Source organism: Nycticebus coucang, chromosome 7 (assembly GCF_027406575.1).
Source record: "Nycticebus coucang isolate mNycCou1 chromosome 7, mNycCou1.pri, whole genome shotgun sequence".
NCBI classification, from domain to species: domain Eukaryota; kingdom Metazoa; phylum Chordata; class Mammalia; order Primates; family Lorisidae; genus Nycticebus; species Nycticebus coucang.
Window position 1 is genome coordinate 14337016 of NC_069786.1, and position 144179 is coordinate 14481194.

The following is a 144179-nucleotide window of genomic DNA, read 5'->3' on the forward strand; positions in this document are numbered from 1 at the left end:
CAAATATACTATTCTTACTTTCATAGAAAATGATCAATTTTCTTCATAAACTTGCCTTATATGTCTTCATATCAGAAAAGAAAATGAAAATACTCTAAATAATATTTGTAGCCATTAATAATCTAATGAAGACTTGTATGTGAAATTGCACATTATATACACATACACATAATGTTGTGTTGCATTGTATTGAAAATAAGGAAAACACTATTTTTCCTTTCTTTTCAACATCTATAGAGTTCTGATTACATTGTACAACTCTTAAAAACACACACTGACTGAAAGGAAAGGAGTATTTTACACTTATGAATAATAATTCTTTAATATATATCAAAAGCTTTCAAAATAGTCTTTCTTTCAACTCTGTACTACCACTTCTACAGATTTATCCCAAGAAAATAACCAGAAATACACGCCAAAATTTATGTATAATGATAGTCATCTTAGAATTATTTATGATAGAAAATGAGAAAATAATGTAAGTGTCCAAAAATAAAGGAATGGCTAAGTAAATTATAGTATGTCTCTAGTATGAAAAATTATGCAGTCATCAAAAACCATGCTTCTGAGAATTGTTTTATGAATTGAAAGTATTTTTAAAACTGAAATAAAACAGTACAGTGAGTTTCATATACAGAATATTCCTAATTTTGCAAATGCTTATATTTAAATGAAGATATCCTGTATGTGTAATAATTCACTAGTCTTTGGGGCCATGATTTGCTTTGTGTCAAATTACAATTGCCCAACTATTCATCTACTGTTGCTAAGAGAATTCTCACATTTTAATCTCCTCAGTCATCCCTGGGTTATCTGGTAAATGGTTCCATGTCTTATAATTCCATCCCAGATTTCCCTTGTCTACCTACTATTTTTCTGAGGCACAAATCTTACAAGGTTAAAGTACTTCCCTTGTCTTCCTTTGTAGTACTGCAAGGTAGACTTGGGATCAGCCCCAGCTCTCGGACAGCCCAGTAGTCAGCTGCTTATAATATTTATTGAGAAGATAGAAGATTGGAATGGAAGTACTATAACATAGAAAACCACTCAAAAACTCTACCTTTGATTGGGCTTCTGGGTCCAGATTCTAAGACTGAGAATTGAGTGCAGAAAATGTATAGGGAAGAATTCTTCTGAGATAAACAGGTGCATGAGGCAAGACTAGCCAGAGGAAGCTGACCAATAACACACTTGCAAATGTAGGTTCTACTTATCCTACTGGGAGCACTAGAGCTGGGATGACTGGTCAGAGTTGTTTCAATCTGCAGTAAAGCCTGCGGCCTTTGATTCCCATTGATACGCTAGTCATTGGCCATAAGCCACACACTCTTGAAGAAAACACATTTTTGCATAAGGTAATTCCTTATAGCAGAAGGTAACACCCAGTGAGAAGCCGCAAGCCTTCAGCAGCCCTACTCTTATAGCTGTGAATATGCTGGAACTGATGTGGGGCCCTGGGTAGAGCCCTATCGTCTTAGCTCAGGCTGCCATAACAAAATATCACAGACCGAGGAGCTTAAACAACAGAAATTTATTTCCTCACAGTTCTGGATGCTAGAAGAAAAGGTTCTGGACAATTCATGTTTTGGCGAAGACTCGAATTTTCAGATGACAATCTTCTTGTGGTCCTCACGTGGCCTTTCCTCAGCACATACTCGTGGAGAGAAAGGTTGAACTTTCTGGTGTCTCCTCTCATAAGAACACTAATTCTATTACATCGGGCCCCACCTTATGTCCTCATTTAACCTGAATTACTTTCCTAAAGGCCTCATCTCCAAATACTGCCACACAGGGAGTGAGAGCTTCCATGTCTGAATTGGGGAACACAAACATTTCATTCATTGCACCAGTATCACCTGCCACATGCTGACAAGCTTAGCATCCTACCTGAAGTTCCCTCTCTGCTGCCCTGTTGGCTTTTTTCTCACCAGATGACAATTCTTTCACTCAACCTCTCAAATGAGAGAAAACTTCACATCTCTACAACTCATAATCTGGGCAAAATTGTATATTGGCTTTTGAGAAGAGAAGATGATTATTTCTAAATCAAATCCTGGGAACTCAGTTTCTACCAGGAAACGTCAACTATAGAATCTTTCCAAATAATATTGTGGTTAGCAATTACCACAATAATGCTATGTAAAAAACATATTCCAAAACTCAGTGGCTGCTGGGGTCCTGCCTTTAGGACCTGGGGAACTGGCGGCAATCAACTGAAGAAAAGTAAAGTTAGAAGTGGTGAGAGCTAAAGAGACAGGGCATGCAGAATGGAGTTTTCAAATGTGGGAAACACAGGAGGCCATCACTAGTTTGTGGGGTTCAGTGAAATGGCCCTGAATGTTTGTTCCACCCAACTTTTATTGAAGGCTATTTCCTCATTAGTCCAGAGGGTAAACTGAGGAAGGGAACAAAAACATCAGCAGTTTCTCTGAGTAAGAATATCAGCTCCCATTATTTCTATAATCATTAACCTTAAGGGTCTGAGCAGCTTGAGAAATCTGAAACCTGAGCCTTGTGTGGAGGCAGTCTCCTGTTTGTGGTCACACACATAGTTTACTTGGGGAAAATTAATCCCCACTACTACACTGTGGAGTGAAATGCCACCAGCATCAGTCTCCTCTGAAGAATCAGTGGGATAGAATAATTTTCTTCTGATCACCACCCAGAGGTACCTTCCTCTGTGATAAGATGTGGGCCTTCTTACCCATATTTCAGAGCTTGAACTGTTCCCTTGATCTCTGGCCAAATACAAATCTCCACAATGGGTCTTTGCTTTTACTATTGACTGGGCAGGAGGTGGCCTGGTTAATCTTTCTACTTAGGCCTTGCATGTAGCTTCCTCTGAGGCCATTGTTTCTTCAGAGTGTTCACAGACCCAGCAAGGGTGTTTGTAAGCTGTATCCCCTATAGGTTAGGCTTCTACGAAAAGCAGGAAACTGCTCAAATAAGAAATTTAGTGGCTGTTTTTGCTAGAAAGCAAACTAGCTAATCTGTTTTTTTTTTTTTTTTGTAGAGACAGAGTCTCACTTTATGGCCCTCTGTAGAGTGCCGTGACCTCACACAGCTCACAGCAACCTCCAACTCCTGGGCTTAAGTGATTCTCTTGCCTCAGCCTCCCGAGCAGCTGGGACTACAGGCGCCCACCACAATGCCCGGCTATTTTTTGGTTGCAGTTTGGCCAGGGCTGGTTTGAACCTGCCACCCTCGGTATATGGGGCCAGCACCTTACCTACTGAGCCACAGGTGCCGCCCAGCTAATCTGTTTTTATTCTGCCTTGCTCAGCTTATTTCTCTGTTTTTCCCTTTTTCTGGGGGTGTTTTCCCTTCCCAAGAATGGCGTCTTCGGTCCCCATTTTGCCTGCAATGGCTTAAAGCAGCAGTCATGTGTCTTTGGTTTGACTAATGTAGACTGATCTAGGCTCTTGTTTAGCTGCAGAAAATGTGTTTAGGCACACACTGGAGAGATAAACCTGAAATAAAAAAATAAGGAAGGCAAAAATGGGCCAAGGAGAAACTAATCTAAGCTAGGTAGGCATGGCTTGGCTGCAGGCTTCAGAACACATCCAGGTTTGTTCTGTGCATCTTCTCTCATCCTCTTTGGAACAGCAGGCCAGTTGGGTTCTGTTCTCCTCTCATAGATGGCAGGTGTAGCACAAAGTGTGGCTATATTTGTCCAGTGTGGATAAGAATACTCTAATACTATACTCTGGTTCAGTCCCTGCAATGGGTTCCCAGGATAGCTCTGTTCTGATTCCTGTTCACCTGCCTCTGAAATTCAGTTTATTCTTCATTTCCCCCCAACCCTTAAAGGTTTGTTACACCCTTTTATGAGGCCAATAATGATTTAAAATGCATTTTGATGGTTTATTCAGTATATGTACTTTTTTCAGTGATAGAGGATCATTCAACATTTCTAGTTCATCATATTACTGAAAGGGAAATCTTTTTTTTCTCACTTTTTACTTCACGGATTTATATTAGAGATATCACAGGGTAAGTAGGGCATAATGACTAGGTGTTAGACCATGTCTGTTGGAGTCTAAGAGACAGGCACAGATGCAGGTTTGTGACTGCCCTGTGGACCTACATGTGAGGCAACATGCAAGTCCACAGAACACAATGCCACACCCCAGGGGATAGTGCTGTGGCAGGGACTGGGATCTCAGCAGTGTGTGGTGGCAGCTCTCTGGACTCAGTCTGTGCTGTCAGCTCTGTGTACCCCTCCCCAGGAGTGATCAGTGATGTGGGGGACTCACCTTGTGGTACAGTTATATGACAGAGAGAACTGCCTAATCTGCCTCCTGAGCACTCTACCAAGATCCATGGCTGGTGTGAAACTCTATAGGAGACCAGCCCAACTCTGAAGCCCTTCTTCTGGACCTAATTTTATATTTGTCATTTATAGCTATTATATCCAATAGTATTATTTAGATTTGCCATTTTTAATTTGTGTTTATTATACTTTGTTACTTTTCTTTTCTTTCCCCTTCTTTCCCATACATCTATGAACATATCAAATTTTCTTCTCTTGCTTTGAAAATTATTATGTTTCATTTTTATTTTTCTTTTGGTTATACTAGCTAATTAAAATCTACACTTTGTTATTTTTTAATAATTTTGTTGACTTCTATGTTATTTATGTCTTCTCTGTTTCTATAATGTTATTCCTTTCTTGACTTCTTCACCCAACCATGTAGCCGTCATCTATAATTTTAGCTTATATTATTATAGTCATACATATTTGAAAGACTTATTGAGGTATAATTGACATATATAAATTGCACATATTAAAGTATATCCAAATGATGTTTTAATACACACACACCCACCTTGAAACCATTTTTCTTAAAAAAATGTATAGAAATAGGGCTGCGCCTGTGGCTCAAGGAGTGGGGCGCCAGTCCCATATGCCGGAGGTGGCGGGTTCAAACCCAGCCCCAGCCAAAAACCAAAAAAAAATAAATAAATAAAAAAAATAAATAAATAAAAATATATATATAGAAATAAACTTGATAAATTATTTGCCACTTGAATTTTTCTTTCTTTTTTTTTTTTAATTTAAAGAAGTTTATTTTGAGCTGAATGTGTATGACAGACCAGACTGGAGCACATGGCCTTACCACTTGAATTTTTTTCCTAGATATTTTCTTCTTAATTTTTTAATTGACACATAGCAATTGTATGCATTTATGGGATACATAATGATATTTTTATACATTTAAAGTGTAATGATCAAATCAAGGTAATTAGCATATCTATCACCTTAAACATTTATCATTTCTTTGTGTTAGGATCATTCATAATCCTCTCTTCTAGCTATTTGAAAGTATATAGTAAATTGTTAGCAGTAGTCACCCTCTAGTGCCATGGAACACTAGAAATTATTCCTCACATCTAGCTATACTTCTGTATCCTTTAACCAACCTCTTCTTATTCTTTGCACCCTCAGCCTTTGGTAACCACTCTCCTGCTCTCTACTTACATGAGTTCAACTCTTTTAAGCTTCTGAATACAAGTGAGAGCATCCAGTATTTATCTTTTCATTCCTGCTTTATTTTACTTAATATAATATCCTCCAGCCTCATCTATATTGTTTCAGATGTCAGAACTTAATTCTTTTTTATGGGTGACTAGAATTTCAGAGTGTGTATGTGTGTGTGCAATTTTTAAAATCCATTCATCTATTGATTGACAGATTGTTTTCATATCTTTGTTATTGAAAATATCTGCACATGAGGTTGCAGGTGTCTTTTTGATATGTTGATTTCCTTTCTTTTGGATATACACCTAGTAGTGGTATTGCTGGATCATATAGTAAGTAGTTCTTTTTATTAATTCTTGATGAATCCCCACACTGTTCTCCATGATAGCTATACTAATTTACATTCCCACAAACAGTATGTGAGAGTTCCCTTTCCTCCACATACATAGAAGCATTTGTTATGGCTCGTCTTTTTGATAATAGCCATTTTAGCTAGGGTGAGATAATATCCAGTGTTGTTTTGACTTCCCAGCTATATGCTGCCTACAAAAAACTAACTTCACATGAAAAGATACACATACACAGAAATTGAAGGGATTAAAAAAAACATTCCACACAAATAGAATCCAAAAGATTGAAAGAATAGATATCCTTATATCAAACAAATGTTAAGTCAAAAGCTGTAAAAACAGACAAAAAGAACATTATATAATTATAAGAGGCATAATTCCACAATAGGATATAATGATGTACATACGTATGTACCAGGACCAGGGCACTCAGATATATAAAGAAAATATTAGATCTCAAGAGAAAGAATACTCCAATATAATAATAGTTGACAACTTCAACATCCCACTCTTAGCATGGGACATCGATTATCTAGATAGAAAATCAGCATTGGATTAAACTGCACTATAGACCAAACAGATCTAATAGACATTTACAGAATGTTTGCCCAGTAACTTCAGAGCATAATTTTTCTCAGTGTTTGATAATTCTATTTAACAGATGCTGACAGTTAAAATTCTGTACTACTTACCACAATATTTGTTGTCTTTATTTCCATCTCTTTACACCTTACCAGTGTCTTCAGGAGAGTTCTGTAGCATAATTTAAGCTTGCTACTCACCCCTTGAATTTATCCATGTGGTCTTCTATCATCACCGAATTCATTATTGAACTCATAATGTTTTCAAACCTACTGGTAAAACTACCCAGTTTCTATTCTATTGTGATTGTGTTGTGGTTTTACTGAGAGGGCAGGTGACTGGTTAGAGAAGGCAACTGATTTCTTTGGGTATCATATTCAATGTATAGGATCTGAACACGACGCAGATCTCATACTCCTGGCCTCAGACCTAAAACCATGACTGGATGAGATTTTGGAGTGCCTAAGCAAGTGTCAGGGTATGCTGTGTGTGAAAATAACATAGATGATTTAGGGCAAGTGGGCAGACATGGTAATTAATCAGTGCCCTCAATTATTTACTTCTCCCTTTAAAAGAATAGGCTCAGACCTTGTACAGCTTCATAGTGAACAGATTTAACGTCTCTCCTTTACTTAATTTCACAGCGAAATCTTAGTGGACATAATACTCAAAGCCATATACAGAATACAGTTACAAACATCTGAGCTATATACAACTTGCACTTAAGAACAGAGGCTGTTACAGTAAGTCCCCAACTTACAGACATCTGACTGACATACAACTCACATGAAAGGGGCTATTACAGGTAATAGGTCAATGTACCTCTTCCAACTTCCATGCAAATTAAACTTAAGAACAAATCTACAGAAGCTATCTTGTTCATAACCTTGGGACTGCCTGTATGTGCATGCGCATCTTTAGGTTGGTTTCTTGAGCTTCACTGGTGCTCAAAATAGTGCTCAGAAAATCCAGAGCTCCAAGAGAATGTGGAGAGATATAAGAAAGACCTGAAGACATCCCAAACTGGCAGCCAATCCCAATTGAAAGACAAATACATGAATTAAAAAAAAAAAAAAAAAAGAAAGTTGTTTTGGAAAGCAACTGAGTTAAGGGCTTGTTTATAACAGGATTTTTTGGATGATAGATGAGTAGTCCACTTAGTATGCCCAAACGGTTGTTTCTCATGGTCACATTCATGTTTCATGTAGACAATATTACCCCTTATTGGCTAAAATCTATTTTTTTTTCATTTTATATCATTGTACAATCTATTAGTCATAGATCTAGGGATACCTTCCACTGACTCCAGAAAAGAGGGCCTTCACTTTTCCAAGAATTTTGTTTTCCCTTCCTCAGCTCCCAGGGCTGTGGGAGAAGGCATTGCTCAGAGACAGACTATAGGATGCACCTACCAGGCATCACTCCCATTGCCTCCCAAACTAGATCCTTCTCTGATGTTATCCTCCTGCCTCTGATAAAAGCTGGACTGCACAGGAGTTTCTCTAAGCAAAAAGTTCAAGCAGGTCAGTGTTGATCTGCTAAAGAAAAATCAAAAAGCAAATTTCAAAAGTTCTTTAGAGTCCTATTCTCCAAGATAACTTTCCTAAGCTGCCCACACATACTAGGACACAGTTGTGTTTGATATTTTTCTCAGGCAAAACACCTCTCTCTATTCATTTTCTCTTTGGGTCTGACAAATTTATATTATAAGGTATAAAATATGTTTCTTATTCTGAATCTTTGTGTTCTTATCTTTTATAGGGAAAGCTTAATTTGAAAGTCATTATGTGTTCTCCAAACATCCTAAAATATAATAATAACTGAATAGTAGCAAAATTTATAGAAGTTACAAATATTAGCCCCAACTAGTTCTTTTATAGTTTCTTATATTTTAATTTATACACATAAATTTATTTAACTCTGAATAAAACATAGTCTTATGCCCAAATTGGTGAGGGCTTCAGGCTAGACCTAAAAATTCACATTTTTTTTTTTTTTTTTTGTGGTTTTTGGCCGGGGCTAGGTTTGAACCTGCCACCTCCAGCATATGGGACCAGTGCTCTACTCCTTGAGCCACAAGCGCTGCCCAAAATTCACATTTTTTTCCCCAGAAATATTATTGTTTAAATATTATCACCTAAATTCCCTTTATACATTTTGTGAACTACTTGCAAAAGCGGTTCTCCTATGATAGTCTTCTATGTGGACTCATTCAGATATACACCATCAACTCCTTCTCTTGCAAAGGTGCTGCATGTTGGATTTTACTGTACAGTCAATAGCATCCATTCATCCATCTCTTTTACATATTTGAAATTCTAACATTTATAAAAAATGCAAATAAATGGGAAATTGAAATCTAAGCCATAAAAATTTAATGAAAATTGATATAATATAATAGCTGTAGTATAGTGTCAATAACTGTCTTTGAAGAATCTAGCTCCGGCTAATTTAGTTCTGAATTAAACACCATCTTATGCTCAATTGGGAAGGGCTTCAGGGGCCTCTACTATGAACCCATGGTCCTTACACCTCACCTGAACCTGTGTACCTTCATTTTCCTTCTGTTACTCCAGCCCTAAAGCTAGTAGCAACTTGTGTAATTAATTACCAATTTCTCACAAACGTATTCTTTGTGTCCAAGTCCCTATATTACATATATCTGTCAGCCTATATCTGTCAATATCCACATAGGCTGGTTATCCTCTAGATTTCAAAGGTGACAGCTGACTTTTTGCTGAATGAAATTCTATTTATCTTTTAAGACCTCATTCAAGTATTACCTTTAAAAGCCCATGAAAATTAAAACCTATTGCATATACATCATGGAATAAGGCAACCAGAATGAATGTAAGAATACTATAATTACAATAAAATTGCACAAACTATTGTTCTCCTTTGCCCAGTACAGAAACTATCAAATATTATAACAGAAAACAGAATCAAGAAGACATTATTTTTTTATTTTTTTTTATTAAATCATAACTGCATAGATCATGTATACATTAATGCATTTATGGGGTACAATGTTCTGATTTCATATAGAATTAGGAACGCTTACATCACACTGGTTAATATATACCTCCTCATGTTGACTTAATTATTGTGTTAAGACATTTATACTCTATACCTAATAGATCCGACATGTACCCTTGCAATATGCACCATAGGTGTGATCCCACCATTCACCCTTCCTCCATCTGACCTTCCCCTCCCCTGAAGATATTATTCTTAAGAGACATACATAAAACTTATTTTCTCAACAATTTTGAAAAAAAATATCTATGTGAATAGCAGACATGATATAATTTATAATTTTAAATATTACTTGTAATTAGGAAATACAATTGAGAAAAATAAAAAATTAGATGAAATAATGATGGTAGGAACAGAAATCAATGAGATAAAAATGTTATCTCAAAAACCTAGTAAAAATAACAGCATGTCAAATTAAACAAAGGTTTAATAGATAAGTTTTTAATCACTATCTATTAGAAAAAGTAATACTAGTTAAAATTTTTAAAGTTAAATTATGCATTAGAAATACTAAAATATCTCAAATCAAAAACTTAACTTCAAAACTTAATAAATTAGGTAAAGAAGAATAACGTAAATACAAAGCTAGCAGAAGGAAGAGAATAATAAAGTTTAGAACAGAGATAATTAAAATTAAAAGTAGAAATAAAGAAAATGAAACAGAAATTTTGCTCTTGGAAAAGAGTAACAAAATGACAAACACTTGGCTAGATAAGAAAACAAAAGATTCAAATTACTAAAATTAGAAACGAAAAAAGGAACATCGCTACTGAATCTATAGAAATAAAAAGAATTACAAGATAGTTTCATGAATAATTGCACACAAAAGGTTGAGTTACCTAGGTTAAATGAACAAATTATAAATCCTACTAAGACCAAATCTTGAAGAAATAAAAGTGTTGAGTAGAAATGGTATAAAGAGTAAGAGACTGAATCGGTAATTAAAAACCTTCCTTTCTATACACCAACAGCCAAGTTGAGAGTCAAATCAAGATCTCAATACCCTTCTCAATTGCTATGAAGAAAAGAAAATACCTAGGATCATATGGAACCAGGAAAGTGAAAAAGAACTACAAAGCACTGAGGAAATAAATCACAGGTGATGCAAACAAGTGGAAAAACAAATTGCGCTTACAGAAAATTAGCAGAATCAACATTCTTAAAATGTCCATATTACCCAAAATGATTTCTGGATTCAATGAACCCCCATCAAACTACCAATGTCATATTTCACAAATGCTAAAAAAATAATTCTATGCTTTATTTCAAGGCAGAGAAGAGCCCAAATAGCCAAAGCAATCAAGAAATCTTAAGCCAAAGGAACAAATCTGGAGACATCATGTTATATACTACATCCAATATACTACAGAGCTACAGTAACCAAATTAACATGACATTGGTGAAAAAATAGAGCAGTAGACCAATAGAATAGAGCAGAAAACCCAGATATAAAACCATCCACACACAGCAATGTGATCTTTGACAAAGCAGACAACTGTAGACACTGAGAGAAAGAATCTCTGTTCGATAAGTTATGCTGGGAAAACTGGATAGCCAAAATTGGTTTGTAGCAGAATAAAACAGGATCCACATCTCTCACCACTTCCAAAAATTAACCCACAGTGGATAAAGAACTTAAGCACAAGGCATTAAACCAAAAGAATTCTAAAACTGAATATTGGAGAAACTCTTCTAGATACTGACCTAAGCAAAGAATTTATGAAGAGGACCCCAGTGGCACTCACAGCAACGAAAAAGTAAATAAATGGAACTTGATTAAATTTAAAAGCTTCTGCACAGCCAAGGACATAATTAACAAAATAGATAGACAACTTATAGAATGGGAGAAGATACATGCAAGATAAACATCCAATAAAGGATTAATACCAGAGTCTACAAAGAACTCAGGAAAATCAGCAGGAAAATAATTAAGCAACTCCATTAAAAAGTGGGCAAAAGACATAAACAGAAGCTTCTGAAGGAAGATAGACAAATGGCCATACAGGCCAATAAATATATAAAATGTGTGACATCACTAATAATCAGGGAAATTCAAATTAAAACCTAAATGAGGTATCACCTTACTGCAGTCAGAATGGCCTTTATTAAAAAGCCCCAAGACAAAACAAAAACTAAGTTCCAAAACAATAGATGCTGATATGGCTGTAGAGAGAAAAGCACATCTGTACACTATTGGTGGGACAGCAAATTACAGCAAATCACAACCTCTATGATAAACAGAATGGAAAAATGTAGACCTACCATTTGATCAAGCAATCCCTCTACTGGGTAATTACCCAAAGGAAAATGACTTAATTACTAAAGGAAATTACACATTCAAAGTTGCCTTCACTCAAATGTTTATTGCAGCACAATTCACAATCGCAAAGATGCAGAATCAACCCAAATGCCTATCAAAATCATGATTAGATTAAAAAATGGCATATACATATACCAAGGAATACTACTCAGCCATGAAGAAGGGTGAATTAATGACTTTTTGCAACAATTTGCATGGAACTGGAGACTATTCTAAGTGAATTATCACAAGAATGTAAAAATAAACACCACATGTACTTGTTACTAAATGGGAAGCAATTGATGGTACACACATGTATACATAGTAGAGGGAAATGAAAACTTAATGAAAATCAACAAGGGGGGGAGGAGACAAGAGAGAACAGGCCAAAACATACCTACTGAATACAATGATCACTATGTGGGGATGGACATTCTTTTTACCATGACCCAAGCATTATAAAAGTGATCCACATAGCCAAAAAATATTCGTACCCCGTAACAATTTAAAATTAAAAAAATTTTTTTCACAAAAGAAAAGCCCTCCAATAGCTTCACTAGTGACTTCTACCAAACATTTACAAAATTTATATCAATACTTTTTAAATTCTTTCATTAATTGAAAAGGATATTTTCAGAATCATTCTACAAGGCCAGTATGATCCTATCATGAAAGACGAAGAGACCACATGAAAAAAATATATAGATACTCAACAAAATATTATGAAACTAAATTCTGCAGGTTTTTTAAGGCATCATATACCATGAATAAATGATATTTATACTTGAAATGCAAGGATAGTTTAACAGACAAAAATAAATCAGTGTAATAGACTACCTTAACAGAATGAAGGGGAAAATTGTGATCATTTCAAATGATCAGAAAAACCTTTCACAAAATTCAATACCTTTCCTGACAAAAAGTAATTATATAAAAAGGTAGAAACAAAAGGAATTTACCTGAACATAATAGAACGTAGGTGAAAAATCTTTAGTGGATATTTTCTTTCCCTCTAAAATCAAGCACAAGACATGGATTCACAACTTCTATTCAATATAGTATTAAAATTTCTAGCCAGAGAAATTATGTAAGGGGAAAAAATCAAGCAAATTAGAAAGGAAGAATTAAAATAATCTCTAATCACAGATTACATAATCCTGTATGTATGCTGAAAACCCTAAAGATCACACACACACACCCAAAATAAATAAATACAGCAAAGTACAAAGATATAAGATCAACATAAAACTTAGTCATGTTACTGTCCACTAACAAATAATTCAAGGAAATTACTAAACATATATTTTTTTCACATAAAATTTAGGAGGTTTTTTAATTTAATTTTTTATTAAATCATAACTGTATGCATTTCTGGGGTATAATGTTATATTTGATATACATTGGAATGGGATGTATGGAATACTTAAATCAAACTGATTAACACAACCATCACCTCACTTACTTCTTTTTTGTGGTAAGACATTCATTATTTACTCTTAATTGTTTTGAAATGTACCCTTGCATTGTGCACACTAGGTAAGATCCCCACAAATATCCTCCCTCTTCCCTATCCTCTCCCTCCTCCCTCCCCTGTGCTCTTCCTGCTCTCCCTTCTTTCATGCTGGACTGTATTTGTGTTTTATTATTCGTATGAATGTTTAGGTGATTATATGTTGGTTTAATAATAGTATTGAGTACATTGGATACTTTTTTCCATTCTCGAGATACTTTTCTAGGAAGAATATGTTCCAACTCCATCCAGGTAAACATACAAAATGTAAAGTCTCCATCTTTTTATGGCTGAATAGTATTCCACGGTATACTTATACCACAACTTCTTAATCCATTCATGCGTTGATGGGCATTTGGGCTACTTCCACGACTTAGCAATTAAAAATTGGGCTGCAGTAAACATTCTGGTACAAATGTCTTTGTTGCATAATGATGGGTTCATCTGGGTAGAAACCTAGTAATAGAATTTCAGAATCAAATGGTAGGTCAACTTTTAGTCCTTTCTGAAAGGACCATCTGGTGACAATGATGGGTAGACAGAACTTGTATGGGTTCTATAATTGGCTGGGTTACTACCTGTGCTCTGATTTTGGATAGGGATGATAGCCAGGCTTTGCTGTACAATAAAATAGCTTGCTGGGCTCTGCTGTCAGAGTGCTGTGAAGCTTGTATAAATGCAGAATCTCGGACTTTACTCCAAACCTACAAACCCTAGTTTCTTGCCAGCAGTAGAACCTATATGGAGCGAAAACCAACTTCATAACACATAGGCAAATGTGAGCTGGTTGCCTTCAGGAGCACAGTGGGAAGTTTAACCTAACTTGAGATCCTAGATGGCTAGGCTCATTCTCAGCCTCAGAACCAACCACAATAACCCTGCCCAGGAAGGGAAATTCCTGCCTCTAACCATTCCAGAGGAATGTAGGCTAAACCTACTTAAAGTGGGGGCTTCACTCAGTCAAAAAGCCCAAACAAGAACCCCACACAATCATGGACATGTTTTGTAGAAGTACTGAGGATAGACTAACTTGACTAAACATATATTTTTTAATAGAATGAAAGGAAATAAAATACCTTAAAATAAATTTAACCAAGGGAGTGAAGTATTTATATACTTCAAGGTATAAATTATTACTGAAAGAAATTAATGAAGACACAAATACGTGGAAATACATTGTGTGTTCATGGATTTAGATGGCTTAATATTAACATATTAACACTATTCAAAGTGATCTACAAATTCATTATAATTCCTACTAAAATACTGATGGAATGTTTTGCAAAAATAGAAAAGACCATTCTAAAATTTATATAGAATCTCAAAAGGCCATAAATAGCCAAAACAACCTTGAAATAGCAGAGCAAAGTTGAAGGATATAATCTTTCTGATTTCAAAATATAATACAAAGCCACAGTAATCAAAAGAAAGTGGTACTGGCATAAGACAGACAAATAGAGCAATGGAACTGAAAACCCAGAAATAAACTCTCACATAGAAGATCAGAAGATTGTTGACAAGACTGTTTAAAAAAAAAAGGGGGGGGGGGAAAGGCTTTTAAACAAATAGTATTGGGAAAACTGGATATTCACATGCAAAAAAATAAAATTAAATCCTTACCTAACCCACGTACAAGAATTAACTCAAAATGGACCAGCAACCTAGATGTAAGAACTAAAATTATAAAACTCTAGCCAAAAGGTGGAAACAACCCAATTACCCCATATGAATGAATAGATAATGAAAAATGTATCCATATAAACAATGGATATGTAGTATACAGTGAATATGTATGTGTGTATATATATATAGTCTCTATATAAACATTTTTCTTTATCCTTCATTTATACACACAATGGAATTTTATTCAGTCATAAAAAGTAAGAAAAATTTGACATATGCTACAACATGGATGAACCTCAGTGATATAAAGGAAATATGCCAGTCACAGAATAAATACTGTGTGATGAATACTGGTTAGCAGGAGCTGAGAGGAGGGGCCTAGGGACTTATCATGTAATGAGGTAGAAACTTTCAGTTTGAGATGACAAAAATATCCTGGGGATGCACTGTGGTGAGGGTATCATAACAATGTAAATGCACTTACTGATACTAAACTGTGCACTTAAAAGGGGTAGAAATAATAAATTTTATGTTGTATACATATAAAACACAATAAGAAAGCTAATTTAAGATAATTTTTATAAAAATGCTCCTAGAAACAAAGTGGTAGGTGAGGGAGTGCTCCCTAGGACTGGAGAGAGAGCAAATAAATTAAAAATGTGATGTATGTATGTGTCATTCTATGACAGGATTTCTTGACACCCCTAGGAAACTGGAGGAAATCCTTCAGATACTCAGAAGGGAATTCCAGAGGATATTCTCACTGCCATCCACAGACATAGATGTAAGACTACTTAGAAACAGGCATACCTTAGAATTTAGATATAAAAGTAGTAATGGGGTGCATCGTGTGTGTGTGTGTTTTCTCAGGAGACACATTTCAATTTAATAAAATTCTCATAAACCCTGAAGGATGAAACTTAATCTGTTTGACGTGGCCTACTAGATCCTTTGCTGAACTCCATCTACCACCTCTTAACTCCTCCCATTGCACTCTGCATACTTTCTGCCCCACAGTGCCAAACTACATGCCATTATTTTCATACACGCAACACTGTGTTTCATTCACAGCACAAAACCTCTAAGCCTTTGTACATTCTTTGCCTCTGCCTCTAGCTCATTCATGGCAATCCCTTGCTGAGGTGGTAAATATTCTATTCAGAGATGCCTTTACTGAATGATCTCAGATGAGTTGATGGGAACTCTCTCTCTCCTGCGTGGGTAACTGATATCCTGTTCCCATTGCACTCTACAGCTCTTCCTTTGCAAGTCTACCAACACTACCATGCTTCAGTAGGTAGTTTTTATCACCTACTGTTAACATTTTTAGTACCCTTTTGAATTTAAATTCAATAAATTTTTATGTGATAACAGGATGGATTGATAAAATTTGACTGAAACACACCAAGACTTAAGGAACATTAGTGACTTGTTGATGGATCTATTCGTGTATTCTTTCAAACTAAGCTTCCAAAAAGGGCTAAGTGAAGACATAATGATGCTAAAAGCTGTACAATGCACAAAGGTAAGGAAGGTATGGTCTTAATTCTAAGGTATCATTCTGGTCCAATGGGGGGCGGGGGGAGGAAGTCTCTTACTTTGGAATTTCCTGGAATGGAAATTTCAATCCCAGCACTACACTAAGCCCATTGTGACTTTGGAAAAATTCTTTATTGGCTTTTTGTTTGTTTTTGATATTTTTCACATTTATGAAATAAGGATATATATACACACATATATATATTCTCAGGACCATCTTAAGATAAAGGGTTGGACATTTATAATTCACTTATAAATTGAAAGCATCATGAAAAAGCCATGAATTATAATGGAAAACGGAATGATCTATAAACTACTTAGAATTTTAGAACCCTGTTTCTACTATTATGAAACTTATGCAAGTTTTTTTAACTGCTTTCAGCTTCAGTTTCATCATCTATAAAGTGGAATAACTAACTGTCTCAAAAATCTTGTATGTATAACTCTAATGATGTCAGCATAACCCTTAAGAGCTGGGCACGTAGTTGTACCATCAAAAAAGTTCTCTGTGATTTTTATTGGTCTTATTTCAGGGGACTCAACTGATATGTATTTTTAATCTCTTTTTCTTTAATATGTAGTTGTAGTACAATTCTTGATAAATGGGTAGTTGTTATATGAATATTCCTTAGACTTAAATTAATCAGCCATTTAGTACTCAATAAATTACAGAATATTAATGGAAAATTTATACTTATTTAATTGTTATCCAAACTGAGAGATGTTTAAAACACATGAGTCTAATCCATTTACATTTCCGTGTTTCTTGATTTATTTCTACTTATTTTTTCATGATATATATTTTTCTTCTCTATTATACTTTTATTTCACTTATCTTTGAACTCCCTTTGTACTTCCTATTGCACCAAATGAACTTAATTTATTACTGTTTGTTCAACTGGTTCAAAAATCAAATACCTTGGGTATTTGTTTAATATTATCCTTCAGTTTTATGGAGCTCTCTATGTAAATAGCAGAATTTAAAATGAATCAATAGCTCTATTTTCCTTGCTAAGTCTACAACAAAATTTCAATGCTTTAAAAGTAAAACTTCCTCATCTTTGTTTTTATTTTAAATATTTTAGTTCTATCTGGTCTCTATACTCCCCAGAACACTATACACTTCAGTGTTCTTCATTATGATCATAATCATTATTAATATCATCATTATATATAGAACAAATACTTATGTTATATTAATAGCAGGTTTGTATCATTTTTTCTTGCCTCCTACAGCTTCCTTGATAGTTCCATTTACTGCTGACAGAAATATCATCTTTAATAGTTCTTTCAAGAAAGGTCTGATTAGTCAATTGGCTTTTATTTGTATTTCTGAAGACATTCTTATTGTACCCACATTGTTTAATATCGTTTAAACTGGATATAGAAAGATTAATTGGGTAATTTTTTTTCTCTCGGAACTTTGAGGACAATATTTTAATGACTTCTGTTATGTATTGGTGCTGATAAAACATTAGTCTCATTTTCTCCTTCCTTTTATGTACGATGTTTTTTCTCAAGAAGCTTTTAAGATGTCTTTAATTACTTTTGAAGTTCTGCACCATCATTGGATCACTTCCTTCTTAGGACCCTTCACACTCCTTCTGTGTGAGTCTACAATTTTAGAAAATATAAAGTGTTTTTGTTTTCAAATATTGTTTCCTTATTATTGAAAATAGTTTATTTTCCTGGGAATCCTATTTTGTGCATGATTGATCTTCCCCACATATCTTACCATTTTCTTAAATTCTCATCCATATCTTTTTTCTCTATATAACTCTGTGCTTTGATTCTGGGTGATTTCCTTAGATCTCTCTTAAAACTTACTAATTATCTCTTGGCAGTTAAGTCTGTTTTTGCAGTTTTCCTTTTACTTGAATGATTATATTTTTAATGTCCATAACTTTACTTTCTTTTTTTTAATTATTGAAGTCATTTTCTTTTTTTCTTTCTTTTTTTTATTGTTAAATCATAGCTGTGTACATTAGTGCAATCGCCTGTACCCATTCTAAGATGCACCATAGATGTGGCCCCACCCGTTACCTTCCCTCCAACAAAACCTCCCCCCTCCCTTGCCCTTCCTTGGCCCTTTCCCCATAGTCTTGTGCTATAGTTGGGTTATAGTCTTCATGTGAAAGTTATAATTTAGCTTCATAGTAGGGCTGAGTACATTGGATAATTTTTCTTCCATTCCTGAGATACTTTGCTAAGAAGAATATGTTCCAGCTCCATCCATGTAAACATGAAAGAGGTAAAGTCTCCATCTTTCTTTAAGGCTTTCTTTAGTATTCCATGGTATACATGTACCACAATTTGCTAGTCCATTCGTGGGTCGATGGGCACTTGGGCTTCTTCCATGACTTAGCAATTATGAATTGGGCTGCAATAAACATTCTGGTACAGATGTCTTTGTTATATTGTGACTTTTGGTCTTCTGGGTATAAACCTAGTAAAGGAATTATAGGATCGAATGGTAGGTCTATTTTTAGGTCTCTAAGTATTCTCCAAACATCCTTCCAGTAGGAACGTATTAGTGGGCATTCCCACCAGCAGTGTAGAAGTGTGCCCTTTCCTCCATGTCCACGCCAACATTTCTGGCTTTGGGATTTTGTTATGTGGGCTACTCTTACTGGGGTTAGGTGATATCTCAGAGTAGTTTTGATTTGCATTTCTCTGATGATTAAGGGTGATGAGCTTTTTTTCATGTGTTTGTAGATTGTGCGTCGGTCTTCTTTAGAGAATTTTCTCTTCAAGTCCCTTGCCCATCCTGAGATGGGGTCACGTGTTCTTTTCTTGTTAATACGTTTGAGTTCTCTGCAGATTCTGGTTATTAGACCTTTCTCGGAGGTATATCCTGCAAATATTTTCTCCCATTCTGAGGATGTCTGTTTGCTTTACTCACTATGTTCTTGGCTGTGCAGAAGCTTTTTAGTTTGATCAGGTCCCAGTAGTGTATTTTTGATACTTCCTCAATTGCCTGGGGAGTCCTCCTCATAAAATATTCACCCAGGCCCATTCCTTCAAGAGTTTTCCATGCACTTTCTTCAAGTATTTTTATAGTTTCATGTCTTAAGTTTAAATCTTTTCTCCAGTGAGAGTCTATCTTAGTTAATGGTGAAAGGTGTGGGTCCAGTTTCAATCTTCTACAGGTTGACAGCCAGTTTACCCAGCACCATTTGTTAAATAGGGACTCTTTTCCCCACTGAATGTTTTTAATTGGCTTGTTAAAGATCAAATCATGGTAAGTAGCTGGATCCATCTCTTGGTTCTCTATTCTGTTCCAGACATCTACTTCTCTGCTTTTGTGCCAGTACCATGCTGTTTTGATCACTATTGATTTAAAGTACAGTCTCAGGTCTGGTAGCGTGATTCCTCCTGCTTTTTTTTTATTGCTCAGTAATATTTTGGCTATTCGAGGTTTTTTCTGATTCCATATAAAACAAAGTATAATTTTTTCAAGATCTTTAAAGTATGACAATGGATCTTTGATAGGAATTGCATTAAAAAATATATTGCTTTGGGCAGTATGGACATTTTACAATGTTGATTCTTCCCAGACATGAGCATGGTATGTTTTTCCATCTGTTAACATCTTCGGCTATTTCTCTTCTTAGAGTTTCATGGTTCTCTTTGTAGAGATCTTTCACATCCTTTGTTAGGTATACTCCCAAATATTTCATCTTCTTTGGCACTACTGTGAAAGGAATAGAGTCCTTGACTGTTTGTTCGGCTTGGTTATTGTTGGTATATATAAAGGCTACAGATTTAGGGGTGTTGATTTTGTAGCCTGAGACATTGCTATATTCCTTGATCACTTCTGAAAGTTTTGTAGTAGAATCCCTAATGTTTTCCAGATATACGATCATATCATCTGCGAAGAGTGAAAGTTTGATCTCTTCTGACCCTATGTGGATACCTTTGATCGCCTTTTCTTCCCTAATTGCAACGGCTAAAACTTCCATGACAATGTTAAAGAGCAATGGAGACAATGGGCAACCTTGCCTGGTTCCTGATCTAAGTGGAAATGATTTCAATTTAACTCCATTCACTACAATATTGGCTGTGAGTTTGCTGTAGATGGCCTCTATTAGTTTAAGAAATGTCCCTTCCATACCAATTTTCTTAAGTGCTCTGATTATGAAGGGATGCTGGATATTATCAAAAGCTTTTTCTGCATCAATTGAAAAAAATCATATGGTCTTTATGTTTAAGTTTGTTTATGTGTTGAATTACATTTATAGATTTACGTATATTGAACCAGCCCTGAGACCCTGGGATAAATCCGACTTGGTTCTGGTTTATAATTTTTTTGATGAGTTGTTGGATTTTGTTTGTTAGGATCTTATTGAGTATTTTAGCATCTATATTCATTAGTGATATTGGTCTATAATTTTCTTTTCTTGTTGGGTCTTTCCCTGGTTTGGGGATCAAGGTGATGTTTGCTTCGTAGAATGTGCTGGTTAATATTCCTTCTTTTTCTATATTTTGGAAGAGGTTTAGTAGTATAGGTACTAGTTCTTCTTTAAAGGTTTGGTAAAATTCTGACATAAAGCCATCTGGTCCTGGACTTTTCTTTTTAGGGAGATTTTGTTTAGCTGATGCTATTTCAGAACTTGATATAGGCCTGTTCAACATTTCCACTTCATTCTGGCTAAGTCTTGGTAGGTGGTGTGCTTCCAGGTATTGGTCGATTATTTTCAGCTTTTCATGTTTGTGACAGTAGAGTTTCTTGTATTATTCGTTAAGGATTTTTTGAATTTCTGAGGGGTCTGTTGTTATTTCATCATTACCATTTCTGATTGATGAAATTAGAGATTTTACTCTTTTTTTCCTGGTTAGGTTGGCCAAAGGTTTATCTATTTTATTGATCTTTTCAAAAAACTAGCTTTTGGATTTATTGATCTGTTGTATAGTTCTTTTGTTTTCGATTTCATTTAATTCTGCTCTGATTTTAGTTATTTCTTTTCTTCTGCTGCATTTGGGGCTGAAGTGTTCTTCTTTCTCCAGTTGCTTGAGATGTTCCATTAAGTTATTGACTTCCTCTCTTTCCGTTTTCTTGAGGAAGGCTTGCAGTGCTATAAATTTCCCTCTTAGGACTGTCTTTGCAGTATCCCAGAGGTTCTGGTAATTTGTGTCTTGATTGTTGTTTTGTTCCAAAAATATGGTGATTTCCTTCTTAATCTCGTCTATAACCCCTGTATCTTTCAGCATAAGGTTGTTTAGCTTCCATGTTTTTGTATGGGTATTCAGGTTCCTGTTGTTATTGAGTTCAACTTTTATTCCATGATGGTCTGAGAAGATGCAAGGAATAATTTCTGTTTTTTTTTAATTTGCTGAGGTTAGATTTGTGGCCTAGGATGTGGTCGATTTTGGAGTATGTTCCGTGGGCTGATGAGAAGAATGTGTATTCATTTTTTCTGAGATGAAGTGTTGTGTAGATGTCTGTTAAGTCCAGATGTTGAATGGTTGAGTTTAAATCTAAAATTTCTTTGCTTAGCTTCTTTTTGGAGGATCTATCCAGGACTGCTAAAGGGGTGTTAAAATCTCCAACTACTATGGAAGTGGAGGAAATCGAGTTGCCCATGTCTGTTAGAGTTTCTCTTATAAATTGAGGTGCATTGTGGTTGGGTGCATAAATATTAATAATTGAGATCTCATCATATTGCATATTACCTTTATCAACTATGAAGTGTCCATCCTTATCCTTAATTATTTTGGTTGGTTTAAAACCTATTGCGTCTGCAAACAGGACTGCAATGCCTGCTTTTTTCTGCTTTCCATTTGCCTGAAATATAGATGACCATCCCTTCACCTTGAGTCTATATCTGTCTTTTAATGTAAGATGAGATTCTTGGATGCAGCAGATATCTGGCTTGAGTTTTTGTATCCAGTCCACCAACTTATGCCTCTTTAGATGACAATTTAAATGATTCACATTAATTGAGAGTATTGATAAGCCTTTCGAGAGACTGGTGGACATTTTTAATCCTTTTGTGACTGTGGAAGTTGGAATTTGATCAAAAATTTTTGTGTGGGTTTACTTTTGTGGTGGAGAATTATGCTGGTCTTTATGGAGGATAGGTCTAAGAATATCCTGGAGAGCTGGTTTAGTTGTGGCAAATTTCTTCAACATGTGAATGTCGTTGAGGTATTTAATTTCTCTGTCATAAATGAAGCTCAGTTTAGCTGGGTACAGGATCCTGGGTTGAAAGTTATTTTGTTTTAGGAGATTAAAAGTCAATGACCATCCTCTTCTAGCTTGAAAAGTTTCAGCAGAGAGATTTGCAGTTATTCTGATATTCTTCCCCTTGTAGGTAATGGTTTTCTTTCATCTGGCAGCTTTCAGAATTTTCTCCTTCATATTAACTTTAGTGAAATTGATTATGATGTGTCTGGGGGATGTCTTATTTGGGTTGAGTCGTGCTGGAGTTCTGAAACTGTCTGCTATCTGAATTTTGGAATCTCTTGGCATGTCTGGAAAGTTCTCCTTCATAATCTCATGGAGAAGAGATCTGTGCCTTGTGAAGCCACTTCATCACTTTCAGGGATCCCTATAAGACGAATATTGGTTTTCTTCAAGTTTCCGAGAGCTCTCTGAGAGAGTGGTCTGTTTTTGCTTTCCATACCTTTATTTTCATTTTTCTTTAGGAAACTTTTTTCATACCATTTATTTCTTACTTTACCATTTCTTATTTTATTTCTTATTTTATTTTATTTTATTTTAGAGACAAAGTCTCATGCTGTCACTCTGAGTATCATGACATCATAGCTCACCTCAAACTCTTGGACTTGAACAGTCCTCTTGCCTCAGCTGCCAGAGACTACAGGCACCTACCACAACACCTGGATATTTTTTCTATTTTTAATGGAGACAGTGTCTCATTCTTGATCAGTCTGGTCTCAAACTCCTGAATGTAGGCAATCCATCTGCTTCAGCCTCCCAGAGTGATAGGATTATAGGCCTGAGCCACCACGCCCCACCATTTTACAACTTATTTCTTTTTAAATTATTTTTTATTAAATCATAACTTCGTACAATGATGCATTTATGGGGTTCAGTGTACTGCTTTGATATACAATGTGAGATGCTTGCATTGAACTAAGTAACACATCCATCACAATTATACTCATTTCTTGATAGTTTTGTAATGTACCATTGCATCATGCACATTAGCTGAGGTCCCCCCAAATACCCTCCCTCCTCCCATATACTCCCTCCCATCTCTCTCCTCTTCCCTTCTACTTTCTGGAGTATAGTTATGTTTTGCCATTCCTATGAATGTGTAGTGATTATATATTGATTTCATAGTAGTATTGAGTACATTGAATACTTTTTCTCCCATTCTTGAGATACTTTACTAAGAAGAATATGTTTCAGCTCCATTCAGGTAAACATAAAAGATGTGAAGGCTCCATCCTTTTTATGGCTGCATAGTATTCCATGGTGTACATATACCACAATATGTTAATCCATTCATGGGTTGATGGGCACTTGGGCTGTTTCCATGCCTTGGCTATTATGAATTGGGCTGCAATAAACATTCTGGTGCAAATGTCTTCACTTTACTATTTCTTATCCTTGCTATGTCGTTGAGGACTTTGAACATATTTATTTTGAAGTTACTTGAAGATAACTTTGTAATCTTCAGTTATAAGGTACAATTTTTTTTATTTTTATTAAAAGCTCATGTAGCATTTTGTGTTTTCCTTTTATTTGTAATTTTCTTCTCACAAGTTCCCTCTGGTGAAGTTCTTTCATGTACCTGGTCCATGGTGATACCCCTACAGAGCATGTCTGTTTTTGTTCCCCAAGTCTTTCACCCTTCTGATTTCACCATTGCAGAGCAATTTCATAAAGCATTTCTCTATGTTTTCTTATAATATTAATAGCTTCATGGTTTCAACTCTTACATTAAAGTTTTCAACCTATTTTGTGTTGATATTTATATATGGTGAAAGATAGGTTTATTCTTCTAGTCATGGACATTTAGTTTTCCCAGGATTATTTGTTGAAGATGCTGTCTTTTCCCCAAATTATGTTCTTAGAGCTTTTGTATATATAAAAAAAAAATCAGATGGTGGTAAATGTGTGGATTTATTACAGTTGTCTCTTCTGTTCCATTAGTTCATGTGTTCTTTTTAATGCCGTTATTATGATGTCTTAGTTACTATATTTTTGTATATTTTGGTGTTGGTAGTATGATACATTTGCCTTTGTTCTTCTAGTTCAAGATTGCTTTGGCTATTTGGAGTCTCTTTAAACTAAAATTCTGCATAGCAAAATAAATAAATAAATAAATAAAATCAACAGAGTGAAGAGACAACCTACAGACTGAGAAAAAATATTTTCAAATATTTCCCATTGCTGCCTTTTTTAATAACTAGAACTTCATTTTTGCTAGTGTTTCTATTGCTATTATTTGTTTTTTCACCCAATTTTATCCCGTAAAGTTTTCTGTTTGCTAGTTTTGGTTTAATTTATAGCATTTTGGTCTTTCGCCTCTACTTGGTGGAGGTGGGGTACTGTGTCTGAACAGGTTAGCAAAGAGCTGCTGACCTCAAGGGAACCACCCAACTGGGCACCCACAGAAGGTGTGTTTTTTTAAAAGGTTGTGTCAAAGTACCTTACTGTACACCTATATTGCTCAGTCTCCCTCTTTCTGTGCCTCGCTTCTTTTTGTCAATATTCCTTTTACCCACCCCCTCTCCTTTCTCTATTTTTCTTTCCACTCGGTCCTCCTTTCTTTCATCCCTTTCTTCCTCTTCAACCTTCTCACCCTTCTGGTCCTGTACCAAAAGGACTCATAGAATCCTTAGTCCACACGCAAGAGAAATTAAAGAGCAAGAGGAAGTGAAAGGAAGATTAGGGCAAGGAAACAGATAAAAGAAATCACTCATGAGGAAGAATCAACAGAAAATTCCAGGCAACATGAAGAACCAGTCCAGAACAACCCTGCCAAGGGACCATGAGGTAGTTACTGCAGAGGATTCCACCTATAAAGAAATGTTAGGAATGACAGAAAGGGAATTTAGAATACACATGATGAAAACAATAAAGAAATGATGGAAACAATGAGGAAACTACTAATAAAGTGGAAAATAACCAAAAGGAAGTAAAAAACAGAATCAAATAAGACATGCACGATATGAAGAATATAAAAAGGATATAGCAGAAGTGAAGGAACTGAAACAGTCAATTAGGGAACTTAAAGATGCAATGGAAAGTATCAGCAACAGGTTAGACCAGGCAGAAGAAAGAATTTCAGAGGTAGAAGACAAAGTTCTTGAGATAACTCAGATAGTAAAAGAGGCAGAAAAGAAGGAGAGAAAGCAGAACATTCACTGTCAGAATTATGGGACTTTATGAAGCGTTCCAACGTATGAGTTATAAGAATCCCAGAAGGGGAAGAAGAATGCCCCAGAGGAATGGAAGCCATACTAGAGAATATTATAAAAGAAAATTTCCCAAATATCACCAAAGATTCTGACACACTGCTTTCAGAGGGTTATCGGACCCCAGGTCGCCTCAACTCTAACCAAGATTCTCCAAGACACATTGTGATGAACCTGTCCAAAGTCAAGACAAAGAAAAGATTCTGCAAGCTGCCAAGAGTAAGCGCCAGTTGACCTACAGGGACAAATCCATCAGAGTGACCGCAGACTTCTCTAATGAAACTTTCCAAGCAAGAAGACTAGGGTCATCTACCTTTAATCTACTTAAACAGAACAATTTCCAGCCCAGAATTCTGTACCCTGCTAAGCTAAGCTTCAAAATTGATGGAGAAATCAAATCATTTATTGATAGACAAACATTGAGGAAATTCGCCACAACAAGACCAGCTCTACAGGAAATACTTCAACCTGTTCTGCGCACTGACCACCACAATGGATCAGCAGCAAAGTAAGAACTCAGAAATTAAAGGACAGAACCTAACCTCCACACTGATGCAAAAGATAAAACTAAGCAATGGACTCTCAAAAAATAAGATGAATAGAATACTACCACACTTATCAATTATCTCAATAAATGTTAATGGCTTGAATTCCCCACTGAAGAGACATAGATTGACTGACTGGATTAAAAAACACAAGCCATCCATTTGCTGTCTGCAAGTAACACACCTGGCTTCAAAAGACAAATTAAAGCTTTGAGTCAAGGGTTGGAAGACAACTTTTAAAGCAAATGGCATTTAGAAGAAAAGAGGAGTTGCAATCTTATTTTCAGATTCATGTGGATTTAAAGCAACTAAATTCAAAAAAGACAAAGATGGTCACTTTATATTGGTCAAGGGAAAAATACAACAGGAAGATGTTTCAATTCTAAATATTTATGCACCCAATTTAAATGCTCCCAGATTCTTGAAACAGACCTTACACAGTCTGAGCAATATGATATCTGATAATACCATAATAACAGGGGACCTTAACACTCCTCTTACAGAGTTGGACTGATCCTCTAAACAGAAATTAAACAAAGATATAAGAAATTTAAATGAGACCCTAGAACAACTGTGCTTGATAGACACATATAGAACACTCCATCCCAAAGATAAAGAATATACATTCTTCTCATCACCCCATGGAACATTCTCCAAAATTGATTATATCCTAGAACAACTGTGCTTGATAGACACATATAGAACACTCCATCCCAAAGATATAGAATATACATTCTTCTCATCACCACATGGAACATTTCCAAAATTGATCATATCCTGGGACACAAAACAAATATCAACAGAATCAAAAGAATTGAAATTTTACCTTGTATCTTCTCAGACCATAAGGCAATAAAGGTGGAACTCAAGTATAATAAAAACACTCGACCCCACTCAAAGGCATGGAAATTAAACAATCTTCTGTTGAATAACAGATGGGTGCAAGAAGAAAAAAAACAGGAAATCATTAACTTCCTTGAGCATAACAACAATGAAGACATAAGCTACCAAAATCTGTGGGATACTGCAAAAGCAGTTTTGAGAGGACAATACATTGCTTTAGATGCCTACATTCGAAAAACAGAAAGAGAGAGCATCAACAATGACACAAGCCATCTTATGGAATTGGAAAAAGAAGGAAAATCTAAGCCTAAACTCAGTAGTAGAAAAGAAAAATCCAAAATCATATCAGAGATTAATGAAATTGAAAACAAAAGAATCATTCAGAAAATTCATGAAATAAGGAGTTGGTTTTTTAAAAAAAGTAAATAAAATAGATAAACCATTGGCCAGACTAATGAGGAATAGAAAAGTAAAATCTCTAGTAACCTCAATCAGAAATGATAAAGTGGAATTAACAACTGATCCCACAGAGATACAAGAGATCATCTCTGAATACTACCAGAAACTCTATGCCCAGAAATTTGACAATGTGAAGGAAATGGATCAATATTTGGAATCGCACACTCTCCCTAGACTTACCCAGGAAGAAATAGAGCTCCTGAACAGACCAATTTCAAGCACTGAGATCAAAGAAACAATAAAAAAGCTTCCAACCAAAAAATGCCCTGGTCCAGATGGCTTCACTCCAGAATTCTATCAAACCTTCAAGGAAAAGCTTATTCTTGTACTGCAGAAATTATTCCAAAAAATTCAGGAAGAAGGAATCCTCCCCAACACATTCTATGAAGCAAACATCACCCTGATACCAAAACCAGGAAAAGACCCAAACAAAAAGGAGAATTTCAGACCAATCTCACTCATGAATATAGATGCAAAAATTCTCAACAAAATCCTAGCCAACAGATTACAGCTTATCATCAAAAAAGTCATTCATCATGATCAAGTAGGCTTCATCCCAGGGATGCAAGGCTGGTGTAACATACGCAAGTCCATAAATGTTATCCACCATATTAACAGAGGGAAAAATAAAGATCACATGATCCTCTGAATAGATACAGAAAAGCATTTGATAAAATCCAGTATCCTTTTCTAATTAGAACACTGAAGAGTATAGGCATAGGTGGCACATTTCTAAAACTGATTGAAGCTATCTATGACAAACCCACAGCTAATATTTTACTGAATGGAGTAAAACTCAAAGCTTTTCCTCTTAGAACTGGAACCAGACAAGGTTGTCCTCTGTCGCCTTTACTATTCAACATAGTGCTGGAATTTCTAGTCAATATTATTAGGCAAGACAAGGAAATAAAGGGAATCCAAATGGGAGCAGAGGAGGTCAAACTCTCCCTCTTTGCTGACAACATGATCTTATACTTAGAGAACCCCAAAGACTCAAGCACAAGACTCCTAGAAGTCATCAAAAAATACAGTAATGTTTCAGGATATAAAATCAATGTTCACAAGTCAGTTACCTTTGTATACACCAATAATAGTCAAGATGAGAAGCTAATTAAGGACACAACTCCCTTCACCATAGTTTCAAAGAAAATGAAATACCTAGGAATATACCTAACGAAGGAGGTGAAGGACCTCTATAAAGAAAACTATGAAATCCTCAGAAAGGAAATAGTAGAGGATATTAACAAATGGAAGAACATACCATGCTCATGGATGGGAAGAATCAACATTGTTAAAATGTCTATACTTCCCAAAGCAATCTACCTATTCAATGCCATTCCTATCAAAAGACCAACCTCGTACTTTCAAGATTTGGAAAAAATGATTCTGCATTTTGTATGGAACCGGAAAAAAACTCGTATAGCTAATGCCGTTCTTAGTAATAAAAATAAAGCTGGGGGCATCAGCATACCAGATTTTAGTCTGTACTACAAAGCCATAGTGGTCAAGACAGCATTGTACTGGCACAAAAACAGAGACATAGACACTTGGAATCGAATTGAAAACCAAGAAATGAAACTAACATCTTACAACCACCTAATCTTCGATAAACCAAACAAGAACATACCTTGGGGGAAAGACTCCCTATTCAAGAAATGGTGTTGGGAGAACTGGATGTCTACATGTAAAAGACTGAAACTGGACCCACACCTTTCCCCACTCACAAAAATTGATTCAAAATGGATAAAGGACTTAAATTTAAGGCATGAAACAATAAAAATCCTCCAAGAAAGCATAGGAAAAACACTGGAAGATATTGGCCTGGGGAAAGACTTCATGAAGAAGACTGTCATGGCAATTGCAACAACAACAAAAATAAACAAATGGGACTTCATTAAACTGAAAAGCTTCTGTACAGCTAAGGAGACAATAACCAAAGCAAAGAGACAACCTACACAATGGGAAAGGATATTGGCATATTTTGAATCAGACAAAAGCTTGATAACTAGGATCTATAGAGAACTCAAATTCATCCACATGAAAAAAGCCAACAATCACATATATCAATGGGCAAGAGACATGCATAGAACCTTCTCTAAAGATGACAGACGAATGGCTAACAAACACATGAAAAAATGTTCATCATCTCTATATATTAGAGAAATGCAAATCAAAACAACCCTGAGATATCATCTAACCCCAGTGAGAATGGCCCACATCACAAAATCTCAAAACTGCAGATGCTGGCGTGGATGTGGAGAGAAGGGAACACTTTTACACTGCTGGTGGGACTGCAAACTAGTACAACCTTTCTGGAAGGAAGTATGGAGAAACCTCAAAGCACTCAAGCTAGACCTCCCATTTGATCCTGCAATCCCATTACTGGGCATCTACCCAGAAGGAAAAAAATCCTTTTATCATAAGAACACTTGTACTAGACTGTTTATTGCAGCTCAATTTACAATCGCCAAAATATGGAAACAGCCTAAATGCCCACCAACCCAGGAATAGATTAACAAGCTGTGGTATATGTATACCATGGAATACTATTCAGCTATTAAAAAAAATGGAGACTGGGTGGCGCCTGTGGCTCAAGGAGTAGAGTGCCAGCCCCATGTGCTGGAGGTGGTGGGTTCAAAACCCAGCCCCAGCCACAAAAAAAAAAAAAAAAGAAAAGAAAATGGAGACTTTACATCCTTCGTATTAACCTGGATGGAAGTGGAAGACATTATTCTTAGTAAAGCATCACAAGAATGGAGAAGCATGAATCCTATGTACTCAATCTTGATATGAGGACAATTAATGACTATTAAGGTTATGGGGGGGAGGAAAAGCAGAAAGAGGGACGGAGGGAGGGGGGTGGGGCCCTGGTGTGTGTCACGCTTTATGGGGGCAAGACATGATTGCAAGAGGGACTTTACCTAACAATTGCAATCAGGGTAACCTGGCTTATTGTACCCTCAATGAATCCCCAACAATAAAAAAAAAATAAATTAAATTAAAAAAATAAAAATAAAAGAAAATGTTAAAATAAACAGCAACGTGAAAGGACAAGAAAGATTTGAAGTGGAACCAAGTTAGATGCAAGATATGGACTGAAAAAATTACTGAAGATTAATGTCAGTGAAGATAAGATTTTGCTGAACCCTGTCTCTTTTATATGGATGGAATGAATGCATTTGGGTCCATGGGTTGGAAGAATGATAGCTCAGATGAACTGCCCAAAACCAGGCTGGGCAATAAGAAGTAGAGAAAGCAAGCATGAATTTTGGCATGTATTTTGAAAAGAGTAGTTAAAAGAAATTAATTTACTAGAAAGGTAACATGATGTTTTATCTCTTCCAGATTTTAGCAGAACCACATTTTAAGATAACCTTTTCATTGTGTGGGATCTGTATTTACTCTCCAAATTGTACCAGACCTAGCTTGACCCAATTCTTCGTTATGATAATGTACTGAATTTTATCAACTTGATTATTCTGATACCAATGGCAGAATTTTTTTCCCTCTGTGGTCCTGTGTTAGACATGATCAAAAGAAAAACCTTGCAGAGATTTGTAATATGGATGTAAATGTCCTTCTCAGTAGACACAGAGTCCTCCCTCTCTACCAGTAATGCTGTCAGCTAATTTGCCAATTTGCTAACCCAAAGTAGTCCCAGTCCTACCATCAAGGACTTGTCAATAAATTTATATAAAAATACCTGTGCAGAGAAAACAATTTTACCTAGACATTTTTTTTATTGTTTTGGGATCTAACTCTAGCAGCAATATATGCCTGGTATCCCAGATAACACTTTAAGCTCCAAATTGTACACCCATTCCACTACTCCAGAAGAGCTTGTTAGTGACATCACACCAATTTTTCAATCTTCTTTCCAGATACTTATCTCTCTAGTTTTACACACAGCTGTATGAAGGTATTTCTATAATGAATCTTTTATTTTGTAATATCCCCCCAATGATTCTGCCTCTGAGCAATATTGACACATGTGTTACTTCTTAACAATATCCTACTGTTCTTTACTGGCAAAGAAAAAGGAAGAATTGGAAATGGTTTTACAATAAAAAGTGATTTTGTATGAGAAAATATTAAGTTAAACAGGCTTCAATTACAAGCAAGGATATTTTCTTCCTCTTTCATTACCTTTATCATAGCTTTCACTGCTCACCTTTCTCAAATATCATAAACATTTATTTCTAGAGTTTATATCTTTGACAGTATATTGAAAGAAGACAGGGAAAAGCAAAATTAGTTTTAGCAGAAATCTCAGCAATACTGACTATTTTTTATATACAGGAAGTAATCAATGTTCCTCAAAGTACACAGTCATGCTAGTTTCCCAAATAGAGGCTTACCAATAAATGTTCCCCTTGGAGTGATTTTGATTGAGAACAATTAAAATTTTATTCTTCTGTTATCACTCAAAACTTGACAGTTGACCACTGCTTATTTAGGTAAAATAAAAATTAAGAGATGCTGGAAATTTTTGTTCTTCAAGGCACAGCATGCTAAGAACATTAAAAACTATAAAATATTTTAGATCATGTAAATACTTATAAAATTCATACACCTCATTCTAAGTATTTGATAAACCCTTATTAACATAGAAAAGTCAATGAATAACACAACCTTAAAAATGTCCTATACTTCTACCTCTAGAATCAAGGGGATAGTAACAGTAGCAGCCAACTTCTCTGAGCACTCACCATTTAAAGCAATATTCTAATTGCTTTATACACATAAATTAATTTATTCCTGTCAACAACGCTAATAAGGGTATACTCTATTACCTGATTTGGTAGGCAAAGAACATGATACAGGCTTTTAAGCAAAGTGTCCAAGGCTGCACAGCTAGAAAGTGGCAGACCTAGAATCAACCCTCTGCATTTAACCACTGTGCCAGAATGCTTTTCAGATCTGTTGAACATACATAATCAAAGATATTCACTGTGCACTCATTGAAAATAGCTATATATATATATATGTGTGTATATATATATATTACAATCACTCAACTTTGGGAAATGGCTAATTAAGTCAATTATAAAACATTCATATAGTTGGATATTATGAGACTTATAATATAATTCTATGAATAGTTTGTAATTTTATGGAGAATGGGAAATAATGTCAAGTTAGGCTTGTTTATGTAGAATGATAGCAACCCTGTAAAATATATGACAAGTTATTGAGATGAAAGATATTAAAATAGGGAGTAATTATAGTTGTTCGCTATACATTTTTATGCATGATGAAATTTTCTCAAAGAGAACACATTATTTTTATAACAATAAACGTAAATTAAAAGCTTAAAGTTTGGAAGAGAGTTGCATCAGCAAGATAATGAAATAAGTAGCCCTAGAAGACCTTATTCACGCACAGAGATACCAACTTAGTGACAATATATATTTAAAAAGCCATTATGAGCCTCCAGAACAATTAAGAAGTCACAGATTTGTTGAAATTAGTAAGAAAACCTAAATTTGCCTTTCGCCCACACAGCCCTCCCCAAGCCAGGACAGACTAATGCAATCAGAAGAACATGCAAAACTTGCAACTTCGCCCTCAGAAGAGAGAGAAGAGCAGAAAGCACAGCCAATGTTTTGAATTTTCAATCAGGCTCTCTAAGAGACTAGTTTTGACTCACCTAAGAGCTCTGATGAGGAACCAAGACGCTTTGGAAGACTGGAAGCCCCTGAGACCTAAAATAGCCTAGGGGCTTGTTGCAGCACCAGAACACCTGTAATACAGAAACAGAAGTAGCAAGAATGAAATCCTGAAGAAGAAACATAAAAACCTCTCTAATTGGGAAATTAAACACACAGCCAACAATCTATTTTCAGAAAAGGTTTGAGAAGCCTGCAAAATTTCTGGCTAGGATAATTGATAAAGTTCTTCTCCTATACAAGGCCAGTTTGCAATCTAAGAGAGGTGGCTGTGCTATATTAAATAATCAGATCCTAGCAATAAATAATAAAATATATAAAGAAAGAGGTGAACATGTCCCAATCAAAGGCAAAAAAGATTAAGATCTGAAAACTGACCCAAAAAGAAAGAGATCTATAAATTTTCTGACAAAATACTCAAAATATTTTAAAGAGTCCAATAAGCTATAGGACATATAGATAGCTAATCAATGGGTGAACAAATTGAAATATGAAAAAATGAGATATCAGCAAAGAGCTAGAAACTATGAGAAAGATTCAAGCAGCAATTCTGAAGCTAAAGAGTAGAGTAGGTCAATTTCAAATTACTGGGGAGTTTCAACAGCAGTCTTAATTTAGAAGAAGAATTAGCAAACTTGAAGACAAATTTGAAATTATTAACTCAGAGGACAGAAAGAAAATAAATGAAGATAAGCCAAGCAAACATAAGAAAATTAAATCATCTGTCAAGTGTACCAGGATTTCCATTATGAAAGTCCTAGAAGAAAAGTGAGAAAATGAGGAAGAAAAATATTTGCATAAATAACAGCCAAAAAAATTCCCAAATTTAAATAAATTTCAAATTCCAAAAGCTTTCAAAAGACTCCAACTAAGATGAATCCAAGGAAGACTACCCCAAGTCACATTATCATCAAACTTTCAAAATCTGAAAATGAAAAAAACTTAAAAGCAACAAGAAAAAAGTGACTCTTTCATACAATAGAGCTTCTATAAGGTTATCAGTGAAATTCTCATTGGATACATTATAGAATTTAAAATATAAAAGTGAAAAATTAACTATCACTAAACATAAAACTTTGTTAATGGATAAAAATATAAAAAGATGTTATTGGAGACATTAGTAAAATAAAAGAGAATGCAAAAGATTCGAGTTTTGTATAAATTAAAGAAAAGTTGTTATCAGTTTAAAATACATTATTACAACCATAATTTTTGTTATATTTTGGTAACTAAAAAACAAAGAAATAAAAATAATGAGAAAAGAAAACCCTATAGATATACACACCAAATAAAAGAGAAAAGATGATAGCAACATCAATAAGATTGCATAGTAAGAAACCCTGGATCCTCTTTCCTCTCACAAGCACTGATTAAAAAAATTCCCAAACCTACTTTGTGAGTCATCACTAACTAATTAAAAGATCACACACCTCAGGCGAATGTTTAACCAGACTCAGCAAAGCCAGTGGGGAAATTCAGGGCACCCTCTAACTAGAAACACTGCCCCAGCACAATTCCATATGATAAAAAAGAGAGATTCCCTGCCTTCTAGTGTTACTCAAGTGAGAGAAGGGATTGATTTGTGTGACCAATATTCCACTTTTCCAAGGGGAGCTCTCAGAGAACTTGTGTATATCTTACCAATCTTGAAATTCTGATATGTCTGGCACAATCTAGACACCTGGAGAATAGTGGCAGCAGCTGGTATCTGGTAGTGATTCTACCCTGTGCTCAAGTGGATAAAAAATACAAGCTTTCAGCTTCCACTGGGGAAGTAAATAATTAATTCATGTGTTCAACACCCCAACTTCTCTATGAATGCCAAAAGAATAATCATGTATATCACTAGTCTTGACTTAGGTAGGTCTAGCACACTCTAGATGCCTGGAGGAATATGCAAATAGTGATGTGTACTTGCAAACTTCATAGCTACCCCATCCCTGGCTCAGCACAGAATAAGTGGGCAAAAGTCACAGCATCTCCCTGCAGAGGGAAAGAGTTGGTAGGAGCTACCAAAGTCTCTGCCAGTATCCATCAGCGTGAGTGTTCTCCTGTGTAAGGGCAATCCATGAAGACTCAGAAAGCTGCCTAACTTATTTCATGTGCGGATACTGGAACAGTCAAGAAAAATGAAGAATTCCTGACACCAACCTTATATGAATTACCTAATAGAAAATTAACAAAAACTTTGTTAAGATGTCATTGAGAGAAAAATGACAAAGTGCCAGTTTCAACAAAGAGAAAGTATCAAAAAGTACCAAAAAGAAATTATGGCTGAAGAACACAATCTGAAAAAATTTACTAGATAAATTCAGCTACAGACTACATTGAGTCAAAGAAAAGATCAGAAAACATAATAAAAAATTATAGGAAATGATTCAGTCAGTGAAGTACAAAGACAAAGAAAAAAAAATGAGCAAATGAAGAAAGCTTAAGTGAATTAGAGGATGTTATCGTTGAACAATAGACATGTTCTGTAGTCCCAGAAGAGGAGAAAGAGAAAGAACTAGAAAGCTTTTTCAAAGAAGTATTTGCTGAAATTTACCAAATCTGTGGAATTAAATGGATATCCAGATCACGTAATGTAAAAGGACATCAAATAAGATGAAACCTGAGAAATGCACACTGAGAAAATGGCAATAGTAAATCAGTACTACAGGACTAAATGAAAACTACTAACAAAAATGGAAAAAGACATTAGAAAATACATAGTGACAAATGGAAAAGAAAATACAGTGAAGTAACTTGTCGGGTGCAAGAAAAGCAGTACTAATAGAAAAGATCTGAGCAATAAACATCTACATTAACAAAGAAAAAGATCTCAGATAAATAACAAATATTTATACCTGAAAGAAATAGAAAAAGAAGAAGCTAAGCTCAGATTTAGCAGAAGCTGGAAATAACAGATTAAAACCAAAATAAATGAAATATAAAATAATAGAAAAAAATCAATAAAAATAGGAGTTGGTTTTTCAAAAAGATAAACACGCAATTGACAAGGCTTTAGCTAGACTAAGGGAAACAGAGAAGACTAAAGTAAATAAAATCAGAAATGAAAAGTGACATTGACAATTGATTTCACAGAAATAAAAACGATCCCAAGATACTGTCTTAATGTGTTCCAAAAAACTGGATAACCTGGAAGAAATGGATACATTTACCCAAAATCTGTTGCAAACTGTGACAGCCTGAAAGCCTGGGTTTTCAAGCAGACTGTTCTTGCTGGAGCTTCACCCCTCTCCCAGTGCAACTCTGCTCAGAGGTCACTGAGTGCTGAAATGGCAAGGCTCGCCCAGTTGGGTCTGCTCTCTCAGGGAGAGTAAGTGTTTGGGGGGAGTTAGAGAATGCAGAAGGCACTGGAGACAGGACGAGCTTAAACCTCATTAGGAGAGAAAAAGTCTGTCAGGAAAAGGTAAGGAGAAAAATACCTTCTTTCTTCTGTCATTTTGGTATGGACAGAAATGTCAGCTCACCTTAGCACAAGGCTTCCGAGGGTTAATTGACAGTCCTGAGATTTGTGTGCATGGCCTAATTGGGGTCTGCTTTGACATCCTGCTCTTGGACTGTGTTCCCTGTCCCATGCTCTGTTTGTGTTAAGATCATAAATAACTTAGAGCAATAATAGTAAGAAGTAAATCAGCATACCTCATGTAGTTAAAGAAATAGTTTGTTTAGAAAATGCAAGCCCAGCAAAAACCATGACATATGTGTTTAGCCTCCCCCCCATTTAATATATGGAATAAAAACAGAGCTACCAAAAGCGGGGGACTTTTCCACAAGACATCCTTTAAGGTATTCAGCCATCCTGACCCAGCTCTCTAAAAAAACTTTCTTTTTATGTCTTGACTTTTCTCATTTTTCTCTCATCCTCTCCAAATTTCTCTGCCAGTCACTGGGAGAGAACTCACAGTATAGTTTGAGGCTGGTCGCCAATAATCAAACTCAGAAACAGTAAATGGTGGTTGCCAAGAGATGGGCAAAGAGTGAAAAGGAAATTTGTTACTCAATGGGTATAGTTTTGGGTTTTGAAGACAAAATGTTCTAGAGATCTGTTGTACAACAATGTGCATATAGCCAACATCACTGTACTATATACTTTAAAATGGCTAAGATGATAAATTTGATGTTATGTATTATTTAATAATAATAATAATGAAAGTAGTCAAGAAATAGTCTACCTTTACTGAAGTAGGGGCACACCACATATAGTCAGAATGATCCCATGTGCATTGGGGAGCAACTGAGTGTTTTAAGCAAGTAGTAGAGAGGTCAATATCCTTTTCCCTCCTTCAGAGGAAAAACGTTTTGCAGACTCTCTTTACTAAACAGCATGTGTTACTGAGAACAGGGCCTGAATGCAGAATGTGGAAAAGGGTGGAAGGCACTCAGTGTGGACAACATCCTCCTTCTAAGCCAAGTAGGCAATGGGAGAAATCACACGTCTCTGTGAGCTGGGGAAAGCCAGAAGGGCCGTGACCTCAAAGAAGGGGGCACCGCCTTGGTTAGTAGCCTCCCGAAGGCTGGCACTGGATCTTGTTTAAAAAAAAAAAGTCTAATAATTTAAAGAAAAATTAATTAGAATCCTTATTGTGGTGGTGGTGGTTATTGTTGTCTTTGAAAACAAAAATACATTTTATAAGGTAGTATAAGATATTTTCCCCAAATATCATCTTGTATCTAATTGTTTATCTTATTATTTAAAAATAAGAATCAAAGACATGTCCTTTTTGTTTCTTATACTCTTAAAAAATTATTTTTACTGGAAAAGAAAGACTTAAACATGAGATCTGGTTTCTGTTCTAACTTCCCCTGCTTCTGTGATTTGGAACACTGATCAAGCTCCCTGATACTCCGTGCTTTCAGTGGAAAAGGTATTATGAATTCTTTTTTTTTTTTTTATGAAATCATAGCTGTGTACATTAATGCAATCATGGGGTACAATGTGCCGGTTTTATATACAATTTGAAATATTTTCATCGAACTGGTTAACATAGCCTTCATGGCATTTTCTTAGTTATTGTGTTCAGACATTTATATTCTGCATTTAGTAAGTTTCATCTGTACCCCTCTAAGATGCACCATAGGCGTGGTCCCATCAATCACCCTCCTTCCGCCCATCCTCCCCCCTCCCCTGCCCTCCCTTGTCCCTTTCCCCACGTTCTGTGCTGTAATAGGGTTATAGCTTTCGTACGACAGCTATATATAGTTTCATAGCAGGGCTGATGGAAGAAAAAGTATCCGGTATTATGAATTCTTGCCTTTACTTCTTTACAGATCTGTGGGTGCCCAGTCATAGCAGATTGTTCTAGACTGAGTGTTTGAATCACTCCCAACTCATATGAGGAACTACTAACCCCAGTTTAGCTTTATTTGGAGGCGTAGCCCCTAAGGGAGCAAATAAAATTGAATGAGATTATAAAGGTGGGGCACTTACAATTTTGGTTTCGTGGCTTTACAAGAAGAGACACCAGAAAACTCTTCCCTCTTCCTGTCCTCCCTTTCTCTTTTCCTGCTCTCACCCTATGTGCACACAGAGAGAAGGTGACAATCTGCAAGCCAGGGAGAGAGCTCTTCCCAGAACATCACCATCCTTGGACGTCCAGCCTCCACAACTGTGAGAAAATAAATTTCTGTTGGTCAAGCCACCCAATCTGTGGTATTTTTTTAAAGCAGTCCAAAATGACTAACGCACAGATGGTAATGAATTTTGTAACATGTGAAGCTCCTTTCAAACAAAAGCTATTATTATTTACCTTAGAATCTCTTTGTTTGTGATTAAGCAGCCATCTGTGGACTAAAGACTATAATTAGGCAAAGTCCAGCTCTAGACATGGAGAAGCAATGAACTTGGCTTCATCTGAGGCAAATATAAAGCTGATCATTTGAATAACACACTATTATTTTACAAAAGTTTTTGAGAATATTCTATGTCCTTCCCATCACTAGAAGAGCATTTTGTTTGATAACATTTATTTCCTTTCTAGGCATCAATATTTTTTTTCTTGACGTCTTGGAATGGGATCTCTGTTCAGTTCTCTGACTTCAGAAAAATGTTGCAAGCCAGAAAAGTAAAAAATCAACTGGTAAACCCCATAATATTCTGAAATAAATTTTTAAAAAATGTAAAAAAAGAACATAATAGGAACCCTTCAGGGTGCTCTGCCTGATGGAGAAAATGGGTAACTCATGCCCACTTCTCACATGAATTTATAATCTCAAGAGCGTAAAGTGCATACAGTAAATGGCATGTCCAAGGCATGAGACAGTCCATACAACCAATGACTGAGGGGGCAGGAGCAGCAGGGGAGATCACTGCAGTTATGTGAATGCTTCCCCAACTTCACTTCCCCATCTCCTAATTTCCTGCAAAACACTTAATCATTCATCTGCTTGAATTTTACCTATTTCTTACAGATACTTATAATTTTTATATGCATAAGGCTATATTATGTCTGTTTAATACATCTAATGCATTATTAATGATAATATATCCTTATACCATGCATATTTTATGTAGCCTTATTATCATTTTATGTATCATTATTAATGATAATATAGCCTTATACCATGTACATTATTGTTTGTGAATAGTATAATAATTTGTTTATGTTGAACCATCTATGTAATGAGCATACCATCAATATCTTGAAGATGGAAATTAATATTTTTTAACCTTGTAACTCTTTCACCCTATACAGCATGTATTATAATAAAAATTTAATATTTAAGAAAAATAAGATGGAAAAGGACCTTGAGGAGTGAGTAAAACTCAGCAGCAGGAAAGAGGTCGTTTTTAGGAGGAAAGAATGGTTTGACTAATGTATAAAGGTGGGAGGGAGTGTGGAAATTGGGATATCTATTGTTTACAGAAGGTATTTATTGAATAGCATCTGGATATATGGAATGCAATCAAATCAAAATACGTGCATAATAGCAAAATAAAGTTTACCTGATGTGGTTTTCTAGTGAAGCTTAGTGGGAGAAGGGATTGAGGATCTCCTCTTTTCCTCCTTTTTCTCCTTTTTCCCCCTAAATCTAAGGCATCCTATATCAAGAACATGAGTTTTTGTTTGTTTGTTTTGGTATAAGTTGAAGCAAAAGGGTAATGTTTCTAACAAAAAAAAGTAAATGTTTGAGGTGGTGGATACCCCAATTATCCTGATTTGATTATTACACGTTATATGTCTGCATCAAAACAGCACATGGACCCAATAAATATATAAACTATTATGTATCCATAATAATTAAATTTTTTAAAATTAAAAATTAAAGAAAAAGTATGTTTAAAAGAAAATAACATCATATGATTTAAATTATTAAAGTTACCATATCAGATTACTTGGGACTTTCTTACAATCATTTCCATAAACTTCACACTTGATCTACAGTTGAGGACAAAGTCTTCAGTAGAACAAGATCTCAATTCTTTGTCAATACTTGATAGGATCGGATAGAATGCTGTTTTAGCTCAAAACTGCTATAATGAATTACCATAGACAGGGTGGCTTAAGAAACAGAATATGTTTTTTTCTCAGTTATAAAGGCTACAAGTCCAGTATTTGGGTGCCTCAGCAGTGATGGGGACCATTTTCCATATTCTTGCTGTGTCTTCACACTGCAAAGAGCAGAGTGAGAAGCAAGTTGTCTGTGTCTGCCTATGAGAGCACTAACTCCACTATCAGCTCTCCACGCTCATGGCCTAATTACCTCTCAAAGGTCTGTTGCCAATAGCATCACATTGGGGATTAGGGTTCAACATATTAATGGGGGAGGGGGGAGGCACACATTCAATCAATACCAAACACCTTTCCTTGGAATTAGATACTGAGACTGAGAGAAGGTTATTTTGCCTGATGATGAAAATAATAACACACAAGCAAAAGAATTATTTATAAGCCAAGCTCTGGCTCACAAAGCAATGAATCAAAACACAGAAGGGGATATAAGAGAAGGATGAAGCAGATTTGTAGAGTAAAGCAAAGATGAATCAAGTCAAAAGAAATGGCTTGGTATCCAGAGCCTGCTTTAAATTCATTTCTGAGGCTTGACCACATCCTTGCCTCAGGCTATCTGAGATGATTCTGCGTCCCATTGTAAATTCCCCTTTTTAAAAAAATTTTTTGCTAACTCAGGTATATTATATTATTTGTAACAACACAGTCATGCACTAATTTCAGACATGTGGCATGGTTTCCACTTCAAATACACAAATATCATGAAACTTAAGATTGAATGTGTGCACCCCCCCATTAATATGTTGAACCCTAATCCCCAATGTGATGCTACTGGCAAACTTAAAACATTTTATACACATGAAATTTTGACCAAATAATATTTGAAATAACTCATCAGACTGGGAAATGAGATCTGCCATTTTAAAATACGGTATTACACAAGAGTGAGGTAAGGGGGTAGATACAACATTACTTTACACCTGCTTATTTGGCATAGAATAATTTGAAATAGAATATGAACTATTATTATTTCATAGCTTTCCCTCCAGATTTCCTATGCTTCTTTCAAATCGGTAAGACAGAATGAGTAAGTACCCTCAGTTAATAACATGCCTGTGGACATGTGCCTGCAAGGATTTGGAGATTAGGTTAAGGCCAACACATTTAGGAAGTAATCATGTGGCCCCGATTTAATAATAAGCAGCTTTGAGGCACAAAGTGTCAAATAAAACATTGATTCTCATAATATTAATAGTAAGCCACAGGACAAGTCCAATGTTTAACTCTAAAGCACAATAGCTAGTGTTAGCTGAATAAAGATTGATGATAAAAATGGAAACTCACATTGTAGCCAATTCTAGGGGAAAATATAAGAAGGAATGGTATCCAGGCCATGCTTCAGATTCATTTCTGAGGCTTGGCTACATCCCTGCCTTTGGCTATGGGAGATGATTCTATATCTCATTGTAAATTCCTCTTTCTCTTTTTTATTTTGCTAGCTCAGGCTATATTATATTATTTATAACAATATCATCATCCACAAATTTCAGACATTATGTCTGAAACTCTAAATGATCTTTATGTGTATATGTGTTAAATACATGTAAAATTTATGTCGATCAGAGTGCTTTCAGAGTTTGCAGATAGATTGTTTGAGGGAGCCTGTTAGGCAGCTAAGTGGACATGCTGAGTGGTATTTGAGAGTATAAGTAAGTGGGGAAATCTAAACTGGAGATATAAAATTAAAGCCAATAGAATATAGGATGTATTTAAGGCCCTGAAACTGGATAAGACCTCCAGAGTGTTTGAAGACAGGAGTCCACATGCTAGGGCATGAATCATTTCGTATTTTGGAGACTGAAGAAACGACAAATAAAATTAATTTATGATAAAATATGATGAAAATTACAATTAGGAGCTGATGGGTTTGTTTCCTCTTCTTGCTAAGGTCTCACGAGTGTGACAATATTTCCTTTTCAGATTGCCAATGCTCATGGCTTGGTTGGAATTTGGATATACAAGGAGGAAGACACTGGGACTGATTGTCACTAATGACTATGTTACCCAAAACATGAATGTTATATGAGATGTATAATAGTCTACTAATTTTCTTTATCTTTGTTTCCACTAGTTTCCACAAAATACCTGAATAATATTTCTCTCTCTCTCTTTTTTTTTTTTTGTCGAGACAGTGTCTCACTAGGTCACCCTCTGTAGAGTGCTATGGTGTCAGAGCTCACAGCAACCTCAAACTCTTGGGCTCAAGTGATTCTCTTGCCTCAGCCTCCCAAGTAGCTGGGACTTCAGACTATCTTTTGTTGCAGTTGTCATTGTTGTTTAGCTGGCCAAGGCCAGGTTCGAACCCGCCAGCCTCCATGTATATTTTTTAGAAAAATTTTGGTAGCCCCCTCTTGACCTCAGGAGAAGGTCAAATTCCTCATCATAGCACACAAGACTCTTCATCCTCTTCCTTTTACCCACCTTCCCCGCAATATCTTTCGTGACTTCCCTGCTGGTACTCAGACCTGCTTAACATTTCTCAATGTTTCTTTTTCAGTTCTTTGTTTGTTTGTTTTCTTGAGACAGAGCCTCAAGCTGTTGCCCTGGGTACAGTGCTATGGCATCTAAGCTCACAGCAACCTCCAACTTCTGGGCTTAAGCGATTCTCTTACCTCAGCCTCCCAAGTAACTGGGACTACAGGCACCCGCCACAATGCTTTGGTTGTTGTTGTCATTGGTGTTTGGCAGGCCCAGGCTGGATTCGAACCCACCATCTCTGGTGTATGTGGCTGGCACCTCAGCCACTTGAGCTACAGGCACCGAGCCTCATTTTCACTTATTAACAGCCTTTCACATAGGGTGTATCTCAGCCTGGAAAATTCTTTTCCCCACTCATGGATTGACATTTCTGGTGTCCTTTAGGAAACCATCTCTGAACTTCCTAGTCTGGGCTAGTGATTAGTACTTCCTTAATACTCCTCCTGACATCTTTTTCCTACTGTGAAATTAAATAATTCAAACTTAACGCTAGAACATTAAGTTATTTTGAACCTTGAGAGGGATGTGGCTATGTGGCCTGAATCATGCAGCACATGGCGGCAGCATCTGCTTTTCCTGTAAATGAGTAGAAAAGGCGTGGTGGGACCAGAGCAAAGACGCCTCAGATCATCACTTCTCATAGAATTCTAATGTTATCTTCCTTAGAATGCAGCAAGCTGTAAACAGTCAAATCGCTTTAACCCACAGGCTGACCTCATGTGGAGTGTTGCAACACTGTCAGCTGCCCATGAAGTGGGTCCATGCTTCTGGACTCTGTATTCCCCACGTGGACGTCCTTGAGCTTAGCCCTTGAGTAACTCCCCTACTACTTAATCATGTATTCTGAATCTCCGTATTTAAGGCTGATGCTGCTCCATGTTGCAATTGCCATGTGAGGAGGAAGAGAATGCAGCCAGGAGAAGAGTCATTCTCAGCTATTTGTGCCCCGGGGGACAATTGGCAATGTCTGAAGATGTTTTTGGTTGTCACAGTCTGGGAAGTACTACTAGTATCTAAGTAGTAGAGGCCAAAAATGCATCCTATAATGCATAAGACAGTTCCTGCAAAAAATAATTATTCAGTTCAAACTGTCAATCAGGAAGGTTGAGAAACCCTTCGCTAGAATAGAGTCACAAGAGCCTTGTGAAGGTTGAATAGTAGGGACTGCCCATGACAGGGAGGAGTCCAGCACCTGAGGACGGGGACGGGGAGAAGTCTGACGATAAGAGGCCTGGATGGATGAGAACACAGAAGAGTGTTATCGGCTATATCGAGGAAGGGAATTGGTATTTAAGAAAACCCTCCCATTTGCTCTCACTGGAACATATCCACTCCAGGACTTACAACCTTCACCATCTAAAGGGAAGAGGTTATAAATACTTTCAATCTAATCATTTATTCTAAGTTTAGAATTTTTAAATGTTATTCTGAAGATAGGATCTTTGGAGATTCTAATGCCTGAAAACAAACAAATGAACTATGCTGAAATACCAGACACCGTTGAAGTAACCAGGGAAATATTTTGAAACCAAAAAGATATTAAAACTATACCTTTCAAATTAATTCTTACTGTGGACTTCCTGCAAAGCTGCCTCCAGGACTATGTTATTAAAGGCAGTAATTTATAATCTGATATTGTAAGTGGTCTGGAGATAACCATAATATAGACTCTGTGTGTTTGGGAGATACACAGAGAGCTATGAACACACAGTTCATTGCGTCTATGGGAGTCTGTGTACACATGCACATGTCTGTAGTGGGTGGGAGGCTGACCCACTTGTGTTATAAGGTACACAGTATATACTTAAATGTATAGAGATGTGGACATAAACGCACACCTGAATTTTCTAACAACTTACTTCTAAACTCAATTTTATTGAAGCTTAGCAATTTCTTCAAAACAGCCCAAGCTTTTGAGTTCCAATACTCAATATTCCATTTGTGTGCTGACGTATAAGAAATATATTTAATCTGTTTTAGCTTTATCTTCCTCTTTATTTATTATTATTATTTTTTGAGAGAGTCTCACTCTGTTGTCTGGGTTAGAATGCCACGGCTTCAGCCTAGCTCACAGCAATCTCAAACTCCTGGATTCAAGTACCTCAGCCTCCTGAGTAGCTGGAACTACAGGTGCCCAGCTAATTTTTCTATTTTTTTTTTTTTTTTTATTGTTGGGGATTCATTGAGGGTACAATAAGCCAGGTTACACTGATTGCAATTGTTAGGTAAAGTCCCTCTTGCAATCATGTCTCGCCCCCATAAAGTGTTTCTATTTTTTAGTAGAGACAGGGTCTTTCTCTTGCTTAGGCTGGTCTCAAACTCCTGAACTCAAGGTAATGTCCCTGCTTTGGCCTCCAAAATGCTAGGATTACAGAAGTAAGCCACGACACCTGGCTTATTTCTTCTTAAAAATGGGGCTAAGTCTTTTTCTCTTTGCAGTTCTTGAAAGGATTATGTGTTTCAAATCATCACACAGGACCAGGCAAGAGCACCAGTAAAATCTTTCTAGTGAGTGTGATCATGTGTAACTAGTCCCAGAAATGAGAAATTAAAAATACAGAAAAAGGTTGAGATTTAGTCATGTTGATATATGTTGCAACTTAGAATTCCCTCTTGTAAATAAGAGCTCTAAAAGTTAAGTTTGATATCGGGCGGCACCTGTGGCTCAAAGGAGTAGGGCGCCAGATGCCAGAGGTGGTGGGTTCAAACCCAGCCCTGGCCAAAAACTGAAAAAAAAAAAAAACAGTTAATTTTGATATCTGTGCATAAAGTGATAAAGAGATTGGTAAATATAGAAAATAATAATTTTAAATGTGCATTATTAGGGGAATGGATAAATAAATAGTGGTTTGCTCATATTATACAGCACTTAATGGTCATAAATTATATCTAAAGGTTTATTGCTTAGTAAAATGACATCTTTTGTAAAGAAAGAAGTGAAAGTGAGAATGGGATGGGACTACAAAAGAGACTTTAATTGTAATTCTATTACTTCTATAAAAATATGAAGCAAATATTGCAAAATTATTAAAGTTTCTTATATCTGAAAAGCATATTTACTAATCTTGATTTTTTTACTCTTTTAAGAATTTGCTGGTGTGTTTGGGAGAGAGAGAGGGAGAGAAAGAGAGAGAAAGAGAAAGGTTTCTTGATTTGAGAGAGAACCTCTGAGTTTTGCTAAGAACTTTTAGGCACTGTTTCCTGAGCCTTCCTCTAATTTAGACAAGGAAACAGGGTTACTAACTCAAGACTGATATTTCTAAGCAGTCATTAACGGAATTCAACTTGCATCTTTCTTTTTATTTGCCTAAAGCTGAACCTTTCCCTCCAAGTTACTGGTAAAAGCAAGTTTTACTTTCAAAAAATAATTTGTTGATGCACAGTCAGTTTTATTGTTTTTATTCCTTATTTTAAATATGATCTTAGGTTTGTATGTTTCCTGTGTGTTAGTAAAAGGTTGGTTTCATGCTTAGGGAAGTTAATTATATTTCTGCTTCCTTGTGTTTGTTTGCATCCGTCCCTCCACTCTCTCTGGTAGTTTTTCAAGGTTGTCGTTGCTTCAGACCTTCTCTGTCCTCTGCAGTTTCTTTTCAGTAGGCTTGGGATAGTTCTCACACGTCTCAGCTTTCTAACACTCCTAAGATTTATTTCTTTTCATATTCAGCCTTGAGAAACACTGAGTAACTTAGGGTAATTTCCTGTAACTTATATTTTATGAGTATTTTCATAATACAATTTTTAAATAATCACGTTGAGTCTTGCCTCTGTCTCCCTAGTCCTTTGCAGCACTCCCTCTAGTCTCCAACATACTATGTATTATTGACCCTTCAAGTTTCAGTATACTGATCCCCTTCCCCAGGAGGCACTGCCTGAACCACCCTCTTGACTTAGCTCTCCCTGCCATTCATCCCTAGTCACCCTCCTGCTCAGCTGAAATCTTAACACTGGCTTTCCTGAAGATAAAAATGAAATCTCTTTGTATACATCTGTATCAATATAGATTATAGAAATAGATAGATGATAGATAGATGGCTACTAGGTAGATAATCTTTAATTTATCATGCTCAATATAGGGTTTGATTCAGAATAGATATTCAAAGACCATCAATATAAAACAAATGATGATTCAATGTAAAACAATTCATTAGCTGTATTAAAGTACAGGCTTCCACCTAGAGCTACATTTAAAATTCTTGGGATAACATATATTTGGCCAACCTTCCTTAATTGGTAATTATGCAGAGTTACAGACCATAAATGTAGTGTAAAGAGAAAAACAAATGAACAAAACAAAACAAAATAATAAAACGAAACAAACAAACAACAACAAAAAAACCCTGCCTAAATTCAAATCAAGGTGGAAGAAACCCATTTCTCATTGTTCAACTTTCAGGAAGCCCTTCTGCAATGTAAGATAATCAAAATAATAATTAGTGGCACAGAATACCACCCATTTATTCCAGGGTTAAACTTTTGACACCTATGAAAATCTCAATTATTCTAGCTAGGCTAAGAGTGGCAGCCCTTACAAAGCTCGTTCCCTGCCTGGTGAAGGCAGCACTCCACTTAACTCTCACTCACTGTGTGTGCTTTAAAATTTCACCACACCATTTGTTCTTTATTTCCATTCATTGATATCCTGGTGCTAGACACTTTGTTTTAAATTTTTAGTAATTTTACATCAAATATAATAAAAAGAAAGGGAAACTGAGAAAGAGTTGCAACACAAATGATATGCAAGTCTAATGAAAGCTAAGAAATTTTCAAAAGAACAAGGGGAAAACATATGTAGGTAAAATATGCATCTTTACTTACATAAAAGTTAAATGATCAGATTATCATCTTTTCTATAATTTTGTCAAACGGTGAAAGAAATTATTCAGTGTGATCAACAGAAAGATAGCCTTGTCTAGCCTTGTCTTGTCTATTGGACCAAGGGCATTGTTATAAACTTTCTTGCAGATAATTTGGAAATCTCTCTTAAGCCCTTAAAATGTCTCTTCTCTGCTTTACCTGTGCAAAGAGAAATACAGAGTTTTTGTTAAAACAATTGTAAAACAGTAAACCTAAGAAATGCAATAGCTAACAAAATGATTATCAGGTAAATGATGAGAAGGTACTATCATGAACATTACATTACAAATAAATTATTTATTACAAATAAATTATCAACTTGTGTTTATACTTGAGGAGAAAATATTTATAATGTATTTTCAAAAGAAAGAGGTTTTTTTAATTGATAACTCTTGCTGCAAAATAATAATCATAACTCTGTATGATGATTTTGTAATTTGTGTTTAACACAACACCAGGGCATGCTATCTGGAACCCCTCTTCTGGTGCAAGGTCCTTTCCAGGGCACCACTGTGAGCCCCATAAATCTGTGTTCAATGAGATGCCTGATTAAACAACCCACATTTCTAATCTTCATCATTTAAAAGAAAAACATAGGTATACTGTGACCTATCAATGACTAAAGTTGATCAGAAAAGTTTATTCTTTCCAGAATTTTCAGAAAAATTCAAGATCGGATTAAAACAAAGAAAAGACATGTTTATAAAACAGCAAATGCATAGAAAGTACGTTCTATGATTTTCTCCTAAGGCATTCATTGTGCTAATCCCATTTATATTACAACTCTGCTCTGATAACTGATGAAAGGATATTATTTAGTTATCCACTTTAATAAAATAATAATATTGAGATGAAAGAGCAATTGAACTAAAATTCAGTGAGTAAGACTATCTACTGTGTACCTTATAAAAATTCATATGACAAAGATATATTTTATTCCTTTCCTGAATTACAACTTTGAGATATTGTAGAAACACTAAATAACATCCAATCAAGAAATTTGACCTTCATCCTCTCCCCTCCTCAAGATATAACCCATGATCTACTTAGTTTTATTTTCTTAAATTCAGGCACAAATGGCCAACCTGAAATCTAACAAGCTCTTGACCTGTACCACTGCTTCCTGCATTTTCATAAGAGGGTGATGTAATTAATTATTCCCACTGATGTGTTCAGAGCTCTTGGCCAGAATCTTTGCTATTCATTTATTCCTTTTAGAGTAATCTGTGTTTAATAGAGTGCTGGAGCATGTCAGGATGAGCAATTAAATATGATTGTTGTCATTGACAACCAGCAGTTATTGCTAAAATTGTCCCAGCCAGGAATGGGAGCATTGAGGTGTTTATTTTAAATAAAGGATAAGTTTGAATGAAGTAATTCTTCCAGATAATGACGATTAAATGCTAGCATTTAAATAGTGCATTTCTCCTTCAAACTAATGGAAATATTAGTGCATTTGCTTTCTTTTTAACTTTCCTTACTTGCTGGCTTGGAAGATTCATTATTTATCCCACTGGGGAAATTTTACCCCTAGTATCACTCACTAGTGGCTTTTGACTGAGAGTGTGATCTCTAATTATTTGGCTAGTTTGCTGGAGCAAGATGGGGTGAGGTAGGGGAGCAATCATTTCTGAATGGGGCAAGAATGAGACATGCCCTTGAAGTAGACTAAAGGACAATGATCACTTCTAGGTAAGCACAGAGAAAAAATAATATTTTAAGTAATGATAAAATAAAATCATATTAGGTCAGAATTTTCATATGACTAAACACCTTCCCTAAATATGTCTCTCTTTTGTTCCAGTGGTATATCTATAAACTAGTTACGGTATTTAGCAGTTCTTCCATCAACACCTGCTGGGTGTGTACGTGTGTGTGCATGCACACATAGAGAGGGACAAAGGAGAGAGGGTAAGCAGCAAGTGGAAGTGAGTACATTTCTTTTTGTGAAATAATTCAAGCTGCCCAAAACCTTTACAATAGGACTGCTCATCAAATTTCCCAATATTGAAATAGGAATGTTTCAAGATGGAAATTTGTCAAGGCTGAGGGGATTCAAGAGCAATTCTTAAGAAATGAATAGTAGCATCTCACTGTGTCCAGAAAAGAAAACAGGAGTTGTCACACAGAGGGGCCGGTGAGTTTTCACTGATGCCACATAGATGGCCTCCAGAGGAGCAGGACACCTCATGGGCAGGCCACAAAAGAGCATGGAGGGCTGAAGAGTGAACAGAAAGGGCAGTGCAAGGGAAAGAAAGGGAGAAAGTGTCTCCCCATCTTCACTTTCAAAATCCTTGATGAGATGGTATGCCACACTAGTGGGGTAAATTCAAACCTCTGACGAGGCCACAGAAGAGGTCACCTCTAGTAGAATTTAACTGGGCATCAGCACTTTATCCAGTGTCACAAGCAAGCCCAGCTCTTCTGTCTTTGTTTCCCTTCTCTTTCTCTTATTCCTCTTCTGTGGTGAAAACTTGCAAATATGGCAGGTTTGGCATAAATGCATAAGGTTAGGTAAGCATGGAGGTAGGTCTGTGGGCTCCTGAGCGCTGGAGTACAGTTTTCCAGGGATCCATGTGATTGACTTGTGCGGCTCCTGCTGATTCACATTTCTGTCTTCTGCATATGTCTCACCTGGAAAAGAGACAGCTGTGATTCGGGTAGGATCCTGCCCTTTCTGAGTTCTCTGCTACAAAACCATCTGCAGGAAGTCCACAGCTCCTCTTCTTTTTTTTTTTTTTTTATTGTTGGGGATTCATTGAGGGTACAATAAGCCAGGTTACACTGATTGCAATTGTTAGGTAAAGTCCCTCTTGCAATCATGTCTTGCCCCCATAAAGTGTGACACACACCAAGGACCCACCCCCCTCCCTCCATCCCTCTTTCTGCTTCCCCCCCCCATAACCTTGTCATTAATTGTCCTCATATCAAAATTGAGTACATAGGATTCATGCTTCTCCATTCTTGTGATGCTTTACTAAGAATAATGTCTTCCACTCCCATCCAGGTTAATACAAAGGATGTAAAGTCTCCATTATTTTTAATAGCTGAATAGTATTCCATGGTATACATATACCACAGCTTGTTAATCCATTCCTGGGTTGGTGGGCATTTAGGCTGTTTCCACATTTTGGCGATTGTAAATTGAGCTGCAATAAACAGTCTACTACAAGTGTCTTTATGATAAAAGGATTTTTTTCCTTCTGGGTAGATGCCCAGTAATGGGATTGCAGGATCAAATGGGAGGTCTAGCTTGAGTGCTTTGAGGTTTCTCCATACTTCCTTCCAGAAAGGTTGTACTAGTTTGCAGTCCCACCAGCAGTGTAAAAGTGTTCCCTTCTCTCCACATCCACGCCAGCATCTGCAGTTTTGAGATTTTGTGATGTGGGCCATTCTCACTGGGGTTAGATGATATCTCAGGGTTGTTTTGATTTGCATTTCTCTAATATATAGAGATGATGAACATTTTTTCATGTGTTTGTTAGCCATTCGTCTGTCATCTTTAGAGAAGATTCTATTCATGTCTCTTGCCCATTGATATATGGGATTGTTGGCTTTTTTCATGTGGATTAATTTGAGTTCTCTATAGATCCTAGTTATCAAGCTTTTGTCTGATTGAAAATATGCAAATATCCTTTCCCATTGTGTAGGTTGTCTCTTTGGTTATTGTCTCCTTAGCTGTACAGAAGCTTTTCAGTTTAATGAAGTCCCATTTGTTTATTTTTGTTGTTGTTGCAATTGCCATGGCAGTCTTCTTCATGAAGTCTTTCCCCAGGCCAATATCTTCCAGTGTTTTTCCTATGCTTTCTTGGAGGATTTTTATTGTTTCATGCCTTAAATTTAAGTCCTTTATCCATCTTGAGTCAATTTTTGTGAGTGGGGAAAGGTGTGGGTCCAGTTTCAGTCTTTTACATGTAGACATCCAGTTCCCCCAACACCATTTATTGAATAGGGAGTCTTTCCCCCAAGGTATGTTCTTGTTTGGTTTATCGAAGATACACAGCTCCTCTTCTAACAGTCACTCCTCTTCAGAGGCCTTCATTATTCTCTCTTGACCAAGACAAAGAGGCACAAAGACTCTGACCACACTTTACTGGGTTTGTCTCATAAGGCAACCTCCCAGCAGCTGGCTACATAAGAGGGTCGTAAAGGTTAAGTGAACACATTGCAGTGTTCTATCATATGGGATGGTAAATGCTTAGGAAGGTGCCTGAACAACTCTTTGTTTTCCTTAATTAGTTCTAGGTCTTTTGTCTAGGACTTTTCCTAGGAAATTCTGGAAAAAATAATTGTATTTTGTCCTACCTGAATGTGCTACCAGTTGAATTACCAGCTACCGATTAATAACTGTTTAACAATTAATGGATAAACTAGAATTTCATTTTATTGACTATGAAGGAGCTCAGTAAATTTTAACCCTAAATACTTCTTGATATAAAGAGTAGTTTGAATTAAAGGCCCTTAGAAATCAACAGGCCTTTGAAGGTACTTTCCCTCTTTCTTTATGAAAAACCAGACCCACCAAAAAGAATACTTCCCTTCCCCACCCTTCCTCTCCCCTCACCTCCCCTTCTCTTCTCTTCCCTTCCCTTTTATCTCAATATATTACAAGAAAAAAGGTCAAGCATGCAACCAGAACTGGCCCAAATCATTTTAGATATAATATCTATCTCTCAGGTTAATTTAATTTGCAAAGAGAATCATTTGCAAGGCAATCTTTTCACCCTCATTCATTCATACTCCTAAATATCTCTTTATCCTCTTTAGTAACCATTTATTATTTCTAAACAGACTTATCTCTATTACCCATCTTCCCCTCATCCCTAAAATGAGGGTATATAAATGTCTGGACCCAATGAGATATTAGGTAATCACTCTGTGATACTCCCCATACACATGGCAAAGAAACCTCTTTCTCTTATTAATCTCCTTTATTGTGACTTGATCATTCAGCAAACCCTTTGGGGTAAAAGAGACGTTTCCCCTGACCCCTGTACTGCATACCATTTCTTTTAGACTTTGAGCCCCACCTCAACCCACCAAACTCAGAGAACAAGTCCTAGAAATTGGTGAACAGGTCTATTCCCACTTCTGCACTGTCTCCCATGTTTCATCTTGCCATACTGAAAGAAGGGATGGAGGTGTTTCTACTCAGTCTTCATGATCTCTCTCTCTCTCTCTTTCTCTCTCTCTCTCACGCACACGCACATGCACACACACACATACACACAATCCCTTACTCAGTTAATCCATATTTATCACATTTTTTTGAGAATTATATCAATAACTACAAACTATACACAGTCACCCAGTTGCATAGACCTCTTGGTCCCTGTTCCTGACATTTCTTACTTACTGGTGGCTGAGACTAAAAGCCCCAGTTTCCACCCCTGGGGAGAGGAACCATTGTGTTTGGATCTCTTATTTGCCACTCCTTTTTTCCTTCATTTAAAAATAACTTTCTCCTTTTCTGAAATAAATTTCAAGTTTTTTAAGGCAGGGAAAATATTTTGTTTTTAATATAACCCCTAACATGCTTTGTCTATGGGAGTGGTGGAAAATATTTGTTGAATAAATGAATAATTGATAGATGGCAAAACATGTAAGTATAGCCAACTATCAATTATCCTGACTGATTACCCCATAGTTAGGATTTCTTATTGAGATTTTTATATGCTCTCATAAAAAACCTTGTCTTTATTATTTTGAGTATAAAATAGTAACTTATAAGTTGCAAAAACCCATAAATACTTTTAATTGATTGCTAGTTTTCTTCAAAAATGTCTTCTCTCTCATGAATTCTATAGAATACAGCTTGATTGGCAAGGGAAAGTCTGTTAAAGTAAAATAGTAAATTAAATCACTGACATAATGGACCAGGAAAACTAAAAAAAAAATAAATAAATAAATAAGAAGTAAGATAAAATAGATCAAATGGTAGAAATAAAATTGAGAAAGACAGAGAGAGAGAGAGCTCTATTTTGACATGAGCTTTGCATTAATGTTAAAGAAAGTCTGCCATTTCCAGAATAGAGTAAAATAATTCAAAAAGTTAGGCTAAGGAAGTTTCATACAATAAAGAAGTTAAATTTAAAGTTACACTTCCTTAAAAAATTCTTTTTTCAATTCTCAGGATATGTCACATTCATGTTAATTAATAAATGCCAAACACATCGCCAAACCAAAAATAAAGAATTAGCTTCTCTCCTGGATACCTGAGCTCCTGACTAGTAGGCCAGCAGTGTGAAACCAAGCTGCACACTGTGCCCATTGTCCACCATCCTTCCTGAATCTTTGCTTTGGGGGCTAGGGAGGGTTCTGATAACTGAGAAAATCAAGACTCCGAAACAAGACACAGACACCCAGAGAGAAGGCCAAGAGTCACCCACAGGATAAGAGGCTCTTTCTAAGGAAGGTGCTTGTGTGCATGTGTAGGGCCCTGTAAATGCAGAAGTGACTTGTTCACTGCCGAAATTACTTTGGTAGCACATCTGAAGTCAGGGTATCCAGTGCACATTGCACTGTAGTTCCAGAGTGTTTACTTATCTCTAACTACAAGGATATGCATTATAATTGTAGGCAAGAGCAAGAAGTGAAATAACTTTTTAAAATTGGATACACATGACATAGTGAGACCCCCATCTGTACAAAGAATTAAAACATCAGCTGGGCTTGATAGCCCCAGACTGTAGTTGCAGATACTCAGGAGACTGAGATAGAGGGATCACTTGAGTCAAGTATTAACATTTGCAGTGAGCTTTGATAGTGCCTTTGCATTCCAGCCTGGGTCATAGGGTGAGACCCTATCTTTAAAAAAAAAAAAAAAAGAAAGAAAGAAAAGAAAAGAAAAAAATAGTGGAAAAAAATTAAATGTAATTACCTAACTGTGCATCAGTCAGGACCTCAGCACAAAGTACGTGGCATGCTCAGTTGGAATTTTTCAAGAAGATCTTAATGAGGGGAAGAGGGGTGCACAGAGAATACATATGTGCAGATACCTTGGGACTAGCAATAGTGAGAAGCCTTTTCCACTCCTAGGCTTGATGGAATGGACGGAAGAAACTGTATTATTGGAGCCAGGAGCTGGGATGGAGTGGGGCTGTCCTCACTGCCTCGGTGCTCAAGCTCCAGACACTGCCGGGCCTGGACTCGGGCAGGAGGGCGGTGAGAGGAAAAATGCCCTGATCATTCTACTTTTCACCCTCTAACAGCTTTCTGGTGTTCCTACTAGAGGAAACGAGAGTACAAGGCATCTCAGTTGATGCCCTTGAAAAAGCTCAGGAAATTTCACTCCCAAATATGTCTCCTTGGTATATGAAGTGTTTTGAATTGTAAGCCCCTTGAGATCAATGGCGCATTGGAGGGGGCTTTCCCTCTATCTGCATAAACCAGACTGAGCTGATCAAAAAATTAAAGGAGACAGCTGACTTTCCTTCCTCTCCTTGTTATCTCAACATATCGCAGGAAAGAAGACTGAGAAAGCCCAAATTGTTTTAAACACAATACCTGCCTCTCAGGTTAAGAAGCCTTTCTCTTATTAATTTGCCTTAATTATGAGTTGATCTTTCAGTGAACTTGCAGTGAAAAGGGCAAGTTTCCTTTCACTCTTACACCTTCCACAGAGAATTGCTTCTTGGAAACAAAGGAAAGAGTAAGTTAAAGACTGAAAACAGATAGCAAATGCTGAATACCCAATGCTACAGCGAGGAAGCCTTTATCTAATTAAATGTTGTAACCGCAACAGAAGTTATACTTACTGTACATGTCTGCCGTTATCCTCCTAAGAAACGAGTTGAGACCCAAATTCAAGTACTAATCTGCTACATCTGCTGGGAGCCTTTGAAATATCTCCTTAAATCCCCTATGCTTTAAGACATAATCATACTTTTATTTACCTTTTTTAAAAAACAAAAGAATTTGGATATAAGTGATAGAAGTTACAATAAGCTATGCCCTCTTCAAGGCAGTACACAGTTAAATTTAGGTTTCCTATCCCCGAATGAGGAGAATCAATGCAAGCTTTGCACATTTGGAGCCTGTGAACTTCATGAACTTGAACACACTTTGGGAAACTTACAGACTAAGCTGAGGTTACCTTGTTGAGTAGTGAAGCTCTGTGTTTGGAGTTGAGGAAGTTGGGTTCTATTTTCAACATGCTCATTAATAGTGCCTTTTGAAATCTTTCAGATTTCCAAATAGTATTTCAAAAGGTAATTTGGGTTAAAGTTATGAGTAGGCAAACACAGCGGAGTGTTCCCTTTCATGTAGTTTTCTATTCATCTACAAATGCCATTGGTCTGCAATTTGCCTTTGGAAAATGCATGCAATTTGCTTTGATAAACTGAAAATTCCAGCCTCATGCTGCTCTTTTGGGGGAAATCATGAGGCTCTTATAAGAACAGGTAAACAGAGCTGCAACTTGTCAAAAGTACTAACATTTGAAAAATTAGAATTACAGTAATTGGATACATCTATTTTAAGAGCTCCTATGAAAATAATCTCCTAACACTATTTAACTCAAAAGGTTTTAATGTCTCAGATTTGGTGCTCCGGGTCTACCACGCAGAGTCAAACATACATCCAAGATAGAGGAACAGAGACCTCCTGGAGAAAAGCTGAAGAGAATTAACAGCAGCCTGCACCTGGGAGTTGGGGAGGGCGATGTATGGCAAGGGGGTCACACGGCATCTAAACATCTAAACATAATAAGACTTTGGGTCATTTTCCTCTTCATCTCTAACTTTGTTCCATGTTTCTTTCATTTGAAACTTCCTCTTAAAAATATACCAATTTTAAATACATTTTGCTACTTAATGTTAAATGATTAAATATTTAAAATATTTTCTGCTTGGCTCTTGAGGTATTTTTTCCTATTATTACCTATATAGTAATTTCTTTATATAAGCAGGGCTGCTTTATATAGCAGTCCCAATAGTAAAAATAAAAGGCTTGATAAGATATAATGTAAAGAAACGACTGCATTAAATCAAGGGACAGCCTCTTCAAAGGTGGGAGACTTCTGTATAAGGGCACTGAATAAAGCGATTTGTGTTTCGCTTCCCATTTGATGAAGCTCACTAAAACTGAGAAAAGCAGCAACAGAATATCAAGAAGAAAGCTCCGTCCTCATCACTTTCAGGATATGCCCCAACTCCAAATTTTGTGCTTGAAAGAATATTTGCCAAATATAGTGGATGCAGAAAGATAGCACTTAACTTAGACCATACTTAACTTAGATGTTGGGCAGAATTTAGACCTCTTTCTTTCCACCAGGCACTGATTTACACAAGTTTCCCATCTGATTATGCCCTGATGTAGAACTTCCAGAGACTTGGAAAAATTCCAGACACCAGCAGGACATTACCTCAAGGCTGTAGTTAGTCTACAGATAAATAGCCTTCAAGATAGCCCAGTACATTCCCCAGCTGGAACAATAAATAATTCAAGGTCATCCCTAGGGCAAGTCATGCTAACCTGCATCTTCTTGCCACTCCTGCAAGCCCTCATACCAAAGTCCCTTTTTAAAGTCCTATCTGCAACCCAAGACTTCAAAATGGTTTCACTGAGACACAAGCCTTAGCCATTTCCCCACTGCTAGCTCTGGAACAAAGTCATTTTCATTCCCCACACCTTGTCCTTATTACTGGCTCTTGGAAAAGGCAAGTAGTGGAGCCTGTGCTCTACTCACCAGATAGAGTAGACAGGAGCCTGTGCTCTACTCACCAGAGTAAATAGAAGCCTGTGCTCTACTCACCAGACAGAGCAGAGACGAGCCTGTGCTCTACTTACCAGACAGAGTAGACAGCCCTCCTAACTTCAGCCTCCAGACACCTCTTCAGCCAGCTGTCTCTCTAGCATACTGTCTCCTGGACTATCTCTTCATTCCTGTGTTCAGCTATATGTCCATCAAGTGTTAACAGTAATGAATCCTCCTTCATTGGATTGGGATTCCTTCCGGCTTTTTAAGATTTTTTTTTTTATGTTTTGCATTGTTCAAGTACCAGTTAATCATTTTCTAAATAAAATCTTAAATCTGGAATGAAGCAATCCAATTTTTAACAAAACAAAAGTGAATTATTAATGACTTAAAAGTATTGATGAATGAAACTGTACTTCATTGTAATTTCATAATTTTAGATCTACTGAGTGTATGTCATATACATACATTACATATGAATGTATATACACGCGCACACACACACACAAATACACAGAAAAACAAGGAGGCAGAGAGTCAGGGACAGAGAGATACAGAGAGATTCCTCATCCCTTCTGAAGACACAGAGATTTCTTTACTCAGCAGTGTGAGGGAACGGTTTCTGAGCTTACCCTGCGTGGATTCCCCTAGACCCCAAATTCTGATTCCTCACACAGAGATGTCTCCATTTGGATCCACAGCCCTGGCTCGTAATTACAGAGCTGTCTTAGGTTTTTCATGGCTATGTCTCTTGCTCTTTTGGAGGGGTAGAATCCACCCTGAATATGGATTCCAGCTTAGAAAGTTATACTTGTATTCCCTCAGTGGCTCCTAACCCAGCTCATGTCAAAAGTAGGAGATGTTAACACCGTGATAGACTCCCACGTAAGCCTGATACTGAGGAAGAGCATCACCATTCTCAAGATGGCTTTGCTGATGTCACAACTTGCCTTCATTTCCTTTTAACTCATAGAATTGTAGAATGTTACAGTCTAAGGAAAGGAAAAGAGAGGAATGGGTCAACGTTACTGAGCAGTCTTTTAAGCACTTCATATTTCTCTTTTCACTTCACGCTTAAAAGAGCCTTATAGAGATGGGTATTATAGCCCATATTTCACGGGTCAGAAAATGAAGATTTAGGTGGTTTAAATAATTTGCATAAGGAGTCTTATGGTGAGCCTGAGACTCTGTGACTTATGGCCCTGACGCCCTGCTGCATTCCCCAGGCCACGCTGCTCCCACCAAGCGTATATCATCTAACCCTTATCAGGAAGCTGAGTGAGGCTCAGAGCAGACAGAGGTCTTGCCCAAGGCCAGTTAGAGCTGGCACTGAAAGAGTCTCCTAAATCTTACCTTAGTGCTTGGTTCCACATCCAAGTTGCCTATTCCCGACGGCAGGCATAGTTAAGGCTAGATTCTGAGTGCATCCTCTGAAGGACAAATGCTTTCCCTGAGCCAGGAGGCTCCCCTGGTGTTGGCATCTCCCACAGCCCTGGGACCTCTGCTCTGTCTTTTTAGTTCCCGGTCTTCTTGTTGCGGCCTCTCTGCAGTTCCTGAGCACAAGAGTTGGGAGCAGCTAGCAGGTTCTTTTTGAGGATCTCACTAGCACTGCTTGGTAACTGGAGACCAGTGAAAATTAGCACTCTCCATAACCTGGCCTCCAGGAAACTGTGAAACCAAGTCCCACATACAGACACTTGTGAGCAATCATGCAGCCTGAGTGAAATCCCACCGTTTTCTGTTCTGATTCTGGAAACGCCTTGTATGAGGAGTTTTTTATAAAATAAACATTAAAATAATCTCATTGTGTACTGTCATCTGTGGCAAACACCAAACCATCTCCTGGAGCGCTGTGGTCAATAATCTTCTAAAGCAGCATCAAGACACAAGATCATTTATGTATCAAAATTCCACGGTATCTCTAAGGGTGTGTGGTGAAATCAGCACTAGATGTTAATGTCTCTCCCTTAAAAAGGAAGGAGTATTTTCAAAATATTTTACCTCATCCACAAGCATGTCTCTAATCTCTGCATGTGTCCCTGAGCAGCTACAAACTGCCTTCTGGAGGCGAATTTAGAGGAAAAGATTCATCATCACTCCTCTTAATATGGGCTTCGGGGAGTTCACCTCTGAGCTTATCATCACTCCCACACCTGACATCACCACCTCCCTTGTCCTTTTGCGACAGTGGAGTTGAAAGGACTACACGCTCCCTTCTAGATGTCACCATTGACTGTAGCACAGAATTCTCAAGGTGCAGAAGGAAAGACAGAAGGTGGTATTAGGTCAGCTGTTGTCTGGTCTCAATTCTTTGTGTGCTCTTGGTCAAAGAATGACCGGACACTCCAAAAGTAAGGTAAGCATGAAACAAGCTTTATAGAGCAAGAACAAAACACATTTGTCACAGATGACAAACAGGTCCCCTGTCCTAACAAGAGGGTCTGGGTATGGCTTGGGGTCTTGTTTTATAGTATCCGGATTGGGCTCTCCTTATAAATCACAGGTCACCACCAAACATCTTTGATGGACAGTTAATGACATGATAATTAGTCTTAGGTTATTCTAGGTCACGTTGCCAATCCTGTTGTGCCTGGGCTGGGGAATTCCCTGAATTCTTTGCCGATTAATGGAGCATTCTTCCTTTGCCCACATGTGGCAGTTGCTAAGGGCAGGATCAAGCGTTGGGCAGCATCAAGATATCAAGATGGGGTGCCCACCCCATCCTTCTTCCCCGGTGGGGAAATTGCTCTAGGCAGCATAAACAGGGCACCCACCTTTGTCCCTGTGAGAGTCTAAATCCCTCAGAAACCACCTAACAGTGCCACCAAGAATGTCCGAAAATAGGTACCAAATACCAACAATTCGGTTTTCAAGAATAAAAGCTTAAATATTAGCAAATAAAGACAGACCACTCTTTAGGACTACCAGGCTCCTGAAGCTGAGCTGAGGAGCAGCCAGATGAGTGAGGGAAGAAGCGGGGTGGACGCTGGAGCCCTGCCTCCCTGGGGTCTCGGCAGTGTCCAGGGCCTCACTGCCCCAGCAGAGCGAAGCCTACTTTGCCGGACCTTCCAGTTTTTCAAAAGCTACACATAATCTTTATTTTTAATGTGAAATCTCACTACTATCACAATGTTTTTGAATGATTACAAAAATATGCCATGCAAATAAAATAGTGCTGCCTGTCTGCACAGAAATTCTTTGAGAATTTTAGGTCAGTGACAAGGGCTGAGTCATCTTAAATATGACAGCACATCTATGAGCCTATTTAGGCAATAAAATATTTCTCTGAAGATGTGGAATTGCTACTGTTTTATATAAGATTCTTTAAAAATAGCTAGCTATTTTTAGCTGTTACTAAAAAGCTATTTTATGTAAGATGAAATAAAGATGGTACCTTGATAGTAGGGAAATGTTATTTCCATTTTGCAGCTAAAGAAACTGAGAAACTCTGAAGGGTAAGTGTGAGGTATTTCTGACACTAACAATAAATTCTTCAGTTCCCTGACACCAATTGGGTATCCAATAATTCCACTCAATTCTGACACTACCTATTAAAGGGCTCTACCCAACAAATCCACCCCCACTACAGTCCTGGGCCACCTGTACTTCTGTCTAACCAGCTATAAATCAGTTTGCTAAACAACTCAAAGAACTCAGGAAAATGCTTTACTTATATTTACTGGTTTATTATGAAGGATACAACTCAGGAACAGCCAAATGGAATGGATGCATAGGACAAGGCATGGAACAGTGAGAGGGTCAGGGCTTCTCTGTTCTCTCTGGATTTGCACCCTTGGAGCAAATCAATGTCTTCACCAACCCAAAAGCTCTCCAAATCTCACTGTTCAAGAGCTTGTGCCACTGTCTCACCCTACCTCCTGGAGATTGGTGGGTGATGCTAGAAATTCTGATCTTCCGAACACTTCTTTCCAGTGATACTTCCAGCCTGAGACTTAGGCCACATCTTAAGTCACACATTGTCATAAACTCAACTGTAATAGACACAGGCTCATTATAAAAAACAAAGACACTTCTTCTATGACTCAGAAAATTCCAAGGGTTTTAGGAGCTCTGTGTCGGGAACATAAGACCAAGATCAACTATAATTTTGTATTATGCCATCTTAAATAACTTTTCCAACATCATACAAATGACCTGTAGTAGAATTTAAAACAAGATGTAGTCAGGTCTATGTTCTTAACCTAAGGACTGACTTGCTAACTTAGCTATTAAAGTAACATTTTTTTATTGATACTTTCTTAGTCAATAACCACTACCACATCCCAGCATCCATTTTTCACTATGATCCCAGAGACATTTTAGGTATTCCTGTTGTGCCTGACCTAGAAGGGAGGACCATGAGGGTAAAATCAGTGTTTCAATTCACTGAGCTTGATATACATATAAAAAGTTGGGACAGAATATTTCCATTTTGTCCCTTTGACTAGCACTTTTCTTTGTTGCCTGAGAACCTAGAATAAATGGAATCTGAAATTTACTTTCTTTAATGTGAGCCTTTCAAAATGTCAAAATATTCCCCCAAGAGTGTAAGGATTCCTAAGGGCTTAGTAGTTACTTGAAAAATTCAAGAATCTTTGTGTTAAAGTGCTGATGAAGTGTCTGGCATTCCTGTTCTGTGGCAGGAGACAACATTGAAAAGAGAAAGGAAAGTCAACACTGAATGTTCAATAACACATTGTCCCCTACCCTTTGGAAATGTGATTTGGGGAGGCCCCCCTTTCTGGACTTGGGGCTTCCTTGTTGTGTCCATTCATGACTTTTAGTCACCTGCCAGGCAAGAGGAAGCAGAAGGCATCTGAGATAACAGGCTGAGCACATGATAGGGCTGCCGATGTTTCGAAAGGGAACTGAGCATGTTGTATAAATTCCTATACAGAGAGTTTGGTTTTAGGTATGAGGAACTGGGTTCTGGCTCCGATTCTATTATGTGACCTTTCTAGTTTTTAAGAAATATAAATAGTTTTAGAAATAGAATAGTTTTCTCTCTATTCAATGAGATGAATTGATTAAATCATAGTATTAATAATAGCTGAATTGGTTGAAATACTAGAATAATAATTTTCCTATCATTCTGTGTGCACTATCTCATTAATCTTAATGGTAACTGTGAAAATTATGTATCATTCTCTTTATTTTGTAAAGAGTCGCATTAAATCTCTGGCCCAGAATTACACAAATGCTAACTCCAAGTTCATCCTCTTTCCAAACACTCAGCTACTAAGTTTAGTTCATTAAGTTTATTTCAGCGCTTCATATTATTCTATGTCCTCCCTCATCTAGCCAAAGTTCATTTCATTTTAACTAAAATAGTTTTTTATTTTTCCCTGAGAGTTGTAGGAATGAATAACAGTCTGATAAAATACATAGCCAAGATCTGCTATCTTCATTAACCACTGTGGTTACAAGCACTGCCTGAAATAATTATCTTTAACTAGGCTGTAAGTTCCACAATGGCAGGGGTGATACATATTCTTATATCTAAATATGGCTTTGCTTAGACCAGGGGGTAAGAATAGAGTAGGAACTTCTCACATTTTTTTCCCTTCAATTTTGATTATCTGATGCAACCCAGATAACTTGAGTCCCTCAATGGAAAAAGCACTCCAAGGCTTCTCCACTGCTCCCCGGTGCTTCTCACTCTGCTGTGACTTCCCACTGGCCTGTTCCCAGGCTCACCTTACCCTTTCCCAGGTTTTTTCTAGTACTTCTTAGATGCCTTTGACTCTAGGGCATGGGTGGATGGGTGCAAGGACAGGACATCACACCATGCAGGTGGGAAAGGTGCATCTTTCTGGAGATAGTAGCAAGGGCTAAAACAACTGTGATAAAATGTTCCGGGTGAAAATGTATTCCCTATGTAATCCGTGAACAAGGGCAGGTATTAGTAAGTTCACACAGTGCAAAGGCCATTGGTGCTCCACAGTTTGAATCTCTCCCATGGCTCATCTATTCTGGAGGAGAAGTTACAGCAGTCCTGAAATATGCTTCCATTCAGAGCAATTAAGCAAACACACACAGGCACTTAACGTAGAATGAGACTTAAATAGTAATGTGCACTTTTTTTTTCGTGGTGATTTCAACAGCCATCATTTATACATATTCATGTTACTAAGAGGCATTTGGGAGATAGCCTGGGAATGCTTAGTCCGTTTTTCATCCATTTGTTCATTGAAAAATGAGAGCACTGAAAGAGAGAGAGGACAGAAAGAGAGTGGGGGGGGGAGAGATAAGGCAGCCACACTTTGTGGAGTTATAGAAAACCTACAAAGATGAGTAATTGAAGGGAGGCTCTCTCTCACAATCCACACCACCACACACATCCCTTGCAGAGGCAGGGGTGTCTAACCATTATTTTTTTCTCTCCGCTGCACATTGGAAGAATAAATTGTGTTGGGCCACACATTAAATACACTACGGACAGCTGATTAGCAAAAAAAAAAAAAAAAAAGTTCCATGCATACTTTTTGTGATATCTGACATCACAGATAAGCCAAAAAAAAAAAAAAAAAACTCACAAAATCAGCATGTGGCCCCTGGGGCAGAGGCTGGACACAGCTGACCCCCTGCACTGAGTGCTCCCTGATGCCTGAGCACCCTGCGCTGTGGCTGCCCACAGACTCCATGCTGCCCCTGCAGCCTCACTCCGCAGTGCAGGGGCAGCCCTTACTCCTTAGCCCTCCCACACCCTGGCCTTCTAGAGAGTAGCTGCTGATTTTTCAGGTCTCCAGTTAAAGTGATCTGCTCCAATCTGAGTCTCCTCACTTCACAGGTAAACTGCGTCTCTCCAGAGATTCACAGGCATTAGGTGAGTTTTGAAGCAGTTACCACACGGCCTGTTTATGTCTCTAGGTTGTCCACCATTTTGTGAGTGACGGGAGGGCAGCTGACTGTGTCTTATTCTATTGGTTGTTCTTTTCTTTTTACTTTGGATCCTTTTTAAGCCTCTCCAGCACATGGGGCATGCTCAAACTAATGCATGTTAACTGAATAAGGGAAGAAATAAATAAGGAACTCCTAGCTTAACACTGTGGAAAAAGAGGCAAATGAATAAACAGAACCCTGTATGCCAAGCTCTCTGGGCACCCACGGAGAGGGCATCCCTCAGCCTTAGCCCCACGCATTCACTCTCATTTTGTTCAGGTGAGCTGCTCAGCTCCAGCCTTCAGGCGCAGACTCCGTAATGTTTTCTTTTCTTTTTTTTTTTTTTTATTAAATCATAGCTGTGTACATTGATATGATCATGGGGCATCATACACTAGTTTCATAGACCGTTTGACACATTTTCATCCCACTGGTCAACACAGCCTTCCTGGCATTCTCCCAGTTATTGTGCCAAGACATCTACAATGTTTTCTATTGTAACAGGAAAAGTAATGTATGGCACCAAAAATGCAGCACACGTACATTTCACAGAGAAAATTGTTGCTTCAAGAGAGTAAAGAGTAATTGCCTGGGGCTGTGTATGTTGCCTAGCCTTGGAGAAGACACATTACAGGAAAACATGGGGACAGGATGGGGAAGAAAATTGCGGTGCATTGGAAAAGTCAGAGTGCAGCAGAGGACTGGCAGAACACTCCGGGACTTTGACAGGTAAGTAGAAGTAGCAGGAAAGTTCTCGGCCTTCTGTCTCTTTGCCTAAAAGCAGGGAAAAGATTTGCAAAGACCAAAGGTATCCTGCCCCCCATCTCTTTGCAGAGAACAAAGGTTAACCTCAGAGGACAACGTTAGCCCCTTAGCCTGTTGAGATGGCACCAGTGGAAGCTACTTTCGTAAGCTTTACTATCTAGCCTTTTTCTCCATTTATTTGCCTTCCTGTCTTCTTTTGCTGCCACTAGAGACTCAAAGTCCTTTTCTCTTGTCTTGTCACTTCTCTAAAAGTTTACTGTTCTTTGTTCAAGACTCTACATAAGCTGAAATTCGAAGCCACCTTTTTGAGAACTTCTCATTCTCAGGGTGTCTGCCTTATAGGCATGAAATGTGCATATTCATAAACTTACGTTTGTTTTTTTCTTAATAGTCTGTCTTTGGCAATGACAATCCCTTCAACCCCCTATGAGAGGTTGAAGGAAATCCTCAGCAGGGCATATGGACAGAACTTAAGCTACAACCTGTATCTTAAGAAAGAGGATGAGGAATGTCCTAAGTATTTGTAGAGATTTTTCCTGGTTAATAAAAGCTAATAAGGATTCCCAGAAGCTACCTAGTATTTCTTCTTGCATTAATCAGATTAGTTACTTAACCCTGTGCCTTCCTGCCAGGGACAGGTAGGCAGCTATAGCTCAAGGTTAACAGTAAGGGTATGGGTGAGGGGGGTGAACAGGAAATCTAGCACTCAATCCTTCTTTTCAGCTTCACCAAAAGGAAACTGTTAGTACAGATCATTCTATCTGTGCACATATACAAGCACAAGAGCCAAACAGGAATTTAAAAACAAAACAAAACACTTTCCTCTTAGTAGCTGGCCTGGAGCTTAATTACAACACTGTGACCATTAGAGCAGATCTCTTCCCAACAGTATAAATTGTATGAGAACTACATTCTAATTTATTTAACATATTTTCCATAATACCCAACTAAATGTGCTTGTTCATGATGGATTCCTAATTTATTTGCAGGGTTCGGGAATCTACACAAACCTCCTGAGACATGCATAGCCCACAGAGGAAAGACCATACTTTGTCCCTGTTAATCCAAGAGCTGGAATGCCCAGATTCACAGACAAAATAAATGCAGTTCACTTATAAGAAAGAAAATTTTAATAGCTTTGGCAGTCCAATAATGGAATGGGCTATTTTACAAAATTATAGGCTTCATACCACTAAGAATGGGCATGCAGTCATTTTGGGGGGCATATTTCTGTACATCTTAGCCATTGAAGATTGTTTTGATTTGCATTTCTCTAATATATAGAGATGATGAACATTTTTTCATATGTTTGTTAGCCATTTGTCTGTCATCTTTAGAGAAGGTTCTATGTCTCTTGCCCATTGATATATGGGATTGTTAGCTTTTGTCAGGTGGATTAATTTCAGTTCTCTATAGATCCTAGTTATAAAGCTTTTGTCTGATTCAAAATATGCAAATATCCTTTCCCATTGTGTAGGTTGTCTCTTTGCTTTGGTTGTTGTCTCCTTAACTGTACAGAAGCTTTTCAGTTTAATGAAGTCCCATTTGTTTATTTTTGTTGTTGTTGCAATTGCCATGGCAATCTTCTTCATGAAGTCTTTCCCCAGGCCAATATCTTCCAGTGTTTTCCTATGCTTTCTTTGAGGATTTTTATTGTTTCATGCCTTAAATTTAAGTCCTTTATCCATCTTGAATCAATTTTGGTGAGTGGGGAGAGGTGTGGGTCCAGTTTCAGTCTTTTACATGTAGACATCCAGTTCCCCAACACCATTTATTGAATAGGGAGTCTTTCCCCCAAGATACGTTCTTGTTTGGTTTATCGAAGATTAGGTGGTTGTAAGATGTTAGTTTCATTTCTTGGTTTTCTATTCGATTCCAAGTGTCTATGTCTCTATTTTTGTGCCAGTACAATGCTGTCTTGACCACTATGGCTTTGTAGTACAGACTAAAATCTGGTATGCTGATGCCCCCAGCTTTATTTTTATTACTAAGAAGTGCCTTAGCTATATGGGGGTTTTCTGGTTCCATACAAAACACAGAATCATTTTTTTTCCAAATCTTGAAAGTACGATGTTGGTATTTTGATAGGAATGGCATTGAATAGGTAGATTGCTTTGGGAAGTATAGACATTTTAACAATGTTGATTCTTCCCATCCATGAGCATGGTATGTTCTTCGATTTGTTAATATCCTCTGCTATTTACTTTCTGAGGATTTCATAGTTTTCTTTATAGAGGTCCTTTACCTCCTTCGTTAGGTATATTCCTAGGTATTTCATTTTCTTTGAAACTATGGTGAAGGGAGTTGTGTCCTTAATTAGCTTCTCATCTTGACTGTTATTGGTATATACAAAGGCTACTGACTTGGGGACATTGATTTTATATCCTGAAACATTACTGTATTTTTTGATGACTTCTAGGAGTCTTGTGGTTGAGTCTTTGGGGTTCTCTAAGTATAAGATCATGTTGTCAGCAAAGAGGGAGAGTTTGACCTCCTCTGCTCCCATTTGGATTCCCTTTATTTCCTTGTCTTGCCTAATTGTATTGGCTAGAAATTCCAGCACTATGTTGAATAGTAAAGGTGACAGAGGACAACCTTGTCTGGTTCCAGTTCTAAGAGGAAAAGCTTTGAGTTTTACTCCATTCAGTAAAATATTAGCTGTGGGTTTGTCATAGATAGCTTCAATCAGTTTTAGAAATGTGACACCTATGCCTATACTCTTTAGTGTTGTAATTAGAAAAGGATGCTGGGAGAGGCGGAGCAAGATGGCAGCCGAGTAACAGCTTCCTTGCATCTGGGCACCGTGAATCTGGGGAGAGAGGACTCCAGGCGTCTCTGGCTGGTGGGAACTGCCTATCATCACTCCTATGAGGATACAGGGAGTCAGCGAGAGACTTCTGGACCCCAAGAGGAGGACTAAATCCGTGGAAAACCGGCAAGTGGTCGCGTGTGTTCAATCCGTCTAAACCCGCCCACAACTGTAAGTTCAGTAGCAGCGAGACTGCAAACCAGAAAGGCCTTACCTGTGAACTGTTTTGATGTCCTTGGACTTGGCACTGAGTTGAACTGCCTTGGGGAAGGCCTGAGCGGGAGTGCGAGAACTTTGGCCGTTGTCTAGGGCCCCAGTCTGAGCCGCTGAGCCAGACGGAGCTAATAGTGTTTGGCGGTGGGTCACACGGATCCATTGTCAGCGATCTGCCCCGGCAAGCTCCGCCCTCAGGGTCGCAGAGCTAGAAACAGGTGGGAGCTGGTAACCCAGCAACCAAGTAACCTAAGGGTGGGGTCTGAGCCGCCTTGCAGCCCTAACCCTCAGGGGCAGAGTGAGACCGGTTTTGGCACACTGAGTAAGTGGATAGCCACTTCAGCAGCGATTCCAGCAAGAAAGCTGGGAAAGCTTCTGCTCAACAAGTTTACAACTTCGAAGTGCCTTTTAAGTAGGCTGAAGAGAGATTCAGGGTGTTTACCTGCTGGGGTTTGAGTAATCAGCAGCCTCCAGTCGTATCTGAACTGTGACTAACATCTCATACCCCAGAAGACCACGTGTTGCCCAGACAATATTCAATAACATATACAAACTGCTTTGTTTTTGGTTGTGTATTTTTTTCTTTCTTTTTTTGCTTGGTTGTTTTTTTTGTTTGTTTATTTTCACGTTGCTGATATTCTTTTGTTTTTTTTAATTTCAATCTTTTCCACACAGATCCCTTTTTCTTTCTCAAGTTTCCTAGTTTAATTATAATTTCCCATTGCTGCTTTTTTTAATAACTTCAACTTCATTTTTGCTAGTGTTTCTACCGATATAATTTGGTTTTTCACCCAATTTTATCCCTGTAAAGTTTTCTGTTTGCTTCTTTTGGTTTGATTTATAGCATTTTTGTCTTTCCTCTCTACTTGGTGGAGGTGGGGTACTGTGTCTGATCAGGTTAGCAAAGAGCTGCTGACCTCAAGGGAACCAACCAACTGGGCACCCCCAGAAGGTGGGGTTTTTTAAGGTTGTGTCAAAGTACCCTACTGTACACCTATATTGCCCTGTCTCCCTCTTTCTGTACCTCTCTTCTTTTTGTCAATATTCCTTATACCCACCCCCTCTCCTTTCTCTATCTTTCTTTTTTTCTTATCACTCGGTCCTCCTTTCTTTCATCCCTTTTTTTTTTGCTCTTCAACCTTCTCACCCTTCTGGTCCTGTAACCTTTAGTCCACAGGCACAAGAACTTAAAGAGCAAGAGGAAGTGAAAGGAAAATTAGGGCAAGCAAACAGATAAAAGAAATCACTCATGAGGAAGAATCAGCAGAAAACTCCAGGCAACATGAAGAACCAGTCTAGAACAACCACACCAAGGGACCATGAGGTAGCTACTGCAGATGATTCCACCAGTATAGAAATGTTGGGAATGACAGAAAGGGAATTTAGAATACACATGTTGAAAACAATGAAAGAAATGATGGAAACAATGAAGGAAATTGCTAATAAAGTGGAAAATAACCAAAAGGAAATCCAAAAACAGAATCAAATAAGAGATGAACGATATGAAGAATATAAAAAGGATATAGCAGACCTGAGGGAACTGAAACAGTCAATTAGGGAACTTAAAGATGCAATGGAAAGTATCAGCAACAGGTGAGACCATGCAGAAGAAAGAATTTCAGAGGTGGAAGACAAAGTTCTTGAGATAACTCAGACAGTAAAAGAGGCAGAAAAGAAGAGAGAGAAAGCAGAACGTTCACTGTCAGAATTATGGGACTTTATGAAGCGTTCCAACATACGAGTTATAGGAATTCCAGAAGGGGAAGAAGAATGCCCCAGAGGAATGGAAGCCATACTAGAGAATATTATAAAAGAAAATTTCCCAAACATCACCAAAGATTCTGACACACTGCTTTCAGAGGGATATCAGACCCCGGGTCGCCTCAACTCTAACCGAGCTTCTCCAAGACACATTGTGATGAACCTGTCCAAAGTCAAGACAAAAGAAAAGATTCTGCAAGCTGCCAGGAGTAAGCGCCAGTTGACCTACAGGGGCAAATCCATCAGAGTTACCACAGACTTCTCTAATGAAACTTTCCAAGCAAGAAGACAATGGTCATCTACCTTTAATCTACTTAAACAGAACAATTTCCAGCCCAGAATTCTGTACCCTGCTAAGCTAAGCTTCAAAATTGACGGAGAAATCAAATCATTTACGGATATACAAACATTGAGGAAATTCGCCACAACAAGACCAGCTCTACAGGAAATACTTCAACCTGTTCTGCACACTGACCACCACAATGGATCAGCAGCAAAGTAAGAACTCAGAAATCAAAGGACAGAACCTAACCTCCACACTGATGCAAAAGATAAAACTAAGCAATGGACTCTCACCAAATAAGATGAATAGAATACTACCACACTTATCCATTATCTCCATAAATGTTAATGGCTTGAATTCCCCACTGAAGAGACATAGATTGGCTGACTGGATTAAAAAACACAAGCCATCCATTTGCTTTCTGCAAGAAACACACCTGGCTTCAAAAGACAAATTAAAGCTCCGAGTCAAGGGTTGGAAGACAATTTTTCAGGCAAATGGAATTCAGAAGAAAAGAGGAGTTGCAATCTTATTTTCAGATACATGTGGATTTAAAGCAACTAAAGTCAAAAAAGACAAAGATGGTCACTTTATATTGGTCAAGGGAAAACTACAACAAGAAGACATTTCAATTCTAAATATTTATGCACCCAATTTAAATGCTCCCAGATTCTTGAAGCAGACCTTACTCAGTCTGAGCAATATGATATCTGATAATATCATCATAACAGGGGACTTTAACACACCTCTTACAGAGCTGGACAGATCCTCTAAACAGAAATTAAACAAAGATGTAAGAGATTTAAATGAGACCCTAGACCAACTATGCTTGATAGACGTATATAGAACACTCCACCCCAAAGATAAAGAATATACATTCTTCTCATCACCCCATGGAACATTCTCCAAAATTGATCATATCCTGGGACACAAAACAAATATCAACAGAATCAAAAGAATTGAAATTTTACCTTGTATCTTTTCAGACCATAAGGCACTAAAGATGGAACTCAACTCTAACAAAAATGCTCAACCCCACCCAAAGGCATGGAAATTAAACAATCTTCTGTTGAATAACAGATGGGTGAAGGAAGAAATAAAACAGGAAATCATTAACTTCCTTGAGCATAACAACAATGAAGACACAAGCTACCAAAACCTGTGGGATACTGCAAAAGCAGTTTTGAGAGGAAAATTCATCGCTTTAGATGCCTACATTCGAAAAACAGAAAGAGAGCACATCAACAATCTCACAAGAGATCTTATGGAATTGGAAAAAGAAGAACAATCTAAGCCTAAACCCAGTAGAAGAAAAGAAATATCCAAAATCAAATCAGAGATCAATGAAATTGAAAACAAAAGAATCATTCAGAAAATTAATGAAACAAGGAGTTGGTTTTTTGAAAAAATAAATAAAATAGATAAAACATTGGCCAGACTAACTAGAAATAGAAAAGTAAAATCTCTAATAACCTCAATCAGAAACGATAAAGGGGAAATAACAACTGATCCCACAGAGATACAAGAGATCATCTCTGAATACTACCAGAAACTCTATGCCCAGAAATTTGACAATGTGAAAGAAATGGATCAATATTTGGAATCACACCCTCTCCCTAGACTTAGCCAGGAAGAAATAGACCTCCTGAACAGACCAATTTCAAGCACTGAGATAAAAGAAACAATAAAAAAGCTTCCAACTAAAAAATGCCCTGGTCCAGATGGCTTCACTCCAGAATTCTATCAAACCTTCAAGGAAGAGCTTATTCCTGTACTGCAGAAATTATTCCAAAAAATTGAGGAAGAAGGAATCTTCCCCAACACATTCTATGAAGCAAACATCACCCTGATACCAAAACCAGGAAAAGACCCAAGCAAAAAGGAGAATTTCAGACCAATCTCACTCATGAATATAGATGGAAAAATTCTCAACAAAATCCTAGCCAATAGATTACAGCTTATCATCAAAAAAGTCATTCATCATGATCAAGTAGGCTTCATCCCAGGGATGCAAGGCTGGTTTAACATACGCAAGTCCATAAACGTTATCCACCATATTAACAGAGGCAAAAATAAAGATCACATGATCCTCTCAATAGATGCAGAAAAAGCATTTGATAAAATCCAGCATCCTTTTCTAATTAGAACACTGAAGAGTATAGGCATAGGTGGCACATTTCTAAAACTGATTGAAGCTATCTATGACAAACCCACAGCCAATATTTTACTGAATGGAGTAAAACTGAAAGCTTTTCCTCTTAGAACTGGAACCAGACAAGGTTGTCCTCTGTCACCTTTACTATTCAACATAGTGCTGGAAGTTCTAGCCAATACAATTAGGCAAGACAAGGAAATAAAGGGAATCCAAATGGGAGCAGAGGAGGTCAAACTCTCCCTCTTTGCTGACGACATGATCTTATACTTAGAGAACCCCAAAGAGTCAACCACAAGACTCCTAGAAGTCATCAGAAAATACAGTAATGTTTCAGGATATAAAATCAATGTCCACAAGTCAGTAGCCTTTGTATACACCAATAACAGTCAAGATGAGAAGCTAATTAAGGACACAACTCCCTTCACCATAGTTTCAAAGAAAATGAAGTACCTAGGAATATACCTAACGAAGGAGGTGAAGGACCTCTATAAAGAAAACTATGAAATCCTCAGAAAGGAAATAGCAGAGGATATTAACAAATGGAAGAACATACCATGCTCATGGATGGAAAGAATTAACATTGTTAAAATGTCTATACTTCCCAAAGCAATCTACCTATTCAATGCCATTCCTATCAAAGTACCTACATCGTACTTTCAAGATTTGGAAAAAATGATTCTGCGTTTTGTATGGAACCGGAAAAAACCCCGTATAGCTAAGGCAGTTCTTAGTAACAAAAATAAAGCTGGGGGCATCAGCATACCAGATTTTAGTCTGTACTACAAAGCCATAGTGCTCAAGACAGCATGGTACTGGCACAAAAACAGAGACATAGACACTTGGAATCGAATTGAACACCAAGAAATGAAACTAACATCTTACAACCACCTAATCTTTGATAAACCAAACAAGAACTTACCTTGGGGGAAAGACTCCCTATTCAATAAATGGTGTTGGGAGAACTGGATGTCTACATGTAAAAGACTGAAACTGGACCCACACCTTTCCCCACTCACAAAAATTGATTCAAGATGGATAAAGGACTTAAATTTAAGGCATGAAACAATAAAAATCCTCAAAGAAAGCATAGGAAAAACACTGGAAGATATTGGCCTGGGGGAAGACTTCATGAAGAAGACTGCCATGACAATGGCAACAACAACAAAAATAAACAAATGGGACTTCATTAAACTGAAAATCTTCTGTACAGCTAAGGAGACAATAACCAAAGCAAAGAGACAACCTATACAATGGGAAAGGATATTTGCATATTTTCAATCAGACAAAAGCTTGATAACCAGGATCTATAGAGAACTCAAATTAATCTACATGAAAAAAGCCAACAATCCCTTATATCAATGGGCAAGAGACATGAATAGAACTTTCTCTAAAGACGACAGACGAATGGCTAACAAACACATGAAAAAATGTTCATCATCTCTATATATTAGAGAAATGCAAATCAAAACAACCCTGCGATATCATCTAACCCCAGTGAGAATGGCCCACATCACAAAATCTCAAAACTGCAGATGCTGGCGTGGATGTGGAGAGAAGGGAACACTTTGACACTGCTGGTGGGACTGCAAACTAGTACAACCTTTCTGGAAGGAAGTATGGAGAAACCTCAAAGCACTCAAGCTAGCCCTCCCATTTGATCCTGCAATCCCATTACTGGGCATCTACCCAGAAGGAAAAAAATCCTTTTATCATAAGGACACTTGTACTAGACTGTTTATTGCAGCTCAATTTACCTTTGCCAAAATGTGGAAACAGCCTAAATGCCCACCAACCCAGGAATGGATTAACAAGCTGTGGTATATGTATACCATGGAATACTATTCAGCCATTAAAAAAAATGGAGACTTTACATCCTTCGTATTAACCTGGATGGAATTGGAAGATATTATTCTTAGTAAAGCATCACAAAAATGGAGAAGCATGAATCCTATGTACTCAATCTTGATATGAGGACAATTAATGACAATTAAGGTTATGGGGGGGGAAGCAGAAAGAAGGATGGAGGGAGGTGGGTGGGGCCTTAGTGTGTGTCACATTTTATGGGGGCAAGACATGATTGCAAGAGGGACTTTACCTAACAATTGCAATCAGTGTAACTGGCTTATTGTACCCTCAATGAATCCCCAACAATAAAAAAAAAATAATAATTAAAAAAATAAATAAATAAATAAATAACTGCATGTTACCACAAAAAAAAAAAAAGAAAAAATGCTCATCATCTTTAATCATCAGAGAAATGCAAATCAAAACTACTTTGAGATATCATCTAACTCCAATGAGACTAGCCTATATCACAAAATCTCAAGACCAGAGATGTTGGCGTGGATGCGGAGAAAAGGGAACACTTGTGCACTGCTGGTGGGAATGCAAATTAATACATTCCTTTTGGAAAGATATATGGAGAACACTCAGAGATCTAAAAATAGATCTGCCATTCAGTCCTGTAATTCCTCTGCTGGGCATATACCCAGAAGACCAAAAATCACAACATAACAAAGATATTTGTACCAGAATGTTTATTGCAGCCCAATTCATAATAGCTAAGTCATGGAAAAAGCCCAAGTGCCCATCGATCCACGAATGGATTAATAAATTGTGGTATATGTATACCATGGAATACTATGCAGCCTTAAAGAAAGATGGAGACTTTACCTCTTTCATGTTTACATGGATGGAGCTGGAACATATTCTTCTTAGTAAAGTATCCCAAGAATGGAAGAAAAAATACCCAATGTACACAGCCCTACTATGAAACTAATTTGGTACTCTCACATGAAAGCTATAACCCAGCTACAACTTAACAATAGGGGGAAGTGGGAAAGGGGGGTGGGTGGGTAGAGGGAGGGGAATCGGTGGGATCACACCTGTGGTGCATATTACAGGGGAATGTGCGAAACTTGGTAAATGTAGAATGTAAATGTTTTGGCACAGTAACTGAGATAACGCCGGAAAGGCTATGTTAACCACTGTGATAAAAATGTGTCAAATGGTTTATGAAGTGAGTGTATGATGCCCCATAATCATATCATTGTATACAGTTATGATTTAATAAAAAAATTAAAAAAAAATGTGTCAAATGGTTTATGAAGTGAGTGTATGATGCCCCATAATCATATCATTGTATACAGTTATGATTTAATAAAAAAAAAGAAAAAAAATAAATAAAATAATCAGTTGAAAAAAAAAAAAAGAAAAGGATGCTGGATTTTATCAAATGCTTTTTCTGCATCTATTGAGAGGATCATGTGATCTTTATTTTTGCCGCTGTTGATATGGTGCATAACTTTTATGGACTTGCGTATGTTAAACCAGACTTGCATCCCTAGGATGAAACCTACTTGATCATGAAGAATGACTTTTTTGATGATAAGCTGTAATCTATTGGCTAGGATTTAATTGAGAATTTTTGCATCTATATTCATAAGTGAGATTGGTCTGAAATTCTCCTTTTTGTTTGGGTCTTTTCCTGGTTTTGGTATCAGGGTGATGTTTGCTTCATAGAATGTTTTGGGGAAGATTTCTTCTACCTCAAATTTTGGAATAATTTCTGTAGTACAGGAATAAGCTCTTCCTTGAAGGTTTGATAGAATTCTGGATTGAAGCCATCTGGACCAGGGCATTTTTTAGTTGGAAGCTTTTTTATTGTTTCTTTGATCTCAGTGCTTGAAATTGGTCTGTTCAGGAGCTCTATTTCTTCCTGGCTGAGTCTAGAGAGAGGGTGTGATTCCAAATATTAATCCATTTCCTTCACATTGTCAAATTTCTGGGCGTAGAGTTTCTGGTAGTATTCAGAGATGATCTCTTGTATCTCTGTGGGATCAGTTGTTATTTCCCCTTTATCATTTCTGATTGAGGTTACTAGAGATTTTACTTTTCTATTCCTCGTTAGTCTGGCCAATGGTTCATCTATTTTATTTATTTTTTCAAAAAACCAACTCCTTGTTTCATTAATTTTCTGAATGATTCTTTTGTTTTCAATTTCATTAATCTCTGATTTGATTTTGGATATTTCTTTTCTTCTACTGAGTTTAGGCTTAGATTGTTCTTCTTTTTCCAATTCCATAAGATGGCTGTGAGATTGTTGATGTGCTCTCTTTCTGTTTTTTGAACGTAGGCATCTAAAGTGATGAATTTTCCTCTCAAAACTCCTTTTGCAGTATCCCACAGATTTTGGTAGCTTGTGTCTTCATTGTTGTTATGCTCAAGGAAGTTAATGATTTCCTGTTTTATTTCTTCCTGCACCCATCTGTTATTCAACAGAAGATTGTTTAATTTCCATGACTTTGGGTGGGGTCGAGCATTTTTGTTAGAGTTGAGTTCCACCTTTAGTGCCTTATGGTCTGAGAAGACACAAGGTAAAATTTCAATTCTTTTGATTCTGTTGATATTTGTTTTGTGTCCCAGGATATAATCAAATTTGGAGAATGTTCCATGGGGTGATGAGAAGAATGTATATTCTTTATCTTCGGGATGGAGTGTTCTAAATGCGTCTATCAAGCACAGTTATTCTAGGGTCTCATTTAAATCTCTTATATCTTTGTTTAATTTCTGTTTAGAAGATCTGTCCAGCTCTGTAAGAGGAGTGTTAAAGTCCCCCATTATTATGGTATTATCAGATATCATATTGCTCAGACTGAGTAAGGTCTGTTTCAAGAATCTGGGAGCATTTAAATTGCGTGCATAAATATTTAGAATTGAAACGTCTTCTTTTTGTAGTTTTCCCTTGACCAATATAAAGTGACCATCTTTGTCTTTTTTGACTTTAGTTGCTTTAAATCCACATGCATCTGAAAATAAGATTGCAACTCCTCTTTTCTTCTGAATTCCATTTGCCTGAAAAATTGTCTTCCAACCCTTGACTCCGAGTTTTAATTTGTCTTTTGATTCCAGGTGTGTTTCCTGCAGAGAGCAAATGAATGGCTTGTGTATTTTAATCCAGTCAGTCAATCTATGTGTCTTCAGTGGGGAATTCAAGCCATTAACATTTATTGAGATAATTGATAAGTGTGGTAGTATTCTATTTGTCTTATTTTGTGAGAGTCCATTGCTTAGTTTTATCTTTTGCATCAGTGTGGAGGTTAGGTTCTGTCCTTTAATTTCTTTTTCTTTTTTTTTTTATTAAATCATAACTGTATACACATATTCTTCTTAGTAAAGTATCCCAAGAATGGAAGAAAAAGTACCTTTAATTTCTGAGTTCTCACTTTGCTGCTGATCCATTGTGATGGTCAGTGTGTAGAACAGGTTGAAGTATTTCCTGTAGAGCGGGTCTTGTTGTGGCGAATTTCCACAATGTTTGTAAATCCATAAATGATTTGATTTCTCTGTCAATTTTAAAGCTTACCTTAGCAGCGTACAGAATTCTGGGTTGGAAATTGTTCTGTTTAAGTAGATTAAAGGTAGGTGACCATTGTCTTCTTGCTTGGAAAGTTTCATTAGAAAAGTCTTCAGTAACTCTGATGGATTTGCCCCTGTATGTCAACTGGTGCTTACTCCTGGCAGCTTGCAGAATCTTTTCTTTTGTCTTGACTTTGGACAGGTTCATCACAATGTGTCTTGGAGAAGCTTGGTTAGAGTTGAGGCAACCTTGGGTCGATATCCCTCTGAAAGCAGTGTGTCAGAATCTTTGCTGATATTTGGGAAATTTTCTTTTATAATGTTCTCTAGTATGGATTCCATTCCTTTGGGGGCATTCTTCTTTCCCTTCTGGGATTCCTATAACTCGTATGTTGGAATGCTTCATAAAGTCCCATAATTCTGACAGTGAACGTTCTGCTTTCTCTCTCTTCTTTTCTGCCTCTCTTACTGAGTTATCTCAATAACTTTGTCTTTTACCTCCGAAATGCTTTGTTCTGCTTGGTCTAACCTGTTGCTGATACTTTCCATTGCATCTTTAAGTTCCCTAATTGACTGTTTCAGTTCCTTCAGCTCTGCTATATCCTTTTTATATTCTTCATATCATTCATCTCTTATTTGATTCTGTTTTTGGATTTCCTTTTGGTTATTTTCCAACTTATTAGCAGTTTCCTTCATTGTTTCCATCATTTCTTTCATTGTTTTCATCATGTGTATTCTAAATTCCCTTTCTGTCATTCCTAACATTTCTTTATAGGTGGAATCCTCTGCAGTAGCTACCTCATGGTCCCTTGGCAGGGTTATTCTGGACTGGTTCTTCATGTTGCCTGGAGTTTTCTGCTGATTCTTCCTCATGAGTGATTTCTTTTATCTGTTTCCTTGCCCTAATCTTCCTTTCACTTCCTCTTGCTCTTTAAGTTCTCATGCTTGTGGTCTAAGGGTTCGATGAGTCCTTTTGATACAGGACCAGAAGGGTGAGAAGGTTGAAGAGCAAGAAAGGGATGAAAGAAAGGAGGAATGAGTGAAAAGAAAAAAAATAGAGAAAGGAGTTGGGGTGGGTAAAAGCGATATTGACAGAAAGAGGAGAGGCACAGAAAGAGGGAGACAGAGCAATATAGGTGTACAGTAGGGTACTTTGACACAACCTTTAAAAAACCCCACCTTCTGGGGGTTCCCAGTTGGGTGGTTCCCTTGAGGTCAGCAGCTCTTTGCTAACCTGATCAGACACAGTACCCCACCTCCACCAAGTAGAGAGGAAAGACAAAAATGCTATAAATCAAACCAAAACTAGCAAACAGAAAACTTTATGGGGATAAAATTGGGTGAAAAACCAAATAATAGCAGTAGAAACACTAGAAAAATGAAGTTCTAGTTATTGAAAAAAGCAGCAATGGGAAATTATAATTAAACCAGAAAATTTGACAAAGAAAAAATCTGTACAGAAAAGGTTGAAATTTAAAAACAAAACAACATCAACATCAAAATAAACAAAAAACCAACCAACCAACCAACCAAACAAACAAAAAACACAACCAAAACCAAAGCAGTATTTATATGTTGTTGAATATTGTGTGGGCAACACATGGTCTTCTGGGATATGAGATCTTAATCACAGTGCTGATATGACTGAAGGCTGCTGATTTCTCAAACCCCAGCAGGTAGACACCTTAAATCTCTCTTCAGCCCTCTTAAAAGACACTTTGAACTTATAAACTTGCTGAGCAGAAGCTTTCCCAGGAAAGTGCTTGTCAATGGAATCACTGCTGAAGTGGTTATCCCCTTACCCAGTATGCCAAAACCGGTCTCACTCTGCCCTGAGGGTTAGAGCTGTAAGGCGGCTCAGACCCCTCCCTTAGGCTTCTCAGTCGCTAGGTTACCGGCTCCCACCATTCTTGCTCAGCGTCCCTGAGGGCAGAGCTTTCCAGGGCAGATCACTCACTATGGCTTCCTGTGGCCCACAACCAAACATTATTAGCTCAGTCTGGCTCAGTGACTCAGACTGGGGCCCCAGACAATGGCCAAAGTTCTCTGCACTCCCACTCAGTCTCTCCCCAAGGCAGTTCAACTGAGTGCCAAGTCCAAAGACACCAAAACAGTTCACAGGTAAGGCCTTTCCGGTTTGCAGTCTCACTGCTACTGTACTTACAGTTGCGGTGGGTTTAGACCGATTGAAAACAAGCAACCATTTGCCGGTTTTCCACTGTTTTAGTCCTCCTCTTGGGATCCAGAAGTCTCTCACTGACTCCCTGTATCCTCACAGGGATGACTATAGGCAGGTCCCACCAGCCAGAGATGCCTGAAGTCCTATCTCCCCAGACTCACGGTGCCCAGATACAAGGAAGCTGTCACTCAGCCGCCATCTTGCTCCCTTCCCGAGGCAATATTTCTTAAATAAGCAGTAATTTGAGGCAATATTTCTTAAATATTTATTCCTTTCATGTTTTGCTCTCTCAGGATAAGTCCTTCTGAGTATAAACAGCATGAATTCTTGTTAACAAAAGACAAATAGGCAAAATAAGTCCGGGTCCTTGCTCATCTTGGTCAATGCCAGGGGGCACATTTCTATACATCTTAGCCATTGAAGATAAAAGTTCTATAAGACATAGTAAAACATCTGAAAATGGCTCTATTGGAGGTGAAAGGGAGATTAAGTGAAAAGAACAGGTACCACAAAAGAGTAACCCATTTTAGGCATATATATATATATATATTTTTTTTTTTTTAAGATGAAGGAAAAAAGTACAGAAAGAAAAGATTAACTCACTGCTAGTCATTACCCTGCAAATAAATTAGGAATCCATTATGAACAAGCGCATTTAGTTGGGTATTATGGAAAATATGTTAAATAAATTAGAATGTAATTCTCAGAAAATTTACAACCCAGTAGAAGAAAAGCATATTCATAAATAATGATAACAATGTGGTGCATAGAAAGTCTTCTGAGAATTAGATTTTAAATAAAAATGGACAAATCAGCTTGTGTTTTTCTTATAATAAAAAAAAAAAGACAAAAAAGTAGGGGATTTGAAATCACTTTTTTACCTGCAAGAAAAAAAATATAGATCAAAACACATTGAATCAGAGAAATGAGAACAAAAAAATTTAGAAGAAAATGTTTTTTGTTTCCTTTCTCTTATGTTATAAACATTATTGAATCTTAGATTCAGATGGAGCAACAAAAAACACATTTTTGAAGTTATTCTAAATATTCTGTTATTAAAGATCATATCCATTCAACTTATGTAAGACACTAGTTTTATTAAAGAAATGTTAGAAAAAATTTGAAAGAACTATAATCCCATTAAGTTTGTGTTAAAGACATAACCTTTTCAATGTCTATAAATGTAAATGACTGTGCATTTAAATGTAACATGGATAGCATGAATAATAAACAACGTATACGATTAAGCATTTTTGCGACATAATCCACACACATATAGAAATATACTTCTCCATTAATAAAAATGCTTTTTGACATCATCTTTAATGGCGTATTTCTTTATTAGATGTGCATTAATATATTTTTTATTGTGGTAAAATATTTTAATCGTTTAACCATTTTTAAATGTACAGCTTAGTGACATTAAGTACATTCACTATGTTGTACAATCATAATATGCTTTTAAAAGCCTTAATTCCTGGACATTTAATGTGTTTCTAACTTGTTACTCCATGCATGCTAAAATAAGCATACCACTGCTACAAGTAGCATACCAGTGTAGATGCCTATTTCAAATTATTTTGTTATAAATTTTCGTTTGCTTATGTACCAACGTATATATGAATACCAATTTCTACATACTGTTAGAGACATTTAAGTGTTTCTACTACATTTTATTTATGTATTTGATAAAATGTATTTCAATACTATATTCATTTTTATTTATTTATTTATTTTCAAATAACTCTGAGTGTTTGACATATTTTGATTTGTTTGACATATATGAATTACAAGGATTTGTAACACAATTCCTAAAGGGAATTGACACGGCCCGACCAAGTCAGAAAATGCTGTAGATGATTCCAGACTTTCTATCACTCACCACATTGATGGGAATCATTCATTTTTCGTAGAATGATTATATTTATGTTGCATTGTTTTCCTGCTGGTGCTGTATGCCAGCTCCTAAGAGTCTCTGTTCAGACCTGTCCCCATTAGGTGTCAATTCCTTGGCATATGGGCACATCAGCAGGTGCTTTCCAAAGTCCTTAGGCACAAGGATGCAGACATCGGCAGCTGGAAGTGGCTGAGCACATTGAAGGGTTGAAGGGCTGGAGGGCTGAGGGACTAGAGGTACTGACTGGCAGTGTCTGCTACAGCTGAGACCCATCTTCCCACCACACTGAAAAATCCCCGTTACTAAAGTGTATCATATTTTCTTCCAAACAAATTTTTACTGTAAATACTCTATGCAGAATTTTGTTGGTATTACTTTCTGCTCCTATTGCTAACCAAAATACCAATTTTGGGGTATTACTTCCTGCTCCTATTGCTAACAGTCACCATCTTATCAACATTGTTTCCATCATTTCGATGACCACACAGGTTTTTCCAGATTTACCATAGGTTTACTAGAGTCCATTTACCGCAGCATTTGTCCACTGGTACATCATAACAAAGTGGTGTGTGAAAACCTTTGATAGACAAGCTGCTAAAGTATTGTCAAGTTTTTTTTACAAGTGTGTGTATTTTATGACAACTGAGGTCATGCTCAGACAGCAGTGACTGCTAGATGGAACGTAAAGCTGAATAAAAGATCTTCAGAAAACTTCACATCCATTGAGTACTAAAGACATTTTCAGTTCTTTCAAATCTTCAAACTTAGGCTCATATATATTCCTGTTATATTTTCTTGATCTCTTATTCCTTATTATGTCTCCTTTCTGATATTTTTAAACTTGATTTCTATTTTTATTGATACAAAAGTTTTTTTAATATTCTAGATCAAATATATTGAAAGTAACACTCAGCCATCTTCCTGTAGCCATTTTTGCACTTGAAAGATATCTGATGTAAATCTGATTTTTACCTACAAAGCTTCTTAGCATACCCCTTTTCATTTTATCTACCTAAATTTCACTGCAATACCTCAAGGATTTTTTTTTGTTTTTTGTTAGTTACTCTATGCTGCCTATGAAATTCTTCAGTGTGAGGTTTTCATCTTCCATTAATTATGACATATTTTTGGCATGATTTATTCAAATACTTAATTTTTTCTCTATTTCTTTTATTTGTCTTTGGGACCTATTATTATTGTTAGCGATTTTTCTTTTTCTATAGAAAGTATTCATTAACTTATCTTTTATCTGATTCCTTCTGGGAAAAGAGAAGTTTTTTTTTATAGTTCATTACTGTTTTGTGAAGTTTATTATTCACCCATATATTATTTTTCTTATTCCAACTATTATAATAGTATTTTCATCTAATTCTTAAAGTAAAACTATTTGGCTTTCTTTTTCTCTCATTACCAATATAGTCCCCTCTACCATTTAGTAACAATTTAAATTCTCATTGTATCTGACAGTGAGAGTATGGGATAGGTCTGGACAGGTGTGCTAAGTCTGTACTGGGTTCTGGCCCCATATACCGAGGGTGGCGGGTTCAAACCCAGCCCCGGCTAAACTGCAACCAAAAAATAGCTGGGTGTTGTGGCAGGCGCCTGTAGTCCCAGCTGCTTGGGAGGCTGAGGCAGGAGAATCACGAAAGCCCAAGAGCTGGGTTGCTGTGAGTCCTGGAACATCATGGCACTCTACCAAGGGCGGTAAAGTGCGACTCTGTCTCTACAAAAAAAAAAAAAAAAAAAAAAGAATGCACATCTCCCCTCAGCAGCCCTGATCCCTAGGGGACTTGCTTGCTCTTCTTCTCTTGATTTATTATTATGTAATCACCTAACTCTTGGAGTCATGAGGTCTGTGGCTGGGAGAGAGACTTTTCAGGGACCAGCTGTCTTACTTAACCTTATTGACAACTACTTTCAAGTAGCTATTCTCATGGGAAGCTCTAGTTGTATCCCCATCATCTCTGGACAGCATGTAGACAATATTCTTGTTCAAGGGACCAACTATGTTGCATCAAGAGCAATTGCCTATTTTCAAAAATGTTGGGGAGAAAAACATATGAAAAGTGTATCCCAACACACTCTCTGACTATCCATCAGGATCATTTTTACTCAAGACTCTTACTTTCCCCTTAATGAAACTCAGTCGTCTTCTGTCTCCACAATATTTCCTCCCAGCTTTTACCTTTGTTTTTCTCATCTTTTTTTTTTCTATCACCCCTTTGTATCATACATTTCAAGTCTGAGGTTAGTATGCCCTATTTCCTGGAAGCAGAAATTTAGGAAAAATACTTTCATTCTTACTTTATGTATGCGGAAATTTCAGTGCAGAGAATTCAAATAATTTGCCTTGCATTACTCAGCCAATAATCAGTAGCAGAGAGAGCAATTACTGACTTCAATTCCCATGGTTTTCCCTGGAATTTATATTACATAATAAGTAATATACATAAATAATTTCTAATAATCTAATTTGCTCAGTCAGTAAGAAAAAAATTTTACAAACTCGGGAGCTAGAAGATCATTTCATTTCAAATTTTACCCCCCAAAATTGAAATACACAGGAGATGGTTTCAGTCTCAAAGGTTCATTTCCCTTGGTGAAGACAAGAAAAGTCTGTTGGAAAAGTGTAAAGATAATTTTGAGTCCCATTTACTAAGTCGACTTCTGTAGAAATTGCATACATAAACCCCATAAGTGGACACTGAGCATTTGCAATTTAGAGTCTTTCCAGTGATGTGCACAGAGCAAATGAAAATTCCTCATAGCCGGCTCTCCACCACTCACAGGACATTAGCTCTCCTTTCAGGTAAGTGCTTTTCAAGGCAATGCCCTGAGCAACAGCTCTCGAAACAAGGCAATGCATTTAATTTTTAATCACCACATAGTTGCTTGTTAGGGAAGCAGACACACCAGTGCCAAGTATTAAGACATAAACTAGTCAAATGGAAAATGCCACCTGGGTTGCCATTTCCCTAAATAATTCATGGCAAAGTTGAAATAACTGCCTGGGGTGTTTGTTAAATTTTCTGATGCTTTTTTCTTTTTACTTCTGTGCATCTTTTTTTTTGTTTGTTTTTTTGTAGAGACAGAGTCTCACTGTACTGCCCTCGGGTAGAGTGCCGTGGCATCACACGGCTCACAGCAACCTCTAACTCTTGGGCTTACGCGATTCTCTTGCCTCAGCCTCCCGAGCAGCTGGGACTACAGGTGTGCATCTTTTTTTTAAGACAATGCTTATTTGAAGGCAAGAGAATTATTAGCAATATTTCAAATCTTATGATTCTAGTGGTACTGAGCGTCTTCTTTGTAAGGCACTATAATAAGTGTTTGGATGCCAAAACGGAGACTCTTCCTTGGTCTGTGAACAATCAGTCAGCGAAACCTCCGGCCCACAGCCCCATCATTTCTCCATCTGTGAGAATCCATCTATGTGACCGTTTCGCCCAGTCATGCCACCAGTCAGATAGTACAAAGTCTACCTGTCCTAAAGTATAACTTGCAGCTGAACACAGCATCTGAAGTGGAGACAACCAACTAACCCATTTACTTTCTTACTGAGATGAAAATTACGCTATGCAAGGAAGACAAGGAAAATGCCAGCCTGGGAGCATCCTGTGTGTTAAATGTTTTGCTGGTCCTTTTACATTTGTAACTCAGGAAGGTTAGTACGTGCCCGTGAGGTTGTTGTTATCAGAAGTTTGCTTGTCCTTCAAAGTGTACTCCTGTATTTTCTGAAATTCCTGGAGCCTCTCAATGCTCTAGATGGAGGGTATGCTGGACACCCCCCGCAGCCTCTCAGTTTTGCCACCTTGCTGTCCTACAGATGAAGCCAGCAATGCTGTGCTAAGAGCTCTCCTCTAGGAAGAACAATGCTGTTACTACTACTCTCCCACTGGGAAGCGATATTACAGTTTCTATGTCCCCCTTAGCCCCAGACATAGGGTTTTATCTACTTCCCTGCAGGTAACTAACCTAAGGCAGTAACTCTGTATGAGAATTGTCAGAACTATCAGCAGTCATCTTTCACTGCAAGCCAACCCTATATCCACTCTACGTCATCTCTAGCTAGGAACCCCTCACCCTACTCCAGCATGCTTCCACAGTTGACAGGCCCCTGTATTTTAGACATGAAGTACAAATCTAACAGAACCCCAGTTTGGAAAAAGGACGAGAGATTTAAATAAGAAGCCGCCACACTTATTCAACATTTATGTAATACAGTAGGCATGATTCCATAGAGAGTTAATTTGATCTTTTAATACCTCTGAGGAATGGATATTATACCCTTTTTTAACAGATGGAAAACTGTAGCTAAGCAAAGTTAATGGTTTTCCCAAGGTCACAGATGTTTTGAAGAGCAGAGACTAGACATATGCTCAAGTTTGGCCAACTTTGCAGTCAATGGATTCAAAGATACTACCCTGCCTTCCTACTAATTATAGAGATCCAGGGTACTGCTGAACAAGGCAGTTTGGAAATACATATCTTATAATCATTTATGCAAAAATAGCACATCCTTTATGACTTTATCTTCCTTTTATGACATGTTAGTTTGGATTTCCATTACCTAGTGAAAGAATATGTCTAAAAATACTTTGGGAAGTTTATAACCCTATTAAAAGGCAAGGTACTATTATTAATTTTTGAGGTTTAATGGTCTTTGCACAAAGAATATTTTTCTTCATACAATGATCTCAAATCTATAGTCTTACTGAAAGAAAATATTATGAATTTTGTGATTACTTTGCACATATTTTGAGAATTACAAACTATGCATGTTCCAAAGTTGATTGCTTTGTGGTTCCTTATGCAAATATCCCAGGACTATGTACATGATTTATACAATGTTAAGTCTGTAGAAACTTCTTTGCTATTGATAACATGGAGCAGTAATATGGCTTTGTTTCAAAAATACAACTTATTCATCTTCATTGTGAATATATAGGAAGTTAATATTTAATAAATGTATATGGATAAAGCATTAAAATTAGGCATTATTATTATTATTACTCTTAAAATTATACTAGCTGTTTAAGTGTGAGCACAGATAAAATAAAACCAGTTGCCCTTTATTGACTATATGTTGTGTGTCAGGGGCCAAGTTAGATGTTCCATCTGCCACATGTTACCGAATTTCTTTCTCTCAGTGACTTTGAGATAGAACACTGAGGCTTAATGAGGTTGAGTAATGTTTGCAGTCACAGAGCCATAAGTTGTCCAGCAGAGAGGATTTTGTATCCAGGCCTATCTGCCTCTGAAATTCTTTCCATTTGGCAGGGGGCCTCCCAGTTTTTTAGGATCTCGGGATAGAACTAGAACCAATATTCCCCACACTGCTCACCCTTTTAATATTTTTGATTTGACCCTTTTGACTCTCTGGAGTTAATGCAATAGAAACTATGCAAAGTGATGCCTCTGTTGCCAGTCTATAATTCTTATTTCTTTTCATCCAAATCTCCCTCTTAGGAACCTGAGGACTAACCTTCCTTGGTAAGTGAAAACCAGTGCCAAGGGTCACCTAAGTTTGGTAGAAGGTGCAGAATCATGTCTCAGGTTAAACTATAATCACTTTCGTAAGAGTTTCTTAGAGATCCCTTGGTATAAAGGACGACTTACTAGAATAACCCGGCAAAAGGCACAGTCCCTAAAACAGAGAGAAATTGTAAGTCATGTGTTGAATTGTAGGCTGAAAGAGCCAGAAGGGACCTTAAGAAATTGTTCTATAATTTGTTTTTAGAAGCAAAAACTTTCAGTGCTATTGAGATAAAGGGATGGCTTCAAGTAATTCTGCACAGAATGTGAGGCTGAGAATAGATCTTACAGAGTCTCAATCTATGCCTTTTATTCTATTAAATACTCATATGTTTACATATTAAAAAATTGCAAAAGTATACAGAGAACATAAAATCATGTGTAGCCATCATCCAAAATCTCCCCGTCCCCTAACCAAAGTCATACTTCCAACCTTAGACACAGCCCTGTTATGAATATAGTTGCATGTGTTCTGCATATATGTTTTTATTATGAATATATATGTAAACTAGATGAATTGACTTATTTTATTTTATAAAAATGGAATAAGGCAGTGCATTATGTGATGTGCTATGATTTATTCATTCAAAATTTTATTTTAACAATTTGTGTTTGTAGATATATTTTATCTATACTAATACATTATAAAATATAACAGTCTATTTAGCCATTTCATGACCACTGAAAACTTGTTGATTCCCTCTTTTTCTCTTTTCTTTTCCTTCCATCCTTCCTTCCTTCACTTGACTCTTCCGTTTCTATTTATCCTCACATGTATGTTGGTGGTAACGATGAACACTGAATTCCTGATTTGGGAGTTGTTTTGTAGCTCCTCTCTTTCTTCTTTTGTTACTGTTTTCTTCAAGGTTAAGTGATTTTCTAAGGTATGTTTTAATTTTATGTTTTTTTTTATTTTTAGAGAATATATTGTAGTATATATCTGCACCACGGTTGCCATAAGGCTTACAAAAAGTATCTTACAGATATAACAAGTGATTTTAAAGAGAAGACAACTAATTTTAGATCACAAGAAATAGAAACAAAGAAAAATGAGGGAAAAATTTAACATTTTAACTTTATCCTACCCATCTTTTGACCTTGTATTGTTTTCATCTACATATTTTATATTGCCTATCATTGAACTTTTGTTGTAGACAACTTACTATTTTTAGACTTCATATTAGATTTATAAGTGGATTGAACATCATAATTACAATGATAGAGTATTCTGGATTTGTCCATGTACTTAAGTTTACCAGAGGGTTCTACACCTTCAAATGTTTTCTTTTTGCTTATTAGTGGTTTTTCTTTCACATCAAAGAAGTCTCTGTAGCATTTCTCATAACAGACATGAGTAACTTGATTTCCTCCAGCTCCATAATCGTTGGAGATTTCAACACTCCCTTGGCAGTGTTGGATCGATCCTCCAGAAAGAAGCTGAGCAAAGAAATCTTAGATTTAAACCTAACCATCCAATATTTAGATTTAGCAGACATCTACAGAACATTTCATCCCAACAAAACTGAATACACATTCTTCTCATCAGCCCACGGAACTTACTCCAAAATTGATCACATTTTAGGTCACAAGTCTAACCTCAGTAAATTTAAAGGAATAGAAATTATTCCATGCATCTTCTCGGACCATCATGGAATAAAACTTGAATTGAGTAACAACAGGAATCTGCATACCCATACAAAAACATGGAAGTTAAATAACCTTATGCTGAATGATAGCTGGGTCAGAGATGAGATTAAGAAAGAAATCACCAATTTTTTGGAACAAAATGACAATGAAGACACAAACTATCAGAACCTCTGGGACACTGCAAAGGCAGTTCTAAGAGGGAAATTTATAGCACTGCAAGCCTTCCTCAAGAGAACAGAAAGAGAGGAAGTTAACAACTTAATGGGACATCTCACGCAACTGGAAAAGGAAGAACATTCCAACCCCAAACCCAGTAGAAGAAAAGAAATAACCAAAATTAGAGCAGAATTAAATGAAATTGAAAACAAAAGAATAATACAACAGATCAATAAATCAAAAAGCTGGTTTTTTGAAAAGGTCAATAAAATAGATAAACCTCTGGCCAACCTAATCAGGAAAAAAAGAGTAAAATCTCTAATATCATCAATCAGAAACAACAAAGACGAAATAACCACAGACTCATCAGAAATCCAAAAAATCCTTAATGAATATTACAAGAAACTTTATTCTCAGAAATATGAAAATCTGAAGGAAATAGACCAATACTTGGAAGCACGCCACCTTCCAAGACTTAACCAGAATCAAGTGGAAATGTTGAACAGACCCATATCAAGTTCAGAAATAGCATCAACTATACAAAACCTCCCTAAAAAGAAAAGCCCGGGACCAGATGGTTTCACGTCAGAATTCTACCAAACCTTTAAAGAGGAATTAGTACCTATATTACTCAACCTGTTCCAAAATGTAGAAAAAGAAGGAAGACTACCCAACACGTTCTATGAAGCAAACATCACCCTGATCCCCAAACCAGGAAAAGACCCAACAAGAAAAGAAAATTATAGACCAATATCACTAATGAATATAGATGCAAAAATATTCAACAAGATCCTAACAAACAGAATCCAACAACACATCAAACAAATTATACATCATGACCAAGTTGGTTTTATCCCAGGGTCTCAAGGCTGGTTCAATATACGTAAATCTATAAATGTAATTCAGCACATAAACAAATTAAAAAACAAAGACCATATGATTCTCTCAATTGATGCAGAAAAAGCTTTTGATAATATCCAGCATCCCTTCATGATCAGAACACTCTCATAAGACATATATAATAGCAAGGAATTCTCTCAGCTTTTGCTTTTCCAGGAAAGAGTTTACCTCTCTTTCACATTTGAAGGGCAGTTTTGCTAGATATGGTATTCTTTGATGGCAGAGTTATTATTTTTTTCTTTCTTTCAGCAATTTGAAAATGTCATCCCACTCCCTCCTGGCCTATATAGTTTCCATTAAGAAGTCTGTTGCTAGACAAATTTGAACTATGTCATATTATTTCCTTCTTTAATCTTGCTGCTTTTAGGACCTTCTCTTTGTCTATAACCTTTGTGAGTTTGAGTGTTATATTCCTGGAAGTAGTCTTATGTATCTCACTACTTATGTCTTATGTATTTGACATTCTCTGACCATCCTATACCTGGATACTTATATCTTTCTCAAAGTCTGAATAGTCTTTCTCCTCCTTGCTCTTGCTCAATTTCCACATGAACACAACATTTGCTTTTTTGAGATAATTTGTTGTGTCTCATAGGTGATCTTCATTCCTTTTCAGTTTTTTCTTATTTCTCCTTTGACTGTGTATTTTCAAATACCCTGCTTTGAGCTCACTGATTCTTTCTTCTTCATCATCCATTCTGCTTGAATTTTTCAGTTCAACAAATGTATTTCCTACTTCTCAGATTTCTGTTACTTTTTAAAAAATTATTATTTTAATCTCTTTGCCAAATTTCCCTGATAAATTTCTGAATTGATTTTGGTGTTATTTAGGAGGTTAATGAGTTTCTTAAAACTGCTGCATTAAATGACTGGGAAAGAGTTCACATATCGCTATCTCCTTAGGGTCAGAGCTTGTTTCTTTGCTGTCTTTCAGGAGGTCGTGGTTCCCTGAACCTTTTTTGGATCCAGTTCTTTATCAATAGTGAATAATATGTTTTATCCTTAATTTTCTTTAGTTTTACTACAATATATCTAAATGAAGAAAACTTTTTAAAGCATCTTCCTTAGCATCAAAGTGTATTTTCCATCTGTAGACACACGTCTTTCAACTCTAAAACATTCTAAGCACTAATATTTTAATATTTTCTCTCTGTTCATTCAATTTTTTCCTTCTAGAACTCTTATTAGGTGTGTGTTGGTTCTTCTAAAATGATACTTCATGGCTCTTAACTTCTCTGTCATAGCAGTCATGTTTTTATGATCTGTTATATATTCTAGTAAATGTTCAACACTATTTTACATCTCCCTAATTTGCTCTTTCTTTCTACCCAAGATTTTATCCCATTAATTGACTTTTGAAAATAATTTTGATAATTTTTTTTACTTTTTCAATTAGATATATTTTTATCTATTTTGATTCCTTACTTATATTTGCAGATATTATTTCTTCTCACTCTTATTTTTTTGCTATTTAAGGATTTCATAAATATCTAATTTATTTTATTTATTTTTAAGGCAGAGTCTTACTCTGTCACCCTGGGTAGAGTCCTGTGCAGCATAGCCTATAGGAACATCAAACTCTTCTACTCACGAACAAAAAGATGAAGAGCAAGCAATCCTTCATGGTGCTGAGGAAAGTATTCTCGGCAGAGGAACAGGCAAGTGCAAATGCCCTGATGGGGAAGGAACTGCATTTAAGATAAAAAGAAAAAAAAATGACTGGAAGCTTGAGCAAAAGTTGTAGAATCATACATTATATGGTCAAAAGTTTAGGCAGGCTAAAGATGGTGTAAGAATTAATAGCTCTCAATCAGAAATGCTGATTTTATTTGAAGGACAATAGGAAACGACTGAAAGACTTCAGAAGAGGAGTTGAATAATCTCATGTATGTTAAGACTCATTTTGGCCAAGGACTAGATAATAGATTGGAAGAAATGTAAAAGCAAAAGTAAATATCTTAATTAGGAGTTCATACCTTGTGTAGTGACATACAGAGATGTACCACTTAGATGATACGTCTAAGTGGTACCACTTAGATGATACGTCTAAAGCAGTGTTGAACTGGAGAGGGAATGAAAGTGGGGGGACAGACGGGTGGAAAGGAGCAGCACCTTAAGGATCTAAAAGACATGGCTGGTGGATCCCACCAAGTACAATTGGGTTTACCAGTTTGATCCCTGCAGAAAGCAGACAGATCCCAAAGGAAGACATTAAGCTGCCACTACAAACTACAAACCAATAATCACCGCAAGTCCAGCCACCATGCCAAATGTGGCATCCTGACGAAAGCACATTAGCATGGGCCTCAGGGCTACATATGTGGCCACTGATTTGGTGAACATGCTTTTTTCAATTTTTATGGAATATGGCAAAGATAAAAAGCCAAAGAACAACTTACATTCACAAGGAATGAATGGAAGATATTTCAAGTTTTGTCTCAGGATTATGTTTACTGCTCTAACATCTGGCAAAATGCAGTCTGAAAAGAGCTGGATCACCTATTTGTCTTCCTCAGCATCACATGACCCACAACATTGATGACATCATGCTAATTGGGATGACCCGCAAGAAATAGCTAGCATGTCAGAAGCCGTATGTAAGTTCATGCCCTTCCAAATATAGGGGATAAATCTCATGAAGATTCAAGGGCATTTTGTATCAGTAAAATTTTTAGGGCGTCATTGGTCAAGGGCATGCTTCGATAGCTTATAAAGTGTAGATGACAAATTAGTGCCTCTCCTGCTTACCATCAGGGAGAAGGAATCATAATACTTGATAGGCCCCTTTAGGACTTGGAAACTGCATTTTCTAGACTTTAGAATACTGCTCTGTCCTACAATCAAGTCATACAGAAGGCAGGTTTGAGTGTGGCCCAGAACAGGAAAGGTCTCTACAGCAGGGAAGACTACAATGCACTCAACCCTGCCACACTTGGTCCTTAAAGTGCAGCTGTCTTTGATGTTCCAGCTACCAGCGGTGGGAAATAATGCTGTATGTACCTCTGGACATGGTTCAATTGGGAAAATTATAGTCCAAGCCCCCGGTCTTCTGTAGAAAGGTCATATCTTTGTCAGTGGAGAAGTACACTCTGAAAAAATATCCAGCTTGTGCTACTGAGTCCTTGTGGATACTGAGTGTCTGGCCATGGAATGCCTTATGATCATGGATGTAGAACTGACCATGAGATGGTTCTGTTCAGACTGAGCACTAAATCTGAACAGGCCTTACACAGCACATGACGTAAGATGAATGTAGTACATCAGTGCTTAAGCAGACAAGAGGGCACATGCAAGCTGCAAGAGCGAGCACCTATGACACCTGTGCCATTCCCCACTGCTGCACTGGTATTGATCCTTCAGGCTCATGATACAACCCTATGAGAACCATTTCAACCAAATGACTGAGGAGGTGAAACTCCAGCTTAGTTTATGGATGGTTTTCTGAAAATGCAGATGCAAGGGAAAAAGCAGTCTGCAGTTGCATTGTAGCCTCACTCAGGGATAACCTTAAAATACCCCAGCAAAGAAAAAGCCTCCCACTGGGCAGAGCTTCAAGCAGTATAACTGGCCGTATACTGTGTATGGAAAGAGAAAGTCTTGATTACGGGTTAGAGGTCTCAGGTGGAAACAGATATATGGGGGTGGGCACAATGTGTGAAGATCTTTGTATCACTCGCCATTGCCCAGTAGAGATCATCATGGAAGAGACACCAAGTCACCCATAAGCAAAATGTCACATCTAGTTGACAACAGCCAGCCTCGACAGTGGGCATTCAGGGCTGACGTGATGACAACAGGAGCAAAACAGTCATACTGGCACAGATGAAGACTCCTAACCGTGGCTAATTGACCTTCCTTCTATCTTGCTCGCGGGTATAATTTCTTCTCACATTAAATAACACTGAGAATATCCATTTCCTATTGATTAATCCCACGCTCACCCAGGGGAAAGTGGCTCAACCCTATGAACCACTACAAGGTAAACCAACATGCAATTCACATTGTGTCTTTAAATAAACATCTTACAAATGGATCGTGGCAATGCCATGGGAGTCAGGAAATGAGACTCTTCTTTGCTATGGAAGCAGAACTCAAAAGTTGGCAATGTAATAGTATATTTGAAAATTTGCAGGCACAGTTTCTAATTTGACATGTGGATTTAATTTTTCAAAGTCTGACTGAATGAGAGTATAACCAATGAATAAGTTTTAAAGTATTTCTGAGACCAAAATTATCACTATTTTCAAAATATCCAGATCTTGACTAAGGTCTTCAGAGCTCTCTGATTGCAAACGAGAGAAATGATCAATTTCTTGCCATGAACAAGTGACCAACAAATATGAAGTGAGAAGTTCTGACTTCTCAAAATGGGGGAAATTAAGGACAGTGAACCTAGTTTCCGGTCTGAGTTTTCTTCAGCTTCTTAAAGATCATCCTTCTAGATACCAACGTAGTTAAGTTTTTCTTTTTCATTTGTAAAAATTATGGGTGTTCAAATAACTGCTGTTTGAATGACCAAGGACTATTTTATTGCTTTGTTTTGTTTGTTTTTGAGACAGAGTGTAATTTAGTCACCCTGGGTAGAGTGTCATGGCATCATAGCTCTCTGCAACCTCAGACTCCTGGGCTCAAACAATCCTTTTGCCTCAGCTTCCTGAGTAGCTAGAACTTCAGGTGCCCAGAACAATTCCTGGCTAGTTTTTCAATTTTTGGTAAAGACGTGGTCTCATTCTTGCTCAGGCTATTCTCAAACCCCTGAGCTCAGGTGATCCACACACCTCAGCCTCCCAGAGTGCTAGGATTATAGGTGTGAACCACTGTCCTTGGCCCATGGACTATTTTAATATCTTGACACTCATAAGAGTAGAGAAAGTGCTGTATCTGAGATGGCCTCATTCATTAGGAATTCCTTTGAACCAGACCTTTCAGTAAAACAATCAGTACCCTTCCTTAATGTCTTCATATGTTAGTATTTCTCCAGGTCTGCATGGAAATTTTTATTTCATAGCATAGTGTCAAAAGGAACAGATTCCTCCTAAGATCTGCATCAACTGTGACTATACTTCAGGAGAATAACTTCAAATACAGGCTCCCTTCACATAACAAGGCCTTGTGTGAAATAAGAAGCTTATCAGCCTCACATTAAAGAAGCTTATCAGCCCCAAGTTAAATTAGGGTTAACTAACTGCCATAAGACTTCCTGAAATTCATAAGCAGAAGAGGACCCACAATTGGCTTTTCTATTTTCATCTGACAACTGGATGTCCCTGGATGACTCACTGGTGCTTTTCTGAAACTATGAAAATTCAGGATCATTATCTCTTCTTCCTTCTTTCTACCTCCTTATGCTCAAACAGCCATCAAATTTCATCATGTTATACCAATTTTATTTTTAAATTCTCTCCTTCTATCCATCCACCTGCCTTTACCTTATTGGTTTTACCTTTAGTTGCCAAACTTGTCTTTCTATTTCTGGTCTGCCTGTTCTTTTGAGAACTTCCCCTGTCTAGCGGATTAGATTCTCTTTCAAAAACAGTAATTTGTGAGTCATTTCCTGTTTGGAAATGCTCAGATGGCTTTCTAGCACCCATAAACCAGGAACCTTCATGAATGTTGTGAATTGACAACAGCTAAATCGAGCACCTAACACTTTCCCGGTAAATACTTGCTGAATGAGTGAAGACATGATTAAGACAGCGATTGCCATGAATCATGGCAATTTTCATCATGTGAAGACATGAATAAGACCTCCTTTCCTTTCTTCTCTCCTCTCCCAACTCATCACTAATATAAGACAGATGAACAATAAGCTGAAATATTGGGTGGTGTCTGTCCGGGGTCTTTGTATTTATTGTCCCAGTCTGACATGTTAACTTTCCTCACCCAGGGTTAGAAGTAAGTTGATCTTTGATATGTTCTCTCTAAATTCCCGTCTCAATGCTCACAGCCACCTGCATTTCCCTATTTATCACAGCAACAAAAATATTCTTCAGTGACATTTTCATTTTGTTATATATTAAATTAAATTATAATTAAACATTAGAATACCAAAGGTAAAACTATAGACTCAAGAACTGAAGATATTTAATTCATTTTCAATTTGCTTTGTATTTTTAAATTAAAAAATAATTTTTTTTGCAATATATTAAATTGTAATTTAGCCCCCTACCCTGTTTAATTCTGTCCTCTGGTCCTCTCTTCTTGCTCTGCCCTCATCAGGAGAAACCTCTACCATGATCACCTAACTTACTTTAGAGTTTTACGTAAGTTCACACATGCATACACACACATTGAAAATACCATACTACTTTATATAAGGAACTTAAGCACGCATAGATTTGGGGGTGAAGTGGGGTTCTGGAACTAATACCCCATAGATGCAAAGGGAAGGCTTGATAGCATTGGTTTAAATTTAGTGCCATGTATTTAAAAATACCGATGTTCCTCCTGCATCATCATAAAGTCTAAAAATCCTAAGTGGAACCATTGTAAGTCAGTGACCATCTGTATAGCTCTTTGAGTGTGATTATTTCTAATTTATGTAAATAAGATTGTGATTATTTCTAATTTATGTAAATAAGATTGCCAAAGGCATATCATGCCACATTCAAAATATGCTTTAATGTCTATCCCTGTGTAGCTATTGAGATCAAATTTCCTTATACCTGATCAATATTCTGTTTCACATTATATTATTTAGTCTTTTTGAAGACCAATTAGGGCATATGTATGTTTATAAGTTTATAAGTATTATTGCAATAAACATTCCAATGTACCTGTGCAGAGTAGATTTAAAGAATATACACACACATATGGACATATATGCACACATACATACATATATATATATGTTGTGGTCCTTTTCTATTTTAATAGATACTAAAGTTTGTTCTCCAAATTTTATACTAATTCACATTTCCACCCCAAATCTAAACATTATTGTAAACGTAGTAAATATATTTTCCTAATTGACCCTTTTCCTTTAATTATGTTTATGGTATTTTTATTGGTATTATACTTATAAAAGTCTATAATTCTAATTAAGTCAAATTCCACTATATGTCTTCTAGGCTTAGTAATTTTTTGCACATAATGTGAGTATTATTTTTTTGCATATAATGTGGTGAGTATTATTTTTATTTGGAATTATAATAGCATATCTATTATATAGCTATTTATGTTAGAAGGGTTACTTAAGTCCTTGGATTCCTTATTTTACTAAGACAGATTTGGTTTATGAAAATGATAAACATTTTATTGACACACTTTATAATGTTTGTTTCAAAAGCATGCTATTAAGAGTGAGTATTTATGGATTTCACTACCATCCCTCTAATCAAGAAATACAACAATATAGCAGTATAGAAAGCCTCCTGCAAACCTAAGTAATTATCCCAAGGTAAACACTTTTAACTTTTAGTACTAAATATAACTATAATAACAATTAATATGAAATTTTTAATAATGAAACACCATTATTAAAAAATTATGTTGTCTACCTTTTTCTTTTTTTTTTTTTTTTTTTTTTTTGGCCGGGGCTGGGCTTGAACCCGCCACCTCCGGCATATGGGACCGGCGCCCTACCCGTTGAGCCACAGGCGCCGCCCATTGTCTACCTTTTTCATAGTAGTTGCTGGAAATTCAGAAATTTCTCTGCAATGGTTTGATTTTTACACTCAGTGTAATTTAATATTTTGATGAGCTGAATGTCTTAATTTTAGCATAATTCAATCTATTAATTATTTTCTTTATGGTTAGAGTTCTTTTGTTTTTGTTTTGTCAGAGTCTCTCTCTGCTGACCAATTAAGAGTGTAGTGGTATCATCGTATTTCACAGCAACCTCAATTCCTGGGTTTAACAGATTCTCTACCTCAGCCTGCCAATTAGCTGGTACTACAGGCACACACCACCATGCCCAGCTAGTTTTTCTATCTTTTTCTGTCTCACTCTTGCACAGGTTGGTCTCTAACTCCTGAACTCAAGGGATCTTTCTGCCTCGGCCTCTGAGTGCGCTAGATTATAGGCATAAGCCACATGCTTGGGCAAGGTTAGGACTTTCTATGCCTTGTTTTTAAAAAAAGTTTTGCTTACCACATGATTATAAAAATGTTCTCAGTTATTACCTTCTATAAGTTTTATTGTTTTGCCATGTGTATTAATTCTATAATTTACTTTAAATTGATTTCTATGTATGATGTGAAATGTAAAATTCATTCTTTTCTTTATGGATATTTTACTGATAAGCATAATTTGTTGACGAGTCCATTCTTTTCCCGTATATTGTTTAATTTGTGTAATTTCATACAAACTCCACACTGTCTTTCTAACTATAATATTATAATAAATCTTGACTCCTACTACTGTAAGTTGTCCAACTTGTTCTTTTTTAAGATTGTTTAGCCTGTCCTTGGTCTTTTGCATTTTCATATACATTGGAGATATGATTTGAAAATTTTCAACAAAAAAAAATACAGCTTAGATTTTCATTAAGATAATAATAAATCAATGGGTAAATTGAGGGAGCATTTCAACTTGATTTCATTAAGTTTTTACTGTTTAACGTGGAATATAATTTTATTTATTTATATCTTTTGTAAATTCTTTCAGTCAATAATATTTTATAGTTCTCTCTGTTAATGCCTTGTAAATCTTTTTTATTTATTTTTGTCCCAAAGTTATCTTATGGTAGTATAAATTATATCCCTTTCTGAAATTCTATCATCTAATTATTTATTTCTTTTATATATATAATATATTTCCATTTAATGACCTTGAGTCCAGTGATCTTACTAAATTCAGTAAGTGATTTTAATAATTTACATGTGGAGTCCTTTGGATTTTCTAAGTACATAATCATGTTATGAATGGGTACTAAATCACATCAAATTAATTTTCTGTAAAAATTGAGATGATTGCATACATTTTGTATTTTGTAACCGCAGTGAATTAAATTGTTTTATTTTTAAAGTTTAAGTTTATCATCCAAATATATCCCTGGATTTAAATAGCTAATATCGTATCCAGGGATTTTGCATCTCTGCTCATGAGAAAGATTGGCTGGCAATTACCCTTTCTTATGTTATCTTGATAGGTTTTGGCTTCAAGTTTATTATGGCCTCACAAAAGGAATTGAGAAATGTTTTCCCATTAATTATGGATTTCTTAAAACAAATATAGGACTATTCAGAGTTTCTTTTTCTTGTGTCTTTTTGTTAAGTTGTAGTTTTTATGTTTGTCAATTTCATCTAAATTTTACAATCAATTTGTATATAATTGTTCATAATATCCTCTTATCAACTTTATGGTTAATAGAATATGTGAGTTACTATATGGGTGATTTGTGCATATGTGTTTTTTTCTTAGTCTTGTTAGTACTTTTATTAGCCTTTTAAAAGCTCAACCCTTCTTGTTGATTTTCTCAATCGTGGATTTAGTTTTTACTTTAATAATCTCCTATCTTCTATTTTCTTTACTTCTTGATGACTTTTTATTAATATTATTAAACATAGACCATCTGTCTTGCTTTACTTTTAAAGAAATAAAATCAACATTTCTTTTTTTCTTATAAAGTCAGTATTTATTTAGCTTGATCAATAAGTTTAGTAGGCAGAATAATGGGTCACCCAAGATGTGCATGTCCTAAGAACTGGAAACATTAAATATGTTTAGCTTACATGGCTAAAGGGAATTTGAAAATGGGATTAAGTTAGAAAATTTGAGAAGAGGAAACTGCATGGGTTTCCTGCATGAGTCCCTATAAGGGAAGAAGGGAGGCAAACTAGTGAAACATGAAAATGTGACCATGAAATCAGAAATCAGCTTCAAAAATGTCACGCTGCTGGCTTTGAAGATGTTGATAGCAGCTATCATCCAAAAAGCAGAGCTGGAGTTAAAAGACAGAAAAATGAAAAAGAAAAGGAATTCTCTGGCTTGGCGCCCGTAGCTCAGTGGCACCAGCCACGCACATTGAGGCTAGCAGATTCAAACCCAGCCCAGGCCTGCTAAACAACAATGAGAACCACAACAAAAATAGCCAGGCATTGCAGTGGGCACCTGTAGTCCCAGCTACTTGGTAGGCTGAGGCAAAAGAATCACTCAAGCCTAAGAGTTTGAGGTTGCTGTGAGCTGTGACACCACGGCACTCTACTAAGGGTGATGTAGTAAGACTCTGTCTCAGGAAAAAAAAAAAAAATTCTCTGCTTTTGTATCCTCAAAATACCAGCCCTGGAAACATGTGGACTACGGCCCAGTGATAATTAGTTGATATTTCTGATTTCCCAAACTATAAGATAACAAATTTGTGTTGTTAAGTCACTAAGTTTCTGACAATTAGTAATAGCAGTAATGAGAAACTAATAACATGTTTGAACATTTGGTTGTTATTGTTAAAGTTTTATTTGAAAGTCATGTTTTCTACCTAGATAGGTGTTAGTTTTCCTCAGCTACATCTTTAGGAGTCCTTTATAGATGGGTGGACAAGCAATAAACCTTTATAGCCTTTTATTTAAAAAAATAATAATAATAATATAATGGCATGAGTAGTGTAAAGGAGTCTAATATGAACACGTTAAAAATAATAATTTAGAGGGAAGGATAGTAGGGGGAGCACATTGCAAGTACAAGTTGGATCTATCAGGTGTAGAACACAAATGTCTTAATGCTGTAATTGGGTAAATGAGGTAAAAGCTATGTTGATTAGCAGGATGTAAGCACTTCAATTTGTAAAAATAATCAACACATCTAATCCTATAATGGCCTAAATGTATTTATAATCTATGTATAAATGACTTAATAAAAAAATTAAAAAGGCATTTATTTAAATAATAACAATAATAGTTTATTGACCTTGTTTATTTTTAGCGGTAAAAGTCTATTGTTAATATAATTACCATTACTATGTGGAAAATCTGCCTTTTTCTTTCTGGTAGATATTGAAAGTTATCTCCTCTTCATCTTTGATATGAACAGAAATTCTACCTCCTCGTTTTATACGCAAATGTATTCTTTTACATAAAAATGTATTTTTAGCTGTCCTTCCTTTGTGTTTAAAGGACTTAGAAGTATTTTTTTTTAATTCTCCCAAAGTCATACAGGTGAAAGGATGCTTTAGAGAAATTTAAGCAAGGCATGGAATAGCTGTGCTAGAACTTCTTAAAATGTGACATTTATTAAAACATATCTCCTATTAATTCTGACACACGTGTGCATTCCTAGGTCACTAGTAAGTACTTGCATTGTTTCAGGCATTTCTTTAGTATGTCTTATTTTGTCCTGATCTCCTCCCACCCTTATCATTTTTTCTAAAGGTTCTGAATACCTTATAGAGAACATGGAAGAAAGCAAACAAAATGCTGTGAGCCAGACATCAGATTTACATTTTATGAAGTTTTCTGTAAAATGTGCATAATATCGACTTTGCAAAATTGTTTCAATAATAAAGTAAAATAATTAAGTTAAATAATTAAGTAAAAATAATCCTTTGCAGTTACCAGTTTTTCCACATGTTCAGTGCATTATGTGCTTTAGCTCTCCTTTCTCTGTAAAAGCAAAAATTTTCTTTTTAAGATAAAATTAATGTTCCCTAAGCTTCATAGTATTAAAGGAATAATTCTGTTTTAATATCATAAGTTTTGCATATTTTTTTCATTTGAGGGTAAATGGTTATACACAATATAAATTTATATAGCTCGTGTATGAGATTATTTCAAAAATATCTTCAGCCAAAATGGCCAGGATTGTTTATTAGAGCAAATGCAAGACCGCTGGGCAAGAAGCAGGGTTGATTATTACAACGACGCAGGGCCAGGCTGCTTCCTGAAGCCCCAAGCTCTGAAATCATCCCCTCCTCCTTGTCAACCCCACCAAAAAATTCCTCATTCTACCAATTCCCTGATGTCAGTAGTTGCTGTAGAAGAAATATTTTGTAATAATCCAAAGAAGAAATAACACAAAATTCATGGCCTATGAAGTCAAAAAGGCACATTTAAAATCCTATGTCACCACTGAACAGTAAACTCACAATGTACCTACGTCCTCTTCTTTACCAACAAAATATAGAGGGAGCGAAGATACTGACTGCTTACAATGATTATGAGGAATAAATAAGACAGCATGTGTCCACATGGACCCAATGTGCTTATGTGACCTGCAGATACAGCTTAGAGACCCTAACCTAAGGGATAAAGTACCTAGAAAAACCTCACATGGAATCTGAAACTTAGTTCAAATTCAGTACATGCACAGAACGTTGTTATTTATAAGTTAGGGAGTATTATGCAATTGTTGACTGCTATCACAATGTTTTCAATAAGCCTAAATACCTGCCATGTTTCAAAGTTTATCTGACAGTTGATAAGATTCAGTTTTGATGACACGCATTGGCCACATACGGAAGATAAAAACCAGACAGGAAAAATAGAGAGGGGAGCGGGGGTGGCGTGATGGGCCTTTGAGAGCCACTCAAATCGCGTAGAGGACATATCTTCTATTTTCGCTTCTATCAGCACTTACTATAACCTCCTTAACAAATTTGCTGTAATTCAAACTTTAATGACATTCCATGCAACATTCTATGGAAATTAACTGCTCTCCCGACAAGCGGCAGCCTGCAGTTTATGTGGCACTAAAATGCAGCGAAGTAGTTTAGGCTACTCAGACATCTGGCCCACATGAAACATCTGGAAAAGCACAGCTATTAACCTTTTGCTTACAGTGAGAGGCATTCCCGCAGATGTCGAAGCATTCTGGTAAACGCCTCGTAACGGCTCAGGCAACTTTGCTAATTGCAGATGATGACGCCTTCTTTCCTGCATCCCTGAGAAGAATCTGGTCTGGTTTTTCCTATTTTGTCTATGCTGCTTTGTGTACACACTATTAAATTTCAGCTTATCTGGTCCAGGCAGCAAAGAGCTTTATAGACAATACGTTATCCCAGACCTAGAACCACAGAGGCCCTGTCTTAACCAGTGAGGCTGTTTGGTGAAAGAGAAAGTCAATCAATATGCCAGAAGTGCAGGGAAACAGAATCAATGTTTGACAAGAGCTAGTCAGACATACGTTTAATATTTATTTATTTTCACTTTTTAGGGTTAATTGAAATGACAGAAGAAGAAAGTGAAGCATGGAGATGTTGTTTAGATTGTCCAAAATCGCAGTTAGAACGTGGCAGTTCCAAAATTAGAATCCAAGCAATTCCTATGGAAAAGAAGACTTAACTTTCTGATTTGCACAGCTGGGTAGTTGCATCATCCGTCAGGCCAGAGAACACTGGGGAGACTCCCCACAAAGGGGAGCCCTTGAAGTCACTTCAGGACATAATAAAGAAGACACATCTGAGACACCTTAGCAAGGACATCTGTCAATTGAATGGGAGTGTGTCACTCAGCAAAGCATCCTGGGTAGGACATATACTTGGAAATGAGTCATAAGTGAAGCCTCAGTATCATGCATAGTTAAGATTGTTTAGATAAAGAAAACCAAACAATAAGGCAAAAATAGGGGCAGAGATGAGTTATTTCATTGCATGCAACACAGGTGGCAATATGCTACGTCTAAAAGCCCCAGTGCCCAGACTATGTCCTGAGTGAGCCCCGGGGGTTGTTCACTGTGGCTTTGCTAGACAGAAGCGTGAAGGCCTGACCACTAGATAGAGGAAGGTAATCCTGCAAAGGGGCGCAGGGCCCAGGAAGTGTGAGGACAAGAGGGACAATACACAGCCCGCAGGGGACAAGGGAGGTGGGTATGTGGAGAGAAAGGGCACCGTGAAGAGTGACACCTGCTGGGGGAAAGTCAGATGAGATGAGAACCAAAGAGGAACACCACCAGGCGACATAAAGGTCACCACAATCCTCCAGAGAATGGTCTCCGGGGAATTACAGAGGTAGGAGCAGATGGGAGCAGGCTGAGGGGGGAGCGGGAGTCTTAGCTGTTACCATCCGCGCTCAGCAGTCTTACACTTCTGCCTGCACTGACCCTACATCCTCCTCAACCCTTGGAATGAGTTCTGAGTTCACTAGCAATAGCACCGTGTCTTCTCTGTCCTCTAGCCTCATCACAACAGTCAGAGTCATGCTCCCAAACCACAGATCAGATCAGCTTTTTCCTCTGCCTAAAACCCTCCAGGGGGTCATAAGACTCCTCCACGTGGCCTTTCAGACCCTCTCTCAGCCGCCCCTTCATCTCCCTGACTTTATCTTCTACAATTCTTCCCCTTCACATCATCCGCTCAATGACCCTGGCCTCCCTGCTCTTCCACACAATTCTCAGCTAGTTATCCTCTCCCATCCGTTTGTGTGTCCTTCCCCTAGACACCCTCATGGTAATTTTCTGGCTTAGTCCTGGTCTTTATTCAAACATTAAATTTTTAAAAAACTTTTCTTTGTGAGAGGCCTACCCACGCAGACTGTCTGAAAAGTCATCACCATTGTCCTGTTAAAATGGTCTCTGGGTTCTTCCTTGGTTAAATGTTTTCTGTTCAGTATTCATCATAATACTTTCAAACGTATTCTAATTTATTTATCTCACGGACTTTGCATATTCTCCAATAAAGTATGAATTCCATGAAAGAAGGAAGGTTTACATGTGACTTTTACTGCATATCCCCAGGTCTAAAATAATATGCTACACAAAGAAAGCACTCAATAATTATTTGTTGAACGAATAAAAATTTCCAGTGCTTAACACAATGCTCTATAGATAAGAGGCACATGGTTAAGTTCACAAATAAATAGGCTTTTTTAATTATGACCAAATTACACTGTTAATTACTAGGATTGTACTGAGTACAACAATGAAACTGATTTTTTTTTTAATTCTATCTGTTTCCCTGTCATTAATTTCTGGTGTTTATTCAAAACCTCCAAAAATTGCAGTATATAGTCATTATGGTGAAATACTTTGAAGCAATAAAACTGTAGGGTTTCATTGGCCATCCATATCTCCCTTGAAATTAGATGGATGCAATGTTACGCGTTTGTTTGTATCTAATGCTTTTCCTGGAGCACCAGCGTAAAGAAAACTGTTTTCATTAAATTCTCTAATAACAACACTAAAAGACATGCATTCTACAAGTCTAAAATTCATTTGTTTTTAATCTCATCTCAAGCATGAGCTTGGCTCACTCAGTGAAATGAGAAGATAATGTCATCCTCTGGACTTGCCTAAGAGGGGAGATTAAACAATTGAGTGGAAATGTTTCATGACATCTTTATGTCCTCTACTGATGTTTATTTCAAATTGAGTCATTTATTGCTCAAAAATTTCCAGCTTTTGTGGTTTCATATCATCTTTGTCCCCAAAGAAAAAATAAAGACAAAGTTGTGGAGCCATATCTCAGTTGACCTCGTAACTTTGTGACCTGTCATCAAGTGTCAGTATGTGAGCATTGTCATCATGATGAAGATAGTCTGTCTGGGGCAGAGGGGAGCTCTCGAGGCATAACTTCTAAGCTGAATAAACCATTTTCTAAGAGAAGCTTGGGGAACGTTTTATAAGGAATATGGCTCACTGGTGATACTGTTGAAAGAATAGCTAGCTACGTTGGGGGGGGGGGATTTAATGATGACAGATACGAGGCACAGTAGCCACTGTCCTCCAAGGCCCAAACACTATAGAAAATGTATGCCCACAGTGCATGCCAGGGCCAAAGGTCATGGTGTAAGTCTCATGTTGAAAATAGCAAAAAATAAATAGTGAGTTCATTCCTCTGGCACATATTTATATTTCTTTTCTCTCTTATACTATCTGAGATAAGATACACTAACTTTTTTTCATTCGTTGGCACTCACAATAAATCCCTTTCCAGACCCTCAAGATGAAGGAAGCAAGAATTGTACTTTGATCCCCAAAACTTAAAAAATAGGACTGGGAATTTCCTCACCCTCTATTAGAAGAGAAAAAAATCATAAAACTCTATAGATTTTTCTTTTATAGATTTTTTTTTTTGCACGGAAACAGCTGTAGGGCCAACCTGAAAATTGTCACTGTGCAGTGACAGCATTCGCTCTTGCTAGCACAAATCCCTGAGGTATCAGCTCCTTCAGACAGAGTCAAGCTCCCCAAGTCCCAGTGTACTTAAAAATCCCCTTTCCAGTGAAATATAATAGTTTAAGAGGTGTTACGGTGCTGCCGTTAAGGGTTTTCTTGGTTTATGGCTCATTTAGGTGTATACTGCTATAACCAAGGGTTTCTCTTCCCTAACGAGGGATGTGTAACAAAGGCCTCTCATCCCCGGTCAACCAGCGTGGCTCAGGGGTGGGTGTGCAGACAAGTGTGAGGAATGTCCCAAAGCAATTGATCATTCCCACCTCTTTTCAGTTTGAGCAAATTACTTAAACTCACTGAGCTTCAGCATACTCTATAGAAAATGAGAGTACGTCATTATTTCTACTTCATGAAGTGGTTGTGACGAGTATTTAAGTGAAGCAAAAGGAAATGCCTGGCACAGAGTTGGATGGCACGGGCTCTGTCAATGTGGGCCTCTCAGTGCCAGCCTCTAACAGTGGTATGATGGACTTACCCGGGTGGGTTACCATACGTGTCAGGATGGTCCAGTAATGAAATGGACTCCATGCTCGACTTCATAAAAATCAAAATGCTAGAGCCTCATGTTAGCAGCACCGTTATGTTATTTCAAAAAGTGTGGATGCTTGACAGTAACAACTCTAAATTAGTTTCCACTTGACCAAAGTTTTATGATCTCCATTTGTGAGCCCAATTTTGAGAAAATGTTAGATTCATAAAGTTCTTTTCTTGCATCACTAGAGATAATCTTTTTAATCATTTAAAAATTCACGTGTAGCATCTCTTCTTACAATATGTTAGGATACCACACTGTGAAATGTGAATTCAGAGCATCAGGTAATTTGTAATTTAGCTTCAGGCTCCTACGGAGGGAGAGGAAGCCTGGAAATGGACTGTCTATAATCAGACCATCCAGAATCACAAGGTCAAAAGTAGCTTGCTGGCATTTGGATTTTTTACTCAGAAGTGCACTGTATTCCTACTACTTATTATAGATAAATATAAAATTAAGAGAGATGTCTATTTTTGAACACATATATACTCTCCTTACCTTACAAGGTCACTTGCACATTATATTAAAATATTCAGAATGGCCAAAGACCAAATTACCAAAAATAAATAAAGCAATTAAAAAATTCACTCATTTATCTATTAATTAAATAACCACTGTGTACAAAGAAGTTAAAAATTGGGAATAGTAAATATGAGCTACGATCTACATGAAAAGGGACTTACAGACTAGTGGGAGCTTATAGTCAACTTAAAAGAAATTGAATTGTGCTCATGTTATCATTTTCTAGTTCTAAAAGTATTTATTTTCTGAAATTGTGCCTACATGTCGTCTTTAGTGAATGGAAATATAAAGACTTGATTGTTGGGTGGCGCCTGTGGCTCAAGGAGTAGGGCGCCGGTCCCATATGCTGGAGGTGGCGGGTTCAAACCCAGCCCCGGCAAAAAAAAAAAAAAAAAAGACTTGATTGTTAATTTGATGTTCATATTATAATAAATTAAATATACCACATATGTGTATATATGATATTCAAATACCTGCATCTTCACTTGCAAATAATTAATAAGATCAAAATTATTACCACGTGTTATCCCATTTAGAGATAAAAATCACAATCTGAAGTACAAGTTGATCAACTGTCTTTCCTGCTGTAGCACTGATTGGTATTGCAATGGAGGAGAGATTTACATCATCTTTAGGAATCCCATGTCCTTTTACCACCTAAAAGTTACAAAGCTGATTTCCCAAAGCATCATCTTCACCAACAACTCTCAAAGAACAGCAGAAAATAACTTGGAAATTTATTGAAAACAGAAAATTGGGGACTTTACCCCAAATATAGGGATAAGAATCTCCAGGGGTGGAGTCCAGTTATTTATGTCTTAACAAGCTCTGCAGGTGGACTGAAGCATGCTGAAGTTTGAGAACAATTATTTCAATCCAAAGTCATTCTCCTTGAACTGGTTCCAAGCCTGTCACTCGCTTTTCCTAGCCCTGCACTGTCCCACACTTGCCAGCAGTTGGTGTGCCTATGGTGTACTTGGAATTTAGATGTGCTGTCAAGGTAAAAACATACCAAATTTCAAAGACTTTATGAAAAAGCAAAGCACTTTAATAATTTTTTTCATATTGATTACATATTAAAATGATTACGGTTTTGAAATAAGTTAAATAAAATATACTATTAAAATTAATTTTACTTGTTTATCTTTTATTTTTGTTCATGTAGCTACTAGGAAATTTAAAAGTACATGTATAGCTAAAATGTACTGCTTGTATTCTATTTGTTATACATTTTTTTTAGGAAATTTTTTTTTCCTAAAGTTTCCTAAGTTTCTTTTAGATTTATTGACACATAGGAATTATATATATTGAAAGTGGACAATTTTATGTTTTTTTATAAATTTCAGATTAATATGAGGGTACAGTGAATGAGGTTACATTCTTTGCACTTGTCAGGCAAAAGTTCACGTTGAAGTTGAGCCCTTAGCCCAGGAGGCACGCCAAAAACCCTTACATTGTGCCCGTTAGATGAGAGCACACCTCCTGCCTTCTGCTCTCTCCTCCCTTTCTCCTTTTCCCTTTCCCCACTTGATTTTAATTATGTACTTCTCTCATGTGGGCATGTAGATGTTCATCTGCTGGTTTCATTCTTGTATTGAGTACTTTGGATACACTTTACTAAGGAGAATGCTCTTCAATTTCATCCAGGTTAATATGAAAGATGTAAAGTTTCCATCTTTTTAAAGACTGGATAGTATTCCATGGTATACACATACCACAATTTATTAATCCATTCATAGGTTGTTGGGCACTTGGGTTGATTCCACATCTTGGTGATTGTGAATTGAGCTGCAATAAACATGCTAGTGCAAATGTCCTTACAGTAGAATGATTTCTTTTCTTCTCGGTAGATATCCAGCAAAAGGATTGTGGGATCAAATGGAAGGTCTGCTTTTAGCTCTTTGAGGATTCTCCATACTTTTTTCCAAAGAAGCTATATTAATTTTCAATCTTACCAAGAGTGTTAAATTTGATGTTCTAATATATACGTACATTGTGAACTTATCAGCAGAATCATGCTAATTAATATTTTCTTTACCTTACATCATTATCATTGTCTTTCTCTTTTTTATATTTCATGGTGAGACCACAAGATCTAGTTGCTTGGCAAATTTCAAGTATACAGTAGAATATTGCTAACTGTAGTTACCATGTTATATATTAGATGTCCAGAATTTCCCCGTACATCACTGAAACTTTGTACCCTTTGAACATCTCCTTATTTTCCCCTCCCCATTCTGTCCCTGGCAATGACCAATTTGCCGTTCTCTGTTTTTATGAGTTTGACTATTTTAGATTCTCAGACATATACAAATGAAATCATGCAGTATTTGTTTTTCTATGTCTGGCTTACTTCACTTAACATAAGGTTGCAAATAATAGTTTCTTTCTTTTTTAAGGTTGAAAATAAGGCTTAAAAATATTCTGCTATACAAACATCTTTAACATTTTCTTTTTCCATTTATGTCTCAACAGACATTTAGATGGTTTCTGTATCTTGGCTATTGTGAATAATGCTCCAAGTAATATTGGAGTGAAGATATCTATATCTATGTATATGTATTCATACATATAGAGAGAAAGAGAGAGAGAGAGAGATTTGGATATGTACCCAGAAGCAGGATTGCTGGATCATATGGTATTTCTATTTTTAATTCTTTAAGGAATCTCTATAGCATTTTCTATAAGACATAGGTGGAAATACTTCCTATCTTCATGGATTTGAAGAATTAAAATTGTTAAAATATTCATTTTGCCTAAGGTGTTCTATACATTCAATGTAAACCTTATCAAAATATCAGAGGTATTCTTTACAGAAGTAATAAAAAAATTCTAAAATTTATATGGAACAACAAAAGAATTCAAAGAGCCATAACAATTTTGAACAAGAACAAACCTGCAGGTGTCACACTTTCTGATTTCAAAATCTATTACAAAGCAAAAGTAATCAAAACAGTATGGTACTGACATAAAACCAGTCAGATAGACCAATGAAAAAGAATATAGAGGCTAGAAATAAATCCACACATTTACAATTGACTGAGGTGTTGCAAAAATGCTAAGAACACAAAGTGGTAAAAAATGGTCTCTTCAACAAATGGTGTTGGGAAAAGTGAGTATCCAAAGTAGAAGAGTGAAAGTGTATTTTTATCTCACACTATATGTAAAACCCAACTAGAAATGTATTAGGGACTTAAATTTAATACCTAAAACTATATAAGTACTAGAGGAAAACATAGTGAAAAACTTTTGTTATTGGTCTTGTTAATGATATTTTTATTATGACACCAAAAACACAGGTAATACAACCAAAACTAGACAAGTGAGATTGCATCAGACTAAACTCTCCTGCACAGCAAAGGGGAAATTAATAGATTGAAAGTCAATCTACAGAATGGGAGAAAATTCAAAGGGTGCCAAAAAATGCACACACATTTTAAAAGAAAAAGCTATCTCATGCCTGTTACATGGTGACATAGCATTCGATTATTGCCATATATTGAGCCAGTGAACATCATACTACACATTGCTACCATAATTCAGTTCAACTTTGAAAGTGATACATAAGTAACATTGCTCAAATTGTGTATACATTTTTTTGACATGGCCAGTGTTGCAAACCATGTGTGTGGCAAGGGATAATATATGAAACAGTATGAAACTCATACAACTCAATAGGAAGAATAAATAAATAGCCTGATTTAAAAATGGGCAAAGACATCAGCCTATGAATGGATTAATAGGCTGTGGTACACGTATACCATGGAATACTAGTCAGCCATAAAAAGATGGAGACATTGCATGTTTTGTATCACATTCTTCTTAGTAGTATCACAGGAATGGAAAAGCAAGTATCCAATGTACTTGATACTAATATAAAAGCAAAACAACTACACATGAAAGAAAAACACAAGTATATAGAAGTGGTGCAAAGGAAGGAGGAGGGAGGGAAGGGGAGGGAGGAGGCAGGGGTGTGGTGAACTCTCACCTAACACGCACAGTGTAAGAGTGTGCAGCACACCCCCAGATGAGAGGCTCAACTACAACTTGAACTTTACCTTAGAAACACAAAGAATGAAACCAAATAATTTGTGCCCTCATATTAATCTGCAATTTAAAAATGCTAAAAAATTAAATAAAAATGGGCAAGGGCCATAAATAGACATTTCTCAAAAAAAAAAAAAAGACATATTTTTTCATCTGTTTTGTGCTTCTGTAACAAAATGACTCAGACTGGGTAGTTGATAACAAACAAATTTATTTCTCAGAGTTCTTGAGGCTGGGAAGCCCAAGATCAAGGGGCCTACATCGGAAAAGGGCCTTCTTCCCATGTTAGAAGGGCAAAGAGAGAGTGAGACAGGGCAAGGAGCCACTCTCATCCTTTTATAAGTAACCTAAACCCACAATAATGAAGAGATTCCTGTAATAATGGTATGAATCTATTTGCAAGGGTAATGCCCTCATGACTCAAATACCTCCCATCAGGTCCCATCTCCCAACACCTTCACATTGGAAAGTAAGTTCCATTGGGTCATATGAAAACCGTATCAACGTACAAATGGCCAAAATGTACGTGAAAAGGTCATCAGTATCACTAATCATCAGGGAAATACAGATGGAAACCAAGATAAAAGATCACGTCCCATCTGTTAGTATGACTACTATCAAAAGGACAAAAGATAACAAATCTTGGTGAAGATGTGGGGAAAAGACAACTATTACATTGTATTTTTTACTGGACAGAGCTGGCCTAGAGTCTTGTACTCCACTTTTGAAAAATCTTCCATTTTGTTGTGAGGCAGGAAAGAAAGCAGTGCTGTTGAAAGTTCTGAGATAAATATTCAATAATGAATTAAAAGGAATAACAAAATCCACTGATAATAATTTACCAAAAAATAAATCACTATAGGTCATTATAGTCAAGGAAATTATCATGAAAAAGGAAACACTTTCTCCAAGCCAATTCTACCAACAAAAATAAATATTATTGCACATTTGAGATTATCTGTTATGATGATAGCCTCATACCAGGAATAAGTCTTTGAACATTGCCTTCATTTCAAAGCTTGTGTGCTGAGGTGTTTCCTACGACGACGGCTTGGCCTGCGCACTTCAGAATACCTGCGTACCTCCTCTTGGCCTCACTCATCTCAGAGCTTACCCCTCTTGCTACACCTGAGTAGCTATCAGCAATCTTGGAGATTTGCCCTCCGCGGATTTGTACTTCTTCTGTAACCGACTTCTTAAGAAAGTAAAGAAAGGTGTTTTTTTTTTATGTATATAATTTTTGGTAGTTCTCTTACATTTCAAATTTCCAGGTTGATAGTATTTGCTGACCAGAACTTTATAGCTTTCTTTTACACTGATGCATTCCCTTTTGAGTTTCTTTCCCAGAAACCGTGGAACATCCTTGCAGCCCTGAGATAACTGCAGAGCCTTACACCACCTGTTTCTCCGGAAAAGACAAGATCAGCCATATGCCACCACAGATTGAGCCCAAAGACCCACTGAGCCTATGTGGAAGGCAGAAAGATGGACCAATATTAATCCCCAGCTCATTATAAAACTAAAATCTCTGCCCTGGGCGGGGGGGACTTATCCACAATTTTTGTTAATAGGGTATGTCCTAGCACAGTTTCTCACTGTGCTTGCGTGCTCTGCACTCCATTCCTAACATGTAATGATGTTCACTCTCCTCACGCATTGTTCATTTCTGCCTCCATGAGAGCCCACCAACGGGGGGTGGCAGAAAGATTCAAGGCAGTCTGTGCCTCTTCCTTCCAGCAGCTGCATCTCCTGAAACAAATCCTTTCTTCTTCAACAATCCTAGTTGTCTCAGTCATTGGCTTTCTGAGCAGTGAGCAACGTGAACCTCCTCATAGATTCAATGACACTTCCCGAGCCCCGTGGCAGTCCAGAAGTGCTGGCTCCTCCTACCACTTGGAGGCATGAATGAACCACACTGCAGTGCAGAGAGTCTGGTTCTGCCCATAGCTGCTGGCATGGCCAGGTGACACAGTCCAGAAGTATGGGGAGGGAGGAAGAGGGCTCCCAAGGATAGATCTGGAGCAGTGGTGAGCAGAAAATGGCAAGTATACACAGACACAGCCCTTCATTCTTTCTGCTCACTCCCAGCTCACTCCCGGCACAGCTGCCTGGGGAGGTCCCTTGCACAACAGCATGTACACCTTCTGAATGAGGACACATGCCCTTCAGTAGTTTGTCATAAAGCAGAAGCTAGTGCATTGATTGCTTCCTCCTACTTTCTCCCTTTCTCATATGTCTGGTCCTACAAATGTTTGATTTCAAGCACAGAATGTGAGCCCTGGGAGGGACAAGGAGAGAAGGGAAGCAGAAAGAGGATAATGGATAGTGAGAAGGTGGCTGGGGTGTGGAACAGAGGCCTGATCACAGGAGGATGATGTGTGCAGTGAGGACAGCAAAGATGAATTCCTTAAGTCAAAAAAATGCATTTATTTCCAATTAAAAATATTATTTTCTTTTCCATGCAAAATAAAGGAAACTAACTTTTTAAAAGGTTCTTTATTTCCAAAATACAGTTAATTTTCTCCAGTTGAATGAAACTAACTTCTGGAAGTACCAATTGACCTACTTTTTAACTACATATTTAGAGGTAAAATAAAGTTCCACCAATAGAAAGCGTCTCTGACTTATTCCTAGGTCATCTGCTGCTCCCCGTGACTCTGACAGGGAAGCTAGCTCATTAGTGCTTGGGAGATGCCTGTGTGGGAAGACTTCGCCTCCCATTTCACTTTGTATTTGACATTTTTCTCTCTAATGTGTAATCTACTGAGAGAAGCTAATCCTCAACTCATCCTGCTCAGTGGGAACCTATGAAATTGCTAATTATCTCGTGGTGAATCCACAAGGATGGCAGAATTTGATTTGGGTGTTTTGAACACGGCATTCATGAACTAACACCCCTTCCTCAATATGGTGATCTCGTGGTGGGACAGCTACTGATAAACTAGCTTGTATTTGCAGTGAGCATAAAGCTAGGAGTACAGAGGAAATGTTTCTTGGAATGTTTATAAGCAGCTGGGGAATAGTACTGACACATTTCCATGGAAGGAAAGCTAAAGGAAGCTTCCGAGGAAAGAACCCCAGAAAAGCTGGGGGGAAATGTGATATACCAACATGAAGGACTCTTCTTTTTCAGAGAAAAGTCACAAACTGGCAGTCCCTTTGGCTGCATCCAACTCCCAGACAGGTTTCCTTAAGCTTATTCAGTGTTTCTAAATAAAATGAATTAGCTGCCAAATTTAAAGCTTGGCTTGCTGCACATGAAAATGCAACCCGTATCCCTGACATCCTTTGAAAAGAGGCATGATGAAACTGGTTGTCCTGAATGAAGTACACAAAGCATAAAATAAAAACGTAAAAAAGGAGGTGGAAGAGTTTCAAAGACAAAGTCAGATGTTTCAAAATGGTGCCAATAAATAATCTTCACCCTAAAAAAAAAAAAAAGAAAAGAAAGAAAAGAGGCTCATCTAGCACACTGGCCCCAAATTCCGGGCAGCTTCCAACTCACCGTTCTCCCCACCTGACTTCCTTCTGACATTCATTTTAGCTGCTTCCCACCTGTAGCCATTTATGTTTGTGTCCTGGGTTTAGAATTTCTCTGTGTCTAAATTGTGTCTGATCTGACTACCAGGTTTTCGTCCCTGGGATGTTCTAGAGAACAGTGGCTCTCTATCTTGACCACAGGCTAGAGTTGTCAACAGAGCTGACCATGCCCTATACTAACTGAACCAAATAGTTGGTGGAAGAGGGTACAGCACTCAGGAATAAATGGGTTTTTTTTTTTTTTTTTTGGTCTGTTGTCAAAATTATGCAGTTTAATTCAATAGGAACCTATGTCTGAAAACCACAGTAACCTGAAAACTTCTCAAATCACAGAACTCAGAAAACCAGGTTACACCTTCCCAAGAGCAATAAGGTGGCGGGCGGGGTGGTGCACAATGGGAAAAGGGGTTTGCAGTGCTGGCGACACATTAGAAATGACATAGGAAGTTTTGACACAAATCACCATCCATGCCCTACCAACAACTATTCTGAGTTGAGTGATCTGTTTGATGCTCATTCATCAGTACTTGTTTTAAAGCTACTTAATATTTATAAGAAAAATCAAGGTTTGAAGGATGATTGGTCTAGAGCATTTACCACATCTCAGTAGGAGATAGTTACACAGCTAGTGACTGTGAGCAGAGAACCACCGGAATGTTGTTGAATGAGTGAGCATTTTTTTTTCTTGATTTTTTTTTTCCTTTTTTTTTTTTTTTTATTGTTGAGGATTCATTGAGGGTACAATAAGCCAGGTTACACTGATTGCATTTGTTAGGTAAAGTCCCTTTACAATCATGTCTTGCCCCCAGAAGGTGTGGCACACACCAAGTCCCCATCCCCCTCCCTCCTTCCCTCTCTCTGCTTTTCCTCCCACCCCATGACCTTAATTGTCATTAATTTTCCTCATATCAAAATTGAGTACATAGGATTCATGCTTCTCTATTCTTGTGATGCTTTACTAAGAATAATGTCTTCCACTTCCATCCAGGTTAATATGAAGAATGTAAAGTCTCCATTTTTTTAAATAGCTGAATAGTATTCCATGGTATACATATGCCACAGCTTGCTAATCCATTCCTGGGTTGGTGGGCTTTTAGGCCATTTCCACATTTTGGCAATTGTAAATTGAGCTGCAATAAACAGTCTAGTACAAGTGTCCTTATGCTAAGAGGATTTTTTTCCTTCTGGGTAGATGTCCAGTAATGGGATGGTCTATTTTAACTGTACTTCACTTTTGACTGGGTCTGGACCTGACCTTCAGCTTTCTTTAGATTTTAATTCCCATGAAAAGGTGCCACATCTCTAAAATTAGAGGTGAGTTTCTAATTGGCAGGATCTACAGTAACAGGTAATTTTCAACATATATATTTGAGGGTCTAATAGCAGCTTGTTTCTATCTTACATCTCTGTCTGTCCCAGGAGCCCAGAATGGAACTGGGCATCTAACACCTGACTCTGGATACATTTTGTTGAATTTAATGTATAGCTGAAGCATTTTCATAAATTCTAACCTCTGCCTGTATGTTTCTTTTTACTCCATTCTCAACTATAAACCAAATGCCAGAACATTCTTTTTTTCTTAAAAATAATAATTCCCAGAATGTCTAAAATGTGGCCTTCGGTCAAAAAATTATTTGCAATTTAAGGTTTTCTACAATTTTTCCCTTTAATTCTTTAAAAATGTGCTACCCATTTTGCTCACTCAGGATTTTTTCTTTTTGTCTTGATTCCTAGAATTCTGGTTCTTATTGAAGAGGTCAGAGCCTGAGGGAGAGTTTCATTTTCTTTTCCACCTTTTCACTAGAAAACCTGAGGCAGAATGGTCAGATGAGAAATAAATATGCTGTCCAGAGAAACAAGAGTTATGGTCAGGAAAGTCAGAAACAAACAAGCAAAAGAACAGGCTACACGTGCGTGCACACACACACACCCATGGTCCCTCACTTACTTACAATGGTTCTACATAGAATTTTTTGACTTTATATTGGTGCAAGCAATACACATTCAGTAAAAATTGAACTTTGAATTTTGGTCTTTTCCCGAGCTAGTGGCAATACCGTATGACACTCCCACAATGCTGGGCAGGGTAGTGAACCACAGCTTCTAGTCAGCCACACGATCACAGGGTAAACAACCAATACTAGTAAGTTTTTGCTTTATGGTATTTCCAACTTACAATGGGTTTCTCAGAATGTAATCCCATCATAAAGTAAAGGAACTTCTACATATGTGCACACATACACATATATGTGTGTGTATATGTATCCCCCAAATGAAGCACAAAGATAAAAGGAAGAGAATTCGAACCTGTGTAATGGCTAAGTGAGAACAAAATCTCATGCTGGGAATGGATCCGGGAGAAATGTTCAAAACAAAGATAAAAAGGAGTAAGTTCCTGGTTACAGACATAGAAACTTTTCTAAGCCATTAAAAGATGGACAACAGTTATTGTTAATTATTATATAAGTGTGGCCTCCTCTACTCTATGAAATTTCCCCAAATTGAGCTACTTTAGCTGCTATTTATACTGTATCATTTGGAAATAATATTCTAGCTCCTGGGTGTGAATTTTGCCTTGGGTCGATGAAAGCAACAATTCTCAAGTATCCTCCAGAGTAACTAGTGGTATCTACATATAAAGTGTTTTTCCCCAACTCTTTTGCAGATTGGGCTCTTTGGCAGATTGTATTTTTTAAAAATGGCCCTAAAATATCTCCAATCCCATATGTTCATCTTAAACCTTGCCACTCCATTTTGAGAATTGGAGTCTGGTTTCCCTCTCCTTGAGTTGGGGTAGGCTTGTGACTTGTTTGTAACCAACAGAATACAGCAGAAATTACTCTGTGATATCCCCGGCAAGAAATGAGAGGTGATGTGGCTTCCACCTTCTTCCCTAAGACACTTTCCTCTGAGGCCCTGAGACATGACATAAGAAGAACAACTACTACAGGCCAGCGTGTTGTAAGGAAGCCCCAACGAGTCCACCCCGAGAGACGCCATGAGGAGGCAATGTGAGGAGAGAGACGCACGGCCATGTCTGCTGCTGCAGTTCTAGCCTTGCAACCATGGGAAGGACCTCAAACCAGATCTACCAGCAAGGTGTCCCTGCAATTATTGACCAACAGAAACTATGAGTTACATCATAAAACAATGGTCAACCTAAAATAATCAAAAGTTTTGGGATCCAGTTAGAAGACTTTATTCAACCATAAAGTGTGAGGGTGGCCATCCTGGGACACATCCCCTAAAAGAATGATGTGGGGGAAAGGTTATATAAGCGAGTCAGAGGTGCTGAGCAGAGTTACATTTTCCACACAAAGGCTATCACATAGATATGAGATTTGATTGGCTACTATTCACACACTCTAAAGGGGCTGCTTAATATTATATTATAAAGAGGTAGCAATCACAAGAGTCTCTATCTCCCTGTCATGCAGTCTAGGTTTAAATGAAGAACAGGGAGTCTGGTTAATATATAACATCTTGATACGAAGATCAGGAAGCAATGGTCACACACCAGAGAAGTAAAACAGCTATATTAGCCCAGTTTGGGGGGCTTAACTTTCTCCCTTGGCACAACACATTAGGAAAGTCCTAAAATTTTGTTTTCTTTTACATAATTATTGTTATTTTAAGCCACTAAATTATGAAGTGATTTTTGTAATGAAGCAATGATAACTGGAACCCAGTCTTATTCCATTCTCCATCACCTGAATATGGAAGCTCCTTCATTAACAGTGTGCTGGTAAACATTTAACAACCAGGTCCCCAAGGGAAAAAGCGCTGATCTGTAGTACTCAAGGAGCACCTTGGTGGGACTTGAGTTAACAAGGTAATGTCACTAAAACGTAGAGTTGCAAAGAGTTACACAGCAGCACACCATTATAGTTTTTCACCACATAAATACAATAGATATAGAGAGCCTCAAAAAGTATAGATAGTAGTAAATTGTAAAATAATAATTAAGACGGGGGCGGTGCTTGTGGCTCAAAGGAATAGGGTGCCAGCCCCATATACCAGAGGTGGTGGGTTCAAACCCCGCCCTGGCCAAAAATGGCAAATAAATAAATAAATAAGACAGGGTGAATTTTAAGTTTATATTTTTTTGTTTCTAATATTTTATAAATGTATACAATTTGATAATTAGAACTATATCTACAACCAATTTACAAAATTGCTGTGAAATTGACTGCTAGCTCCAGCACACCATTCTACTACAAAGCTCTACTGCTGGCCATAGACCTCAGAGCTCAGGGGAGTCATTTAAAATGACAAATAAGCTCTCTTTTGTGCACACTGTGTCTCCTCCACCCTGCATCCATTCACTCTTCCTGCTTGTTTCAGTGACTTCCATTATTTAGTGACCTTGGACAATCCAATGGCTCATAACCAAGAGTCATTTTTGCTAGAAGTTATTATTAGTGTGCCCCACAAGTACCTCACATTCAACTTACACAAAAGTGAAGTCATCGTCTTTATCATCACCCGCTTTTTTAAGATCTTTGTCTCCATGAATAGGAGACAAGAAACACCTGGTCCCCGAGTACTCTTAAATTTTATCCTTTCCTCATTTTGTCATTAAAGATTTCTCTTACGCCATTGCCTTCAGATTTCTCAACTTTCTTAACTTCTTTTCTCTTCAGTTGTTACTATCAAATCCTGGTATTGATTCTTTCTTGATAGATTATTTCAACAGCTTCCTTCACCCTGACCTCAGAGTTACCTTTCTTTCCACCTCCTCCCTTTCTCTAGGCTGTACCTGTCAGTACAAGGCTGTGAGGGGCAGTAACGTGTCAGAATCCTTCCTCTTCCGTGATTTCATTATGCAATGGAGACAGAGGAACCCCCTGAGCACATACAAGTTCCTATACACACTTGAGTATCTGAAGTGTCTTAACTCAGATCATATATTTAGTCTGACAAATAGTCTGAATTTCCCTTTTGCCCAGTCCATACGCTACTTGTGGAAATTCACTGGAGTTCAGGTAATTAAATTGTTCATCACTCATTTCAGAGCTTTCTCCTTTGTACTTATACTCTCTAGCTAATCCAACCAATTGAAATTGAAATTTATCTAAAAGATATTTGCTATCATCTGGACATTTGTCTTCATTTTTTTATGCCAATTATGGGCACTCGGTTTAATGTCTAGAGAAAAGATTCTTTAGGGAGTGTGTCACTTTGATCAACCTTAATTTACAACAACAGAACCATCTGGATATGATTTCTGTGGGTATCATATTTTTTAAAAAAATCAGATAATTTATCCACATGCCACCTCTGAGCTACATCATTTCATTTAAGTGACAGCAGCTGCATTTGCAAAAATATGTTGGTTTTTTTTATTAACCCTAATTCATATACTCAGTATTTTAATCTTAATCCTAAGGTATTTAGGTTCATCATGACTTGCTGGAAGGAATAAAATTCACTGGATCATAAAAGAAGATAGAAAAGTTAACTGATCTGAAATACATTTTATTTTTTTTTTTTTTTAATTTTTTTATTAAATCATAAGTGTATACAATGATATGATTATGGGGCATCATACACTCACTTCATAAACCATTTGACACATTTTTATCCCAGTGGTTAACATAGCCTTTCCGGCGTTATCTCAGTTACTGTGCCAAAACATTTATATTCTACATTTACCAAGTTTCGCAAATACCCCTGTAATATGCACCACAGGTGTGATCCCACCGATTCCCCTCCCTCTACCCACCCCCCCCTTTCCCACTTCCCCCTATTGTTAAGTTGTAGCTGGGTTATAGCTTTCATGTGAGAGTCCCAAATTAGTTTCATAGTAGGGCTGTGTACATTGGATATTTTTTCTTCCATTCTTGGGATACTTTACTAAGAAGAATATGTTCCAGCTCCATCCATGTAAACATGAAAGAGGTAAAGTCTCCATCTTTCTTTAAGGCTGCATAGTATTCCATGGTATACATATACCACAATTTATTAATCCATTCGTGGATCGATGGGCACTTCGGCTTTTTCCATGACTTAGCAATTATGAATTGGGCTGCAATAAACATTCTGGTACAAATATCTTTGTTATGTTGTGATTTTTGGTCTTCTGGGTATATGCCCAGCAGAGGAATTACAGGATTGAATGGCAGATCTATTTTTAGATCTCTGAGTGTTCTCCATATATCCCTCCAAAAGGAATGTATTAATTTGCATTCCCACCAGCAGTGCAGAAGTGTTCCCTTTTCTCCGCATCCACGCCAACATCTCTGGTCTTGAGATTTTGTGATATAGGCTAGTCTCATTGGAGTTAGATGATATCTCAAAGTAGTTTTGATTTGCATTTCTCTGATGATTAAAGATGATGAGCATTTTTTCATATGTCTGAAGGCCGTGCGCCTGTCTTCTTCAGAGAAGTTTCTCTTCAAATCCCTTGCCCAGCCTGCGATGGGATCCCTTGTTTTTTTCTTGCTGATGCGTTTGAGTTCTCTGTGGATTCTGGTTATTAAACCTTTGTCAGAGTTATACCCTGCAAATATCTTCTCCCATTCTGAGGGCTGTCTGCTTGCTCTGCTTACTGTGTTCTTAGCTGTGCAGAAGCTTTTTAGTTTGATCAAGTCCCAGTAGTGTATTTTTGAAGCTGCTTCAATTGCCCGGGGGGTTCTCCTCATGAAATACTCACCCAGACCAATTTCTTCAAGGGTTTTCCCTGCATTCTCCTCTAGTATTTTTATAGTTTCATGTCTTAAGTTTAAATCTTTAATCCAATGAGAGTCTATCTTAGTTAATGGTGAAAGGTGTGGGTCCAATTTCAGTCTTCTGCAGGTTGCCAGCCAGTTCACCCAGCACCATTTGTTAAATAGGGAATCTTTTCCCCACTGAATGTTTTTAATTGGCTTGTCAAAAATCAAATAGCGGTAAGTAGCTGGATTCATCTCTTGGTTCTCTATTCTATTCCAGATATCTACTTCTCTGTTTTTGTGCCAATACCATGCTGTTTTGATCACTATCGATTTGTAGTAAAGTCTGAGGTCTGGTAGTGTGATTCCTCCTGTTTTGTTTTTATTTCTGAGTAATGTCTTGGCTATTCGAGGTTTTTTCTGATTCCATATAAAACGAAGTAATGTTTTTTCAAGATCTTTAAAATATGACAGTGGAGCTTTAATAGGGAGTGCGTTGAAAGTATATATTGCTTTGGGTAGTATGGACATTTTGATAATGTTGATTCTTCCTAGCCATGAGCATGGTATGTTTTTCCATTTGTTAACATTTTCAGCTATTTCTTTTCTTAGAGTTTCATAGTTCTCTTTATAGAGATCTTTCACGTCTTTTGTTAGGTAAATTCCCAAATATTTCATCTTCTTTGGCACTACTGTGAATGGGATAGAGTCCTTAACTGCTTTTTCAATTTGACTGTTGTTGGTGTATATAAAGGCTACCGATTTATGAATGTTGATTTTGTAACCTGAGACGCTGCTGTATTCCTTGATCACTTCTAGGAGTTTTGTAGTAGAGTCCCTAGTGTTTTCCAGATACACAATCATATCATCTGCGAAGAGCGAGAGTTTGATCTCTTCTGACCCTATATGGATACCCTTGATCGCCTTTTCTTCCCTAATTGCGGTGGCTAAAACTTCCATTACAATGTTGAAAAGCAATGGAGACAATGGGCAGCCTTGTCTGGTTCCTGATCTGAGTGGAAATGATTCCAATTTAACTCCATTCAATATGATATTGGCTGTGGGTTTGCTGTAGATAGCCTCTATCAGTTTAAGAAAAGTCCCTTCTAGACCAATTTTCTTGAGTGTTCTGATCATGAAGGGATGCTGGATATTATCAAAAGCTTTTTCTGCATCAATTGAGAGAATCATATGGTCTTTGTTTTTTAATTTGTTTATGTGCTGAATTACATTTATAGATTTACGTATATTGAACCAGCCTTGAGACCCTGGGATAAAACCAACTTGGTCATGATGTATAATTTGTTTGATGTGTTGCTGGATTCTGTTTGTTAGGATCTTGTTGAATATTTTTGCATCTATATTCATTAGTGATATTGGTCTATAATTTTCTTTTCTTGTTGGGTCTTTTCCTGGTTTGGGGATCAGGGTGATATTTGCTTCATAGAACGTGTTGGGTAGTCTTCCTTCTTTTTCTACATTTTGGAACAGGTTGAGTAATATAGGTACTAATTCCTCTTTAAAGGTTTGGTAGAATTCTGACGTGAAACCATCTGGTCCTGGGCTTTTCTTTTTAGGGAGGTTTTGTATAGTTGATGCTATTTCTGAACTTGATATGGGTCTGTTCAACATTTCCACTTGATTCTGGTTAAGTCTTGGAAGGTGGCGTGCTTCCAAGTATCGGTCTATTTCCTTCAGATTTTCATATTTCTGAGAATAAAGTTTCTTGTAATATTCATTAAGGATTTTTTGGATTTCTGATGAGTCTGTGGTTATTTTGTCTTTGTTGTTTCTGATTGATGATATTAGAGATTTTACTCTTTTTTTCCTGATTAGGTTGGCCAGAGGTTTATCTATTTTATTGACCTTTTCAAAAAACCAGCTTTTTGATTTATTGATCTGTTGTATTATTCTTTTGTTTTCAATTTCATTTAATTCTGCTCTAATTTTGGTTATTTCTTTTCTTCTACTGGGTTTGGGGTTGGAATGTTCTTCCTTTTCCAGTTGCGTGAGATGTCCCATTAAGTTGTTAACTTCCTCTCTTTCCGTTCTCTTGAGGAAGGCTTGCAGTGCTATAAATTTCCCTCTTAGAACTGCCTTTGCAGTGTCCCACAGGTTCTGATAGCTTGTGTCTTCATTGTCATTTTGTTCCAAAAAATTGGTGATTTCTTTCTTAATCTCATCTCTGACCCAGCTATCATTCAGCATAAGGTTATTTAACTTCCATGTTTTTGTATGGGTATGCAGATTCCTGTTGTTACTCAATTCAAGTTTTATTCCATGATGGTCCGAGAAGATGCACGGAATAATTTCTATTCCTTTAAATTTACTGAGGTTAGACTTGTGACCTAAAATGTGATCAATTTTGGAGTAAGTTCCGTGGGCTGATGAGAAGTATGTGTATTCAGTTTTGTTGGGATGAAATGTTCTGTAGATGTCTGCTAAATCTAAATATTGGATGGTTAGGTTTAAATCTAAGATTTCTTTGCTCAGCTTCTTTCTGGAGGATCGATCCAACACTGCCAAGGGAGTGTTGAAATCTCCAACGATTATGGAGCTGGAGGAAATCAAGTTACTCATGTCTGTTAGAGTTTCTCTTATAAATTGAGGTGCATTCTGGTTGGGTGCATAGATATTAATAATTGAGATCTCGTCATATTGAGTATTACCCTTAACAAATATGAAGTGACCATTCTTGTCCTTCCTTACTTTTGATGGTTTAAAGCCTACTGTATCTGCAAATAAAATTGCAACACCTGCTTTTTTCTGATTACCATTTGCCTGAAATATGGATGACCATCCTTTCACCCTGAGTCTGTATTTGTCTTTTAAGTTGAGATGTGACTCTTGTATGCAACAAATATCTGGCTTAAGTTTTTGTATCCAGTCAGCTAACCTATGCCTCTTTAGAGGACAGTTTAAGCCATTCACATTGATGGAGAGTAAGGATAAGTCTGGTGGAATTTTGAGTATCGAGTTTTTCAAAGGTCCAGTGGACATTTTTAATCCTTTCGCCAGTGTGGAAGTTGGAGTTTGATCCGAAGTTTCTGAGTGAGTTTACTTTTGTGGTATAGGATTGGGTTGGTCATTGTGGAGGATAGGTCTGAGAACATCCTGGAGAGCTGGTTTACTTATGGCAAATTTTTTCAACATATGAATGTCATTGAAGTATTTAATTTCTCCATCATAGATGAAACTCAGTTTAGCTGGATACAAGATCCTGGGTTGAAAGTTTTTTTGCTTTAGGAGATTAAAAGTTGATGACCAGCCTCTTCTTGCTTGAAAAGTTTCAGCAGAGAGATCTGCAGTTATTCTAATATTCTTACCTTTGTACGTTATAGTTTTCTTTCGCCGGGCTGCTTTGAGAATCTTCTCTTTCATGTTAACTTTAGTGAAGCTAATTATGATATGTCTGGGAGATGGCTTTTTGGGGTTGAATCGTGCTGGGGTTCTGGAGCTGTCTGCTATCTGAATTTCAGATTCTCTAGGCATGTCTGGAAAATTTTCTTTCATAATTTCATGTAGAAGGGCCTCTGTGCCCTTGGCTGCCACGTCATCAGCCTCCGAAATTCCTATAACCCTTATGTTATGTTTTTTCGAATTATCTGAGAGCTCTCTGAGTGAGTGATCCGTTTTTGCTCTCCATTTCTCTTCCTCTTTGAGAGATTGGGAGCGTTCGAAGACTTTATCTTCAATGTCAGAAATCCTTTCTTCTGCTTGCTCCATTCTGTTACTGAGGGATTCTACTGTATTTTTCATATCTTTGAGGGCTGTAAGTTCTTGTTTCAGTGTGTCTAAGTCTTTGGTGGCTTTGTCTTTAAATTCGTTAAATTCTTGAGACAGTTTTTGAATTTCTCCTCGAATTCCTAATTCCATTTTATTAATCTTGTCTGCAAACCAAATTCTGAATTCGACTTCTGACATCTCAGCCAGTTGTTTATGAATGGGATCTTCAATCACATCTGCCGTATCTTTTCTTGGGGGGGTTGATCTATTCTGGTTATTCATGTTACCAGAGTTTTTCCGCTGATTCCGCCCCATGGTTTACTCCCTTTGGTTTTTCCCCTGGGGTTTTATCGAGGGCCCGTACAGTGTTGTGGCCTGAGAAACTGGGGCCCTGTCTGGTGTGGTGGAGCAAAGTGGTTCTGTCTTGTTTTCAGCTGGTTTCTGTTCGATCCTATTGCAACTTCTACTCTGGCTTGAAGTCTCAGCTGTGTGGAAAAATCAGCAATTAAGTCACCCCGCCTGCCCACCTCTGGCCCCAGTTGGAAAAGGAGAATCAAACCTTCCTACAATCGCACACCCAGGGCACCACCTGAAAAGTCCTCAGTCTATTAGCCCAGTTCAAAAGGTCCGAATCAACTGTCTCAATCGGCACTTGTCTCAGGTGGAAGGGTTCAAGAGGTCTCTGGGAACTGGATCACAGGGGCCTGGTGACTCCTCTGAGACAGCTCACCCCAGTGCAGCGTGGAGTCAGGAGGAGCCACCCCGCAAACAGAGCAGTCTGGGAAGGTTGACGTCTCCTTCCCCACTTTGCCCCTCCGTCGGACCCAGTCACTGGTATCTCTGCAGATGGCTAACCCAGTTGCCTGCAGTGAACAGACACTCCAGGGGTTTGCACCTGCCTGAATCGCGAGGAAGTCTGCCAGGCCCCCGCAGACTGCCGCTATCTAGCAGGAGGAGATGGGGCCTGACATCTTTGAGTGTTTGATGCAGGTGATGGGAAGGAGGTGTTCACTCAGGCTTAGCCCCGTCCCTGATGGATGCTGCTAACAGAACAGAACAGAACAGACAACTTTGTGAGGTTCTGTCTCTGTTCCTGTCGTCGCCTACAGGAGACGGGCTGTTTTGAGTTCAAACGTCTTTGCTGCTGGAGAATTGCGTCTGAACACCTCTCTGGGTCGGCCCCGCCCTGGAGGCTTCTGGGTTTGTGAGCCGTGACGCAGGTGGCCTCCTCTGGTTGCCCAGGGAGACAGGGGGTGTGGCCTCAGAATATCCAGAAGTGAGCGTTCTGCCGTTAAAGAAAAAACGGCTGTTGATCTACCTCCAGGGAACTGCTGCTCTGGTGTGGGCACTCAGGCGACCCTTTTCTCCTCTGTCCCGCGCCCCAGAGTCAGCACTGAGCGGCCGCAGTTTGTGCTGGGTCCACACCCCTTAAGAGATCCCCCAAGAATCAGAACTCTTGGGGGATGGGCCCCCAGACCCGGATTGGGAGTGGGGCGGGGGGAAGCTAGAGTTTCATTCAGTTTCACGCAATACTACGGTCCGGGGAGGGCTCCTGCGCTGCACCGCAGGGAAGTGCCGCCAAGGCTTGATTTTCCCTCAGCAGAGTGCCCTCTCCTCGCTCACGTATCCCAGAGTCAGCGCTGACCTGACGCAGCTCAGGCACTGTGCACTCCCCTCGAGAAATCACCCAAGGAGCCGAACTCCGGAGGGATAGGCCCTCAGACCCCGAGTGAGAGTAGGGGCTCTCAGCTCTCAGCGGGGAGGCCAGAGTCTTATTCAGTCTTGTGCCCGGGGAGGGCTCCTGCACTGCACTGCAGGGAAGTGCCGCCAAGGCTTGATTTCCCCTCAGCGGAGTGCCCTCTCCTCGCTCACGTATCCCAGAGTCAGCGCTGACCTGACGCAGCTCAGGCACTGTGCACTCCCCTCGAGAAATCACCCAAGGAGCCGAACTCCTGGGGGATAGGCCCTCAGACCCCGAGTGAGAGTAGGGGTTCTCAGCTCTCAGCGGGGAGGCCAGAGTCTTATTCAGTCTTGGGCCCCGTATGCCCGGGGAGGGTTAGTGCACTGCACCGCAGGGAAGTGCCGCGAGGCGTAACTCCCCCTCAGCCCGGTGCCCTCTCCTCACTCGGCGCGCCTCAGAGTCAATGCTGCCCAGTCGCAACTCGGGGACTGTCCACTCCCCTTGAGAAATCACCCAAGGATCCGAAGTCCTGGGGGACAGGCCTCCAGACCTCAGTGGGCGGGAGGGGAGCGCCGGGGATTCAGGGTTGCCGGCAAAGGATTCCCAAAGTTTTATTCAGCCCTATGTCCGGCAGGAGAACGCCACGGCACCCCAGTAGGGGAGGTAGGTCCAGTTTTTAGAAGGTCTCTCCCGTGGAGTGTAGTGGGAGGGGCTTTAATTTCTGCCCACTTGTTCAATTGTGGGGCTCCAGAGCCGGTCTCATGGGGGAGGGGGACTCCCGTCCGCTTGGTGGTGGATTTTGTACCTTTTGTTTGCGTCCTTGTGATCACAACTTGCCTCAGCGGTGTTGATGTGCGTTCTTCAGCCTTCTCTCTTGGTGAGGCTCAAGTCCACCAGGATACTTACTAAATTCCTGTCCCTTAACTCTCCTTCTGGACGGGAGCCTTTGTTGAAAGCTGGCTTCAGTCCGCCATCTTGTCTCGCCTCCTGAAATACATTTTATATGAGACTTTCATTTTTCAATAAAGCTTCAGAAAACATGTCCATATTCTACAGGCAGGAGTATATTAAAGCCACATTGGAGATTTCAATAACTTCTGATGTTCACAATGGATTATTTAGATGTTTATAACTGAAGGCAAATGTTTTCCATCAAAATCTGCTGAATTATGTTATTGGAGGGATATTTTTCCAATAGAATTGTATACAGTGGGCAAAAAAAAAAAAGAAAAGAAAAATGAAATGGGGAAGAAAAGCTTTAAAAAACCAATCTGTCTTATAAAAGGTAACAGATTTTACTGAAAGATCTTCATGTTCTTAATTCCTGTATAGAGAGTGTTTCAGTTCTTTAAAATCTGGCTCAATACAGACAGCAATACATAAGAGCTGTTTTCCCCTTCCCAGCGCCTGCCTACTGAATGCTATTTTGTACTTGTCAACCATGTCCAAGTGTTGTCAGCCTACCATTTGTCAAAGGCACAAATGCCACTTGCAAAGCTTTACTGCTTCACCTTTAAAAGAAAGGATGGCATTCCCACACAACTGTCGTGGGACTTCTTGCTACGCTACTCTGTTTTGATACGGGATGGGATGGATCTCAGGATAGAACATAAATTATGACGAATATTGCTTACATACCGATGCGTGTTGCTTTACCAAGAACATGTAGTTATTCATTCACTCACCTGTCTTTGTCTTTCTGAAATGTTGGCTTTAATAGTGGTCCAAACTTTTGAGTGCTACATGCCAGGCCTGCACTCAGCATTTCGTACATAATCCCTCCAGGAGGCATTGATCTGTGATGCCCATTTTGCAGGGGAAAAAATTATGGTTCGAGTGACTTTCATGTGATGGACGAAGTTTTCTTGCTCTCTACAACCACAATCAACTTTTAAACAGAAATATCTAGACCTAAAATTAGTCAAGAAGGTGATTTCCAACTCTCTAAATAGGGTTGCAGATTTAGCTAATAAAACTAAAGCATGCCTAATTAGATTTAAATTTCACTGATAAATTATTTTAGTATAATGCTTTATGCAATATTTTAGATATATTTCTAGTAAAAAATATTATTAATTTCAAATTTCACATTAAATGGGCATCCTTTATTTTATCTGGCAACCCTGGTAATAAAACTAGTCCAGGCTTCCAAACTTAGATCCCTTTAATGTCTTATTTATCTAAACTCCTGTGGGTCCAAAGCTATTCATCAGACTCTAATGTTAGCTTTGATTCTAGCCAACCTGTGTAACATGTAGGATGATGCATGTGTCCCTAGTGGGTGGCATCAGCAATGCCCTGTTGGTCAGCAGCTAACTAGACCCCTTCTATTGCAGTGGGAAGGACATTTGCTCCTAGATCTTTCTTTTGACACTGCTGTGGTCTGCTGTATTGCCTGCAGTTTGAGTTCCTGACCCAGCTGACCTGATCTCTTGTTGACCTCTGAGGCTTTGTTTTCCCTCTGTCCTGGTTGCTAGTGTGCCCTGCTTGCAACAAACCTTTCCAGGGTTCTGCATTTCAGCCTTGACCTGTACGACCCACCATGTTTTTTCATTTCCTCAACAGACATAGGAAAAGGATATTTTTTACATGAGACCCATAAAGTTTAGACATGGATAAGGTGAAAGTGAAAAATCATGGGACTGGGACAGGGTGACCACAACAGATTCAATGTCATCAAAATAGGCACACAAAGCACATTGGGGACTGGGAAAGATGGACTTGGGCATAGGTGTGTACCTGGAAGTTCAGGGGAATAACAGTTATAGATGAAATATACTTACTGCCTTCTACTTGGGCTCTTTCTGGATATAAATGTCTCAGAAACTTCTGGGATAAATTCTTGTTGTTGCTAGGGCTAGGACAACAGCAAGGTGAGCAAGGCACCTAGGGTACAGTATTTAAGAAGGTCCTCACTCTTTGGGGTCAACCTTGCACTTCACAGGTCCTGAACTCATCCACCTCCTTAAAAGTTGTACTGTAATGACCTTACTCTTCACCCAATTCCTAGACGTGGTGGTCAGACTTTCTTCCTCCTTACCAATATATTGATTTTCTAAGATTTCCCATGATAACCATGGAAAATAAGGATGTAGTGAAACTAGTTTAATAATATTTCTGAAAAATGTTTTAGGTTATTTAAAGAAGAGTAACACCTCATTTATCAATCAGTAAAATGCAATTGCATGAACTTACAGGTCTGAAATGTCAAAACTATCTCCGACCCAGTGTTCACTTACACTTTCTGATTAAAAATAAGTGAGATAAAATATATCCCATGTGTTAATCACAGTGTACAAGAACATGGATTAAAAAGAACAGAATCCAGGTGGTGCCTATGGCTCAACAGAGTAGGGTGCCAGCCCCATATGCCAGAGCCTATGTTCAAACCCAGCCCTGGCCAAAAATTACCCCCCCCCCAAAAAAAAAAAAAAAAAAAAAGAGAATCCTCAACTCTAATGCTAGCTCTGCACCTGGGGTGTGATCTTGCCTGCATGGATTCAGCTCTTTGAGACAGTTTCTTTACATGTAAAATGGTTAAATACCCAATGAAAAGAATTGTATTGATGATTAAATAATAATTTATAATTATTGAGGCTTTATATATATTTTGAAAGACACAGGTGGTCTTGCTCTATTGCCCAGGCTGGAGTACATTGGGGCAAACATAGCTCACTGTGGCTTCTGACTTCTAGGCTCAAGAGATCCTCTTACCTATACCTCTGGAGTATGAATGTGTGCCACCCTGATGAATTCACAATTGCAACGATGTGTAATCAATCCAAGTGCCCATTAACTCATGAGCAGATTAACAAAATGTAGTATATTTATACTATGGAACACTACTCAGCCAGGAAAATGGTTGAATTAAGGCCTTTCGCAACAATTTGGATGGAACTTGAGACTATTATTCTAAGTGAAGTATCTAAAGAATGGAAAAGCAAACAACATATGTACTTGCTATTAAATTGGAATATATTGATGAGCATACCTGTGCACAGAGGGGGCTAAAACTCAGTAGAACTCAAGCAGGGAGGAGGGGGCAGAAGGAGGTAAGGGAAAACCTGACACGCACAATGACCACTATCCAGGTGATGGACACATTTAGAAACCTGACTCAGCATAGGAAAAGCAATCCATGTCTCCAAAAACAATTGTATCTTGCAATATTTTGAAATAATAAAAAAACTGTGTTTTATTAAAAAGAAAAAAAAAGAGGTGCTGGTTATTTTACCTCTTCTGTTCTGGCAATAACTTCTCATTGCATTTGAAGTTAATTAAGTTGAATTTCTTATCTGAATAAGATACAACACAAATCTCTTTTTAAAGCCCATCTATAATTATGCATGAGAGCAACCACCAAACTTGGAGCCAGAAATCTTGAGTTTAAATCTTTAACTGATATTCAATTGGTCCCTGAGGTGGAATTATTTAACCACTCTAAACCAGCTGTATTGTCTGTATAATTGTATATATTTAAAGCCCTTTCCTCAGAAATATTTCATTAATGATCCTATAGTCAAAACTTCTGAGAATAAATGTTTGGATCTTGTTGTAGTAAGATTTTTGAAATGACTTTGGGTCACAGTTCACAGAAACTTTTTCGCATCTTTTTGAAATAGATTGTTTATCAAACAATTTGTGATCATTAGCAACAAAATCCAAGCCAAGACCTAATCAAAATCAACTTAGAACAACTAACTCTTCAACTTGGCTAAAGACTCTTAAATGGTTTTTTAAGTCTCTAAGACTGGGATGATTTGTTATGCAGCAAGAACTTTCTGATACATTGGCCTTCAAATTCTGGCTCATCTGCTATTTCTAAGATTTCCCTAGTTCTCCTGGTTCAAAGCCATTGCTCCTTTTGAATATCTGTAGTATATAATATCTGTGCCATCAATTAAAGTTTAATGTCTTGAAGTACATGCATATATTTTTTATATCCATAATCTGGTAGTAATTGCATTGTCAAAGAGAATTTAGGATGTCTTTAATCCCATAGTTCCTAGACCTAGCCTTATACAGACATATAAATATTTATTACTCCGATTAATATACCTTTTTGTTCAAACCTTGTCCAATTTTTTTTAAGAACAGAAAACATGGCATTATGTTTATGCTGTGTCACTAGTTCTTAATAATTCTTATTTAATTAGATTAGGGTAGGTATCTCTTTAAAGTTTCTCAGAAAATTATAATGTATATCTAGGATTAAGCATTACTATTTTTGGTTTGACTTAGAATAGATTAACTTTTTAGTAGATTTTTTTTGTTGTTGTTGTTATTAAAGGAGTTTAATATTCCTGGACTCAAGAAATTTTCCCCTACTCTTTCTAATTTGCTCTGTGTTTTGGCTTATTGATGTCCTCCAGCTCCAGGTACAAATGTCTCAGAAAACTCTAATATTTTTCCTGTTTCCTTCCTATTCCTAAGAAGAGCTGTATGAACTCCTTGGTTCTCTTATACTTTAAATACAAACAAATCCTTTAAAACGAGATTGTTTCATCAAAGGGAAAAAAAAATGATACCAAGTGGAATGCTGGTATTTTTATAACTTCTAAGTGAACAATCCATTTTAAATGATTAATTCCATTACGGTGCAATTTATATCTAATTCCAACTAATAAAATAAATTAGTTTCAACATCAATTCAACACTCTTCCCTGTTCATGTGCTCTCATTAGCCTCCTTGCAGATGTTTTGCTACAGTAATTTCCCTGCCATACCAGCTGTGCGATTACTGGACTCTTCTTATTGATTCGGAGAAGTCCATTGTAAGAAAGGAGAATGGACAGAAAGTTGGTTACTATGATAAGCTTGCATTTTAGAGGAGGAGGGAGTCATCAACGAGGTATTTATTTTCCTGCCTATTTACTTTCCAGAAGAAATGGTGTGTATTTGACCCCACATACAATGAAAGGCTCTGATAGATATTCATATTTTAAAACAGTTATTAAGGATGTGGCTTAGAAAATACCTTTGTGTTGCTATATCAGAATTCTTGAGGCTAGGTAAGTTATAAAAAAAAAACAATAAGGATTTATTTGACTCACAATTTTGATTACTTAAAAGTCCAAGATGGGGCAGCTGCATTTGGTGAGGGCCTCAGGCTGATTCTACTCCTGGGGAAAGAAGTGGAAGAGGAGAACAAAGAGCGCACATGGCGGAGAGGAAGCAAGAGTGAGATGCTGAGGAATCTTTTCATAAATTGTTCTGGGGAAACCACGCAGTGTCATAAGAATGAGAACCCACCACCACTGGAGGACATGAATCTGTTAATAAGGGATCCACACTCACAACCCAAACCCCTCCCTGGGCCCCACCTCTCAATGCTCCCACCTTGGGGATTAAGTTCCACAGGGGCTTTGTCAGGGATGACCATGTCACCTCCAAACCATGCCAAGAACTGGATCTACTGCATGAAATGATAATGTTACATGTTACAATATATTTCTGTATTTATAGTGCTTTCTTTTCCATAATCTTGAATTATTTTCATGGAAAAGTTAAGAAATCAGAAATATAAACACTTTTAGCTGCATGATATCAACAGAGGAACTATCAATCAAAGGGCTTATGAAAGCAACCCTAGGCTCCATGGTGGCAGAGGTGTGACAGACTTCTCTTGTCCCCTCAAAGGTGAGAATTAGAAACCAAAGATGGCAGGTTTGGGGAACCCGACTGGGAAGTTATGCAGTAGAGAGAGATGATTCCATGTAGAAATGAGCTATATCATTGTTGTACTTTTCTTTTCTTTTTCTTTTGAGACAAGAGTCTCACTCACTCCCCCTGGGTAGACTGTAGGTTGTGGCGTCTCAGCTCACAGCAACCTCAAACTCTTGCTTCAGTGTTCTGAGTAGCTGGGACCACGGACACCCACCACAATGTCTGGTTAGTTTTTCTTTTCTTTTTCTTTCTTTCTCTTTTTTTTTTTTTTGGTAGAGACAGAGTCTCACTTTAATCACCCCCGGTAGAATGCCGTGGCATCATACAGCTCACAGCAACCTCCAAGTCTTGGGCTTAAGTGATTCTCTTGCCTCAGCCTCTCAAGCAGCTGGAACTACAGGCACCTGCCACAACTCCCAGCTATTTTTTTGTTGTGGCTGCAGTTTGGCAGGGGCTAGGTTTGAACCCCCCACCCTCATTATATGGGACTGGTACCCTACCCACTAAGCCACAGGAGCCGCCCCTGGTTAGTTTTTCTATTTCTAGTAGAGACAGGGTCTCGCTCTTGCTCAGACTGGTCCTGACCTCCTGAGCTCAGATAATCCACCCATTTGGGCCTCCCAGAGTGCTGGGATTATAGCAGTGAGCCACCAGCCACTGATGGACTTTTTAATATTAAAGTGGGAGAAGTGATTCTAAGTGCTACATTGAATATTCCACAGTGCTAATGCATAAGGTACCCAGTGCCTGACTCAGGAAGAGACGTCAACCAATATTATTGAATAAGAAAGCCATTCTCGCTCATGAAGACACCATGAAAACCAATTGCCCCCTGGTGCAGCACATCATATTAAACCGATGTGTGTAATTTTAGGCAGCAAGCCTCCTGGAAGAGGTCTGAGGGATGATGGCATCACATGGATATGTTTTGACAGTCAAGTGAAGAGTAGATTCAAAGGCTTTCGGGAGAGCAGAGCTACATAAATGTAGAATCAGTATTCATAAAAGGAGGATTGAAGGAAGGGGTACACAAGTCAGTATCCCAATGCTTCAAGAAGAGGTGTGGGGACTATTTTTCCTATTCTGTTATGTTGTGGAGTCATATCTCAACAGCATGAAGTAGTGGAAAGAACAGTGACTTTATAATCAGAGATGTCAACTCCCTTTAATCATTGTATTAGCTAATGATATTGAAAACTTGTTTTATATTACTAAGCCTCCATGTTTTCATTTGGAAAAAGAAAACATAGGAAAGTACTTAAATGATTAAGCTACCTAATAGATTTTTTAAATTATCTAGAATATAATAAATATTCAAAAATATTTGCCAGATTTTCCTCCTCTTCATTTCACTCCTGTGGCAATCCCTAAATTCTTTAAGTTTTAAAGCATTTATCTTTTGTCATTAAAAATTCAGAATATGAAGTCCTACCACAAGGGTCAAATCTGATCATCATCACGTATAACTACAATTTTGGGCAAGCAGTTTAGTCGCCCTTTATTTTAAGAATTTCAGGAATTCATCATTTATAAAGGAGTACTTAACAGCATTGCAGTAAAAAGTAAATGGAAAAATATAGGAAAGGTCCGGGTGGATGGCTTATAGCAAGTGCTCAGTAAGCCCAGTCCAGCCCCAGTCCACCTGCACTCCTATTGACAGGTCTGTCCTTGGCAGTGTGCTGTTCACCCTCTGTGGGTTACCTGGGTTTGGCCAGTTCCCTTTTCCTGAGACAGAAGTCTTTGTTTGTCTCTGTGAATTGCTTTCCTTCCCATTTAGCTGGAATTATATGTACTAGAGATACTTACACTGGGCTTTCCTTCACAACTAAAGTTTAGGACAGGTAGTTACCTGTGCATTTGATAAATGAGGTTAATTTTTATATTTGAAAGCTACTGTTGTGCCTAAATCTTGACAATCATATAGAAAATAAAAAGGAACGTTGGCACTAAAATGTAAACTCCTCACCCCAGACTAAGCTTTGAACATTTAGAATTTGTGGCCACATCATGCTATGAAGTAATTTAAATTTTTGTCTCAGTTACTTCTCATTCTTCTTGTCAACAGGGGAAAATGAATGGTTTATTTACCTACTTAATAATAACAGGGCTATCACATGGCTATTTTCTCCTTTCTTTTTCAAAGCTTTCAGTGTCATATTTATCTCACTTAATTCTCTTAACAGTCTTGAGGGTTCATAGGTAGGAATTACTACAGATAAAGAAATTGAAACCAGGGAAGACAAAGGAAATTCCATGAGTTAGAGAATTATTAAGTGACTATTCTTGGGCTGAATTGGGTCCTCATTTGAGTTCTAGTTTACACATGTTGTCCAGCATAATTATGGAATGATCCCTCTCCACTCTCAAAGAAGAATTTGTTTCTGTGGTCACCCTAGCTGGAAAATTCATCGCCTGAGTCCCAATCCCATGCCCCTTCCACTGTAGCAAACCTGCTTTAGATGTATCTGCTCCTTCAGGAAATTAATATCCCGTCTAGGTCATGATCACTTCTGCTGTGGCAGCAGAGGGGAGAGAAACTGCAGGTGTGGTCAGCCCCATCTCTGCATTAAAGTGTCTGTTTCCTGGTCAGCTTCCTGCAGGGGAAAAGCTTCTTTTCAAATTACCATCAGGAGCAGTAATTTCTCAGACATCATGCTGAATAATGCCCTGAAGTTTCATTTTTTTTTTTTTCTATCCCTATTTCTCCCCACAGCCACAGTCTAGGAAAGTCTAAATCATTACTGTAATTATATAAAAAGACCAAAGAACTTGGCACTAATTTCTACTTACTAGACAGTTTAATAGTTCAACTGAATTCCATTACATCTGATTTCATTATGAGTAAATATCAACATTTTTATCAAGTTTTCATTTTGTCTTTAAGTTTCCTTTAATATTTGAATTTAAATTTAAACCATTTCTTCCTTCTGAGCACAACACACCCTGCTGATCCATTAGCCTGAAGGTTGCAAGCTGCATGTGAGGTCAGTATGGGTCTTATGATCATCAGGCTTATGAACACAAACAGCAGTTAGCTGGCAGTGTGAATTGGAGCCCAGTATACCAGTCTCCGGTTCAGATACTGAGATGTAGATACTTGATACAAAACCTCTTGCATGGAGCACGGTGATAGCTGTTCACGGCTTTTTGTAGTGGTGGTGATGGCGGTTTTGCAAAGCACAACAGCTTTATGATATAAACAGACCAGACACTGCCAAAAGTCTTTAGATGAAGAAATGAGGTTCATGCACTTTGATTTGTTCATTCTTTTTTCCTTTTCTTATTTCTTCCTATCACCATTTTCCTAAAGTTCCACTGTCCGCTGAGGCCTTTCACTATTTCTTATAGGACTATCTTTCTACCCTCATGTCACCCATAAGCCTTAGTCAACTGGGTCTCAAGTATTCCCCTTCCACACAGGCCTTCTTGTAGATGACTTCCCAGTATGGCCAGGAATCCCAGAGGATCTGGCCCCTTACAAGTGATGGGTCCAGCTGAGGGTGCATAAATCCCAGTCTTGTTGAGCACATGGCCAGATGGCCTGCCCGGATTCAGCCCTCTCTTGGCACTGGGAACATCGGGGTAACAGACAAGATATGGCCTCCTGCCTCACAAAGCTTCCAGCCTCCTTAGGTGAGCAAGCACTAAAAAAATAAGTTTAAGTGTACGCGATTCACCTGTTTTTATGAAATAGCACAATGGGTGCCCTGCAATTCTTAGAGTTAGGAAAGTCTAGCTGTTTGAGGAAATAGCAGGGATACAAATAGAAATGAGGAGTCAAAAAAGACAAGTCAAGGTTATGAAGACTCTTAGAGAAGTGGTTGTAACAATGAGACACACTAGCTCTCTCTCACTCAAGTCTGGCACATATCAGCATTGTCTTCTTTTCAGCCTGTGGTGTTTGCCACTCAGCCTCATTTCAGGGCTGCTAACATGGCCCTATGTCACAGATCCTGCTACTAACACTGCTTCCCTAAGGAATACACCACAGTTCTGGTGTTTTTGTGGATTCCACTTTTGTCCAGGGAAATAAGGTCTGAGTAATGTAAGAGACAAATACCACTCAAATGTGAGCTGTGAAAATATTGTGTGTATCAGAGACCCAAGAAGGACAGAGCAGAGGAGGATGGTGGAGCACATGGAGAAGGCTGGGACTCTCCAGGGCAGGCTCTGTTTGTAGCAGGACCTGGGAAGCAAGCCTGCCAGAGAGCCCCAAGCTGAGCTGCAGAATCAGCACCGATGGCCATTGGGGCCATCAGCCAGGACAGAAAAGGAGCTCAGGAATGATAGACTCAAGGAAAGTTTCAACAGGAATTCTGAAGAAGGGCAGAAAGGCCTATGGGGAGGGAAAAAGTGATGTGCCAGGGACCCAGACTTAGGGATCCCCAATCCAGATGCAGTCCACGTGCCACGCCCCTGCTGGGCCATGTGAGCTAGTCAGTAAGGCGTGCAGAGCCTTCACATATGAACTAAGACTATAAACTTAACATTTGGAGATAGTGCACATGCAGCATCCATCTTAGAGCTTGGTAGTGTGCAGTAAAAAATACGTATCAGCATTTGTTAGACGACCAGACTGGGCTTAAGGGCCATTCAGGCAGGAAAGGGTAGAGACAGTAGAAAGCACAAATAACACACAGCAAATACAGTTTGGGGTTGGCAGGGCAGCAGGCTGGGAAGCCTGAAAAGCCCCATTCATCAGGGCTTTCTTCTCCCTGAAAAAGTACAGAGCAGAGGACAGGCTGCATGCATGGCTGGCCCTCGGGAGCAGGACCGGGGACAGAGCAGGCCCAGCAGTAGCACAAGGCTTCCTTGACACGGTGACAGTGAATTCTGCCGATCTGGCGGCCTGGATTCTGAGGCCACCGCAGTGCTTGTGACTGGTGACTTACCCTCTGCTGTAGGCACCAGCTGGTCTGGGGAGACAAGGCAGTAATTAGAATAATTAGGACAAATCATTGCAATGAATTAATGAATCACCAGCCTCCCCCTGAGCACCATGGTAGAGTTCAATAAAGAATGTAACTCCTGGAAATGCCACAGATAATAAACATTCCTGAACTTTTGTGGCATTGCCTGTGTCCAGGGGACAGTTCATTAGGAGGAAAACAACTTTCCCTGTTCCAGATTTGGCTGATCTGGCCAATTTGGACACTCGTTTAACTGATTTTTTATTAAGATAAGATCCTGGGGGTTAGATGGTGTGACAGCATGAAGGCATTACAAATGCAATTATTTCAGCTGAACTATAAACAAATGTTCTTTTTCTCAAAAGAAAGAGAAAAAGCAAAAAAAAACACTACAGCGTTCATTTCCTTTCACTCTAGTTCATGAACTACAGGCAAGACTCCGACATTTTAGTAGACACACATTCTGATTTGGGGCCATATTTCATCCACAGGAATCAGCAGGTACAAAGCACCGAGGGTATAGAGTTCATGCCTGTGATAGAGACTGTGCTAGGCATGCTGCATCTGTTTAATACCATAATCATATAAAGTAGATAATATTATCTCTAGATTATGTAAGAGAAAACTGAGCATTGGGTTGATTATGTACCTTGCCCACGACAAACAAGACTCTAGTTGAGAGGTCCAATTTCACAGCCTACACCCTTCCATTTGACTCCTTCTGTGTCTATTCTTCTTAAGAATTTCTCCTCTTCTTAAGAATTGCTCTTCTGCTCTGGGGCCCTTGCTTAAAAAATAAAATCTGATTGGTTATGAATTTAGATGTGGGGTAAAACCTGCAGGACTCTGCATTTAGATGGTTGTGCAAAACCTCCACTGTGTCGGAGTGTCTCTGGAATTCTACTCTTCCTGACCTCTGGATTTTGGGAAGTCAAGACTTTCTGAGTTGCCAGTGTTCAATCCAGAAAGTTAATTATGAAGGAACAAACAAGAAATGCTGTATCTTCCAGGTGTGTAGCTGTCACCCATCATATTATAGACCAGCTTCTATAAATACCATCAACACTGGAAGTCCAGTATAGAAAAAAGAACTTCTAGAGGGCATCAGGTTGGTGAAACCTAATAGACATTGGCCAGGTGGTGACAAGGTCATCTACAGGGCACTGAAGGTTGACACAAATAACATCTCCTCTGAGGAAGATGAGCCCATGCTCTGTGATCCAGACAACACAGGTGTGTGAAACACAAGTTTAAAAAATAGCTTCAAGTTCCTAATGACTTTGGGGATTGGACGATGGCACCTGTGTGTTCTTGTCTTTCAGGCAAGAAAAACTAGCATTTCCTCACTTAAATCCCTTAAAAAATCAAATCACAACATAATATGTATTCCTATTATGAAGAAAAAAAAGATAAACTAAGTCTATAGAGATGAAGCTATGTCAAGGCCACAGTCAAAAGCTACCAGAACTGTCTTTAATGAAAGGATTTCAGGCATCTGAGAATGACTGACCCTAACTGTGTGTGTACACGAGGTCAGACAAGTTCATAAACTCATCCTAGCAAAAGTGCTTTGGAGGGTGGACTAGACACTGGCATGCCCAAGGGGTGTACCTCAACGGGACAGATATTCAGCAAGAAGCTATGTAACACGTTTTCTAGGATGAGCTCACAAACTTAACTGTCCAAATTCATATGTTTGTGTATACACACACACACACACCCCCCCTATCATGAATGTTTATATATAAATACATATGTATCTACTTCGAAGAGTGGAATGGCTCCTGTGCTTTTCCAATCACCCTACACTACATGATTACATTTAGATATATGAGGACACCTCCCAACTACCATCTTGAAACAATGGAATTTTAAAACTCTAAGGCAAAACACACACAAACACACACACACAGTAAGGTGGATCTATAGATCCTGTTGGGCAAGTTCCTGAATCACACAGGACCCATAGAAAGCTCCAAAGCTCATGGCTGAGACTAAGCCAGATGGTTGGCACGGGATGGGGGGCTCAGATCCAGGCACAATGTCTGTCCTGCTGCCCCATACTCAGCAAAGCATTCATACACATGGTGTGTGAGCACACTCACACACACACACACGCACCCCAAATGAAAGAAAAGTGAGCGTGCTCTCCAGACTACATTTCCTTTACTGAAATCACCGTTTCTGCTCCTGCAACGCCCAGGTGTTCACTCGTATTAGCCTTCTCACCCTCGCCAGGGAAAGAAAAACAAAAGTGGAGTGAAGCTGGAGAAACTTCCCCCTCCTGCCTGCAGCTTCCAAAGCCTATTTGGATTTCTTCTTCTTTGTTTATATATTCCCCTGTGCTCCTTGTTAAGGAAAGCTTTTACTGCGTGCCTATTGTAGGTTTTAATGCAGTCACGGGCCACCTGGCGCCAGAGACAGCGGGAGAGCACCTTGTCCCCAGGGGCGCCGGCTCCTCGCCCAGCCTTCCGCTACCCGCTCCTTTCTTCTGTCTTCAGAAGGAAAACAGAAGTCAGCGACGAATTCGATGCCAATTCAGCCAAACACCAAGGAAGCCATGAAATAATAGCTGCCTCAAGAAGACGGGACAAAGGGCTGCCGGTCCAGGGGAAGTCCCCAGGGCGCGCAGCGCTGGAGCGAGCGGATACCCGGAGGATCAGAGACGTTCCGAGCGCCAGGTGCCTGTCCCCTCCGCCCTGCCTTTGTCCTGCGTCAGGCGTTTGTAGAGTCTGCTTCTGTTCCTGGCATGAAGCTGTCTTTGAATTGCTGCCTGAGGACAGGGGATGCTAATCCCCCCTCCGCACCCGAACCACCCGCGCCCCAGAGATGGCAGGGCTGTTCAAGCCTTTGGTTAACTTGGCAGGGGGTTCACTTCCGCAGGAAGTGGAAAAGCTGGATTGCCAGACACAGTGACCCTCTCAGTGCTGGAGGGTCTCTTAGACCAGGATCAGGGGGCCCAACCGAACTGGGAAGAGTCCCCACAGCCCCAGTCTTGCTAGGCCACCCTTGGCCAAGTTACTGCTCCTCTTTGGCGCTCAGTTTCCTCCTGTGTTTAATGAACATTTGGTCTAAGGCAGAGTTCCTACATAGAAAACCCATTTTGTTTGCGAACAAGTGCAAACTACTCTAAGCAGGAAGATGAGCAGGGTTTTGGAAAGAATGCAAGAGCCTCGAGAAGCTCTTAGAATTGCACCGAAGTGCAGAAGTTGTTCACAGGATGTGAGACATCCTCTCTTCCTTCATTTTATATTATACTTAACCTAACGTTTGGAAAACAATCGTTTCAGATACAACTCTGGATCACTTAGTGTGACTGAAGCTGCCATCCCCCCAAAGCCATTCTTTGGCCAACCTTATGCAAAATACCCAGCCACCAACCACCTTCTCTGATATACCTTATTAGACATTATATTAAGTATTTATTTGCTTATTTGTTTATGTGTTTATTGTATGTTTTTCATGCACACTCCATGGGGTCAGGATTTTAGCACTTGAAATAACACCTGACCTATAATAAGTATTTGTTGACTATATGTCTGGATTTTCCAGCATTTGATTGGAAATTCTGAAAGTCTGAACAGTAAGATGAATGTTCCCTAGACACACTCAAAGGGTTATTTTTCTGAGGGGAAAAAAAAGTGATATTTTTAATTTCCAAAGAATGCAAATTCTACGTGTTTTGCTGACCTAAAAAATAATCACTCCCTTCATAAAAATTTTAAAAACACAAGGAGAACTTCAGCTTGCTATCCAGAATAAGGGCTGACCAGGGCAAAGTAGCAGAGGCTGGCTGGCCGCTGCCCATTGGCCTGAGCTGGGAAGGGTCCAGGAGCACCTGAGGTGTCCCTACAGTGAACCAATGAACCAAGCAGAGGAGGTTGGGAGCTCTGTAATCAGCAACAGACAGCAGGTGGCCTCAGGATTTAGCCTCCTAAAAGCTTTGACTGCATCCAAGTAGTCTGACAATTCGAACAAGTGTGAATTGCTGGATTATTAATACAATTCTTCTGCTACCCGCTCCTAAGACATTAGAAATGTCTTAAGACATTTCTAAAACCCTCTAAAGGATGCTGCTGCCCCATTTCTAAAATCCTCTAAAGGATGCTGCTGCCCTTTGCCTCTGGAGGGACATTGTGTCAAGGAAACAGGCCAGACTTGGGCTTTAGAGGTCTATTGAACCCCGGTTCAATTCTTCTATGCCCTAATTCTACATATTTCTGCAAATGATTAAACTTCCTCTAGAAAATAGGATGAGGCATACATAGCTCTCTGGTAAGAGTTTGTGATATTTGGAACTGTTTATAAGGCATTCAGCATAGTACAGAGAATAAAGCATAATTATTTTCTACCACTATTACTATCTTGGATAAAGAATTAAAAGGTAATATGTATGCTAATTTCAGCCAACATAAAGAGGCATTCTGCATAACTACACTACAACATAAAGCAAGGATGAAACATAAACCTTCTGAAAATTGAATCTTTAAAGACATAGCTGAGATAGATGACAGTGCCCACAACATACACGGGAAGGGAAAAATATTCTTTATTTCTTCTTTCCTTTCACTTTTCAAGTTGATGGAAGAAGTCCTTTTCCTTTTTTCTTATAATTCAATTCACAAATATTTATGATAGTTTTAATAGATGACCAATGTCTTTAACACATTCCAAATTTCTTTCCAATGCATTTTAAATATCAAAAATAAACACAAGAGGAACGTTTTTACTTCTAAATTAATTTTTAGATGGCATCCTGGATCACAAGGTATAACTCACAAGCCTTCCCTAGTACTTTTACCTTCTCTGTAGAAGGCAATATGTTTCATGGTTAAAATCTTGGGATCTAAAGAAAAAAATTTCCAGAACTGTCACTTACAAGCTAAGTGATTTTGGCCTGACTGTAGGTTCTTATAGCCCCAGTCTCTTGGGGATACTAGAAAGATGATGATAAAGTATGCATATAAAACATACATCACAGAACTTGACACATTCATAAGCCTTCAAAAAAATGTTTTTCATTATTTTTATTATTTGATGTCATAAAGTAGATGTTGTATAAAGGTCACATCTTTAAAAATCCTGATAGAAAGCAGGAATGGTTTTTGGTCCATAATATGGACCTTTGATTCATGTCATTTGAGTAAAATACCATTTGTTACAAATACTATTAAATTTCTCAAAGTCAGTTTTCAAAGAATTAAAGCAAAGTGGTATCCACATGATAATAAATATCTGGACAGAAAAGAAAACATGAATGACATATACAAACGTTCTCAAACATAGGAGTTGCTGTTTGCCGAAAATAATCTTGTACTGCTTTAGTGTACAAAATCATAATTATTTGAATTTCTTAGATCTAATCATATAACAATCATCAAATTCAAGATGTGTCTACACAAATACAATTTCTTTATTAAAAAGTCAAAAATTTAATTTAATAACTGA

At 37.8% G+C, this 144179-nt stretch overlaps 1 long non-coding RNA gene across 1 annotated transcript; it reads left to right on the forward strand.

The window, feature by feature from the left end:
- The first annotated feature begins 36612 nt into the window (after nucleotides 1-36612).
- LOC128590333 (uncharacterized) lies at nucleotides 36613-98494 on the forward strand. The gene is made up of 3 exons (XR_008381257.1): nucleotides 36613-36742; nucleotides 64664-64699; nucleotides 98371-98494. It is a non-coding gene; the product is annotated as an uncharacterized LOC128590333 (long non-coding RNA).
- The last annotated feature ends 45685 nt before the right edge of the window (nucleotides 98495-144179 follow it).